Below are 144,179 nucleotides of genomic sequence, written 5' to 3'. Positions count from 1 at the left end.
GAAACCAGAGATATATAGGATGAGACAGTTGAAACCAGAGATATATATATATAGGATGAGACAGTTGAAACCAGAGATATATCACCCATTCTTGAGATAAGGGACAAAACTTTTTTCAAACTGGATTTTTTTTTTTTTTAAGATACATTCAAATCAAATGGATGTATTTGTAGACACAGGTCTCAACTACCAATATTGAGAAGGAACAGGTTTTTCGCATAACATTTCTTTCTAAAATGGGACATTTATGCACTTAATACCCGATTCATGTCAACTCCGTCAGACACACTAAAATACCTTTTAATTGAATTTGATAATTTCAACAATAATATAAAGTCCTCGGTTCTCTTATAATGGCTTTCAGTAATCAAGTTAAGTAATACAATTATTTTAATATTGTTTTTTTCCAATATCACACTATTATGAAATATCCAATTTCTCAAATCCGTCATTTCAACCTCTATTTTCAATATTATAACATGAAAACCATGTAAAAAAAAAAAAAATCATCATTACGTATCATTTCAGTTGGTGTTTCAATACATATGCACAAAATATTTAACATCACATTTTCTATTTCTTTGGAAATTAACAAAAACATCACGGGACGAACATCTGACGGAGTTGACGAACATCTGACGGAGTTGACAAGTTTAACTGATTTAGGTTCTAGATCACCTAGGATCTTGATTCTGGTGACTAATCCCACATTTTCAAGGATGAGGAATACAGTGGTACTATTTATATTGGCCCTGTGACCATGGCAGCCATTTTCAAAATGGCAGCCACCTGCTGTTATCTTACAATAACTCAAGTTCTACACCACCTAGGATCTTGATTCTGATGACTAATCCTACATTTTCAATGAGGAGGAATACAGTTTTATCTATTTAGATTTATCCCGTGACAATGGCAGCCATTTAAAAAAATGGTGGACCTGCTATTATTTTACCAATTTAGTCAGGGAATAGGCCTATTATCAGAATAATGTCAAATCTGTGAATACATTTCTTACCAAGAATTTTTTCACCAATGTGTTTGTAAAGGTGTCTACTAACATATCCCACATTGGTTTCTATTGAACCACCCTAGAGGCATTTTTGACAGCTGCTGAAAGTTGGGTACCATACCAAGTGGCTATGGCAAAACTAGGGAGTCTATGGCCAAACTAGGGGTCAAACCCCTTGGGCTAAATTCGGCCATATATCCACTTGCCCAAATGTGCTGACCTCATTTTGTGATGATGGCTATGGCCGTTTTCAGCCCAAGGAGTGTTCTTCGTGCATAGCTAATGCTTGGAATGCATTCAGAATCATGAAAACTCCCTAGTTTGACATGTCACATGCTACTTAAAGCATAATGAACATTTTGCCTTATATAGGTTGTTGATGGTACCCCAACTTTCAGCAGCTGTCAAAAGGTCCCCTAGGGTTGTTGAATATAAAGCAATGTGGGATATGTTAGTAGACACCCTTCCAAACACATTGGTGAAGAAAATTCTTGATAAGGAATTTATTACCAGATTGTATTAATATCCCCTGACTAAATAACTCATCTTCTAGACCACCTAGACCCGACTTCACAAACAGAGACCCGATTGACACCTAAACAACAAGTTTGGACAGCCCCACCAATTAGTGTTACGGAAAATAGCAAGTGTCTACCCTAGGCCCAGAGGGAGACACAGAACTTAGATGCGGCTCACATGTTGCACGACTCCTCAACAAGCTGCCACCAGGGATGAGAGCTGAATTCTGCCGCACAATGCTCTGCGGCCCAGGAGCAACCAACACCCTGTTGGAGTTCTCTGAGTGGTTGAAGCATGAGTCCTAGCCATATAGCCTGTGCAAAGGCAAACACCTTGAAGACCTGCTTGAGGTGAACAGTGAGCAGTGAACAGTGAGCGAAAGACTGAAGACAGAAGATCTGCCTTCAGGACTATCAGGCAGGATGTGCAGACACTGAAGGCATCAGTGTCGTTCTGTGTCCCCAGCATGTCAACCAAAGCAATGTTACCAAATCAAAGGAGCCTTCACCTCAAGTCACCTGGGGCTGGGTGAGCAATCGTATCCTGTATCTAGCCTCACAACTAAATACAGACACTTGGCCAGACTGCCGTTTGAAAGGGTCAAACCCTTCATCCTGATTGGGGAAGACCACCCCACCTAATCACACCAACCAAACAAGTGAGGTTGGGGCCTCCAGGTGGGCCAGTAGCCATCTGCACAAGACTGGGCTGGACCCTGCAGGAAAGCAATCTCCAGCCAAGACAATGTAAGTTGACTATAACAGAGCCCCAGAACACAGAGCTCATGAGAAGGATGGAGAAACACTGGCAGGAGGCCACCAAGATACAACGCCACACTGCAGTGGCCAGTGAAGTCAAACTGTGCGTCTGTACCTGAAAGAGACAAGTCAAAGGCCAGAAAGCCCACCTCCTTTTAATGTCCTGTCAGTAGCAACTCAACCTGCACCTGAAATAAGCCCTGACCCCTCCCAGAGAAAGTTCATCCTTGAAAATGTAATGATTAGTCGCCAGAATCAAGATCCTTGGTGGTCTAAAACTTGAGTTATTGGTAAAATAACAGCAGGTTGGTGGTCACTTTGAAAAACAATGGCTGCCATGGTCACAGGACAAATCTAAATAGTACCACTGTATTCCTCATCTTTTAAAATGTATTATTAGTCGGCAGAATCAAGATCCTATGTGGTCTAAAACTTGGGTTATTGTAAAATAACAGCAGGTGGCGGCCATTTTGAAAAACAATGGCTGCCATGGTCACAGGACAAATCTAAATAGTACCAATGTATCCCTCATCCTTGAAAATGTAGTCTTAGTCACCAGAATCAAGATCCTAGGTGGTGTAGAACTTGAGTTATTGTAAAATAACATCAGGTGGCGGCAATTTTGGAAAATGGCTGCCATGGTCACCACGAGACAAATCTGTGATGGCCCTATAGCCAAAAATGTTCCTTAAGGCATGCTCTAACTGTGTGCCAAATTAGAATACGTCCCATTATTCAAAAACTATAATTTTATTGTTTTAGGAACACTTTTGTCAACTCCGTCAGATACATGTCAACTCCGTCAGACACAAAACCTGACGGAGTTGACGTCTGACGGAGTTGACAAAATGTCATTTGTTTTCATCTTAACCCTCTGTAGTACAATGTAGCCATTTTGTTTTTGCTTCATTTGTTAGCTAAACCTAACCCTAAACTTTTATAATAAACATTATTTTGGAATTCTTAACAAAGATCATAATAATGTCCTGACGGAGTTGACATGTAAAAGCTGTGACCACCCTGATATCAACATTGTTTGTTTAAAATATCAAACAATTGAATGCTTTTCAGACCAGGTGCTCCACAGTTGCAACAAATACAAACGGGACTTGGAAAAGGAGTCTTCAGGCTAAATCTGTCGACAATATTTTCTGATTAATTTAAGACTTTTAAAAAACCTGACGGAGTTGACGGGAGACGTGGGACACACATTTGATATGAGATATCTAATTGAAAATATAAATTAAAATTATTGTGTATATTGTTTGCTATGTTGTTGACAATCTACTTTAATTTAGTATGTATATTTATGTGATTGTGACAGTATTAGACACTTTTTTAGCAGTTTGAAATTATGACCACTTGCTGGGGACAGGCTAAATACAGGCGTTTTTGGGTACAGTGCCTGCTTTTAACTAATTCAGATGGCATATGAAAACAATTATAATGAAATTAATGGCATAATAATACACAACTGTATTACATTTAACTTTGCAAGTGCTTTTATTTTTATTAAATTAATTTATTTTTAACAATAATAAGGCTCTTATGTGTGGGACATGTTTTTTCCACTTTTGTCCCTCATCTCAAGAATGAGTGATATATATAGGATGAGACAGTTGAAACCAGATATATATATATAGGATGAGACAGTTGAAACCAGAGATATATATATAGGATGAGACAGTTGAAACCAGAGATATATATATAGGATGAGACAGTTGAAACCAGAGATATATATATAGGATGAGACAGTTGAAACCAGAGATATATATATAGGATGAGACAGTTGAAACCAGAGATATATATATAGGATGAGACAGTTGAAACCAGAGATATATATATATATAGGATGAGACAGTTGAAACCAGAGATATATATATAGGATGAGACAGTTGAAACCAGAGATATATATATAGGATGAGACAGTTGAAACCAGAGATATATATATAGGATGAGACAGTTGAAACCAGAGATATATATATAGGATGAGACAGTTGAAACCAGAGATATATATATATAGGATGAGACAGTTGAAACCAGAGATATATATATAGGATGAGACAGTTGCGGCATCTCCATTCACTTCATCCATCTCCATCTCCATTCACTTCATCCATCTCCATCTCCATTCACTTCATCCATCTCCACCTCCATTCACTTCATCCATCTCCATCTCCATTCACTTCATCCATCTCCATCTCCATTCACTTCATCCATCTCCATCTCCATTCACTTCATGCAATGGCGGCTCGGTGGCTCTCCGTTTCTGAGCCGGCAGTATCGCGGGAATACTGCCTTTCAGTCACTTCAGTGAATGAAAGGCAACAGCCCAGCTTTAATGATCTTAAATCACTTTATTTTAGATATAGAGACTTTAGTTGTCACTGTACAATATTTTACAACAGTTGTCAAAAGAGAAGCAGACCAAGAATTTGGTACCAATATTGATGACATCAGGGATCTCCATATATGGGCTTAACTGCGACAGCATTTTCTATTAATCCATCCCTGATGTCACGTGATGTCACGATGACATGGGCACCATATATGGGGCTGATGTCACGTGATGTCACGATGACCTGCAGGGGTTTGACCAATCAACACACTGAAATGCTATATTCCATAATAAATGCGACCTGCGGTTGCAACCAGTGCCCAGCTGTAGAGCACCGAGTCGGTAACGATGGAAGTTGGAGATCCATGCCCCACCCGGCTATGCAATACCCGTCTTTGAGGAACCATGGTTCCTCAAAGAACTTAAGTTTGACCTAAAAAATTGATTAAAACCATATAAAGAACAGGGGAGTCACAATTTCCCAGGTGTCGCCCAACCGGCGGACAGAGTTTTGAGGTTTGGTTCATAGGCATTATTTCTGTGAGGTTAGGGTTAAAGGGACATTTCACAGCTGAAAGAAACTCCAGTCACTTAATGTTAATATAGTAGATAACAGTAGCACAATTTGGAATTTGCACTCTATGGCCAGAGAAATAATGTAGTCTGTGTGTTCAACTAGGTTTTACTACAATGCTTTGTTGCACCCTTATTACTGAGGAAACATCAAAGATGTTTAATATATTGAAGATAGTCGATCTCTTTGTACAGCCACTAGAGGCGAAATGGTACACAAATCCTACACATGGTCTCCTATACGTATAGGCGTGGTTTGCTTCTCCCCCGAAAGATTTATTAATAGGGACTTTAAGCAACGACTGTTTTCAGGATGGCTCCGCTAGGCGGAACTACGGCGGCTATGACGCAATCGCCGTAGCTGTCAAAATCGTTAAAGGACCACTTCACCACTTTTCAACCTATCTTCATATAATACTCAGTCTGTGTCTCATAGGAGGGCTGTGGGCAGTTTAGAAACCGTCTTCCAGTGACATCATCATTAGGCAGATTTATTTTTAAACAAGACTTTTTTACAAAAATGTTTAGATTTTCATTATCGTGAGAGCGATGGCTTCCATTTTCGCATTGCAACTTTTCAGGACTAGTAAGCCTGCAGTTTCTATTAGCTTGTATTCCCCATCGATGATGTCACTGGAAGACGGTTTCTGAACTGCCCACAGCCCTCCTATACGAGACACAGAGTAGAAAAGAATTGCGCCGTTTTTTCATTTTTCATTATTTGTGAGGACCTACTATATGAAGATAGGTTGAAAAGTGGTGAAGTGGTCCTTTAAGCAAACAGCCGTCAGCGACGGGTTCCCAACTTCCCATCCATTTCTGGTTCCCATGGTGACGCGTCTATGCAGCATGTGTCAAACATAAACACATTATATATCTTTTTAAACACCCCGTCACGCACGCGTCAGCTAACTTGCCGATATTGCTTAATTCTTACATGAGAGCTGGACATGATCAGCAGTGGAAAGAGGAAGGTGCTAGAGCAATCTTTGTTATTCTAAAACCGTTTTAATTAATAATGGTCAATTTAATTGAATGGTTAACATATGGTATTAGTGTTATTTCTTCATTCAGAGCATGCCAACACATTACACAGCATAAGAGAGGTGATCTGAATGGTCTCAAAATAATACAGATAATTTAATCGGTTTTCACCAGCAAAAGAAATGTAAATTAAAAATTAAAAAATGCATCAATGAGTTCGATATAAATCAAAAGTTTCTAGTACCTCTTAGTAGCCTTGCAGAGCCATGAGGCCCATATAGGGGCAGGAGCCTATCTCCTGTTTCTGTAGCGTTGAGGCAGCTTGATGTACAAGTATACACCCCCTGGACATGATGTACAAGTACGCCAAGCCCCAAGGGCCTATAGGATTGTTTCCATTGTGGTCCTCTGTATAATCGGAGATCGGTCATAATTTCATAATCGTGCACCCCTAACTTAAACCCTAAATTATCCTTAAGGCGCCGCCCTTGTAGCACCCACTGCTCTCATAGCTGAGGATGGCTTTAAAGCAGATGACACATTTCACTATGCAAATACTACAAATAATCTATATATATATATTACATTCATCTTTAGTTGGTGATGGTTCTTTGTGGAACCATATAGCCATGTAAGAACCTATAGGTTCTTTGAATTGAGACCAATTCGTGATAAACAGGCAATTATTGCACAATGAAAAATGTACAGAATAATGACACATATGTTCAAATGTTATGGCGCTCAGCAGTCTCAGGACAATATTATTAAGGATTATAGATGACAGAGGCTGAGGATCATGGCTTCAAATGCAAAGAGGTCATGTGAATGGACGCACGTGCGCAGCCGCACGCACCCACGCACACACGCACGCACGCACACACACACATTTTCATATGACAATGACTGCTTTTTTAATGACCATACCATATTTGAGCTCAGAAGGGTTCGTTGAAATGATCATTCACTTCAACTTGGGGGAAAAAAAGACATTCCCAAAATCAAATTAATACAAAAAGACATGCCTACCACAACATCTGACAAAGATGACAACATGAGTAGCAAGTAGCAACAGACAGTTGGCAAGGGTTGCCAGTTTTGATTAAAAAGAAAGCTCTATTCAGCTGCCTCTGAGACCCCTCTTACTCATGGAGGAGATGACAAAGAACACCAGTTAATTAGCAAGAAGGAGCATCTTAAGGAAGGCCGTGAAGAAAAATGCCATTCACTCTCCGGTCACCTCTCCCCTTGTGAGAATAGACTGAGGGGAGACAGAATGGAACGCAGGCAGAGACCAAGCTATAGGGCTCAGACAGAGAGAGGGTGGCTGTCTGTCTGTGTGGGGCTGCTTTGCTTGATTTAATTTGGACAGTCATTCCTTTAATTTGCGAGGTCATTGTATCTAATGGTGGAGGCTCTATTGAGGCCTGCAAACAAGCCTTGGAAGGCCTTGGAGTGCAAGTCAACGATGGCCCCTTCTGTCCCTCCGGATGAATCACAGAACGCCGAGAAGACGATAGAGAGGATGAGAGGAGGAGAGGAATAAAGGAGTGCAAGAGAAGGGGGGATTTGGAGAGAGGATGGAGTTTTAATTAAGGCACTTCTCTGTTTCTAAGCAGTCTAATTTAGCCATGGTTCCCCACAAGTGTATGAGATGATTGGAACAGAGGTGAGGGAGCGGGCTGGAGGGGGTTTAAAGTATCTTTCTTTTTTAGGAGAGCCTATATTAGTTCTATTGTGGCAATAGGATTTAAATTCCCATAAAGGAGGGGAAAAAACAGTTGGGGAAAAAAAAAGTCAGTGAGCATTGGCAGTAATCGCTAGGGCCTTCTTTTCTTAGCCGGATCAAAAGAAAACCTTTTGTGTGCTTTTCAGCGAATTTTCAATTTAATCAAACTGAATTTAATTTTGAAATGGGTAACACTGGCACCTTTGATGTTTCTAGCAGTGAAATAATACATTTACGATTCCAACAAACGCCGTGGTTGCTACCATAAGACCTGCAGAGTTAACATTAGCCCAGCGCACTATAGGAGCAGAAGGTTGACAGCTTGCAGATAAATCTCTTATGTAAGGAACCCAGTTGGTTTAAATGCCTGTTTTTGTTTCACTTGTTTAAATGGTGAGCTTGATCACAGCAAAGATCTCCCCAAGGTCCATGGGCTGTCGGGGTAGGCCCATTTAGGGACAAAGAGAGGTACAGGCTGGCCCTGCGTTCAGGTCCCACAGGACTAAGGGATAATGCAAAGCCTGGCACCTCAAAACTGGAGCTGGCTTCAAATCACATTCAGCTAGAGTACTTGGCTTTTATAAATGTTACAGAATTTAATAATACAGTACAATGTGAGGTGCACGTTTAGAATTGCTGACGTACAGTGAATAGGGGTGACATTTTAGAAAGATTTCTTGGCCCCTGGCCCTCAAAGAAGATACCATGGATTATATAAGATTTTAAGGGCAAAGGCCAAACCAGATAGAAAGAGCTTGTTGGTATGCATGTATGTGTATGTTTATGCAAATCACCACACAAGTAGACCAATCACAGCTCACTGCATTATAATCTCACTAAACAGGTTTGGTCTCTGTAAATGTGTAGTGTCCAGTGCCACTCGTTGTATTGTATTGTATTGTCACTCATTGTATTGCATAATGTACCAGGATGTTAGACACAGGTGTATCACACATTATCACACATTAACACACAAGTGGAGGTGAATACATGCAACGCAGCTGTTACTTGATTCATTGAACGCTGACCAGTAAAGTAGTACAAGGCAGTCCTGTCTCCGGGTGTTTTAACACGAATATATGTGGATATGAAACACTATACAAAATGATTCAACACATGGTCATACAAGTGTTGGATGGAAGCTGTGAAGAGAGACACTAGTGTAGCACAGTCGGTATGTTGCAGTCAGACAGCTGTTTGTGAAGTGAGGGAGGATTTCCTGTTTCCTGCACCGAGATCATGTTAAAGATGGAGTGCCACGATTTTTTCCCACCCTAAAACATGATCATCAGGTATTATTATAATATAAGGAGGAAGAACTTTTTCCAAAAAGTGTACGGCTTTTATGTGGACACGCCCACCAGTTCATTAAGTAAGCCTGGTTTGCCTGATGGGTGGTGATCCACCTTAACTGAAGCCGCACCCACAGCTGTAGTTGTATGATAAAGGGGGAGGGGCTGATAGTGTGATGTCACTATATTACTGTTTATTTCATTGGCCCATTTGACTGTCAAGGGTTCAGCCTCCAGGAAGAAACCCTAAATACAAAGTTAATACACCATTGCACATAAAAACGACTCCAGGGTGTCTTGATGAAGTACTGTGACTCCGCCAGATGGGGCAGCAGAGAGTACACAGGGTTCCCCCCCCCTTCTGCTCCCATCTGGGAACTCTCAGGCAGAGTCGATGCACCGGCCACCAAACGGCCTGGCATTGGCGTATCACGGCCACAAAGCACAGGCGTGAACAGCACTTCCGCAATCCTCATACATCACAGTCTAATAGTCTATGACTCGGCCACCGGCACCTGAACCGGTGCACAAAGTTGTGCATTCCATGGGCACAAATGTGTGGGTGTGGAATTCTCTCAATTCTCTAATTATATTAAATAATATCAAAATCACCAACATTGCAGCTTTAGGGAAAGCTTGAATTATCGTCTTTCAATCTGTAAAGTGTTTGTTTAAAAATAATCCACCGTAGACATTTTATGAGCTACTTCACCTTGCAGATGATTTTTTTCTAAGTGCTGGAGTTTGGAAGTGATCGTTGACTATCACTCAACGGCCCACGTTACTGCGTACCACCTGTTTTGAATGTGCACATAATGCAGCAGGCAGCAGGAGGTTGCTTTACTGATAACGAGCGCTTCCATACTCTGATACTTAGAAAGTAATCATCTGCAAGGAATTTCTTGACAGGAAGTGGCTCATAAAATGTCTACGGTGGATTTTTATTAAACAAAAACTATACAGATTAAAAGAGGATTCAAGCTTTCCCTACAGCTGCAATGTTGGTGATTTTGACGGTGTTTACTATAATTAGAGAGGACTTTTCTGTTTGGATGACCTAGATATCACCTTGCTGGCAAGATGGCAGCCGTGTGAATATCATCAATTGTACTAATCATAGATTAGAAAATAGATGCCTCATTGCTAACCTCCTGAAGGTCCGCAATGCCAAGTACCGTACCTGGGGGGGACAGGGCCTTCTACGTTTCGGCCCCCAACCTCTGGAATGAATGAACCATCTCAGAGTTGCCCCCTCTCTCCTCTCATTCAAAACCCACCTCTTCAGGATAGCTTTCCCCAGCTGAGGTCTGGTTAAGATGTCCCCCCTTCCCTTGTTGTCTTCTAATAAAGTCTGTTCCTAGTGTTCTTATGTAAAGCGCTTAGCGTATTTAGAACATTCTCTCAATTGATTAATTAATTAATTAATTCATTCATTCATCCTTAATGTAGTTTTACCAAAAGGTGTCATTATGATCACCAGATCATAATTAGTGAACTGGACTACTTCCATGAATTAATCTGTCTGTCTGTCTGTCTGTCTGTCTGTCTGTCTGTCTGTCTGTCTGTCTGTCTGTCTGTCTGTCTGTCTGTCTGTCTGTCTGTCTGTCTGTCTGTCTGTCTGTCTGTCTGTCTGTGTGTGTGTAGTTAATCTCACAAATTGCTGGACTGATTGATGGTCGTCAAACCTTCAGTGCACCGATGGCCGGGTGGTTGGGGCTTTGATGCCTGACAGTATGTGTAACTTTTCAGAAAACCTTGGTGTGAGTTTTGAGCTTGATATTTTGTTCGGGGTCGACGCCGCTTGCCGAAGTAATCATTTTGATTCCCTTTTGTATTTGAAGACTAGAACACTACTGCAATTTCCCCAGTTTCCATAACTTCTATTATTGGCCACCAGAGGGATCATTGAACTGGAGCCATAGTATTTTCAACCATAGACATATAAACATAGACGCCCTTTCCGGCTCTGAGGCGTGTGTCACAATTGAAGGCAAAGTTTTCCCGAGATTCCTTGCAAAGCATTTGCCTTCAATGAGCAGCTTCCGCATGCGTAACATAAGTCCCGGAAAAGACGCGCTGTGATTGGCCAGTAGTCACTTGAGTGACTGGAGGAGTCGCATGAGTGACGTCACTTGGGCAGCGACGCAGCGTGCCTTCAGCAAATGACTTCAGCACGTCTAAATAAGAAAGTTGCGGAGAACTGTTGCTTTGTGTTCACTCTTTAATGTTTTCTGTTATTAATCAAATCCCCCTGGCTCTGATGTTGTATTGTTGTATTAATAACTTTGTTGTCTGTGTTTGTTTGTCTTGTTTTGTATTGTCATGACTGTTGTAAAAAAAAAAGAAGCCTCCAGCACTGCACTTTCGCTTGACTTCCTGCCTTCATTGGGAGTCACGTCGCTCCAATGAACTGCAACGGCCAGTGAGGCATCTATTTTTTATAATATCTATATGTTTTCAACAATGTGGACAGGAAGGAGTCAGTGAATGAGTGAGGGACATTCATTCACTCTTCTGGCCCGGTACCATACACAGGGGTCCTTCATTGTTTGCTTATGTTCGCTTATGTCTTTTACTAGTTCCTGGAATTACAAAGTAATGTTTCCATTGCATTGAAATCACAATTATGTTCATCGTGAGATGGAAGGGCTTGTTTTTTAGTCTAACCCTCAATTAAGATCGTGCTGGAACGGCAGCGCATTGCTTCTTAACCTTTTGGAGTTTGAGTGCAAAATGTAACTAAAAAGTAGCTCTTATTGAACCCTGAGTCCAAAGAATGAAATCAGCATGCAGACTTTTGATACAAGAGAGAGCAAGAGACAGCCACTGAGAGAGAGTGACTAACAGAAAAGACTCACAGTGACAAAGAGAGAGATCGACAAAAAGATAATGTGAGACAGAGGAAAGAGAGTGAGGGACAGAGAGAGGGAGACAGACAGACATAGAGAAAGAGAGACTTGAGAGACAGAAAATGAATAAGAGTAAGAGTTTTGTCCATTGCCTCTGACTGACAGTGTCAATCAAGCCGCTGTATGGAAAGCCTCACCGCCCAGGTCTTTACACGGAAGGAGCCAGGTCAGGCACCAGAGGAGAAGGAGGGCCCACTGACTCTGTTCACTGCACTCATCTGTTCTGGTGAGACCAGCCAAATGGGAGCGGAGAGACACTCGCAATCTCCATTTTAATTTTTAAAAGGGATCACACGTCTGTGCTTTAATTGCTTTGATGAAGCCATCATTTGCCAAAGAATTTCAGATTGTCTTTCTTGAGCATGTTATGTCATGTTATGTTGATAGTGTGCCACCCTCATTTTTGTCCTTTCAGTTTTACACTTCTGACTGTCAATAAACCTGATGACCAAAGAGAGAACAGTCTCCAGAGTTTTTAAGGAAGGAAGGTGTTTATGCTCCCCGCCAAACTATTCACTCTATATAACGAGAGGGGCACAGAACGCCACAGAGCGGCCCTGGCTTTGCCCTGGTTTGGCTCCCATAGTGTCCGTTGTCTTGCTGATGGTTCCAGGGTGCCTGACGCAGTATGTCCTGCCAGCCTCATCCTTCTCTCTCGGACTTTGTCTGTGACTCTATGGTAGGTCGCCGTACGGTAGAAGACCACATTTCTGATGTGGTCCGTCCATGCCGACACCTAGTCTCCGTCGTGGTATTCTTGTGTAAACACCATCCAGGGCCCTTTCCTCTTGTTCTGTGAGGGTCCATGTCTCAGCCTCATACACAGCCATTTCAGTCTTCTCACTCTATCTATCATGGGCAAAAGTGCTGTGTCAGAGCTATAGTCTTCCAGAGATTAGGAAACTGATGACAGGACCACAAGAGCACTAACTAGGGCCTCATACAGACACAAGCTAATGGTTTGCCATGCTCTGACAACATTGTCACCTTCCTAGTTCCTACAGGCTTTTATCTGTCAACAGAGGAGACAGAACAGGATGTTAGTGTTGACAGACTCTGACAGACTGGTCACTATTCAGTTCTTCTTATGTGATTAGTGATTTATTTGGTGGAAGTTTCTCAAAACCGACAACGACCCGAACATTGCTTGCTTCCACTGGTAAACTAGAGAATCTGAAAAGCAGAATTAACGGAGTAAAACAATATATATATATATATATATATATATATATGAGAGAGAGAGAGAGAGAGAGAGAGAGAAATGAACAGAAAACACCAAATTATGCGAACATTGTTCATTTGCCTAACACACTAGACTAGATAACCCCTCTGAGGACTTTCCCCCCTCATTGAGGCAGAATGTACCCATTAGAATTTACATGAATAATAACACCACACATATGAATTATGACAATAGCAATAACTGCCTATACGCCACAGTTAGTTTGAGTACCGCATTCAATGAATGATAAGTGCCCGCCTGACTCTGCATGAAGAAGTGAAAAGATTTGTGAGGACAATTGTGGAGATTTTGTTAGATTTTGTGTGTGTGTGTGTGTGTGTGTGTGTGTGTGTGTGTGTGTGTGTGGATGGGAAACTCAAAGTGAACGAGAGTGGAAGGAGGGATGTGGTTGGTAGGGGGGCAGTAGTAGGGGATGGGGTGGTAGGGGGTTTGGGGAGTGGTTTGGGGGGGTTTGGGGGGTGATGTATGGAAGCGTTGAGGGTGAGAGTTTATTCACTGATGTCTGAGGAGGGGGTGGTGGTGGTGGTGGTGGGGGGGTTGCTTTTCAGAGGCAGTGAGTGAGTGTCTATTGCGGGGCAATCAACCATAGGGCTAGGAGGCTTTATCTCTAAAATACAACCCGGCAAACCCCAGCACCACCATCACACACACACACACACACACACACACACACACACACACACACACACACACACACACACACACACACACACACACACACACACACACACACACACACACACACACACACACACACACACACACACACACACACACACACAACACACACACTTGGGCACACACGCACATATATACACTCCCTCTCTCTCTCTCTCTCTCTCTCTCTCTCTCTCTCTCTGGTACCTGTGGGACCCTCTCATGTGCGGCTAAGGGTGCCATTCAGGGAGACCGGGAGGGAGAATGGTCCGCGAGGGGACAAACAATCCTGAGGAGTCTATCATTCTGTGTGGTGTTGTCTTAGGAGCTGAATGGAGCTGGCGTGACCCCTCCCCATCTCCCCTCCTCTTCTCTTCTCTTCTCTTCTCTTCTCTCCTCTCCGCTCCATCCTTCCGTTAAGTGCCTCATCGTCAGCTTCCCTTTCACAAACAAGCAAACCCTGGCGTCCCTGCTTTTTTCCCTAGAGTGCTACGAAAGTCCTTCTTTTTCACATAATGAACTGGTTTATTTTAGGTCAAAGTTTGGCCATGTTGCAATTATATATTTTACATAACCCGGTAAAAATATATATAATTGTATTATTTTTTAAATTTACTTTTCAGCATGACCACAGATTTATAAAGACTAATTTTATACTAAATACACACACTGTGTGTGTGTGTGTGTGTGTGTGTGTGTGTGTGTGTGTGTGTGTGTGTGTGTGTGTGTGTGTGTAGTCTTGAATACAATAATATCTGAATATACACACTATACGCCGGTGTATAGATGAATTTACAAGATCATTTCGATAGAAGTCTATTTATTTCTAAATAATCAGAGAAGCACAAACATATAGCCCTCTATGTATGTATTATTATATTAATTATTATTGTGGGTAAACCATTTACTTTTTAATATTCGACATGGAACTATATGGTTCCCTCCCTCCCTCCCTCCCTGTGTATTAACCCATTTAGACCTGAGGACGATTCTACAAATACCTTCTAAAACCTATTCATGGTTCTCATACATTTTCATGTCAAGGACCCCCAAAAATATATCTAATTGGCCACCGACCCCCATCTGAAAATATGTTGCTCCAGGGACCCCGCAGATGCACATATTTGAGTTAAAAACGTTCGCTCTGAAAGAACATATATTAATTTCAAAGATTTGCGCCACATTTTCCCGGTTTTTCTGAAATAGCAGAACTACAAGCTCGTAGCTGAGCTTGTAGATCTGCTATTTTTCAATAACTAAAGTACAACACGGATGCTTGAAACACCAAAAGGGGTTACCGTGTTGAACGGGTTGAACACGTTGCGTATACTATACGGATCATGTCTTCCCATATACAACCAGTCAAGTGCTCTGCTCGAGGCCTCTGTGTGCCTGGGAAAGGCATGAGCACCATGACTCATTCAGACATATGGTTCCTCTGGTTCCCCTCATGCACCATGCCTGATCTGACTGCAGCATCTGCCATGTCAAAGCACCGAGTATACAACCACACAGGCACTGTGGCCAACAGCCATGTGTGTGTGTGTGCGTGTGCGTGTGTGTGTGTGTGTGTGTGTGTGTGTGTGTGTGTGTGTGCGTGTGTGCGTGCGTCTTGGTGTGTTAGTGTAGATGACAAAGAAGGCCATAGGGCCATACAGGGAAGGGGTGTTAAGGGTACGAGGAGGGCACGGGGCTGGTGGTCGATGGGGTAAGGTGGGGAGTACAGGGAGGGGGGGCTACGGGTTGATGGGGTAAGGTGGGGGCTGGCTACGGGGCTGGTGGTCGATGGGGTAAGGTAGGGGGTACGGGGGGGGGTACGGGGGGGGGGGGGGCTACGGGGAGGGGGGGGGGGCATGGGGCTGGTGGTCGATGGGGTAAGGTGGGGTGTACGGGGAGGGGGGGGGGCACGGGGCTGGTGGTCGATGGGGTGAGGTGGGGGGTACGGGGGCACCAGAAGGGCGGTGAATACAGTCATTACCCACCCAGGGCTATTCCTCTCTGGCATTAGCTGCTCCATGGCGGCCGTGACCAATTGGGTTTTGTGGCTCCTTGCAGGGTCATCCAGTGGTGGTCTATAATGGACGCTCAGTCAGCTATCCTTACACAAAACCTTTAAGAGGGGAAGAAATGCTCTCTCTCTCTCTCTCTCTCTCTCTCTGCAAAGACCCACTCAGGCAAGAGGGGAAAACAGTCCAAAGTGATCATGAAAGGAGATTTGTTGCGATGGGGGGAAATGATCGTTTAACCACACGTGGGTTGGAGGGACGTCCATGGTTGGAGGCTCTTGTTATCTCTCTTGACTCTTATTATTGCCTGAAACAGAATCAAATTGTTCCATATCCAATGTCTGAAGCTGCATGTGCTGGGGCGTTGTGTGTGGAAAAGCCTCAAGAGTTTTCACACCAAATGGCTGCGTGCGCACTTTTCAAAGCGGAGGGCAGAGATTTGAGTGGGGCCCATAAAGCAGATTATCCAGTGTGTATATAAACCGATGCAACGAGTGTTTCTGTTCATGCGTACTGTGTGGAACATTAGTGGTACCTCAATCATTTAAAGGCAGGAATGCTGCACTCACAAAGCGTCGCGGTGCCAACCTTTAGAAGAGTTTGAGAAGAATTAATTCTGTGTGGTATTGGCTGTGTCTGAAATCAACAACATGCTTTCCAAGTTGACAGAACTGTCGTATATATGTAGCCTAGCTATTAGGGATGCACCGAAAGGGAAATTCTTGGCCGAAACCGAATACCGAATATCTGAATATGATTAATATTATATTATTTCTTTCCTACCGCTGTCATGCGGCCGTACCTTAAAGCTACCTGATTTATGGCAAAAGAAATGGTTATGGCAAAACTTAACTTAAATAATAATCACTATTATGGGTCCATAAAACATTTATTCAGCTCTTTTGAATGAATTAATTGCATACACTATTCGGTGATATATTTTCTGCCTATTCTGGCCGAAACCGAAGTTCAGAAAATGCCAGTTTCTGCTGAATATTTTCTGCGGCCGAATATTCGGTGCATCACTATAGCCTATATATTTAACATGCATGACATCAATTCAATGCTGTGAGGGCATCATATAAATACAACTAGCCTATATACCACACAATTTCCCCTTGGGGACTAATGAAGTTTATCTGATTTTATCTCTACCCTTCCGTGTGGGTTGTTTATTCCGGTATGTCTGTCTACATGTGGGTGTTTTTTTCCCTTCTTTTCTGTCCCGTCCAAGACATAATAGAAGGCCAGTTAGCCACCTAGCGGGCTGCTAATTCCCCATGTCAAATACAATGGCTGCAATTATATGGTAATCAGTGTTGGTGCAGGGCTGATACCTTTTTCTCCGCTGCTCTCTGTGAGTGTGTGTCTGGCCAAGCTGTTCCTCGGGGAGACGGTTAGTCACGGCTTATTATTGAACCATTAGACAGCCGTCACACTATAGCTGCCACGGAGAGAAACCAGCCAGCGTGCAACACTGCACCGCATTCCCTTGTCTTTTTACCCAAGTGATACAGGGAGGGGAATACGGAAGATGAAGTTGAAAGATTGTCTTTTTGTCTATAGCGAGTCAGTGGATGGAGATATGTGCACAGTGAGTGCTTGGCCTTTCTTTCTCAGCGTCATCATATTCCTATAAATGGGGTTAAATATAATAATACCCTCTGTTCTTCTTTGCCCATTTAACACCATTTGTTGGCTTTTGGGAGATTTCTGAAGATGAACATTATGTATTACATAGGCTAACACTCATCATTGCAAATGAGCTCCCACATGAACTGCAGACGGTAGCATTTTTCTCCATTTTGGTTCGATTTCAGACGTCCTCTCATGTGTCACAACTTCTTCACTTCTAATTGACAAACGTGTTGTTTGGATACAATTCCCCACAGATCTGTCAACTCTAAAAGCCTGCCCTATGGCCCCCCCGCCAATAAGACCCCACCAACCCCCCTCGCCCCCTCTGCCCCCCCTCCCAACCAACACACCCACACAGACCGCCTCTCTCTGCTACCCCCACCCTCCGACCCGGCACGGCAAAGGCTCTCATTGTTAACCTAATGTGCTTTTACCAGTTGCTTTCTGCCAGGGAGACATCTGCTGTGTGCAACCAGTCAATATTGTGGGGACAGTTCAAAGCGGGCCAGTTCATTATCTGTGTCAGCTTAACAACCCAAAGGTAGCAGTCTGAGGGACACAGTAGGGACAATGCATGGGGGACACAATGGACTCCTCATTAACCAGTGATTTATCATGATGGGATGCCCAGTTCAACCTTTGCTCCCCCCTCCCCTCTCTCATCCCCCTCGCACCTCCAGAACGGGACCTTATTGTTTTCGTGAAAGGAAGAGAGGGTTGTGAAAGTGGGCCTGAAAGAGAAATTATATAGTTAAAAAGTCAAATGAAGACGAAAAAGTGAAAGAAATTCATCCGTAGCTGAAGTGTGTCCCGTTCTCTCTGGACTGGAGTGTGTTCACACAACGAGGATAGTGTAGGCGAACACAAATGCACTGCTAAATCCTGAGTGCTGAATGTCAAGAGTGTAAACTTTTAATGTAGCCTACATATAGGACCCATGAGGACCCACATAGTTCAGTTAGGACTCAGAATCTTGCAGTGCACACAAACAGTTGGCTTTTTGAAAAGTGAAACTAATGACTGAGGAAGGTCGTCACAGACCCGAAACGTTTCTTTAATAAATGTTCTCTTGTAGCCTATACCGTGCAAGTTGGGCAGTGTGCGGTTCATTATTTTATTGTTGATGTTCACTGTATTTTGCACCTGCTTTTTTACAAAGTGAATCTAATTAAAGAGGATCTGGTGGCTTTCAGCCAGGGCTGTGTGTAATGGGTAGGCCTATACATTTACAACAATTACAGTATACTGACCACTCTGGCCACACTGATTTAATTACATTGCAATCTACGTAGGTTTTGTTCTCGAGAGATAACATATATAGTTTCTAAAACGCTCTCCCTACTGGCTCTTATTTACACTGAACCCTGAGCATATAGAAAATCCGCCGTGGCTCAGACACACCCTCCCTTTTTTTTGCCGATGTTGCCTTTTATGAAAGTTAAATATCTCTGTCGCGACGATGTCAAAGAGGCCCTTAAAGACGCTCCATACATGCATATGCACTGGCGATCATAGGCCGCCCGTTAACCCCATTCTGCCCTCGCAGAGAACTGAGGCTGCAGCCCCTGCAACATAAAAGCTGCATAATGAGCATTTAATGTATGGCTTCTCAAAATGTGAGAGGGGTAAAAAAGGAAAAAAAGGGGGAATATTCAACGTGGCCCATGTGGTCGGTTTGTAAAGCCGCCTTGCGCTGAGGGGCACGCCCCCTTCTCGCCGTCTCTCCCTCTTGCCTTCTCTCTTCTCCACGACACCCCCACCCCACCGCCTGTCTCCCTTTTGAATCCATTTGCCTAAATCAATCTCACTGGAGGCGGTCGTGGATAATGTACCAGCCAAGGTTTGTAAACCGTTTTGTTAACAATGCATTCTGAAAAGAAAAGAAAAGAGGAGGAGAGCGGAGAGATGAAGAAAGACTGAGAGAGAGAGAGAGAGAGAGAGAGAGAGAGAGAGAGAGAGAGAGAGAGAGAGAGAGAGAGAGAGAGAGAGAGCGACTGGAATGGCAGAAGGGTGCTGAAAGAACAGTTGGGTGGGTGTGGTGGGTTAGAGCTGTTTAGGACAGGGCCTGCTGACTGGAGAGAGAGACACCCTTGTCCCGTCCCATCGCCTCCTGCCCTCCTCCTCCAACACCCCCCCACACACCCCCCCTCCATCCTTTCCTATAGCCAAACCCCTGCATCCATCCACCCCTTTTAGGACCAGTCCACACTTTAGTCACACCACCTGCCCTCACCATTCTTCACTCACCACACCCTCACCATTCTTCACTCACCACACCCACCCTTCCTCTGACAGACGGAATAACCAACCTCCAACCTCCTCCACCCCCCCCCCCCCCCCCCCCCATGTGCCCTTAACACACGCACGCACACAGCGCCTTTTCGCAAGATCACACAGCACCTTTTTACACGATTATAGCGATCAATCAATAGTAACCAATCAGAGGCGATCATGTTCTCAATTAAGGGTCCATATTGTGCAGAGGGGTAGAGGGGAGTCACGTATAGCCTTGTCACTGCTCAGCCTCGTCACTGCATGCTCGTCACTTAATTGTTTCATTTTCATTTGGCAATTTTGGAAAATTTGACAAGCGTGACAATGCCAGGGGGATGTGGCGGTTGTTCCAGTGGAAAAGGATGGTTATGTTATGTTTGGATGTTTTGGTGTCATAATAGACCTAATTGTTCAATGGGGGGAATTCAGCTGAACACAGCTGATGGCTGCTCAGTGCTCAGGTGGTTTTGACTGTTTTACACGCTTAACCCGCATTTTAATCAACCCCCCTTCACTGCCGAGATTGTTGTATTACCTTTAGAGCATACGCTGAATTATTTGGGCTTTTAATCCGCGGAAATCCAGCGAAAAAAGCTCCCTCGGTTTGTTGTGATCCGAGCGTATCATCCACCATCTTGGTGCACCCGGAAGACGCACACAAGACTCGTCTCAATGAGGCGTTGCACCCCATGCATTTCCATTGGCCTCAATTTCCCAGAAGCCCTAGCAGCCCACAGCATGTGACGATTTCCGGTTTCGTCATCAAAGCGAATGCATCTAGTCTATCTCCGCGACGAAGACGGATTTTCTTTTTATTTATTACAATACAGCGGATTAAACACATAAAACAAAAGGCGGGTATGTCGTATATCGCAGCGACAGTAACCTGGATTAAACCATTCCCGGCACGGAAACTGTTAAAATGACTTTTCAGGATTCCAATTAAGAATAGCAAAAGATTATTCAGGATTTCAATTCAAATATAGCAAAAATAGCCGATCTACAAGTTCAAAACGCGCCACAAAGATTGGCTATTTTTTCTACGACATGCATGCAATGTGGCCCCTGCCCCTCTGGAGTGAGTATGGAAATATAATGGCCCTCTCCATCGTCAAAGTTGCCCACCCCTGACTTAGATCATGTCGGGGTGCATGGATGGACACTTCTGCACCTACCAGTACACTTCTCAAAGTGTCGTGACACAAGTCCAGGGGTGCCTCAGAATACTTTGATAATATTCGGGAATTAATCAATATATCACTTCAGTTTTAACCAGTTAAATCTGCTACTGAAACAGACCTATAAGTTGCACTTTTCTGAACGCTCTTTTTCAATATACACTCCACATGGGGACTATATCTTGCGCCACCCCTTAACCCTTATCCCTAAACTAATTTAGCTTTTATTACTCTATGGGCTATTTACAGGAGTGACCTGAGACAAACTAGACGGGGCCGGGAGGGCGAGCTATTGATCTTTTGATTACCAGACTGAGTACATAAGGACCTCAATGGAAATATAGTGCTTTCTTGGGTTTTAATCCTCTTAAGACCTTGTATTGAACTGTACTTGTACTGTGCTTTTTTCCCCTGCAAACTGCTAATATTATTTAATATAATTGTGTGTGTGTGTGTGTGTGTGTGTGTGTGTGTGTGTGTGTGTGTGTGTGGGGGGGGGGGGGGGGGGGTTCAGCAACACACAGGCCAAACAGTTGTTTAAACGGTTCTCTGGACACAAACACACACACACACACACACACACACACACACACACACACACACACACACACACACACACACACACACACACACACACACACACACACACACACACACACACACACACACACACACACACACACACACACACAGGATTTGTGGAATGTATTGATAGATATTTGTGTATATGGTCATTCCCTATAAAAATGTTAAAGATGGAGTGCCACCATTTTTTTTCCACCCTAAAACATGATCATCAGGTATTATTACAATATAAGGGGGAAGAACCTTTTCCAAAAAGTGTACAGTATTTGTTAAAATCATGCTTTTATGTGGACACGCCCACCAGTTCATTAAGTATGCCTGGTTTAGTTAGTTAGTTAGTCGACTTGTCTCTGAAACCTCCAATACAGACAGACGGTGTCATGCTTGTGTCTGAAACCTCCAGTACAGACAGACGGTGTCGTCCTTGTGTCTGTAACCTCCAGTACAGACAGACAGAGTCGTCCTTGTGTCTGAAACCTCCAGTACAGACAGACGGAGTCGTCCTTGTGTCTGTAACCTCCAGTACAGACAGACGGTGTCGTCCTTGTGTCTGTAACCTCCAGTACAGACAGACGGTGTCATGCTTGTGTCTGAAACCTCCAGTACAGACAGACGGAGTCGTCCTTGTGTCTGAAACCTCCAGTACAGACAGACGGAGTCGTCCTTGTGTCTGAAACCTCCAGTACAGACAGACGGAGTCGTCCTTGTGTCTGAAACCTCCAGTACAGACAGACGGAGTCGTCCTTGTGTCTGTAACCTCCAGTACAGACAGACGGTGTCGTCCTTGTGTCTGTAACCTCCAGTACAGACAGACGGAGTCGTCCTTGTGTCTGTAACCTCCAGTACAGACAGACAGTGTCGTCCTTGTGTCTGAAACCTCCAGTACAGACAGACAGTGTCGTCCTTGTCAAACAGCCGATTTAGGTTATTGATTGTGACCATGAGATCGCTATGGTTTCCGTTGGCTTGCCGTTCATGCTGCTTAACCCATTCTGACCTGAGATCAGATTCTAAAAATGTCTTCTACATCCTGACAGTTTTCCATTCTGACCTGAGATCAGATTCTAAAAATGTCTTCTACGTCAGTCGCTCTTCGATTTTTCAAAAATAGCAGACCTACAAGCTTGTAGATCTGCTATTTTTCAATAGCTAAAGCATAACATAATGCTAACACCAAAATGGGTTCCTGTATAGAATGGGTTAACATATTTTGGCCGGGAACCCCTTTTGGTGTTTTAAACATTGTTATATATACAAGCTCATAGCGCGCCACACGCTATGAGCTTGTATAGGTTTTTTATCGTTAAAATGTGGCGCAAATCATTGAATATATATTTCAGAGCGAAAAAATTTAACTAAAATATTTGCTTCTGGGGGGGTCCCTGGAACTTCATATTTTGAGATGGGGGGTCCGTGTGGCCCAATAGAGATAATTCTGGGGGTCCTCGACATGAAAAAGGTTGAGCAAAACTGACATATAGAAACATGGGGTTTTCAGAAAAAATTGGATAGAAGCCCAAAATGGGTTAATGTTGTGACGAAGTCCTTTGGAGATGAGTTTATGCGCATAATGAGCTCATTGTCACATCAATGCATTTGTTCCTCTCTAAAGCTTGTTTCCCGCTATTCTTCACACAGACTTCTCTCTCGTTCGTGTTTCCTCTTTTATTCTCTCTTTCACCCGTCCTTAATTGGTTTCCAATTTATGTTTCATTTCATTTCATCTCCCTCCGATTCTCAGGCCCCTTTTTTATGTTTCTCTTTCCCTCGTCTGAAGCACTGAGAAAACTGTTGCGCCTTTCTTCATCCTTTTTTTCAAAAAGACTACGGTAGCGGTGGTCTCAAAAACATAAGGGAAACTTTGACAGGAAAAGACTCGCTCACCGTATATAAAAATAAGTAAAACTCCTTAGACTTAAACAAATATTTTTTCTTTATTTTATCATGCTCTGTGCTCATGGTGCAATTAAAAAGCAAACGTTTGGGTCCTCAGACCTTCGTCAGTGCTATGGTTTTCACAGACAAAGAACTTACTCTTAAAGAGCTCCAAAACAATACAGCTCAGGTGCTGAGAATTACTAATTGGTGACATCACCAGATTCTGGTGATGTCACCAGATGAGCGAGTCTTTTCCTGTCAATCTTTCCCTCGTCTGCAATTATTATGCCGTTTTTACGTTTTTCCTTTCTTCTTCCTGTCTCCCTTGTCTCTCTCTCTCTCCTCTCTTCCTCTGCTGTAGACCAGTCTGGTTCAGAGGGCACTAAAGGTCAGCCTTTAGTCAATGCCGTCAGGAAGGACTCTGCTCTCATCGGAGGTACAGTACTGCAGTGGGAACTCCAAGGGACCCTTTTTATAGCAAAAATAATATATGTTAATGGCCTTTAGAAGATTTAGAACACTTTCCTGGAGGGGTCTTTATGTGTGTAATATCATATGTGGTTTTAGATTTTAACAGTGAGCACAGTTTCTCTATAATGTCATCGACACTGGGCTCACTTTCCTTCCTGGACTACAATTCCCATAATGCTTTGGTGCACTGCTCCTCCTTGTGGACAGGTGGAGGGGCTGTGTTACTGTGTTTCCACACCTGGGCAGACAGGCGCACGCGGCCATGACGGCCAGATTCCCGGAAAAACGCTTGCCCCATGCGGAATGCCGCATGGGTGGAGCTTCTTTTCCATCCACCAGCTGTCCTAAAAACCCGGAAGAGAAGCCGGCAGACAGCGGAAAACGGCCGCGCCTGTCTGCCCAGGTCTTCCCTTTAAAACCCATTCTGACCTGAGATCAGATTCTAAAAATGTCTTTTATGTCTTGCAGAAAACAACGAGTTGAGAAAACAGGCTTGAAAGGTTCACTTCTGTGGTCTCTAACATTACACCTAGCTACATGTTTAAGTATTTATTTCATATTTACATTTCAGCTCTGACACTTATTTCAGAAATGTTCTAGTATGTGAAGAGTCTGCCTGTGCTATTAACTCATTTTGGAAAAAATAAAATAAAATACAACGTTTTTCTCCCCTGGTGAAAAGCTGGAATTTGCGCAATGGCAGTCTCTCAGTCAAATCTGGTCACAATATAGTCTGGTGTAGGTCAAAGGTCATACCGACATTTCACTGCACATACATGTATGAGCATGTTGTGTAAAGACAGAGACGGGACACAGTGGAGTAATATTGCATAAATCTTTTACTGGTCAAACTGGAACTCACATACAGGCAATGCATCCTGGGCCTTGTAGTCTATATGCCCTATATGCTACACGTCACAAATACAATCTAAGAATATTGAATATTTGAAATTCTGTCAGTTTAGTGTGTGTGCCACAATGGCACAGATTATGGCATCATGGGTTTAAATCCAGTTAATGACTGGTGGTGGCACAATATGGCACCCTAATCTCTCCTCTCTTTCACTGTACTGTCATAATAAATGAGAAATGCCATTCAGATAATCTTGACTGAATCCAAAAATCTAAAATGTAAATTATAAATGCTAAAGTAAATAATGTGCTCGCGTCTCAAGATGGTCTAAACATGGTAAATGTATGCATTTCACCCTAACTCTTCCAACCATCATCTGTCCCATCAATGAGCGTCAGGACTCAGGAGTCATCCTTTTAAGACAAGTTCGTAGTGACACGTCCTATCTGAGGACACAGCCTTCACACATGTCCACTGTTGTTCAACTGCTTTGCCTATCAAAGACCCCTTTAGCCTGGGGAAGCTGGGGCCTGTATGCCACCATTATTCCCTCTGGGCCCTCTCAGATCTCCACCAAAGCACCCATTACTGGATCATAAAGCTCCACTGGCAGGCTACAGTGGACAGCAATCCCCAGCAGAGTCACCTCCGAATGGGGAGCTGATTTGCAACATAAGCCCCCCTGTGATTGCCCATTAGCACCGGTCCCTGCTGACACCAGCGAGCCGGGGGTAGCATGTGTAGCTCTTTCCCACCACATTTAAGATTTGCCACTTACCTTTCCTAATTGCCAATGAGGGGTATTAGACAAGGTCGTGACTGTGGGGAATCGGTGGTGACATCTGAACTGATGTCCACTTAAAATGAAGAAAACGTGTAGCTCCGCTGTGCTGTCACAGAGATATTCCACTGGGATGGTGGCTTAAGATCTGGTCTGACCGAGATGATTGATAGGCTGCAGGGAGTCAAACCCACAGAGCCTTATAGTCCTTCCATGCGCCAGAAGCGTATACCTCCCAGACCTGGCAGAGTAGTTCTGGAGTAGTTCCAACGGATTGTGTGGCCCTGGTTTTTCCCTAGTGGAACTGATTGAGGGTAGCTGGGACGTAAGTCGGGACTTGATCACCCCGGCTGGGTCGCCTGAGTGAGGGGTATATGAAACCCCGTTGACCTCAGGATACATCACTGAGGATACGTCCCAGGTGCATCCATGCGATGTATTTTTTTAGTTACAGGGACGTGCACACATAGACATCAAAGGGGGCTTCAGCCCCTGCCCTTTTACCCGTCTGTAAAACAACTGCCCTTTCCAGACCACGAATGCAGCATTTACTATGGTGAAAGAAATGCACATGTCCCTCCTTTCCATGCCATATACCGGAAGGCAGCATTCAGGAGAATTGCTTTTTTTCCTGAAACAGTATTTTGCGTTGAACACATTTGTTTAGAAATCCATGTCGTTAAACACCGCATCTCCACTAGCTAAAGAGTGCTGGGTTGCGCCCCGAAAATAGCTGATCTACAAGCTCTCAGCGTGTTGCAGCGCCACGTTGTGAGCTTGTAGATCTGTTATTTTCACTATTTCTGTCAAAAAGTTCCCTCTTTGCCCGGGATTTCAGCCCCTGCTGCCTCTCTAACATCCCTCGTAGGCTGTTATATGAACAGCCTATGAGGGACGTGTAGAGTTTGTTAGCATGTTTGGTAAAATTCACACATGCTAAACACAGGTTATTCAAGTATAGAAAAGACATTCATCTCACTTTTACTATAGGATATAATTCACAGTTTAAAAGGGCTGATAAAATACTTTTGGAGCTTGTGGCATGCGAGGAGCCTCTGATTGACTGCTGTGTGCGTTGAAGGGGATTCATGTGCCTGTGGTCCCCAGATTACAGGGCCACAGACACTGAGTGTGGTCCCACGATGCGGATCCTCCTCAATCAACTCCGGCGACCTGGCCAAGTCATCCTCTTTCACCAGCTAAACCTTAACATGGCTTGCCGTGTTTACACATGCTGATTAATTTGGTAAGTGTACAGAGTGTCTCGAAGACGGTGATCTCTGCATCAATGTGTCCCCCATGTCCCGTCCCTTTATCTCTCTATCCCGCCGTCCTTTTCTCTACAAAAGCCTGAGAGATCCTCTCGGAATAAGAGGAGAGGAATTGGGGGGATCAGAGCGAGCCGACTCCTGAGCAAACAGACACGGCTAATGGCCCGGGCCGCTTTCTCCTCCCCTCAAATTATTGACAGAGCGAGGGAATGTAGCTGGTCCAGTCATAATGTTAATGCTATAGGCCTATAGCTTGCTAATCCCTTACACACACACAGGCCTTGCACTCGCTGATACGCACACGGCTACGGCCTAATCACTCCAGCCACCCAGGCAGTGGGCCAGGATGGGAGACTATACAAAAAAAAGGACTCATACACATGCACGTACACGTGCAATACACAGCCATGTTTACATTCATATTCATATTCATGCAAATGAACACGGTCTACGGTGAACAACACATGCAAACTGATGAAAATCATTTTGTTTATTAGTCGATCAGAGCTATGAAGGCACTATCTTGTCTAGGTTTATGTCAGCTATAGCTAAAGGAGAATGCTGAAGCTGGTTCCTGGGGAGGAGTACTTTGGGCTTATCAAGGATTAGTGCTTGTTGGCCAGCTCTGGCTCCCTGCTGGGCCAGCGCGCTAATACAGGTGTTAGTAAACTGGCATTAGCCTCCAGCTAATTAGCTTCCATTCAGCGGGTGATTGTCCAGTCGACTCTGCCATTTGTACTGGTGTTTGCTCATCGGCAGGGAGGTCTCTGTACTGTGGTGGGTCCGTCATGATCCAACATGATCTCCTATTCTTCTGCCTTTCACGCTTTCTGTGTAGGGCCACTGGGCGCCAGGGACCATCCCACTGGATTCATCTGTTGTCTTCATCTGTGAGATACCTCCCTCTGTCTTCTCCGATTCCATGTTTTCCATGTCACATTTCTTATTCATGGACTTTGCACTTGCCTTCACGGCGGCAAGCTGTGATCGAACGTTCAGCTGGATGGTCGTCTAGCGTTAATTACATCGTAGACAATATATGCCAGATACGAATGTGACAAGAATGTATCCGTTAACAACAGCAAGTTGAGTACCATGCTGCCATTATTTAAGGAATGTTCCTGATGTTTGTGTTGACGGGTAAATGCTGCCTCTGAGATTGTGTTTCAGGAGGAAAGGGTGATTATGGAATATGGGAGAAATATATAATAGAAAGCTGAGAAGAACATTAGAGCTCTGTGCCCTTTGCTTATTATCCCATGTGGGAAAAAAAAGACTAAAGGTTAGTTGGCTGACATTCCTGAAGCCATTCTGCCAGGGATGTCGGTGGTTCAAAGGAGTCATTAGGCATCACCCGTCTGGCCACAAAGGGGAGATTTAAAACAGCAAATAGATCTGATAGAGAAAACTCAAAGCCAAACACAAATATCCACTAAGAGGCTTTGGGGTGTATTATGCTTTTAGCCCGTACACAAAAACATATAAATTCAACTATTACCCCTCTGATTTTCTCCTGGGAAAGTCTCATCGTGACTTTCCAGTCATGCCTGGTCCTTTAGATGTTCATCTTAGTTTCCCATTCACACACTGCTGTTTCGTAAACAAAGACATTTCAATGTTACCATGTTGTCCAGTAGCTCTTCCCTGATGAGGAAACGCAATACGTTGTCAAAAATGGTAAAGGCAGCTATCATTACGTATGCTATTTGCCATTACACAAGTATTATGAGTATAATCCAGTCATCGCACAATGCTGTGCTTTCCCCATTTTCAATGGTTTTTATTATATTTTGACACTTGCTTTGGCAATGTAAATGTATGTTTTCTCATGCCGATAAAGCTCCTTTGATTTGAAAAACTTGAATATAATTGACTATGTATCTTGCCAGTATAACAGTATAACTACATGGATTAAACTTCCACATATGCATCCAAAAGTCTGAATGCTCAGCTTAATGGGGATTGTCAGTCCACACATATTCATTGAGCCCATTTTGTGTCTCCATATTTCATCTTTTTAATGTTTTTCCATAAATGAATGCCCGGGCCTATCATCATCGTACAATACACAAAAGAACGCATTGCATCGCTATGTGTTGTGAGCTTATAGATCTGCTATTCTCACTAATTTTGAAAGCTTTAGAAAGTGAACGTCAAGTGGTTAAGTGTGTTTGTGAGAGAACAAGAGCTTGTGAATAAATAATGACTGCATTGGATTGGATCTATTATTGGAACGGAAAAACACAAAGCATTATTTTTCCATGTTCCCTGAAAAGTAACGTTTTGGACATGTCGGTTTCCACCCGACAGACAGTAGCATTATGCTATAATGTTTGATTGCAGCAGCAGGTTGGCCAGATGTCATGTGTTGTCTCAACTTATACCTGCTGGGAGCTGCTAGGATACAGAGAACTTCCCTGCATCCCTGCTATTGAAAATACTGAATAATCTGTTTACTCCTTTAATGGCTATTGTTTCTTATAGGGCAGGAGGAGAAGCATGAGGACTCATGGCTTCTTAGCTCTGGGTCTTCTTGGTACAGGAAAGCTGCTCTGAGCAGCATTGATACCCTGCTTATCCTGGGGTACATTGTGCGATGGTTTGAGCTCCAGTCTGAGCCTGTCTGAAAGAGTGAGGAAGGCTCTGAGCTTCTGTCCTATTGTTCTGTGGAGTTGCTTTATTGTATTGAGAGAGAGAGAGAGAGAGAGAGAGAAAGAGAAAGAGAGAGACAGAGTCTGGCATCTGGCACAGCCTCTTAAAGATTTGTATAACCAAAAGCATCCAAAATATGACATACTATATTGAAAAATCCTGACTGCTTAATTTAACTAGAGTCATTAAGAGTTAACTTTAAGTTGGAAGATCAGTTGTGAGATGACCTTTTGTCTGATAAATAGGGATGCACATCATATTTTTAATTTTAAACAATGTGTCTATTCATTACATAACCCACTTTCCAGGTTATTCATTGGGTCAGTTAATTAGGGTAAGTTATTTGGGTTGACCTTTAGGGAAGGGAAGGTTTTGGTTATGGTTAAGTAACAGATCAGGGGACTCCCTGAAAGCCGTGTGTTTATCCGGGTATTGCCTTTATGTCCTGCACATAATAGGCACACAACACTGATGCATGTTCCTATTCGCTCAAATGGGGTCACCGTGTTGCTTTTCGGATACCCTATCAAAACCGTTACCTAAAAATTTTACTCACTCTTTGCCGTAAAGTGTATACTTAACATTTCAATTAAACATATTACATTCACAGAGCTTTTAAAAACAAGCTGATGACATTATTTCTCTTCACACCACAGACACATTGAATGCTGACGGTTCTTTACCAAAAATATTGATTCACTTTTATTATTATTCATATTATTTTATACCATGATTTTGTAACCCATATTTTTTACCCGGTGCCAATTGCCTAAATTGTGATCCATGGGCGCTACTGTCCCTCTCTGAACTGAGCTCATGCTTCCTCCAATGCATGAAGAGTGCAACCCCTGCAGACACAATGAATGTGTAATTAGAATGGAAAACAGTCCAGCCGGCCTTGAGTCTGTTTGGCGGATGGTGCGGATTGTGTACATATGCCTACCAGGGACGTGCAGAGAGTGTTAGAGGGGCAGGGCCTGAAATCCCGTTAAGAGGGCACTTTGGGACAAAAATAGTGAAAATAGCAGATCTATGAGGGCTTGTAGATCAGTTTTTTTCTGGGCACAACCCAGCACTCTTTAACTAGTGGGGATGCGTTGTACGACATGGATTAGGGTTAGGGTTATAACGCAAAATACTGTGTTCACGTTCAGGAGACTTCGGAGAAAAAAAAGCAATTCTCCTTGAATGCTTCCTTCCGGTATATTTCATGGAAAGGAGTGGCGTTTGCATTTCTTTCATTTATGCTGCATTGGTGGTCTGGAAAGGGCAGTTGTTTTTACAGACGGGTAAAAGGGTAAGGGCTGAAGCCCCCTTTGATGTCTATGTGTGCACGTCCCTGATGCCTAATGCCAAACTTCTCCCATCACACTTAATTGGTTTGTAGAGAGATGAGAGCCTCAAAAGTCTACAGTACAGTCAATTTGACTGTAGACTGTAGACTTTTGTAAATATTCATATGAGCAGCATTATACATATAATAGGCCTATACAGTTGTTACTTATAATTCTCTATATCAAATTTCTGTTACAGTAACACGTTCTAGTATGTGTTGACTTTCAAGTTTGTTTTTATGCACCCTGAAATAGTATAGGCAGTTAAGCACGCACGCAGAAGTCCTCACAAAATTCAGCTGAGAGTAATAATGAGTATTGAAATGTATGACAATAAATGGATATCGGTCATAGAACAGCCAAATTGGGCGCACGCACAGGCACACACAATACACCATCTTGATCAGACGTAGTGCCTTGCTAATTAAGCTAATCCGCACTTCAAGATCAACCAGGTCCCTTGAGGTATGACCCTCTGTCCTGCGTCACTCTCTCCTATTCTCTCTCTCTGTCTCTCTCTCTCTGTCTCTCTGTCTCTCTGCCTCGGTCCCTCAGCTCTCAGCTTAAACTGTGGGTCTCCTCCATGGACTCATGTGGACAGTAGAGCTGTTGATTGGGAGACAATGGGCAGCAGATTGTGTTGTCAGGCTCCATTAATTGACATCATTAGCATCACACTCCAGAGTCTGTGGACCTGTGGCACTAAGCCTTAAGCTGTGTGAATGCATGCGTGTGTGTATGTGTGTGTCGCACGCACGCACGCACGCACGCACGCACGCATGCACACACGCACGCACACACACACACACACACACACACACACACACACACACACACACACACAGAGAGAGAGACATGCATGAATAATTGACGTCTCACATAAATGCATAATATGTCTCATTTTGACAAAAGGTGAATGTATAAATGTGTAGGCCCTCTCTACGAAACGATATCAAGTTGAAAAGGAAATGTCGGGCAGCTTGCAGATTAACCATTTTCAGAAAAGTGCGTACATTTAGGCAACAATTAATGTGCTATTGTGCTATTCTCGGCCAATTTTCTACCGATTGTTCTAATTCCAAATGGCCTATATAATCCGTGAAGTGTACATTTTCATTGGGTGTATAATAATGTATATATAAGAGGGAAGAAAATAAAAATAAAAGTGAGTGCGTGTAGGCAACAATGTCGTCTCCAGCTGAAGAGGTGTGAACGAGTGGTGCGGGGGTGTGGGGGATAAAGGGGGAGAGCGGTCGAATGGGCCGATATAGACAGACTGAGTAGGAGTGATTTTTTTTCAGACTTCCTAGTGTTAATTGTTTCATAGCAAAACAGCAACGTTTCAACAAATGTTAGGGCAATGATCCACAAACTGCCCAGTATACTATAGTACCACAACCAACCCCCCCCCCCCCCCCCCCGCTCCCCAATCCAGCAAATGTTGTTGGGAAAAAAGGGGCTTTCGAGGGAAGTGTCGTGAGCAAATAAAACCAATTTCTTCATGATCTATATATGTCCTTTAGAACCAAGCTAATCAATGGTTAAAAGCAACTGACCTCCAACCACTGTTGGTATTTCCACCTCCAGCGGCGGAGCTCTGAAAAGAAAATTGAACCACGTTTCTGCGCCGCGGCCACACCGTGGCGCATAGCTTTCGGTTCCCCCCCTTTCCACTTCCTGTCCGATCAATGCCTGAGACAATGACTCAACAGGTGCGACAGACGGGAGCCCAGCGGTAGCCCTCCACCATACTGCCGGGCCCAATTAGCACCCACTGTTAAGGAACAAAGAGGCGACATTTCATTTCAGTGGAGTGCCAGTTTAAGGCCTCTGCTCTCAACCGGGGCCTCCTTTCACTCTGTCTCTTACTGCTGACATCTCTGAAAGATCATCCCGTGGCTCTGTCGTCTTCTGTAAGGTTTGGGTCGATTCCTTGTGTTTGACAGACCTATAGGGTGCTAAGAAACGTGGGGTGTTGATGAATTCATTGCATGTGACTGAACTTGCCTTCTTTGTGAGAAGGCTTTGATTAATGAAACCCCCTGAAGTTCTGAGTTAAAAATTAAGCAGGAATGTCTCCGGTTGTGGTACGTTGCAGTGGTGTACGTGGTACTCGTTAGAACTCCCCAACACCCAACGAAATATGCCACCCCAATGGACCGTTCCCAATAACTATTTTTCTAATCTGGTATATCTCCTACATATTTCTACATTGCAGTATATTGTACATATACAAGAGAAGAGAAGAAGCACAGAGACCTCGGTGCTCGTCTATGGCAGCTTGTGTGTAAATGTGTAAAAGTTGTAATGAAGTCTGTTTCAAGTTGTGAACGATGCAATTTGAGAATGCATACTTCACCTGTTTATGCAACATGTGTTGTACTTATTGTACTTGTTGTCAGAGTACCTGTCGCCTGTTGTCAGGGTACCCAGTGCAGTATGCCCACTACCATACGGCCGTTAGTAAATACGGAGATATTGGGTTCCAACCCATTATGGGCGGGAACCCCTTTTGGTGTTAGCATTATGTTATGCTTTAGCTATTGAAAAATAGCAGATCTACAAGCTCATAGCGCGCCACCGAGTGGCGCGCTACGAGCTTGTAGGTCTGCTATTTAAAAAAAATCAAAGAACCACTGACATAGAAACATAGCTTTTTCAGAAAACTGTCAGGATGTAGAAGACATTTTTAGAATCTGATCTCAGGTCAGAATGGGTTTTAAAAAGGACATTGAGTTCTATTGTGCACATGTGTTGTTCCAAACGTGACGCAAAGCATGGCCAATCTGTGAAGCTGATGGGTTGGGTTTGCCAATAGACTGGCCGAGACTGACATGCAGACACACAGAAAGACAGACGTTCGTGCATTTTCAGTTCTGGTAAACCAAGTTATGACCGGTCCATAGCCCTAATGCCGTTGCTGCCATTGCATTAGATCTATGGGACTTTCAATTCATTGGCCTCGCATGAAATGCACCACAGCCTCTTGACTTCTAAGTTCTGCTAAGACGATTTTGGCCATTTGAAAGACTATCTTTCCCCGGTTGACGCACTCTCTGAGCCCACCACCACACGTATAAAATGCACTTTTTGGACAGAAAAGGATTTGTTTTTCACCAGAAGAAAAATACTTTTAGTTACTCCATGCACTGCACCCTCTACCGATATGCCATAGAAAAGATTTTTCCTTCAAGTGAATTTTTTTTAATAACTTTTTATTGACTTTTTACGTTTTCACATAGATGAATCATGAAAGGTATAAATTATAAGCACAATACAATAAAACAGACAAGAAAAACAAAAAGCACAGAAACAAAACAAAACAAACAAACAAAAAAAGAAAATGGCGAGCAGCACATACCGTACACAATACAGTCAGTATTAATTAGGAAAAAAAAAATATATATATATATATATATATAAATACAAATATATACACATATACATGCACAAGTTAACACAACACACATGGGCATATCAAAAGGAAAATTGCAAGAGTACAGCTGGGGCTCTCCAATCCAATGAATCACTTCCTTTATAAATCACAGTAGATAGATCCCTGGGCAAGTAGTCTATCAGCGGCTGCCATATATTCATAAAGTTATTTTCTCTCTCTTTTAATTTGGCACTGAGCCTTTCCATTGGAAGTACTCTGTAGATTTCTCTATACCACTGAGTCATTGATGGAGGTTTTTCGTTAATCCAATTAAACAAAATGCATTTTCTAGCTACACAGAGAAGCTTATCAAGTCGCTTAGCCCTTCTAGGATCTAGCACCCCAAATTCGGATGGCAGCCCTAATCATTTTTTTTCATAATTGAACTCAATTATTTTGTCACACAAGACCAGAACCTGGCTATCTTGGGACATTCCCAGAAACAGTGTATATATGTACCAACCGCTTTTTTGCATTTAATGCACAATGGGGACCTACTGGGATCGATTTTATTCAAAATTTCAGGTGTTCTGTGTTGTCTATGAAGTATCCTATACTGCATCTCTTTGAACCTGTTACTTAGAAAAGTAGACTGAGAAGATTTAATGCATTCCGACCAACAATCTTCATCGTACTCAGTTTGAAAGTCCCTTTCCCATTTTCTACAAAAAGTGCATTTTATACATGTGGTGGGGGAGTTGAGAGGCTGTGGTGCATTCCATGCGAGGGCAATTCATTGAAAGTCCCATAGATCTAATGCAATGACAGCAACGGCATCAGGGCTATGGACCAGAGCTACACAGACACAGACTAACACAGGCTGGTTTTGTGGATAACTAGACCGACCTACTCGGTGGTGCAAGAAGTGGACCAGCAGGGGGGAAAAACATCACAGAAAAGAAAAAAAAACTGAAAACAAATGAGTCAAAATTACACATCAGAACTAAATCATATGGACGAATACTGGACAACTCACCCCGGTGAGGTGTCTTCAGTTTCTGACATGGCGGGGTGAGATGTCTGTACTGACACTTTTTGCGCAAACAGCCAAACACTCAACACTCACCCCGAGACAACTCACCCCGAAAGTGAAGACAGTTCACCCCCGAAAGTGAAAACATCTCACCGGGGTGAGATGTCTGGTGAGTTGTCCAGACTTCTGGGGTGAGATGTCCGGACAACTCACTTGGAGGTGGAAAAAGGGTGAAAGAAATTAGATATATATTTTTAAAGTTTCTTAAATATTAGCAAGGATAGTAATGACTCTTACTGATGCGTCTAGAGAGTTCCACAACTGAGGGCCTCTATATTTGATGAAAAATTGACATGTTGTAGTACCTCAACCCACTACCTCCGATCTACAAACACTAACCTCCTTCACCCCCGGGCCACCCAAGACCAAGTACCATTCTGCCTCGGCTGCCCCCCAACTGTGGAATGCCCTCTCTGACCACCTGAGAGAGAGGTGTACTATACAGGGTATGCACGTGACATCATCATCATACCTGGAAGTTATGCAGGAATGCCTACTGAGTGGCAAAAACCTCCTTTCTGGCCTTGACAGCCCATACTGTACATCCAAACAGAAAAGTCCTATTTGATTGCATTAAATAACTTTAAACAACATTAAATTCACTTTGTCACTCACTTTGCCACTCACTTTGCCACTCGATTTGCCACTCGATCTGCCATTTCTTTTATGCATGCGCAATTGCGCATACCCTCTATAGTGAGGCACTACTCCTGATCAAGGTCTATTTCTTCATTGTCAGTTTCTTCATTGTCAAAGGAGTTTTTCCACCAAGCTGCATGGGGAGTGGACATCCACATGCTCCACTGCAGTAAATCCCTCTTACGACGTAATTCACTGCATGGTTACCACTTTCTTTGCATCCACAAACTGTCCCAAGCATCATTCTGGACTAGAGGTTCTTCAGTTGATAGTGGGCCCTCATGATGTGCAGAGTCAAGGCATAACTTGTTCTCAGTAGTGGAAGAACTGAGCTCTGTCTATAAAATGATAAAGTCATTCCAGCCAACCAGGCTAGAACATGGGGTTAAAGATTAAAGTAAAGATTAAAGATTAGAGTAGTTGATTGATTGATTGATTGATTGATTGATTGAAGTATGTATTAACAGTTTGCAGAATTACAGTACATTTCAATACAAAAACCTGTGAGTGGACGACCCAAAAAAGGACAAACAATGAGTACTGTCATTTTCTTCATTTCGACCCGATAAAGATATTCTTTTTGCGGTTTACGCCTTTTATTGGTTTTTTGAAGGGACAGACTGACAGGAAACGGGAGAGAGATGGGGGAAGACATGCAGTAAAGGCCGTGTCGGGCTCGGGAGTCGAACCCGCGGCACACTGCAGTCGGGTGCCCAGACGGTTACGCCACCGCCTGGGCAGCACTACACTTGTTTACAAAAGGGTCCACATACAGACATACACAAATATACACTTCTATATAGCCAAAAAACAGGAAATCATCATCATAAAGGAGGCAAAAATGGAAAAGGGGGGATTCAGATTTTACGGGGGCCAGTTTCGAATTTCAGCCATCCGTAGACCGTAGGTGCCCTTTGAGAGCGGTTTTGAAGGAGTCAAGGGATTTGCATGTCCTATTCCATCGCCACCGTTGGTGGCATAGGAGCGGAATTAATTTAGTCCCTTGTTTGTGCCAAATCTGGGTTGCACATGGTTTGTTGAACTCCCTCTGGTGTTGTGGGTGTGGACTTCGTTGACATTAAGGCAGTATTTAGACAGGTACATGGTGGGAATCTTGGTGGTGTATCGAATCTTGTGGACCAGAGTCACCCATTGCAAGATGCTGTACTCTGTCGTCAACCCTAAGCCATTCCAGTCTGTCAAAGTGGTCAGGGGTGTGAGGCCAAGATAGTAGGCTGACCAGTTTGTTTTGGGAAGTCTGGAGCCTTGTTTTAAGGGCCATTCAGGTGCTGTAGTACCAAGAGGTGCATGCACAGTCGAAGAAACCTTGTACGAGGGCTCCTGTTGGGGTCTTCAAGGTGTTTTTGTCGACCAGTGAGGAGATCCTGTAGAAATCTTGTTCTTTGGTTGACTTTTTTGATTACGTCTGTGGCCATTTTATCACCGGAAAGGTAGGTAATCTCATCTTTTCGTGTGATAATATTGTCACCCACTCTAAGTTCACCCCAAACATATGTATTTTCTATCAATTACACACCCCATGAAGCCATGAATTCACTTCTTTTTGTTGCATTCCTAAGCCACTACGTTTGACAAAGTGAGACTCAAATGCAGGTCAATTGAGTCTCACTTGTGAGTGATAAAGCAAGAGAGTGATAAAGTAAAGAGGCGAGGTTTAGATGGTTTGGACATGTGGAAGGAGGAATGAGGGGTAGGGGGAGAACGGGGTAAAATGTATCCCTTTTCAAGCTTAGTAGCAAACTAGCAAAACTAGAAAAAGTGCCCTTCTGGGCACAGGTCTCCACCAGTGTGTGTGTGTGTGTGTGTCGCAGCTTGGCCTGTTGTAGCGCCACCATGAGGCTGATTTGAAAATGGTCATGTGGCATGTCTTCCAAAGCCTAGTGGGAATTTGCATGCACAGTTTCACCACAATCGGACGCTGCGTTGAGTAGTTGTGGCGATTTGTACAAAGCGGACAACTCCTGAAAGGTTTAGAAGCCAATCGTAGCCAATGAGGGTGGATTATGAGAAATCAAACAAACCCGTCTTGATCACATGACTATGGAGAGCATGTGTACCCATTTGCGTGAAATTTGGATAAAATCTGAAGGAGTAATAGGCTATTAGAAAATGTGTTTTACATATGTCGGAAAAATTCCAGGCAAAGGTTTTTCCTTGGCCTCTAGGGAGTTGGCATACAAAGTTATCCACAGATCTGTGCAGTTAGAGGTAAAAACACTTTTCGGCCAGTTATAGCGCCACCATGAGGCTGAGTTGAAAATGTTGGCCTCCTGGTGGCGCTATAACAGGCCGTTCTGGAAAACCAGGGAGTGTGTGTGCAAGATTTGGCATCGACCGGGTTAACGGTGCCGGAGATTAGCTGTTCACAGACGGACGGACGGACGGACACACACGCGGACGGACGGACACAGGGACAGACGGACGGACAGACGGAGTGCAAAACATACTCTCTCCCCATGCCTTCGGCCTGGTGGAGACAACTAGAAAAAGTGCCCCTCGGGACACAGGTCTCCACCAGGCCAGGTCAGGTTGTGGCCTCCTGGTGGCGCTATAATAGGCCAATGTGAAAAGGGTACCATTTGTTGGATGATTTGAGGCAATTCGTTTTTTTTTATTCCAAAAATGTTTAGCAAAAATCCACCTGTTGGTGGTGCTATAACAGGGCCAGGTCAATGTGAAAACATTGGGATATTTTCCTCAGCGTAGTAGGAAAGTCTGTGAACGATTTCACGTAAATTGCACGCTGTGTTCATGATTTGAGGCTTTTTGTTTCAAAAGGGCCAATCCTGCAGACTTTGAAAGCCAATGTTAGCCAATTAGGATGGAATACGAAATATCGGACAGATCCGTCTTGAACACATGACTATAGAGATAATGTGTAACGATTTGTGGGATTTGTTAGACAGAATCTGGAGGAATAATATGTGACCCCACACGATGTACAGACTGCCATCGTGCAAGTTGCAACTGTTCAGGACAGCTGGAAAACTTCTTTATTTTTCCTTTTTTATTTTTCTGTCTAAAATGATCTGAAGCTATATTATTATAAAAAAATTAATAAAAAAATGTTTTTTTCAAAAGTCAGCCTCCTGGTGGCGCTATAACAGTCCGTTCTGGAAATTTTGAGGCAGAGGTTCATCGTTGGCATCCAGGAGTGTGTGTGCACAATTTGGCATCAACCGGGTTAACGGTGCCGGAGATTAGCTGTTCACAGACGGACGGACGGACGGACGGACGGACGGACGGACGGACGGAGTGCAAAACATATACTCTCTAGACTCTTCCAATGTCTTCCATCAATTGAAATGATGAGTAAGCATAACCCACATGATATGTAGGCTAAATAATAATGTAGGCTATGTATTATTAAACAAAAATTGAATAACACATGTTTCCCTTTTGCAAATAGTCTTATTTATTTAAACAATCTGTAACTTATTATTATTATTATTATTCAGAACCTTTAAATATTTTCAATTGTTAATAGGCCTACAATATTGAAATCATCTCTTAAATGATAACCATCCAAATGAAAGGTCATTATGACTCATTAATTTTAGTAGCAAAGAAATAATAAAAAAGTATGAATTAGGATAATTGGATAATTTTTCCATTTTAGACTAAATTGCCTAGACAATTTCTTTGCTCAATTATCCACATATATGTTTTTTTTATTTTTATCCATTGGCAAATCACCAACATGTATGCTATAAATCTTTAGACCTATGCCTAATTTGCTTTGATACATTCTACCTCATGTGTAGAAATCGTTCTTATTTTGTCCGGCAATTATTATTTTTGTGTGTGAAATAATGTTTTCTACTGTACGTGCTTCCCCACTTCACAGTACAGTATGATGGATGTTTAGTTTACTACTAGATTGTGATTATCGTTTTCTTAGTTAAATGGGATCAAAGTACAGTACTTTAAGTATAGCCTTCCCAGTGCTGGATCATTTTACCCCTATATGGTTCTCACCTACATTGGATAAGGATGAGATGGAAAGATGCTGCTGGTGCTGCCTGGGTAAGAAGAGAAGAGTAAGTTTTAACACACCAACATACTACTTTGCAGAGAACAATGACAAAGACCTTTAATAATAATAATACAACTTTATTTGTATAGCACCTTTAATGACATGAAATGCAGCTCAAAGTGCTTTACAGAGCAATGGAGAAAAAAAGAAAAGAAAAGCAAGGCAACGACATTAAAAACAAGCAGTAATGCAATACAGTGAGGACATGAATAACAAAAAATAAAATATCAATTAAAAGCAATGTTGTAGAAGTGGGTCTTGAGCTGTGCTTTAAAAATGTCTACAGAGGCTGCCTGACGAAGGTACAGTGGGAGCTTGTTCCATGCCGTCGGCCCGTTGTCATTGTTCTCTGGATAAAAAGGTGCTGCAGTTGTGAAGAAGGAAAATAGTGTTTTTTTGTTTTGTTTGTCAGCCCATCAAAACATTATGCAAGCCTTCAACATTGTTTTCAATCTTTCCAAATATGGCATCACTGGCATGATATTCATTCATCCCATAGAAATGTAGATTTGCTGACATCAAGTGGTGAAAAAGTAGAAGCACACCTAATGAGCTAACCCCTTCCCCCCGCGCCCCCCGACCGACGTAAACGAAACGTCACCACGTCACCCGGATGCAGCATGTCCACATTGAACATCATCATGGCGGAATACACAGACCCACGTGAGTGTTATTATGATTGAATATCAATCTAAAGCAAACAAAATGATGAATTCCAACAAATGCATCGCATTCCTTTGTGCACGTCTTTTTACGCTGACCACGTGGCGCCTTGAATCATGTGTTGTGAACTGTAGCCATTAAAGTTAGTTGTGATGCTGCTGCTAGCTGGTAGCAGAGCATCCTCTCCTCCTTTTAGCTGTCAGACCGCGTCAACTGTCACGGTTCCACAGGTTCTATGTTCCCCTTCCCCACCATGCAAAAAAGGTTCTTTTCCTCACTAAACCTAAACCTAAACCAGAAACCTAACCTAAATTGTAGTAATTCTAGTAAGACTAAAAGTATTTAACAACTTAGTCTTAGTGTTTCTTTTAGTAGCAAATTCTGATTTAAGCTCAGTCTTTGAACAATCCATTGAACTTTAGGCCTGCCTAGGCTACTTAAACTATCTAGTCTTAACCAACTAAAAATGATCACTGGCATAAAATAAAACAAAACATAATTGCTCAGACTCTTCAACACAAATGGCAAAAACAAACATTCTTGTTTTGTCCTTAAACCAGAAACCTAACGCTAACCCTAAACCCTAAGGTAAGTGGGGAACATAGAACCTGGGGAACATAGAACCTGGGGAGCATAGAACCTGGGAGCATAGAACCTGGGGAGCATAGAACGTGGGGAACATAGAACCTGGGAGCATAGAACCCGGGGAACATAGAACCTGGGGAACAAACCTGGGGAGCATAGAACCTGGGGAACATATAACCTGGGGAGCATAGAACCTGGGAGCATAGAACCTGGGGAACATAGAACCTGGGGAACATAGAACCTGGGGAACATAGAACCTGGGGAACATAGAACCTGGGGAGCATAGAACCTGGGGAGCATAGAACCTGGGGAACATAGAACCTGGGAGCATAGAACCTGGGGAGCATAGAACCTGTGGAGCATAGAACCTGGGAGCATAGAACCTGGGGAGCATAGAACCTGGGGAACATAGAACCTGGGGAGCATATAACCTGGGGAGCATATAACCTGGGGAGCATAGAACCTGGGGAGCATAGAACCTGGGAGCATAGAACCTGGGGAGCATAGAACCTGGGGAGCATAGAACCTGGGGAACATAGAACCTGGGGAGCATAGAACCTGGGGAGCATAGAACCTGGGAGCATAGAACCTGGGGAGCATAGAACCTGGGGAGCATAGAACCTGGGAACATAGAACCTGGGAGCATAGAACCTGGGGAGCATAGAACCTGTGAACCTGGGGAACATAGAACCTGGGGAACATAGGGATGACCCCGAGACGACAGATGTTGTTCACAGCGACAGAATGCAGGCTGCAGCTGTCTGTGTCAATGCCCTTTATTTAATCACAATGTCAATTATTGTCAAAACATACCGACGTGACTGATTTTTATCTGGATAAAGAATTGTCGGGCAGACGACTCTCACATTGCGACCTTAGACACGTTTTGTTGTTGAGAATGAGACAGGAAGACAACCCCTTCTTCCTGTGACTGTCTGAACAATTCTTCATCCAGATAAATCTGTCACATCGGTATGTTTTGACAATTGACATTGTGATAAAAATAAAGGGCATTGACGTGGACGGCTAGTACGCATTCTGTCGCTATGAACAGCATCTGACCATCTGTCGCCTCTACGGTGACAGTTGACACGGTCTGAAGTTAACCCATTTTGGCCTGACGTCGAAATAAAAAATAAAGTCTTCTAAATGACGACGTCATGTTTTTTTATCAGTGGTGCACAATATTTCATGTCAAGGACCCCAAAAATGTAATCCACCGACCCCCATCTGAAAATATGTTGTTCCAGGGACCTCCCCAGAAGCAAAGATTTTAGTTAAAAACGTTCACTCTGTAAAAATATATATTCAAAGATTTGACGCATATTTTCACGATTTAAAAAAAATAGCAGACCTACAAGCTCGTAGCGTGCCACTCGGTGGCGCGCCATGAGCTTGTAGATCTGCTATTTTTAAAACACCAAAAGGGGTTCCCGCCCAAAATAGGTTAACAGGGTCTGAAGACAAACTGGAACACCGGTAAGTCTTACTCTTAAGTGTTTATTATCGCCAGGCTCCTCCGCGTTGTTTAGAAATAGCAAGGATACGTTCTGTCGTCTTCTTGAGCATCCTATTCCTCAGTCCTCACCATCATTAATCTGCTTGTTTTGAATGACAGGTCCTGATGCTGACATGCCAGAGCTGTCGGACAGCGATGATGAAGAGCAGTGGCAGTCGGTGGATGAGAGCAGTGAAGACAGGCTGCCGGTCACCTGCCTATTCTGCGACAGGTCTGTGGAACCTAACATGACATGCCACCGCTATCTGTATAAATAATATACAGGAACCTTGCGTTTCAATGGCCGAGTCACTGTCTTCATCCTTACACTGGCAACTATTGTCAACACATTGCCTCCACATGATGCTAAAGGGGTTTGCACTGATACACTATTAAGTGATGACATGTTTACCTGGGTAGAACAGAGTAGCATCTTATTCTATAAGGTAATTCATATCTGTTTCTTGGGTCAGTAGTTCAACAACAAAATAGCAGGAAATTATTTTTTCTTCCAGTTTGGTTGTAGGCTCTCCCATCAATCCTTGAAAGAGACATATCTGCCAGACAATACAAACTTAAACTGATTAGATATTTACTACGAAAATATATTATACAACGTAATCATTAAGTACAATTAGTGCTTATGTTGGAGGTAACCCTTGAATGGCTTGAATGGCTCATGTTCAAACAACATACGGTGTGAAATCAGAAAAGGATCCTGCACACATTAAAGTGTTTAAATATAATCTGTCCACTCTATCTTTGCGTTTGCCACTTGATGTGTGGCACATCTTCATTGTTAGGATATTTCAGCATTGCATATTGAAATGAATTAGTCATTTTGTTCAACCTGTTTGACTAATTATAGTTCTTTTAGTCAACCTTTTTGATTTTGACCAGGGCCATTTGATTGAATAAATAGTTATTTTGTTCAACCTGTTTGACTTTTTCCCGGGCCATTTGTTTGTTTATTATTGCTAAAGTATAACATTTTTATTCAGGCTCTTCAACTCTGTACCAGAAACACTACAACACTGTTCAGCAGAGCACAATGTCAACCTTGTGGAGATGATAAGAAAACACAGTAAGTAGTAATGATGTTCCAGCTCACTGTGCCTATAGACCGATTCCGTACCGGTTTCATGGTCGCAGCCTACGTATTTCCTGTAGGCGGACTCGACGTAGCTGCGGGGGTAAAACCCTCACCAGGCGCACCTCTTCCACTACAGTGAACGGCAGAGTGACTGATGTTAGTTTGCCTCAAACTTTACTCCTTTACCTGCTTTTTTACTAACACTAACATTACAAAGATGCCCAGAACATCGAGATGAACCTGTGTAGTTTATGGCTGCTCCAACAGTAGTGGCAACATAACAAATAAAATAAAACGGAATGTCTAATATCCACCGCGATGGCTGAGACCAGAGCCATTGAGTAATGGTTGAGACAAAGCAGTGAAGAATCCTGCAAGATACATAATTTCAGTCTTACCCAATACCCAATCTTTCTGTTTTATGAACACAAGGCTGCTGTATTTTATACCTCATACTAAGCATTTAAAGTATGAGGTATAAAGTACAGCAGCCTTGTGTTAATAAAACAGAAATATTTGGTATTGGGTAAGACTGGCGTTATGTATCTTTCACTGCTTTGTCTCAACCATTGCTCAATGGCTCTGGTCTCCGCCACCGAGGTGGATATTAGACATTCCGTTTTTATTTTATTTTTATGTTGCCACTACTGTTGGAGCAGCCATAAACTACACAGGTTCATCTCGATGTTCTGGGCATCTTTGTAATGTTAGTGTTAGTAAAAAAGCAGGTAAAGGAGTAAAGTTTGAGGCAAACTAACATCAGTCACTCTGCCGTTCACTGTAGTGGAAGAGGTGCGCCTGGTGAGGGTTTTACCCCCGCAGCTACGTCGAGTCCGCCTACAGGAAATACGTAGGCTGCGACCATGAGACCCGCTACGGAATCGGTCTATAGGTATATCATTCATCTTTCCAACAACAGCATTTAAAGTTTTCTTTTACCTTTCCTTGATAGATCTAGACGATTATGGGTACATAAAGATGATCAACTTCATACGGAGCACAGTAAGTCAATAAAAAATGTCATATTTGGGCCCCGGACGGTTACCTCAACTGTCTGCCGCGGGTTCGACTCCCGATCCCGACGGCCTTTGCCGTGTGTCTCCCCCCTCCCCCCCCCCATCTCTCTCCCCATTTCCTGTCAGATTACTTTCAACCTATCAATAAAGGCAGAAAAGTTAAAAAAAAAAATTATACAGTAAAAAAAAAGAGTCATATTTGAAACAAAGAATTGATCCTGCACGTTGTCTTGAGTTTGCAATTGGAACCTTTTATTCATATTGTAGTGTGTGATGTGAAATGTGAGCTTTAGTCATATTCCATCATATTCAAGTGCTTTTGGAGAGAAATGATAGTCACTTTCAGTAGTAGAGCACTGTAGAGGGGAGCTGTGACTGTGCCCAGGTGATGATGGTCGTTGATGCTCATCAAGGAAGGCAATTATGTTTCTGCACTGTCAAAAGTAATGCTACTTTTTTGCAATGTAGTTAAATAAAAAATCTCAGGGGGGAAGATAAATTATATAAAACTAGTCCTTACCCGTTGTGAGATATTTCCCCCCCCCTTGTGGCCGTGAAGGGTACTGCGCCCGGGTGCGTTTGTAATTGACTAATAAATAAATTAATAATCATTAATGTGTCAAATCGAAAAAAGGGCTTTGTTACGCCCTCCATATGCATATGGTCAATGCCTGTGTGAAAAGAGTGGGAGTGATACGAATCGTATCGTGAGTTGAGTGAATCGTCACATGCCTATTTAGAAGGTATTTTCGTAATTTCGACGTCAGGCCTAAATCATTAATTTCACTGTTTTGCAGAAATGCAGCGGGGCAAGCCTGGCAGGGCTGTCCGAGGATGCCCTCCCCTGGGACAGTGACGATTTTCTGAAGCCCGTTTTGCAGGACGACCCCCTGCTGCAGACTGGTATAAACAATACCATCACAGGCCTTTTGGCTCAATGGATGGTTACTTCATTGCACCAGTGTTGTTTTTGGCAGCAAATTTAGATTTCAGTTGAGTCATATAGTCTTTGGAATAAAACTTAATTTAGTTTTAGTCACATTTTAGTAATCTGAAATGTTTTGGTGTTAGTTTAGTTTTAGTCGACTAAATGTCATAAAATTTTAGTCGACTAAATCTACAGTTGATTTAGTCGACTAAAATGTATTTTGGCGGGCCTTGATGGTGTCGTAATGACTGATTTTACACTTGCTGAAAATAGATCGGCATGCAAGGAAATGTAAAATGACTTGTCTTACTTATGCTGGATCTTTTGTCTTTTGTCCTAACATTTTAGTGTAGTTTTTATTTGTTGACGAAATTGTCAATATATTTAGTCTTACTTCTAGTCATCTTAGCTTAGTTTTCATGTAGTTTCTATTTAGTTTTCTTCAGTGAAAAAGGGTAGACTATGACTATGACGAACATTTTTCGTCATAGTGTTAGTCGATGAAATCGACACTGACTTGCACCCTAATAATGTGATTTTTAACGGGTTTAGGGCCGGGTACTTTCACAGTACCTAAGTATAATCACAGGTTAGCACATCTATAATTCTGGCCATTGATTACTTTGAATAGTTTGGTAACTCCACAGTCTGATAAAATAACATAACTTTGCTTTTTGTTGAGGATTATAACGATGAAAACCACTAGTTTAATGCTGCAAGTTGCACTTGACATTTGATCAGTTAACAGTTAACAATAACCGAGAATTCTGCCGTTCTATCATTGGGTGGTTTTCTGTGAATGTATTGCTGTCTGTGCCGAGGAATGGGGGCCGGCTAAATAAAGTCACCCCCACCTTGGTAACCACAGAAACGCCTCTGCTTTTGCATGTGATGTGACAGACATGCCAGTCCATGTTTCATTTTATTCATACCAAAATGCCATTGCCTGGTCCTGTAGCTCAAATGGTCAAGTAAATATTTGATTAAAGGAATATAATATGCCTTTTGTATTCATTCTGAATAATCAACAATATGTAGATATTTGTGTTAGATATTTGAGGGAAATTTAGATTATCCGATTAAAAACAAAAACGCAGCTTATCAACTAACCGGTTAATTGATCGATAAGCTTATCAAAACGTATCAATTAATCGATAATTCCCGTCCCTACCCACACCTCATCTTTTTGAGTAGTGCAAACCACTCCTACAACCAGCAATGTCCGTGTCCGCCTATGTGTGTCTGTGACGTTAATGAGCACGAGAATGAGTACCAGTTGTAAATTGTACATTGTACCAGTAGGGGCGCTGTTGTGTGCTGTTGTGCCAGAAACGGAGAGAGAGTGCTGCTGTTGCTTGCTAATGAGAGAGAGAGAGAGAGGGGGGGGGGGGGGTGCACCACTCAGTTCACACGGGTGTGATTTTCAACTCACGCCTTACACAAAATGTATAGAGACCATCGACATAGTCATATACGTATTGACTTTTCGGCTTGGCATGATGATATATTTGCATTTCATCTCTCTCTCTCCCTTGTGATGTTTCAGACCCTGAGGACTTGTGTGGTGTTGAGGAGACGGCTGCCTCACCCGGGGTCCAGTGCTGTGCTGCTCTGCTGCAGCGGGCCCAGGCGGCGGAGGTCAGGGCGCAGCACTCAGAGGAGGCCCTGGTCAGAGCCATGGACGACCTGCACAAACTCAAGTAAGTGATGTTTCTAGAGGTTCACAGCTTGCTTTGTTCCCTCAAAATTGAGTTTTGAAACGCATGAGGGAAGGCCTGCGTGCCGAAACGCGTTCGTTTCTCTAGAATATGGACTGCTCATGCTGCATGTGATTTTTCATGAAATAAAGAAACTCAAACTTTATTAAACCATTTTGGGCCGGGTACCCCCTTTTGGTGTTTTTAAGCATTATGTCATGCTTTAGCTGTTGAAAAATAGCAGATCTACAAGTTCATAGAGTGCCGCGCTATGAACTTATAGATCTGCTATTTTTGCGGCACAAATCGTTGAATATATATTCTTTCAGAGCGAACATTTTTAACTCTTTGCTTCTGAGGGGTTCCTGGAACAACATATTTTCAGATGGGGGTGGTCGGCGGCCAAATACATTGTCCTTGACATGAAATATTGAGCACCAGTGATAAAGAAACACAGGTATTTCAGAAAACTCAGCATTTAGAAGATTTTCTTTAAATTTCGATGGGTTAAGAGAGTGCGGATATTCCCATTTCCCCCTCAAAATGATCACATGCTGACGGTGGTTTTTTGTGTGTGACTCACTGCACCAGTGCACCATGCAGATGTCAAGTACAGTATTCTGTGAAACACGTTCCACATCCTTCCATTATACTCATACATTATCCGTATGCACAACAGACAGTACATCTCTACACTGAAAGCAGTAGTACTTTAAACCGATCATAATGATGACAATAACCCAGGGCCCAGGTGACACTACAAACTCTAAGATCTTTTAATCTCGGCCGTAATGTGGTGGTTGCCCTGACCTGAGCTCAGCCAGAAGTGGCTCAGGAGTGTCCTTGAGCAATGCACTCAACCCCCAAGTGCTCCAGATCAGGGGATTGGTGCCTCGCATGATTTGCACGGCTGCCGGTGTGTGAACGGGTGAATATAATAGGCATTTAAAAGGACTTGGAGTAGTAAGGCCATCATTTTACCATCACTAAGTCTTTCATGTACCGTCCTCTTAGAGACAGCAGGGGGACCCAGTGAGCCCAGTATTGCAGGGGTATCAGACGGCAAAGATGGGAGAAGTTTTTTGTGGAAGAGAAGAGAGGCGAGGGGAGGGAAAATTCCACTGCAGCATAGAGGTAAAAGTGAGGAGGGGGAGTTTGTCTGGGAGGAGGAGGGGGTGCTGTAAAGGAAAAATACTGAAAGAGAGAGCAAGCCGGGAACGGAGGAGGGGTGAAAAGTGAGTGAGAAAGATGAACGCTTCCCATCCCCTCCATTTACTACTGCGCCCTGCATGAAGGTTGTGTGCGTGTGTGTGTGTGTGTGTGTGTGTGTGTGTGTGTGTTGTGTTCTGCTATCCTGTCCTAATGGGATTTGAAATGTGAAACGTGTGTGGTGTGTGATTGTTTTGTTTGCTCTCTTCTCCAGGCTCCTGGCCCAGGGCTTGGTGCTCAACGCAGATACCGGCAGGGGGGCTGCTTCTGGCACCCTGGGCGCCGTGGCCGAGCTCCGAGAGGACGAGGACGAGGCCTACTTCAGCTCCTACGGCCATTACGCCATCCACGAGGAGATGCTGAAGGTTTCTCTCTCTCTCTCTCTCTCTCTCTCTCACTCCTTTTGTACTTCTTTCATATTATGATATCATGGTCAAAATGTCCCAACGCAGTGTCGAGTCCCTGGTCCCATTTGGAAGAGGCCCCCGGCCTCTGAAGGTGGTCTGAACAGGGGACAGGTGGTGGTGATTATGTGTTCTGCACAGGGCCCGCCACACACTCGCATGCTACTATCACTCACACTCACACACACACACACACGCACGCGGTTGCGCACACACACACACACACACACACACACACACACACACACACACACACACACACACACACACACAGGCTATAGTCTCACCGTGAGCCTGTGAACCCCCACCCATGCCCGCATGCATGCAGCCACCGAAGTTGTGTACCGAGTGCAGGGCGGATTCGCCCCATCTGCACTAGCGCACACATCTTGACCGAATGTGCTCCATGCATGGAGCATCAATTGAAAGCAATTGCCCCTGCGCATGTATCGATGTCGTCCCCCCCCAAAGTGACAAAATCTGCATTACACAGGAAGAGCTATGTGCGTGCAGCACACAAGTGCACGGCAGCAGTTTGACAAAGCAGAATTTATTTATTTTTATATTATTTTCTTATGCTGTTGGGGTGTTAGCGTGGACAGTGGGAAGGATGGGGGGGGGGGAGGGTAGAACATTGAGGAGGGTGGGGGGGTGGAGAAGGGGTGCTGAGCTCTCTCTCCTCCTATTATGCTGTACTTACCGCAGTGCTTTTCACATATCCCCCTCTTCTTCTTTTACTCGTACCGATTCGTGCTACGTAGGCGCTGGGCTTTGCGTCATGCGCGTATGCATGCGTCAGACAGTAAAGTCCATGACGCTCTGGAGGAGCTAGGGAAGGGGAAGGGCTGAGGGGCTTTGCAGTAGAACATCGTCAACTCTCTTAATGGGATGCCATAAAGTGCCTCACCTTTGACGTACTTTGTGTGAGCGTGTTCTGTGCGGGATAGTGCGTTGTCTCATGTCTTTTCGTAGCTCCTTTTTTTACGTCAATCTGAGTTTTGCAGCAAACAGTCTGTTTTTTGCCACGGTCTACTTTGTTTTTTGCCACGGTCTACTTCTATTTGGTCTAGAAGACCCCGTTCGTCATTGTTTTCAATGAGTTTAGTTTTCATTTCGCAAGCATTATGGTGTGTAACTGCCACTGATTGATTTCTTAAGTACATTTATCGGTTGGGGCTTTCACATGCCGGAAGGGGTACCGGCTTTGGGCGCACACATTTGATTGACAGGTGAACAGTGTTGATTTCGTCGACTAAAACTAAGACGAAAAATGTTCATCGACTACCTTTTTTTCCACTGACGAAAACTAAATGGGAACTAAATAAAAAGTAAGCTATGATGACTACCGGTAAAACTAAGACTAAATATACTGACAATTTCGTCAACAAATAAAAACTAGACTAAAAGCTCACGTTGTGGGCTTGTAGATCGGCTTGTAGATCGGCGGCATCAAGGCCCGCCAAAATTAGTTTGACTAAATCAACTGTAGATTTAGTTGACTAAAATCTTATGATATTTAGTCGACTAAAACTAGACTAACACTAAAACATCCCAGGTGACTAAAATGTGACAAACTAAATTAAAACTATTCAAGAGACTATGACTAAAACTAAAATCTAAATTTGCTGCCAAAAACAACACTGCAGGTGAATTACTAGGACCAGGTTGGAACTTGGAAGAATGAAAAGGGTTCAGCAGAGGTCCATTTGGTAATATTTTTATTATCTGTAGAAAAACCAAAACGTTAGACGTCATAAAACCTTCTGAAGAAAGGATTCCACGCCTTAAGAGTCCACATAAGAGAAGACAGTGACAATTTCTTTCAGTCAGTCTCCCCATCAGCGAACCAATTATTTTAACCTATTTTCGACTGAAAAACCCATGTTTCTATGTCAGTTGTGCGCAACCTTTTTCATGTCAAGGACCCCCAGAATTATCTCTATTGTGCTATGGACCCCCATCTCAAAATATGTTGTTCCAGGGAATGTTCGCTCTGAAATATATATTCAAAGATTTGCGCACCACATTTTCACAACTTTTCAAAAAATAGCAGATCTACGACGCGTCGCCATCTGACACGACGCGTCGCCATCTGACATGACGCGTCGCGATCTGACATGACGCAAATCCAAGTATAAATCAGGCATAACATCCAAATTGACATCATTTGGAGCCGTCACCTGCTGTCCAATGTCTGGACCCTTTGGACCATTACAAATACACACGCTCTGCAACACAGACTAATAGAGCAAACACTGCAGTAGGGCTGCATAGCCCTGAATCCTCTGTGCGGTACACAGTAAAACTGGGTCTCAGTTATGATTTATTTATTATTACATTGTACTTTGAAATAGGACCCCCATGTTCACAGCACCTTCAAGTGTACTGTGACTAATACCGTACACATTTGTCCTTACCTTATATTATAAACTGTAGTTTAATATTATTATTGTTTCTATTGCTGCTATACAGTGTTGAGTATATATTTAATCATATACTGTATACAATCTAGAATTTATAGTAATTATTGGCGATTATCTTTTTACAGGACAAGGTGCGAACGGAGACATACCGAGACTTTATGTACCGCAACCCGGAAGTGTTCAAAGACAAGGTGAGTAGGTCCGTGCGTGCGTGCGTGCATGGCAGAGTGTTTGCGTATGTGTGTGAGCGTGGTGCACACGTGCACGGGGGGCATTAACAAGGCACATACTCTATGTGTGTGACTGTGAAAGCACTGTGAGACTTTATTATGCGTCAGGGTGTCTCTCTGACACAGACTGCGTGGTGCTGATAACAAGCCTCCCACGCTATCCACCACCAGACCCCCATAACCTTCCTTGCGTCTCCCATAGTTCCATCCCCCCCCCCCCCCCCCCCCCCCCCGCAGTCGCTGTCAATGGGAGCGGGCCGCAATTCCACAGGCCATCCATTATATGCTGCACAGGCCACTAGTCTGGTCTGGTCTGTCTGCTGCCATCCATGTGAGGACCGGTGGTGGGTGGATGGATGAAGGTACCGCAAGAGGGAAGCGGTTAGAATCATGTCTGGACACACGAGAATATACGGAGATGTACTTTGTTCCTGTCAGAGGTCGGGGATGGGAAGAGGGGGCGACAAAACAGGAGACGGGCTAATGTTTATTTTGATAACACCGGGGGGAGGGGGTGTAAGGCAGGATAAGGAGTATGTGGAGAGAGGGAGATTAACCCATTTTAGACCTGACACAAGATTCTACAAATGCCTTCTAAATCCTGAAGGCTTTCTGACTAACCCTATGTTTCTGTGTCAGTGGTGCTCAAAAGATTCCATGTCAAGGAGCCCCAGAATTATATGTATTTGGAGAAGGGGGACAGTGTTGGTTTATCACAGTCGTTCTGCTTTTGTTTGTTGAGGTTAACTTAGAGATGACATTGTTGATCTCATTATCTGACTCTGTCTCCTGCTATGGAATGCACCATGTCGTCCATTCCTACTTCTCTTCCTTCTCTACTCATAGTCCGGCAGCCGACAGGCTTCTTTTGTTTAAAGTGGGAAATTTGGTATATAGTCTTTTTTTTATTGGCCTAAAATATTGTCTATATACATACATTCGTGAATCCACTTGTTGACCGGCTGTGAGTATTTACAATTTATTTTATAGGGGTTTCTTGTGACCCTACCATTAGCATCCTATGGCAGGCAAAAATGTCAAACTTTCCTTTTGCTTTAAGTAGCATGTGACATGTCAAACTAGGGGGTTTTCATGATTCTGAATCCATTCCAAGCATTAGCTTTGCACAAATGTCAAATGACAAATGTGATGAGATCAGTGGTCAGCACATGCTATTTGAATTTTTTACATTTTTGCCTGCCATAGCTTAAGAAACCCCTATAAAATAAATTGCACAATAGTGACAGCCGGTCAGCAAGTGGATTCATGAATGTATGTATATAGACAACATTTTAGGCCAATAAAAAACACTATATACCAAATGTCTCACTTTAAACGGACTCTCATAGCTCCTTCCCTGTTTAGTCAATGTGACATAAAGATGCCTTCTCCCTCCACACCTGCAGGTGGTGCTAGACGTGGGCTGTGGGACTGGCATCTTATCCATGTTTGCTGCCAGAGCAGGTGCCAAGAGGGTGATAGGAGTTGACCAATCAGAAATTATCTATCAGGCAATGGACATTGTAAGGTGAGACACACACCGAGAGACAAACAAGATGCTGTTTTTTTTTTTTGTGTAAAGAAAGTGAAAGAAGTGACTTGTTTTACATGCCATGAAGGCAAAGTATCCAAATCACCCGCCTTGTCCCAAAATGTAAACACAAATGAAACTCTGTAGGTCAATGATATCCCAGCGTGCTTCAGAATACTGTCTGCATGTGTGTCGTATTTCATTTAGATTTCCTCATTTATTTGGTGGGATAGTAGGAAAAAACAACCGCACACTGTCACTCATCAGGCTATCTTTGCAGAAAGATAGCCTGATGAAGGCCGCATAGGCTGAAACGTTGCTACATTTCCCTTTAAATAAATTGGTGGTCACTGCATTTGAAGCTAGGGCTGGGCGATATGACGATATATATCGTATTTTCGATAGAAAATGTCTATCACGAAAAATAATCTATATCGCTTATATCGCCGTTTCGTTTTACGGCAGTGTTTACGGCAGTATTTTACGTCACAGCGCTTATATACGGCATGCCCAGCAGCCGACCGCACTGAAAACAGTGAGCCAACACCTTTCGGATGTCTTCTCTATTATATACTCTAAGGCCAACACGACCACAACACAAGGGTGCTTGCACCTAAGAGGGGCAACGTCTTCATTGTATGGATATGGAAGTGGTTTGGATTACATGAAGGGAGATGATGGCTGACGAGATTCAGAGCGGTGTAAGGGGCACGTTCGGAAATACCACACCGGAGCGCACTCATCTATCAGTTTGCATTGCACAGTGCGCTATTTCCGAACGCGCCCTTAGAGTAACCGGTCATTCACTGTTATAAATGTAGGTTTCATGTTGGGTCAAATTGATAAATTGCGTGAGCCACGTATGTTTTACACAGTTGAACAATAAGCTTGTCCGTCGTCGGTTGCAAACTTCTTCCAAGACGTTCCTCTTACCTGTGCAGTCCTCCTGCTGCGTGTCTTTTATTGTTCCAAATAAATTATTCCATTTGAAAAGTCCTTACTTCAGCAACAGCTTCCAACAACAACAACACAAGACGCTGACTTTGTTGTGATCATCAAAAAAAAGGAAACGAAAAACCTCCACTTTTCCCATAATACGCACAGCTGGGCACGGAGAGTTGACGACGCGGTCGCGTTCTCTCTCTCACTCTATCGCCTGTAGTCAATTAAACATCGTTAAGCTGCCCAACGTCTTTAACAAACTAAACTATAACTACAACAGAACATTTTGATTCCCTATACAGAGCTTAACATGAACTGAAACAACTTTAGTGACAAACTGTGACATGAGGTATTTATTTTTTCCTTAAGCCAATTTAATGCAGACACAGGCCTGTACTTCTGTCTGAATGGCAACGTCTTATTTTTTTCTTTTTAATTGTCATAATAATTATTATTATTATTCATAATAATAATAATAAAACTTTATTTGTATAGCACCTTTCATGACATGAAATGCAGCTCTCAAAGTGCTTTACAGAGCAATGGAGAAAAAAAGAAAAGCAAGGCAACGACATTGAAAAACAAGCAGTAATGCAATACAGTGAGGACATGAATAACAAAAAATAAAAGATCAATTAAAAGCAATGTTGTAGAAGTGGGTCTTGAGCTGTGCTTTAAAAATGTCTACAGAGGCTGAACAATTGAGTTCAGCCTCTAATTATTATATATTTTATTTTGTAATATTTTTGTACTTGCTTTGGGCCTGTCTGTGCATGGGCAGGGCATCAGTATTATATTCATAGACTGGATAATGTGAATTTAATTGTTTTTTGAGTGGTGCAACCACTATAGACAGCTATGTGTGTGTCCATGTCCCTGTATCCGAGCACGGAAATAGCATAATTATTGTCACCACCAAGTGTCACTGTTTTGCAGCCTAACACAGACAGAGGCCAGGGAGGAGAGCTTGTACAGTACAGTACAGTACAGTACAGTACAGCCCAAGTACTGCCCAAGTACAGTAAAGTACTCGACCTGAACAAAAAACAATTTTTTTAGATAAAAAAATAGGTATCGTAAAAAATATGCTATATCGTGAGTATATCGTTATCGTGATAAAATAAATTCTATATCGTGATATGAGATTTTGTCATATCGCCCAGCCCTATTTGAAGCCAGTGTGCGGTTGTTTTTTCCTTGTTCATCTTTGGGGCACCGTACCCTCTCCTACGCACCTGTCGCTTGTAGGTGTGCAAAAGCTTTGCATTTCGTGGGATATATAGTGAAACCTACGCGATCCATGAGGGGACATTAAGTCAGTATTGGCCTGGAATAAGATGTACAGTAGACGTCCATGCAATGTAGAAAGATTGAGCAGCTCAATTTAAACACGCTCTTCTCAACCAAACGGTTGGAAAAGGCGAAAACGAAAACTTTTAAAAAGGGATAGTTCCGATTTTTGGAACTTAAGCTGTATACAATACTTGTCATTAACATAGTGGTTGCAACTGTATTAATTGATTGTCGGAGTCTTGTGGTGGGAGTTCTGCTCTGGTTCTGGTCAATATTAAGTAGTTCCGGTCATTTTGTGTTGGGGCCACGCAGTAAAAGTAAATTAATCCACAAAACTAACATAATTTGTATTGTTGACTATTTCTAAAATATTAGCGCAACTTTCGTTCAACTTTGACCCCTCTATCCCTTGGAACTATTTTTTGGGCGTAGTGATATGGACACAAAAAACATAGTTCCGTGTGACAGAGGGGTCAAAAATGAACGAAAGTTGCACTAATATTTTAGAAATAGGTCAACAATACAAATTACGTTAGTTTTGTGGATTAATTTACTTTTACTGCGTGGGCCCCAGTGCCCCCCCCACAAAATGACCGGAACTACTTCATATTCACCAAAACCAGAGCAGAATTCCCACCATGGGACTCGGGCAATCAATGAATACAGTTGCAACCACTATATTATTGGCAAGTATTTCATACAGCTTAAGTAAAAAAAAATCTGAACTATCCCTTTAACCCATTTTGGGCGGGAACCCCTTTTGGTGTTTTAACTAAGCATTATTTTATACTTTAGCTATTGAAAAATAGCAGATCTACAAGCTCATAGCGCACCACCGAGTGGCGCGCTATGAGCTTGTAGATCTGCTTTTTTTTTATCGTGAAAATGCGGCACAAATCCTTGAATTTATATTCTTTCAGAAGACTTTCAGGCCTAAATGGGTTTTAAATCACAGTGACAGCATTCAGTAGATGCGTGTACACACAGAGTACTACAAACATCAAAAGAATCCCACCCACCTCCCTCAGACAACTGGGCCCATGGATAAGGACTGGCGTGTGTTGTTGACTGTACTGCATAGTGAGCTCTTTATTGCCTGTAAAAAGTGTCATTGACCGTGTCTGTCCATGTATCTGGCCTCAGTGGCCGGTGTGAACAACTGTAAAACCCTCTCGTACAGTTCACCGTCCCCCCTCTCTCTCTGTGTGTGTGTGCACTGTGCAGAGGTCTCTGTGTGTGTGTGTGTGTGTGTGTGTGTGTGTGTGTGTGTGTGTGTGTGTGTGTGTGTGTGTGTGTGTGTGTGTGTGTGTGTGTGTGTGTGTGTGTGTGTGTGTGCGCGCGCGCACTGTGCAGAGGTCTCTGTGTATGTGTGTGTGCACTGTGCAGAGGTCTCCATGACCTCCAGCCACCTTTTATTTGTTTCACCTGGTTGGCTCCAATAGAGCTTGCTGTCAGTCGGTACGGCCGTAATGCACCTAAATTACACCCCGAGTCCTCCACGGCGCCCCCTATAGTAACTAAAGTCATGGGCTTTCACTCAGACAGACAGACAGACAGACAGACCGACCGACAGAGAGAGCTTCCATTGAGTACGTTCATTCAAACCTCGACCATCAGCGCTATATATATACGCTGATCCAAAACCTTGACTATAACTCTTAACCTAGGCCTTGGGGGAGGTACTATTATCATAATCATTATTTCCTCATCATTCTATCAATGCGAGGACCCTGGGGGTCTGAAGTCAAGAGAACAAGGGCACAGTCACACATACAAATAGACGGAACCCCCCTCGCACGCACGCACACAGACACACACGGGTGCCTTTTTTTATGCAGTCCAAGATCTGATGATGTGTGTTTTTTAAGGCAGAGAGCCAGTTGGACATCTCTCTACAGTAAAGGCTATTTACCCCCCACCCCCACAGCCCCGCTCTGCATGTACTCACCTGAGCGCTTCTGCACCCCTGGCTTCCAAATTCATTTTCAACTCATGGCCCGGTTATGACTGTTATAATAATCATTATGTAAGTGAGTCTCGTATAAGCAAAACAACAGGATTGCCATAGAAGGGACGTTTTAATTTTACAGCCCACTGATTCTCTATTGTGCGTGCGTGCGTGCGTGCATGCGTGGTTGCCTGTTGTCTTTAGTTTTTCCAGCAGTGCAGATTCATCAATGGAACAGCACTGTGTGGCATTGGATGCACGCACTCACACACACACACACACACACACACACACACACACACACACACACACACGTCCTTGGGTATATCATCCTGACTGCTTACTTGCCTTGCCATTTTAACTCTTCAAGTTTGTGTGAGTGTGTGCCTGCCTGCCTGAGTGCGTGCGTGCACATGTTCCACCCGGGCGACTGGCTGTTTGCATCCGTCACTTCCTCATGATGTTAATATAAGGAGCTAATTAAAGCGCCTATGCAGGACCATCCATCTCTCATCTCCACTGCTAGCCGACAAAGTTTTAAATGAAACGGCGCGCCACATATCACTCCCTCCCTCCCTTCACGGATAAGAGCTAAATAGTTTTTCAAAGTGATGTGTGTACCAATGGATTTAATTGATTCATTGCCCAATAGTCTGCTTTGCTTTTGAGCAAAACGGCAAGAAAAAAAAGGTCAGTTTCCCCTGTTGGACTCATGTATTAGTTTTTAGATTAAAATGTGCGTGTCTAAATGACATCCTTCAAATTGATTACCTGAACGGCAAATGCTTGCAATTCACACACACACACACACACACACACACACACACACACACACACACACACACACACACACACACACACACACACACACACACACACACACACACACACACACACACACACACACACACACACACACACGTGACGCATACATGTTCACACTGTCTCTGGAGTCCTCCTGACATTGTCCTCTAAATTACCCCAATAATGAGATTACAGTGTTTCCTGGGTGTGAGAGGCGGGTGGTGGGGGAGAGAGGGGGGGCGCCTCAGAATGTTTCTGGGAGGAGGTGATAGCGAGCGAGCAGAAGAGAGGAGAGGCAGTTCAAGATAAGGATCATTGCTACAGAAATGCACCCCTAGGCTGTGAGTAATTGTTCTGTCCCCGGTAACATTAGCTGTCATGATAATGGAATATTCACAGAGATTGATAACCAGAGTGGCCTGGTCAGAGAAGGAAAGGATCATTTCCAACAGGGGGCTTGCTCTCAACGCTCGGCTTTACCTGTCCTGAGCCTGACACGACTCCAGAGGGATTCTGTCACAGTTTCCTTTCTCTTTTCCGCTCTGATGTGCGAGACGCGGATTGATTTTTCACGATGCGGTCTGGCCGTTCGCCTGGCCTTTCAAATCCAGTGTTTGGTTGACACAATACGCTCATTATGAGAAGGCTCTGGTAAGGAACCTTCACAGTGATTTTGATCAGTCACTGTCTTGTCAGAGTGTCTCAGCGCTCACTGTAGAAGGCAATAGAAACAGGCGGGTTTACAGGTATCATGGTGTTCTCTGTGTGTTCCAGTGACTGAGTGACTGTTGTCTCCACCAGGCCGAAGGCATGGGGAGAGAGTATGTTTTGCACTCCCTTCATGTGTGTGTGTGACTTGTGTCCGTCTGTCCGTCCTTCCTTCTGTCTGTCCGTTACCAGCTAATCTGGTTAACTTTGCACACACGCTCCCTGGAGGCCAACGATGAACCTCTGCCCCAAATATTCTTCAACGGCCTGTTATAGCGCCACCATGAGGCCGATTTAGGCAAAACACATTTCTGTGGATTACTCGTACACATTTTATCCATAGATCACACAATTCGGTATACACTCTCTCCATAGTCATGTGATCAACACAGATCTGCACCATTTCCCATCTCCCATCCTGATTGGTTGAGATTGGCTTCCAAAGCTCACATGATTGGTCTGTTTCGAACAAAATGCCACAAATCACAAACACAGTATGCAATTTACGGACACATTTCCACTAGGCCGAGGACGACATGCCACTAATTTCTTTCCAAATCAGCCTCACGGTGGCGCTATAACAGGGCAATTCCTGTTTTTAGCTATAACTGCATCGATCTGTATACTATAACTTATGTATGCGCACTCCCTAGAGGCCATGGAAAAACATTCTCCCTGCATCCCTCCACATCTGCCAGTTATAGCGCCACCATGAGGCCGATTTCTGCAAAACGCATTGTTTATGTTAGTCGCACAGATTTCATCCAAATCTCACGCAAATCGGTACACATGATCTCTGTAGTCATGTGATCAAGACGAGTCTGTTGGATTTCTCAGATTCTACACTGATTGGCTAACATTGCCTTCCAAATTTTTCAGGAGTGGCCCGTTTTGTACAAAATGCTGCACATGTCCTGCTCATCCAGAATTCTATCCTCAGAGATGCTATGAGTGATCTGGCTCTGCATTTCCTCAACAAAATGAAGAAAATTGTTGCAAAAACAAACATTTATATTACTCTTAAACATTTAGCCAAACATCACACACACTCCTATCCTCCTGGTGGAGACCTGTGCCCAGAAGGGCACTTTTTCTGGTTCTAATTTATTTTATTCGTTTTGTTGTTTTTGTTGTTGCTTTTTTGTTTTTTGTTTTACAAAATAATGAATTGCATTTTTTTAGCGCTTTTCCAACTGCTCAAAGCGCTTTACAATGGTTCATTCATTCATACATTGGGAGGTGAAGCGGCGAACAGTCGACGCCAGCGTCCTCACTTCCCACATTCACACACCAACGGTGGCGAGCTCCAACGGTGGCGAGCCTCCAACCAACTGATTGGAGGCATTGTAGGGTTCAGTGTCTTGCCCAAGGACACTTCGACATGTAGGACAGGAGGAGGAGCCGGGATTCGAACCGCCGACTCAGTGATCATTGGACGACCTGCTCTACCTCCTGAGCCACAGCCGCCCACTGTGGCATCATATAGATGACGATAAACGAAAACACAAACATAAATACATATATTCATTATTTTTATAGTTTTTCTTTTTTTAGTTAATGTTCTTTTTCTTTTTTTTTATAAAGTATATTTATTGGTTTTTTAGTTAATGTTCTTTTTAACAACTGGACATAGTGACTAGTGTGCTCTATTGGGTCTCATCATGTTTGTTGTTGATTTCACAGAGCCAACAACCTGGAAGACAAGATCACTCTGCTCAAAGGTCGCATTGAAGACCTCACCCTACCCGTGGAGAAGGTGGACATCATCATCTCTGAATGGATGGTCAGTACCTTGGAATCACTGTGGCATAGTGCTGCCAACGGATATTCCATATTCGAATGAATATTCAAAGTTTGGGGCGTTCCAGTGGTTAGGAACCAAATAGATCATCATGGCACATAGAAGTGGTCTTTAATCAAAGGTCCACCCAACTTCCAGAAAAGTCGATGCTGGTGCAACTTCCTTAGCATCCACTACATTAACACAGGCGGTTACAGCGGTGTCTATCTCCTATAAGAGGGTCTTTTTTTAGAGTGAATCCATTCCACAGAACACGGCAGTCCGATATTACATGGAAGTGTAATCATTTTGTTATTTAAGAATCTACTGTTGAATTGTCCCAGGGGTGTCATGAACCTTTTCAACAAAACGATAGGATTATGATGGGAACTAACTCAACTACGTACGTGCTCCCATCCCATGATATCCACAATAACATAACCTGCTTTAAAGTGCCCTAAATTGCACTGTGGATATTTTGCATCCGGTTGTGTTTTTGTGTTTGTAACAGTAGGAGAAAACTTTTGCACACCTAGAAATCCAGGCGTATGCACAGGTGCGATTAATGAAAGCAATCAAATACACCCGCACACTGTGTATTTGCTCGGTACATGAGTATTTTCTTATTTAATTAACGTTTCGATCCCTCCGGACCTTCCTCAGGCATGTTTTTAACAGCAAATATTTAAAGTTAATTTATCCATGATTTTGTAACTGAGCATTGTACAAACTGCAACTGGTTCAACTCTCAGAATAACACAGAGGACTCGGGACTTTTACTATACAGAATCTGAGTCAGCTGCCAGAAAGAGTGGGCTATGTTTTAAACCATTTTGGGCGGGGACCCCTTTTGGTGTTTCAAGCATTATGTTATACTTTAGCTATTGGAAAAATAGAAGATCTACAAGCTCATAGATCTATGAGCTTGTAGGTCTGCTATTTTAGAAAAATCGTGAAAATTATATTGCAAATCTTTGAATATATATTCTTTCACAACGAACATTTAAACTCATATCTTTGCTTCTGGGCGAGTCGCTGGAACATCTTATTTTCAGATGGGAGTCCACGGCCAAATGCAGATAATTCTGGGGTTCCTTGAAATGAAAAAGGTTGAGCACCACAGACACAGAAACATATAGGGTTTTTCAGAAAACGTTCATGATTTAGAAGACATTTGTAGGATCGAGCTCAGGTCTAAATGGGTTAAACATGGCCTGAGTGGGTCCGAAGCGTCCTATCTGCTTCTCTGAATACCTAACCAGGGAAGAGCAGTCTTCCTTGGCCTTGACGTCCATTTATCAGCGAGATTCTCTGCAGCGATACAGCCCAGACAGGCCAAAGTTGAACGCACCGCTGAAGTCATCCTTAATTCATGAGCAAGTCCGTATCTGTCCCCCACTCCGCCACCTAGCCCCCCCCCCCCCCCATCCATCCCCCTCTGCACCCCAGGGTCACGGGATGGGGTCACCAACCAGAGCCTTCCCCAGCCTCTTACTGGGGGAAATTGAAATTGGAGCGGGTGTGATGTGCCGGCGGAACGCTGAAGGATAGGGGGCATAATCTTTGATGACACCAGCTCATGGTGCACTAATAAATCTGAGAATCCTCCAGTCACTTCTCATCAGGCACGCCGACGGCAGAGGTTTCTCGTTGTTGCCCCGGCCCTTTAACCCATTTCGGCCTCACGTTGGAAAAAAAATCTTGTCTTTTCATGTCAAGGACCCCCAAATATATATATTGTATTTGGCCCGCCGACCCCCATCTGAAAATATGTTGTTCCAGGGACCTTCCAAAAGCAACGATTGTAGTTAAAAACGTTCGCTCTGAAAGAATATATATTCCAGATTTGTGCTACATTTTCACGATTTTTCAAAAATAGCAGACCTACAAGCTTGTAGCGCGGCACTGGGTGCCGCGCTATGAGCTATGTAGATCTGCTATTTTTCAATAGCTAAAGCATAACATAATGCTTAAAACATCAGAACGGGTTCCCGCCCAGAATGGGTTAAAGGCTGCCCGCATAGGCGCCATACAAAGGGGGGAAAAAAAGTGACGGCTGTCACAACGGTAGACTTTTGGCCCACGGCAGATAACTTTTCACTGGTGTTAAACCTTACTGTCACTGTGATACCAACATAATCCTGGCTGCCATGAATTACCTTTTATTACATGCAGGTTTTTGAGTGGTGCAACCACTCCTACAACCAGCTTGCAATGTCCTCGTACCTGTTTGTGTGTGTACCTGTCTGTGAGAGCACGAGTATGTGACTTAATAATAGCAGTAGGGGGCGCCAGAAACAGTGAGAGGGGTAGTGTCTGTAATGAGAGAGAGTGAGAGAGAGAGAGAGAGGGGGGGGGGGGGGGGGGAATTGCACCACTCAGTTCACACGTGTGTGATTTTTTAAGCATATTCAGTTTTATTGCAGTCGGCAGTAAAATACAGGGACAATCGGGGGAAGACGTGTGCAGCACAAGATTGGTTCTGTTCCCAAATGAGCCACCAGGAAGCCTCCGCAATCCTTAATTCTACAGAGAATAATGTTCTTACTCTTAGAAGGTGTATCTACGGGGACGTCTTTCAGTATTTTTCTCCTACAGTATGTCACTAATATTGATCTTGATTGTATGTGCTATTTGTACGTATTTAGTCATTAATTATCCATGCCGGGTTGGAATGGCCGGGGGCAGGGATTATGTTTTGACTTCTGTGAGACTTTGAGTCCGTCTATCCGTCTGTCTGCCTGCCTGCCTGCCTGTGACCAGTTAATCTCGGGCACCGCTAGACCGATCAGCATGAAACTAGTCACACACACACACACTCCCAGTATAGGCCAACGATTCAAATTGGCTGCACGGTGGCGCAATAACGGGTGGCGTCACAATTTGGCCTATAGCGTTTGAACCGTAGGTCGTTCGTTGGGCACAAACAACGCGAACAGTTGCACCTCTCTGTGATAAAACTAATTTCTCCACACAGCCCTGGGTAGAGGCGACTTGGCCTTGCAGGGAGCTGCGCTCCGAGGGGCACACTTTCCCAGTTATGCATAAATGTGTCCACTTTTTATGCAAATTGCAAAAAGGTTTCCGAAACCCGCCTACCAGTGACATTCATGCATTAACGTCAATGCAGGCCGGCTAGTTTGCATGAATGCATGAAGTACACTGCGTGTTGTGCAGCGTTGATTTCGTCGACTAAAACTAAGACGAGAAATGTTCGTCGACTACCTTTTTTCACTGAAAACTAAGCTATGGTGACTAGAACTAAGACTAAATATACTGACCAATTCGTCAACAAATAAAAACTAGACTAAAATGTTAAGAAGGGACTAGTGGACAAGAGATCCAGTATAAGTCATTTTACACTTGGTTGCATCCTGAAAATAGCAGTTCTACAAGCTTTGTGAGCTTGTAGATCGGCTATTTTCAGCAAGTGTATAAACTGTCATTACGACGACATCAAGGCCCGCCAAAATACAATTTAGTTGACAAAAATCTTATGACATTTAGTCGACTAAAACTAGACTAACACTAAAACATTCCGGGTGACTAAAATGTGACTAAGACTAAATTAAAACGATTCAAGAGACTACGAGTCTACGACTAAAACTAAAATCAAAATGTGCTGCCAAAAACAACACTGCTAAGACCCGCATTAATTTATACTTGCAAAAAATAGATTTCAACCTTACTACTACTTTGTACTACTAGGACTAAGACTAAAAAAGATTTGATGAAAAATTTATAATAATTATATAATAATATAATAAATTAATCATTTACATTTGGGGGATATCTTTCACAATAATGAATAAAACATGTTCAGACATTCTCAAAAAACATATATTACAATTATTTTACCTACTTTTATTAGGGTAAAGGTCAAAAGTTAAAAAAAAAATCAAAATTGCGTCCAGACATTTTTTATTTGTGTGAATTTCAGCCTCTGTGGGGGGTATTTATATGCAAATATCATGACCAATGGCATTGAAATGGCATTGCAATGAACATCACTGATGACGTTTAGGTGAAAAAATAACGACTTCTCGCTTCTCTTAGAACAGTATTTACTACGAGAATTTTACATGGACATACTGTACAGAGTTTCATCAACAAATGAGAGCCACCTACCCAAACATACATGTAGGACTGATACAAATAAACTTTTGAGGAAAGAAATATCCGATTAGTAGGCGTGGCCACCACACAATGCTTTTTTTATAATAATAATGGATTTTATTTATAATGCACTTTACATTCCTCGGAATTTCAAAGTGCTACAGTAGGCATTAGGCAAAAATATGAAACAATAGGTAAAATACAGATTAAAAGCACACAGTTTAGCATAAAAAGAACTGTGTTATTGGTCAGGGAATAAAATCAGTGGGTTTGGGGGAAGGCCTGATTAAAAAGGTAGGTCTTTAGTCCTCTCTTGAAGCAGTCGATTGACCGTGGCAGCTGTGCAGAAGGCCCTGTCTGTCACCCATGGTGCGCAGGTTGGCCGTGACGGGGTTGAGGCAGTGTGTGTTTGATGAGCGGAGGGTGCGGGTCGAGGGTTTCATATATATATATATATATATATATATATATATATAAATATTTGAAAAACTGCCATGAGCAGCGTTGCCTGTCATTTCATAACTCACCAGATTGATCCGTCCTCTACCTTAACGCGCCACAAGCACAAACAAGCCCAGTGCAGATAAGAGACTGGAGGAGTTTTGGGGAGAGGAGGAGGAGGAGGAGGAGAACGCCATTACTGAGCGCCGGCTAAATAAAGCTTGTCACTCCAAAGATCCATCACGGCTGATGGGCCTGCCGGGGCCCTGATGGTCGTTCGATGGGACGACTGACACGTGTGGAACACTTCGTCAGAGGAAAGTTAGCCACAACGACACTTTGTGGTCTGTCTGTGTTCCCACGGCACGTGCACACCCCCCACGCGTGCACACACCCCCCCGCATGCACACACCCCCCCGCGTGCACACACCCCACTCCAGTGGTGGAAAGTAACCAAGTACATTTTCAGTACTTAAGTTCTGTACTTACTGTAAGTACAATTTTGAGGTATTTGTACTTTACTTGAATGTTACCCACTACAATACTTTGAAAATCGCCAATCTACAAGCTCACAGTGCATGGCCATTGTGAGCTTGTAGATCTGCTATTTTCAAGAGATTTCTGAGTGGTGCAACCACTCCTATAGACGGCTATGTGTGTCCCTGGGTCTGTCCCTGCGTCCCTGGGTCTGTCCCTGCGTCCCTGGGTCTGTCCCTGCGTCCCTGGGTCTGTCCCTGCGTCCCTGGGTCTGTCCCTGGGTCTGTCCTTGGGTCCCTGGGTCTGTCCCTGGGTCCCTGGGTCTGTCCCTGGGTCCCTGGGCCGGCCCTGGGTCTGTCCCTGGGTCCCTGGGTCTGTCCCTGGGTCTGTCCCTGGGTCTGTCCCTCGGTCTGTCCCTGGGTCCCTGGGTCTGTCCCTGGGTCTGTCCCTGGGTCTGGCCCTGGGTCTGTCCCTGGGTCCCTGGGTCTGTCCCTGGCTGTGTCCCTGGGTCTGTCCCTGGGTCTGTCCCTGGCTGTGTCCCTGGGTCTGTCCCTGGGTCTGGCCCTGGGTCTGTCCCTGGGTCTGGCCCTGGGTCTGTCCCTGGGTCCCTGGGTCTGTCCCTCGGTCTGTCCCTCGGTCTGTCCCTGGGTCCCTGGGTCTGTCCCTGGGTCTGGCCCTGGGTCTGGCCCTGGGTCTGTCCCTGGGTCCCTGGGTCTGTCCCTGGCTGTGTCCCTGGGTCTGTCCCTGGGTCTGTCCCTGGGTCTGTCCCTGGGTCTGTCCCTGGGTCTGGCCCTGGGTCTGTCCCTGCGTCCCTGGGTCTGTCCCTGGGTCTGTCCCTGCGTCCCTGGGTCTGTCCCTGGCTGTGTCCCTGGATCTGTCCCTGGCTGTGTCCCTGGGTCTGTCCCTGGCTGTGTCCCTGGGTCTGTCCCTGGCTGTGTCAGAGCACGAAAATAGCGCTATAGCGTTTGTACAGTACAGTACAGTACAGTACAGTACAGTACAGTACAGTACAGTACAGTACAGTACAGTACAGTACAGTACAGTACAGTACAGTACAGTACAGTACAGCACCACTCACTTCAGACAGGTCTGAATTTTAATTATACATTTAAAAACATGTGAAATGGGGACATTCATTTAGAATTCCGGCCCCGTAATTGCAACTTGTAGTATTGATACTCTTACTTCTAAGAAATCAGAGCACTTTTTCCAGAGCACTCCCATGCAGAACATTTTTCAGCTTTTTGTACTCTGACATCCGTTTGGTAATGCACGAGAGGCCCCACGACAAGCCTTTGGTAATGCACGAGAGGCCCCATGACAAGCCTTTGTGAACGGCAAGTTTGTCTATAGGAAGGAGAACTGAGTGACATTGTATTATAGTGCTGGATCATAACAGCATACATTACGTGTTGAGCAGAGACGCATACATTACGTGTTGAGCAGAGACGCATACATTACGTGTTGAGCAGAGACCCACTGTTGGCCAGCCCACCCTGAGCCAAAAAGGAAATGTGGTGAAAAAGTCCCCAGGCTCTAGGGTGGGTGGCTATCTGCCTCGACCGTGTCTTGGGGAATGAATAAGGTGGGTGGCTATCTGCCTCGACCGTGTCTTGGGGAATGAATAAGAGAGTGAGAGGAGGACAGATCATCTTTCTTTTCAAAATCTTTTAATTTAGGTTTTTTTTTAACAAAAGACCAAAGGCAAGTATGAATGTCATCAAGTCACTGGTTCTTAGAATTAAAAATAGAAATAAAACATCAGATTTTACACAAGAGTAGAGCCTTCAGTGGTCAAGTGTAGTCAGTTACATATAAGGAATAGGTTAGACCGCTCCTAAGTATCAGTGACTCAGAGGTAAACAAACCTATAAATCTCAGAGATCATAGGGCAGACACAATAAAAATACTGTTGTTGCGCAAAACGTGCCCCTTCAAGACAAAAGAAAACACATTTTCAAACCAACTTCAACAACACTAGTAACAACTACTGTATAACTACAGCATCAATAATAGCAGGTATAACAATATTGTTGTTTACAGAGCCACAGTCGTGTTCCATGGTCCATTATCTGTAGATTGGGGTTCACAAAGTATCCGATACGTGGAAGTTATGATAATAGTTTGCAGCGGTGAAACAGAACAAACGGAAACAAAACAAAGCCAGGGCTTTGTTTTGTTCTGTGCTGCATCTATGACAGTTTGCCTTATTGAGGTGAATAAAGGTTGACCATGATTTATTTTTTTGCTTTTCGATTGTGGGCCATTACATTCAGTCACTTGGTTAACCCATTTAGTTCTCTGAAAGAATATATATTCAAAGATTTGTGCCGCATTTTCACGATTTTTCAGAAATAGCAGACCTACAAGCTCGTAGCGCGCCACTCGGTGGCACGCTATGAGCTTGTAGATCCAACAAAGATCCACCCAGAGCAAGCAATACACACACACACACACACACACACACACACACACACACACACACGTTCGTGCACTGTGGTAGAGGTGAAATTAATGGCAGCTCTTTATTCCTCTTTCTCACCTCATTATCAGCACTACTAAGAGTTTCACCTGCCCAAGAACGGTTCTGCTAGTAATCAGTCATTCTGTCCACTGTCACGTGCACGCACACGCATGTATGCACGCCAGCTCACTCATGTCCGCCAATAGATGGACAGGCACACGCATTCAGGGCCATTCACACAAACCAGCTTACACACATGGACAGATCCTCTGCTGGAAGGACACACACACACACACACACACACGCGCACACGCACAAGGATGGACAAGTGCTTTCAGATTCAGAAGGAGATACACACAGATGGATGGATGGACTCTCAGTCCAAGTACAATTACACACACACACACACACACACACACACATGCACACATTTGCGTGCACAGTGGTGTCTTCACAGGTGTGTCTGAGTTGTAACGAGGATTTATTGGCTGTGTTTATTTCCAAGGTCTTGCATACTATAGAAGAGATTTTTGGGGCCAGCTGCCTCGCTACTAAACTTCTGACTTTTGATTACAAAGCCGGTGCTAGGACTGTGATGACCATTTACACCATTTACAGAATACATTTTATCAATATCCATCCATCTTCAACCACTTATCCGTAGTCGGGTCGCGGGGGCAACAGCTCCACCAGAGAGCTCCAGACCTCCCTCTCCAGAGCAACATTAGTGACTTCCTCCTTCTGGGGGATCCCGAGACGTTCCGAGGCCAGTGAGTCGATGTGTTTCCTCCAACTGCGCCTTGGTCTGCCCCGGGGTCTCCTCCCAGTGGGACGTGGTCCTTGGTCTGCCCCGGGGGTCTCCTCCCAATGGGACGTGGTCCTTGGTCTGCCCCGGGGGTCTCCTCCCAGTGGGACGTGCCTCGAGGATCTCCCTAGGGAGACGCCCGAGAGGCATCCTAACCAGATGCACGAACCACCAGCTGGCTCAAAAACATACATTTTTTCAAAACATTTTAGAAAACAGTTTTTTGTGATTTTCTGGTTCCTGGTTTCAATGAGACTCAAACGGTGAATCTTAGGTTAGCAAAGAGCACCATCTAGTGTAAAAACTAACTAAACTTCGGTGTGGGCTTATGAAAAACAAATCGTCCAAAGTCATTGGGAGTGAATGAATGAATAAGTTAAGTTAATAAGTATTCTCTTGAACCTGCAAGTGTCAGTGTTGAGGTCTAATCTGTCCAGATAACTCCTATCTATGATATCAAATGTCCCTAAAAGAACAATCTCAATTACTCCCTGTCAAATGCAAATGTGATGCGAGATTACATCAGCAATTCTTTGAGAATAATTATGAATCATGACTTGATTTGTTCCTCCACTCGCAAACTGCTTGTCATTCGGGAGACACGGTTGGCTTCTACTATCTTTATCTAACTCATGATGACGGCCCGGGGCAGCGCTTTACTTGTTTTAAACTTAACCCATTTAGGCATGACGTCGAAATTTTAAGTTTTCTGAAAAACCTTATGTTTCTGTATCAGTGGTGCTCAATATTTCATGTCAAGAACCCCAAAAATTATATGTAATATGCCTCCGCCCCCCATCTGAAAATATGTTCTTCCAGGGACCCCACAGAAGCAAAGATATGAGTTAAAATGTTCACTCTGTATGTCTGTAATAATATATATTCAAAGATTTGAGGCACATTTTCAAAACATTTCTAAAATAGCAGACCTACAAGTTCATAGCGCGGCACTTGGTGCCGCGCTATGAGCTTGTAGATCTGCTATTCTTCAATAGCTAAAACACCAAAAGGGGTTCCCGCCCAAAATGGGTTAAACAGTACATTAAAATATGTATCAGCCTCTGCCTGTCTCGGTCTGCCTTGCACTGCACAGGGAGACACAAACAGGCAACAGCTGCGCTCTGTAGATTCTATCGAGGTTATGGAACTGTAAACTGAGACTGTGATTTGCTGAGGCACAACAGTCAAAATAAAATGAGTAATTATGGGCACCGTGTATGAAAGGAGTAGTTCACGAAATAAATTATATATAATATATATATATATATCAATTACACAGCCATGAAGCCTTGAATTCATGCAGATTATTATATTTTTGGTCGCATTCATAAGCCGATAATTTGATGACCGGGCCATCGGTCAATAGGCAACTCAGTAGGAGACTCCACCGGTCATCAAATGAATGCGACAAACCCCCCCCAAAAAAAATCTCCTTGACTTCAAGGCTTCATGGGGTGTGTAATTGGTATGAAATAAGTCTCTTTTTTTGGATGAACTACTTCTTTAAACATGGGAATATGTAAAAAGAGCAAAGACCTCTGATAATCATAAAGATTTGTCTTCAGAAATTTGCCAAATTAGGACTTGTCCAGACCTTCTGAAGCTAGGTGGCTGGCTCTGATTTACAGCGAGGGCAAATAGGGTCAATATGCGGAAATTATCTTCCCTAATTTGGCTATAGATCAGTGCAGAAAAAGGTCAATAAGTAGCTGTAAAGTACAAATGCCTCATCATTCAAAGATGGAGAAAAGAGCACATTTTGTAAATTGGACCAGAGACACTTTTTTTAGGGCAGAAGGCTGAATTCATTTCGAATCTTGAGAGATTGCTTCACTATTGCATTATCGCCACATTTACTTCAGGTCAGTGGAATAAGCAGCATAGTAGAGATGGCAGAGAAACAGGACTGTGTCTACATCTGAACTCAAACAGGTGGACTGCACCCAGGATCAATCTGCAAACAATACATAAGCCGCCTAAATTTGAAGCCCAGTGATGATAGAAGCACTCTGGAAGCGCTCTTCCAGAGTTACGAAATGCAGTGAGATAACGCCAAAAAAGCAGATCTCCATATACTGTATGGAGCTGACCTGTTCTGACATTCCATATGTTGATCTGACCTCATTAAACCCTGTACACTCAAGACATGCTCCTTATATGGCCAGTACAGAATTCATTCCATGTTGATCTGATCCCCCATGCCAAAGCGCCAGCACCAAGCAGTCTGCCGTCAACGAGGCGGATGCTTCTCGCCCTCAGGCTTCTTACTGCTTATATTTTTATACTACTTTGTGTTTTACCTAACAAACATGGGCCAGTTCATTTCTACTCTGCTGTATTTAGACATGAAACTTTTTATTGAATTATATTATAATTATAGCTGACCAAAAAGTAAATAATCCCACTTTTTGATTGATATAATCATTGTTTAGTGAATGTAACGTAGGACATTTTCCATTGGCATTCTATGACGAACAGCACATCCAATTTTAGACTTCATTAAAACTGATATATTGAACACAAAACATGATATATTGTCACTGACCCACATCCATCCATCAATGCAGACTACAGATGGATGATTTCCTTCTCCCTTCAAAGCAGGGCCTTATTGATAACTGTCAGCCCAACCTTCCGTTTCTGGTGTGTTATGGACTTGGTCCATTGGACCAGTCAAGTTTTGGGTCGTGAACAATCTGTTTCTACAGACCCTTATCGAAGCCACTTTTTCTGAAAATTAAATGCCGCCCTCTTTGAACTTCCGGTCCCAGAAAGAAACCGGAAACGACTGCTATAGGCTACAACCGGTCTTCTCTTGGTAGAACCAGTAGAAGCCCTAAAAGCATGTTTTATGATGAATTTTAAAATGCAAAGCCAGTTACCCAAAATTTGAGAGGACCTGTGATGTCTTGTGTTTTATCTATTAATTTGGTCATTAAGGTCCACAGAATGAGGGGTCTGCTCTGCCGGAAACATTGCAAAATAAAGTTATGGCCATTTTTTTTTTTTTTTTTTAAGATATTTTTTTTGCGGCTTACGCCTTTTATTGATTTTTGAAGGGACAGACAGTAGGCTGACAGGAAACGGGAGAGAGATGGGGGGATGACATGCAGTAAAGGCCGTGTAAAGGCCAAGTAGCAAATCTAATGCTTGGAATGGATTCAGAATCATGAAAACCTCCTAGTTTGACATGCTTCTTAGCCCGGACCTCAAAATTAAAAGAAAATCTTCTAAATCCTCCAGTTTTCTGAAATAAAAATTTTCACGATTTTTCAAAAATAGCAGACCTACAAGCTCATAGCGCGCCACCGAGTGGTGCGCTATGAGCTTGTAGATTTCGATGGTATTCGAGTCGACTATCAAAAATCACGTTTGGTTAATGCCCTAACGCACGCACACACACACAAAGAAGCCGGTCTACAAGCTCACAACGCATGGTGAGCTTGTAGATTGGCTATTTTTGGCAAAGAGATTTGGGGCCCTATTTTGTGCCCAAGACGCGCTACCCACTATTTGGAGATTTAGCATGGCGCAAGGGGCGCTCCCATGGCCGAGCTCCCACCGGCCTTAGCCCGAAAACACATACTACACTATGCATAGGTGTGGCTTGGGCGTTACATTAATTAAAAATAATATCGTGCCAGATGCCATTATTAAGAGCAGGCTGCGCAGGCCGTTATGCTCAGTGCAATCTTACGCTCTCTTCCTCTCTGACCATGGGAGAGCAAATTATAACATAATGTTTAAAACACCAAAAGGGGTTCCCGCCCAAAATGGGTTTTAAAGCATGATGAAATTTGGATTTTTTTTGCTTTATATTGGTTGTCTATGGTGTGGTAAACAAAAATGTCCGTAACCTTTTTTTTGCCATGTTTCCGGCAGAGCAGACCTCTCATTCTGTGTACCAACACATTCACTGCCAAACACGGCAAAAGCTGTATTCGGTCTTTTCATCGGTTTACCTCTTCTGCAACCGATACCGAAGTATAGGACCGATACATCAAAGAAACATGAAAAAAATCTCCAAGAAAGCGGACATTCTAATGCTTCTTTTAAGACATTTCGTGTTCACATAGTCCTACCAGAGAATATTCAGTGATTTTTTAAATATCTGCAGCCATGGTCCAAATCGTTGGCACAGGCTATCTCTGGTTTGCAGATTGCCCTGGCAGTGAATGTAATGACCAAGTGAATAGATAAAAACACAAATAAAAAGTATGTCATGACATCACAGGTTAATCTCTATTCCTTTGGGCTTTTGGGCCTGTGGCTCTCCGGCTTTAGTAAATTCTTGAAATAAATCTACTGGGCCATTCATAGGGAACGCAGAGCTTCCTTGCTGCCTGGCGAAGCCCAACCAACTGAAAGCTGCAACCAAAGCAAGGGTTTCATTACCAGCAGCACGGGACAGCGGTCAAAATGTTGTGGATAAAGACCTTTAGTCCTTTTTTCATTGACCTAAAATATTGTCTATATACATGTATATTCATGAATCCACTTGCTGACCGGCTGAAAGTAATGGGCAATTTGTTTTATAGGGGTTTCTTGTGACCTATACCATTAACATCCTATGGCAGGCAAAAATGTCAAACTTTCCTTTTGCTTTAGGTAGCATGTGACAAACTAGGGGGTTTTCATGATTCTGTATCCATTCCAAGCATTCGTTTTGCACAAAATGCACTCCTTGGGCTAAACACGGCCATAGACGTCAAATGCGATGAGGTCACCACATTTTGGGCACATTTTGGCAAGTGGCTATGGCTGCTTTGCTTTGCAAAAGGAAAGTTTTACATTTTTGCCTGCCATAGGATGTTAATGGTAGGGTCACAAGAAACCCCTATAAAGAAAATTGCCCAATAGTGACAGCCGGTCATGAATGTATGTAGACAATATTTTAGGCAATAAAAAAGACTATATACCACATTTCCCACTTTAAACAAAATAATCCTGTCGGCGGCCGGACTACATACAAGTCAGAGTTAAATGAACACAAAGCTTTTATAGGTTGTTAGGAATATACCGTAGTGTTAATATGTTTTGTTAGGCTTCTTTGTGGCGAATTCAAAATTAATTTGGCGGTGGCTCAGGGGTAGAGTGGCTGGATGTTAGTGTCGAAGTGTCCTTGAGCAAGACACTGAACCCCTAATTGCTCCTGATGTGCACGTTGGTGCCTTGCATGGTTTCCCCCGGCATCGGTGTGTGAATGTATGCGTGAATGGGTGAATGTAAAGCACAATCTATGTAAAGCGCCTTGGATAAAGGCACTATATAAATGCACCATTTACCATTTAGTTAAAAAAAACACTGGTTCACCAAATGTAAAATTGCGGTGCTCAGCCATCGTTTGCACATGTGATCCAGTGGTTTAACTCACTGAATGTACCTCTGATGGCTCTGCGGGAACCGGAGATTGATACGCATGCACGACATGGATGATAATAATAATACCTTCATCGTTCATCACAAACGGAAAAAGCCACAGGCATTGACTCCAGTAACCTGATAGACACACATGTACAATGTATATTATTATTATTACATGTATATTGTCACTGTTAATTGCATACTTACATCTCCTGCTTGCATGGCTTCAAATGGAACTCAGACTGGCTACCTCCCAAATCACTACACATCAAAATCTATTACTGGGTCGTGTGTGAAATGGCTGGGTATGCTAATTCAGCAGGGCCTGCTATAGAATAGGCCAGTTTCTGCGGCTCAGTGTGGGACTGCTTGTATGCACTGGAGCACGAAAACATTCGTACCATGCAGCTGTCCTCACACACACACGCACACACAACATCCCCTTTTACTTTGTCTCTGCCCTCCTGGGACTTAAACTGATGATGTTCTGCTGTAATTGAGTAGGACGTATGTTGAATGCATAAAGAGAGGAGGCAGGGGGGCTAAATTCTAAAGTGCTGATGTGAGATTTTAGGTGCCAGAACCCCTCTCTGTGCCTATAATTGGTGGCCGCTCAGTCTCCCCTAAGATTTCTACTCGTTTATATGATGTTCATGAATAGTATTGTATATTTTGTCTGTCATTAAATGTTTTGATGAATTGAGTACAAAGGACCCCAATGGAAGGCGTTGCATTGTGACGTGAGCTTTTAAATTAGCACATTTTGAAGCCGTCTTGATGATTGATTGAGTCAATACAAAAACTGCTATGAGGATGAAACCAGAAAAGCACACTTGGCCCAGGCCGTAGCGTAACGGTCTGGGCACCGGCCTGGTGATCCAGTCGCGGTGTGCCGCGGGTTCGACTCCCGGACCCGACACGGCCTTTACCGCATGTCATCCCCCCATCTCTCTCCCGTTTCCTGTCAGCCTACTTTCTGTCCCTTAAAAAATCAATAAAAGGCGTAAGCCGCAAAAAAATATCTTAAAAAAAAAAAAAAAAAAAAGCACACTTGTTTACATCAGGGTCCTCCATTTTCAATTCATCGGAATGACCAAGTGTGAATTGAGTTAAGTGGTTAAGAGCTGGGTGAGCAAAAGAGCAAATTCTCCCTTTAAATCTGTGTCTTCCACTTACATTCTATTCTATTATTAGTTTAGGGCCTGGCTAAGATATGTATGCACTTCATTTAGGAGAGAATATCTCAACTGTTCTTGGCTAATATGACCGCCGCGAACGACTTGGGAACTATGACTTTATGTCAAGAAATTCCTCGCAGGTGATTTTTTTCCAAGTGTCAGAGTTTGGAAGCACTCCCTTTCAGTAACGCATCATCCTGCGGCCTCCTGCATTATGTGCTAATTCAAAACAGGTGGTACGCACGGCCGTTAAGGGATTATTACAAACTCCAACACTTCACCTGCAAGGAATTTCTTGACATAAAGTAGCTCAACATCTCTACTGTGGATTTTTGTGAAACAAACACTTGGATTTTTTTAGAGGATAATTAAAGCTTTTCGTACAGCTGCAATGTTGGTGAGTTTGACATAATTTAATACAATTAGATTGGACTATGTCTGTTTGGATGTATGGACGGTCAATGGCAAATTGTGTCTAGATTCCGCCGTGCCATTAACTTATGGAAAGATGACCGCTGTGTGCATATGGTCTATTGAGTATTCAAACATGAGTATTCTGAACATTTTGAGCACATCAGAAAATCTGTAGCTCCAACGGTATAGAAGTTAGAGCCATGGTTCAACTAACGGTCATTTTTAATAGGGTGTGGTCGTATTTCGTCCCGGATAGAGAATTAGTCATAGTTCCCAAGTCGTTCGCGGCGGTCATATTAGCAAAGAACAGTTGAGATATTCTCTCCTAAAGGAAGTGCATAGATATCTTAGCCAGGTCCTAAACTATATCAAAAGGATACTATTGAGCAGTGTTGTTTTTGGCAGCAAATTTTGATTGGTCGTTTGAATAGTTGTTTTTTTTTGTCTAGTTTTAGTCGAGTAAATGTCATGAGATTTTAGTCGACTAAATCTACAGTTGATTTAGTCGACTAAAATGTATTTTGGCGGGCCTTGATGCCGTCGTAATGACTGATTTTACATTTGCTGAAAATAGCAGATTTACAAGCTCACAACGCTTCGCAGCGCTGACATGCTATTTTCAGCATGCAACAAAGTGTAAAATTAGTTTTACTGGATCTCTTGTCCACTAGGCCCTTCCTGACATTTTAGTCTAGTTTTTATTTGTCGACAAAATTGTCAATATATTTAGTTTAGTTTTAGTGATCAGTGGAAAAAGGTATTCGACGAACATTTTTCGTCTTAGTTTTAGTCGACGAAATCAACACTGCTATTGAGCATACAAATGGGATCTAACTGTCGTTATATTTGAAGTCAACCACCATACCATGATTGTGCGAAATACATTATGACATTAAACATAACAAAGCTTCCAGCTGATTTCCCTGGTCAAATGAGAAAGTGTACTTCCCAGTGGAGAATTTGGTTATGTAAAAAAAATAATGTAGTAAGACAAAGATGTACAGGATAACAAGATAGAGTTGTTGAACATAATTCCCCTTGGTTTTGCATTCTACAGCATCTCTCAAAGGGCAGGCATCACATTCATTAAAGGGGGGCTGTAATGACATGAATGAAGACTTGTTTAAGCATAATTATACCTGTCCTTTATTCAACATATACAATTTCCAACAAATGTAGGTAAGGACATTTAAGTGATTGTAAGAGAAAGACTATTATACTGTAGGCCTACATGTGTGTGTGTGTATATATGGTTGTGTGAAGAGTGGACACTCAGGGGAATGCATTTATATGCTAATTCTGTTAATGTATATGAGCTGCTTCAGCCCATTCTCATTAGGTTTCCATTAGGGTTTTATGGAAATGCTACGTAGCTGAATCTACCGCAGCGATTGACCTAAACTACTCTGATGTATCTCACAGTAAACCAAGACTATTTCATCCCAAAGCCTGTTCCTTATCCTAAACTAACATCCTAAGAACTAGTATTCAAATGTTGGGGATAGTAGTGAAAGAATATATACATTCAAAGATTTGCGCCACATTTTCACGATTTTTCAAAAATAGCAGATCTACAAGCTAGTAGCGTGGCACTCGGTGCCGCGCTATGAGCTTGTAGATCTGATATTTTTCAATAGCTAAATTATAACATAATGCTTTAAACACCAAAAGGGGTTCCCGCCCCCAAAATAGGTTAAACGCATTTCAGTGGCTACACAGTAAAAATGAGGGTTAATTAAATTATGAACGTGTAACAATGACCCTCACAGCAGTCGCAGGTACATTTCCCAAATAAAAAATATGGTTTAATAGTTTATCGCAACCTCCATAAGACATGCAGCACTTGGCGCTAGAAGGAAATGAGACACTTACAGCTCATGATGAGATGAGCTCTCTTAACTGTAACGTGTCATTGTGTTGACACTCTCGTGCCACGTAGAGTCAGCCAGTGTACAGTATAGTCAGCCAGTGTACAGTATAGTCGTGCCATTGCAATTTGATGGGAGATGAAAAAAACTCCCGGCAGGAAAAACCTGCTGCATAAGAACCGGAGAGAGAGTGGAGATAATACGACCTCATCTCCAATTCCGCTCACACCCTCTCCAGTCCACCACCGAGCCAGCGGTGCACGGGTGCAGAGAGGACTCTGTTTCTAATGTTTTGGGGGTAATTATAGTATCAGCCCAACCTGTGAATTAGGGGGGGGGGGGTGGAACATGCGTCGGGGGGGAAGGCGGCGGGAAGGAGTGGCAGATATACTGTAGATAGCCTGGGGCATCACGGGAGCTGAGGTGTGATTCTACATTCTAGCATATCACCCCCCCCCATGCCTCTGTCTTTTCTCCCTCCCTCCCTCACTGTGTTTTCCCTCTCTCATATCGTCTTTACCGTCTACCGAGGCAGTGTCCCATGAAATTGAGCTCTAAATTACGAAGCGGGTGTGTGTGGTGTGCTGTGAGAAGGGATTCTAAAAGGGCCCTGGTTCCCGGCGCTACGGACACGGACAGGGCCTGTACTCTGTTCAGAAGTGGCTGGCTGTCTTTCCGGCAGTCGGAGGGAGAGAGTGTACTTCTTTAGCGCCTTGCCGCAGAGGGCTTTCAGCGTGTTCATCATCATCATCGCCATCATCATCAGCTCGCAACCTTGTGACAGAGTGGAGTCAAAGAAGGACCCGGGGTTTCTTGTTTCTTTGTCACTCACTCTCCCCCCTTTCACTGAAAGGCTGCCTTCGTTTGAATACTAAAGGCTCTTATCTCCGTGAATTACTATTCATTTGGCTGCGGTGTGCTCTCTATCGCTCACTCTCTCTCTCGCTCGCTCTCCCCAACTCCACTCCAACTCTGCTCTGCAGCCACTGACACGGCCCTGACTGGCCTAGACCTGTCACACACACACACACACACACCCTTCCTCACCCGCCGTTTTTATCTTTATGTCGTGCACCTCACCTATCCTTCTACTTCTCTCCCTCGCATCGGAAGAGGAAGTACAGTTATGGATTTGCGTCACGCTTATTCCCTATGCTTAATTCATACCCCGTTGTAACCATGGTGTCGCTTATCAAAAATAGCTGATCTACAACCTTGTATAGATCACCTATTGTCTGTGAGTGACACTGTCTTACCACATTGTGTAAATCAGGCTTTAAAGGAGTAATTCAACCAAAAAAACGACTTATTTGCAATCAATTACACGCCCCACCAAGCCTTGATTTCATGGAGATTTTTTTTGTCGCATTCCTGAGCCAAGAATTTGAGACTTGAGGCTAATTCAAGGCTTCACCGAGCAGCACGCTACGAGCTTGTAGGTCTGCTATTTTTGAAAAATCGAAGAACCACTGACATAGAAACATAGCTTTTTCAGAAAACTGTCAGGATGTAGAAGACATTTTTAGAATCTGATCTCAGGTCAAAATGGGTTAAAGAAAAAGGAAAAAGTATATATACCTCCAAAAGCACAACGGTGAAACTAAAAGACTTGGGAGGAGAAGTGGACTTTATCTGATGGGGAGGTAAAAAATAAAGAAAAAAAACCTTTGTCAGCACTACCTGCCACTCAGGATGACGGCAACAAGACGTGGGACAAAAACTCAATTTCAGCATTAATGGAATAATACCATGGTTAATGTGCCGTGAACTGGTGCAGAACACAGGGTCACACCCAGGCCAAGCCTCAGGATGAGGGGTAAAAAAAAAATATATATATATATATATATATATATATACATGTGACCCCTTCCAGTATTTTCATCCACAAGTCGGCTCTAATGAAACTCCCCAATAGACCAAAATACCTTTTTTTTCTTTCTTTTTTGGTTTTCGTTTTTAGCCATGACATTAACACAGTTGGAATGTTAAAGAATGTTTTTATTCCATCAGAAAGTCGTTTTAGTGTCATTAAGTCGTTGCAATTACATTGCAAAAATGTCTCTGTAATTAAAGATTATTTGTGTATTGTGGGGGTGTGAACATTCCTGCACGTATTTACATAGAGTCGTTTCGATTGGCTATCTCTGTTCTCCAGCTCAAGCCAGACAGATTAGTGGCAGTGTTTCTATGACACAATATTAAACACAACAACATCATTATTTTTAACTTGATATGATGCTGTTGGATCTTGTAATAAAATTATGAATTAAGTGATTACCCGTCGTTGTCCACTGAAGAAAAAACAAGTCGCTGCCAGTTTCCACACTACACACAGCTGTGCGTCCTGTCGAGATTGTTTTAGTTACTAGCCCATTCTGAACGGGCACCCATTTTGGTGTCAGCATCATGTTATGCTTTAGCTATTTAAAAATAGCAGATCTACAAGCTCATATCGCGCCACCGAGTGGCGCGATACGAGCTTGTAGGTCTGCTATTTTTGAAAAATCGAAGAGCGACTGACATTTTTTAAATCTGATCTCAGGTCAGAATGGGTTCATCAGACCAGTGTGTGTCCGGCGGAAACCTCGTATGAATCTGATCTCAGGTCAGAATGGGCTAGTTACTCCATTATTCCGCCCTTTATTTCAGTACACACATGTAGCTATGTGTGGTTTAGCACTTTGTGTAAATCTTTGTAACTTTATTACCGTTGAATGCTGCTGCCTGATGATCACTACTGAATGAATAACATCGTGATCGCGCGTCGCGGTGATATCCGTCTTTTATATAATTTGATCAATCCATGACATTGTTGTTGTTAGAAGAACAGCTCAAATATTGAATGTGAAGACATAGTGTAGTACAAATCCTGGTGTGATCTTCTTAAAAAGTGCACGGATCATAACAAACGTCTAAGGTATTTTTTCCCCTGACTTTCTGTTGGTAAGGCTTTAACTCTTTCACATCAGTGCACGGCTGATTCAAGCCATGCATTTATGGGTAAAAAGGTACCTTTGTACCAGCTAACCTAGTGGGGGAGTGGTTAGTGGGTGGGGGAGTGATTGTGCAAGCCATTAGGGGTGGAGACAAGTATCTATTGTCACACCCATTCCTGGGGCCCAGAGGTGCTAAAATCTTTGGAATCTTTACAGGGGAAATTCTGTACTTTGGGGTTTCCGGTTCAACAAGTTTCAGATGGTCATATCTTCTTAATTTTTTCCAATTTCAATGAACAATACATCATATGAAAGCTTACATTATGTAGTTTCATAATGTGTAAAAAACTTAAAAATGACCATGGCCCCCTTGTTTATCAAACCACTGTACTCGGTCACATATATATATACTGTATCAGTTTGTTTTCTGACGACATGTTGAATTGGGGTTTTATTTTGACCTTAGTGTTGGCTTGGGTGAACTCCTGATATGGTCCTCTTCTATAGTAATGTGTGTGTTTCCTCCCTCCCTCCCAGGGGTACCTCCTGTTGTTTGAGTCCATGCTGGACTCTGTTCTCTACGCCAGAGACATGTACCTGGACGACGGAGGCTCAGGTAGGATGGCTCAGTCAAACTGAGGAAAAATATTTCTGGCTTGCATTGCAAAATAAAGTATAGTGGGTCGCACACACCAAGACTGCAGTTAAAATATAGTTTATTTCATATTTGAAATCCAGCCTTCATCAGTGTGGAGTGTGACTGAATGTGGATTCCTTTTAAAGGAATGGTGACTATATTTATTATAGAATGAGAATATAAGTGTGCATGTAATATTTTATCTTGCCGTTCGGCTCTGTTACTTTTTCTCCCTGCTCGGCACAATTATGCAACCATCATTAACCATTAAGAGCAGGGAGATAGATATACAGTAACAACCGCCCCAAGGGAACAGAAATAGCAGAGCCCACCGGTGGTGCTGGGGTGGTGGTGGAGCAAACGGCACTAATAGCAGATAGGTGGTGCTGGGGTGGCGGTGGAGAAAACGGCACTAATAGCAGAGCGGTGGTGCTGGGGTGGCGGTGGGAGCAAACGGCTCATAACAACAACCATCAATGCAGGAAGAATGCAGTTTTAGGTGAGCATAAATACCCACCCCATTGGTTAGCTGATTGCCACGCCAGCGTATATGACATGTGGGTCTTGCATAACACTGAATACGCCCCTCGAGTATATCTGACTTGAACAAACTCTGCAAGCTACAGTACGTGTCATTTCCTTCCACCTCTCATTTTTTAGCTATACATTTAGAATTGTGGGCAGACGTATGTCGTGTGCATGAGGATTATGGCGGAGTGCAGTACGTAGTTCAGACAAGTCATTGGTCCGACAAATGACAACCCACCTCATCTCCTAACCTAACCATAACCCGCGAGCACGGGAGCAGACGCTAGTCCGACATGCGGATGAATGTCGGACTAATGCCCTGTCTGAAAAGCGACCACCTCCCATTATGGCACCTTTTTGTTGCAGTGTGAGGTTTTTTGGCTGTGTTTTCTGACCTGGGCCAAGACAGAGGCTGCTGGGAAACAAAACAGCCGAGGGGGAGATGGGGCCACGTTGTCTGGAAGGTTCAATAAGCGTATCCCTGAACCCCCACCCCCCCTCCCCCCACAGCCATCCCCACACAGCTGTTTTAGAGCCAACACGTCACCCGTGCGATCGCACTGACGGATGGAGGGGCGGGCAAAGGTCTGTGATGCTATAGCAGCACGGAAATACACCAGAGAGAGAGAGACATTTTAATGCATCCATCCTGCAATCCAATCTCGGGTGCTTTTATTTTTTAGAACTCGAAAACATTTTTTTTCTTTTTATCGCCGCTTTTTTAGAGGCACAGTGAGGCCGGGCAGTGCACACACAGTCCTCTAACACTGTAAAATCCTTATAGGGTATACTATACGGGTCTGCTTGGTTCCATTTTGTGCACACTGAGTTAACCCATTTTGGACGGGAACCCCTTAGCATTATGCTATACTTTATCTATTGGAAAATAGCAGATCTACAAGCTCATAGCGTGCCACCGAGTGGCTCGCTACAAGCTTGTAGGTCTGCTATTTTTTGAAAAATCGTGAAAATGTGGCGCAAACCTTTATATATTCTTTCAGAGCGAACATTTTTAACTCAAATGTTTGCTTCTGGGAGGGTCCCTGAAACAACATATTTTCAGATGGGGGTCGGCGGCCAATTTCATATATTTTTGGGGGTCCTTGACATGGAATAGTTTGAGAACCACTGACACAGAAACATAGGGTTTTTCAGAAAACTGTCATGATTTGTAGAATCATTCCCAGGTCAAAATGGGTTAAATTGAATTTGGGGTTTTACTGTGTATACAGCCCTTTAGCTGAGGGGGATGTACTACAATAAAATGCTGCTACTGCAGTGATACTGAATGAGTTTGGGTTCTGCATGTATGATTTCCGCAGCAGTACAATTATTTATATGGTTCTGTCAGCAAGCAGCTTATCTCTTGGCTTCACACACAATGTGACACTGTGTTTTATTATGCTACACCACCACCATCCCCCTGGGGGGGGGTTTCCGAGCATAGTGATATGGAATTAGAGAATTAGAATTTAACGAAGGTTGGAGATGATTTACCTGTAGTGTTCATTCAAAAATGATGCAGAGATTCTGTGTACAACGCAGGGAGTTTTGCCCGTTTATTGTCCTCAATGCGTGTCGTTTTGTAGTCTTTGAAGCACGCATAATAATAATAGTAATAATACCTGGGACTTATATAGGGGGGGGGGGGGGGGGGGGGGGCATGAGAAAATGACAACTTTATTAGAAAACAACGCATGGCGTTTGTCTCACAGGCACGCTGTTTCCCATATGCGTCGTGTAGCGTGTGTGTGTCCTGGGTCAGCTCTTCCTCTGTCACTGACCTGGCTTAATGGCTTGTGCGAAACGTGGGCCTGACATGGCAGCGGTTCCACCGCACTGCCTTTTAGAGGCTCCTGGGGACAGGAGAGATGGAGGGAGAGAAAGGTCACACGCACACCTATCAGGGCCACCGGAATGACAGCAGACCACGAGAAACACGCCAGTTAGCCGCGGGAGATGATGGACCAACATTTGACCCGAGTAACGGGATACGACGGGGTCACACAACGCTGTATGCCTGGTCACTAGAGCCCTCCCCCAACACACTCGCCACGGTCCAATCAGACAAACCACTGACTAGTTGACCAATAAACTAAAGGCATGACAACCACCCAGGCAATGATTGAATGAGGCCTACTGTATCCAAATGAGCTGAAATTACATCACTGGTGTTGCGTCGTACACTACACGCCAAATTTCGGAGTGTTAAATTAATTCCGTCGTATAGGGCAGCAATGGCTCGGGGGTAGAGTGGCCACTTAGCGGAAGGTTTCCAGTTCGATCCCGGACTCCCCCAGACTTGGTGTCGAAGTGTCCTTGAGCAAGAATCTGAACCCCTGATTGCTCACGATGTGCAGGTCGGTGCCTTGCATGGTTTCCTCTGCCATCGGTGTGTGAATGGGTGAATGTAATGCACAATCTATGTAGAGCAATCTATGCAAAGCGCCTTGGATGTAGGCACTATATAAATGCAGTAATGCTATAGACAGTGTAATCTTATGATGGTGGATTTTACACTGTCATCCTGATGCAGTGTATAACATGTTTGATTTCATTTGACTCTCCTCTCTATGCATGGACCGCCTCCCTCACCCGGCCACTCCCTATTATAACCTACTCAGTGATTGTGGGTTTGTAGATCGGCTATTTTCAGCAAGTGAAAAAAACTGTCATTACAACGGCATCAAGGCCCGCCAAAATACATTTTGTTCGACTAAAATCAACTGTAGATTTAGTTGACTAAAATCTTATATTTAGTCGACTGAAACTAGACTAACACTAAAACATTCCGGCTGACTAAATTGTGACTAAAACTAAATGGAAGCCATTCAAGAGAACACTGGTGTTTGTTTACATTTGGCCTCGCTTGCCATACAATTAGAGCTCGCTTACCGTTAACTTCTGAGGACAGTCAGCTAACAACACCTACATATCACATATCGCAAAACATATCACAATGCACGTGACATCATCATCATACCCGGAAGTTATGCGGGAACGCCTACTGAGTGTCAAAAAAACTACTTTCTGGCCTTGACAGCCCCATACATCCAAACAGAAAAGTTGCATTAAACAACGTTAAACTCACTTTGCCATTCACTTTTAAAGAATTATTTTTTTTGCTTTTGTGCCTTTTATAGATAGTCACAGTGAAGATGGACAGGAAGGAGGGAGAAAGGGAGAGACACGCAGCAAAGGTTGTCACGAACGGGACTCGAACACACAACGCGCTGTCAGGCCAGAGCCTATATGTGGCATTATGCGCCTGTACCGCTAGGCCAGCAGGCGCCCCCCACTTAGCCACGCACTTATTTCACAAAGCTCTCTCAACAGTTTCCAGACTTTCCACACAGTTTTTAGCACCAAAAAGCTGTTTTGATTGCCACCAGTCCCTAGTTGAGCAAGGCATTTAGAGACCGACTTGTGAATCTAGTTTAAGCTTTGGTTCTAAGCACGTGTCCCGACAGCATTAAGGCCGCATGTGTGTTTAAGCTACATTAGAGAGCGTCACAGCGGCTCCTGCTCGTTCTCCCCACTACATTAACCTCTCCCTTCATCCTTAAATGTGTCCCGCTCTCCTGGCACAACACAGCGCCCAGGGAGAAGGGATCTGTCCTCCACCACACACACACACCCCCTTCTCTCTATGCCTGTCTCTCTATCTCTCTCTCTCTCTCTCTCTCTCTCTCTCTCTCTCTCTCTCTCTCTCTCTCTCTCTCTCTCTCTCTCTCTCTCTCTCTCTCTCTCTCTCTCTCTCTCTCTCTCTCTTCCACAGCCAGCCAATGAGCAAAAGGGAGAGAGTGAGTAAGGAGGTGGAGGGGGGGGGGGGGGGGGGTTGGGGGGATGACAAACGGACTGTGGGCAGCGAGTCGAGAAGGACGCAGATGTCAAAGCCATGAATCTGGGGAGACCCATGCCCCCCTCCCCCCCCTCTCTCTCTCCTTTTTTCCATCCCTCTCTCTATCTACAGTATAACACCAGTTCATCTCTCTGTCTGTGTCTGCTCTCTCCATCCAAACACAACAGCCCCGTGTCCCGTTTCTGCCCAATCAGCATCTCTCGCCTCCTTCTTCTATACTTCCCTTCTCTCTTTCCCTGGCGTTAATAATTACTCACTTGCATCAGTAACCGGGAGAATATTAATTGACATATCCACTGTGTGTGTGTGTGTGCACATGTTTTTGCATTGCTGTTTGTGTGTGTGTGTGTGTGTGTGTGTGTGTGTGTGTGTGTGTGTGTGTGTGTGCGCGTGCAGCGTGCGTCATCAACTACTGCGGTGACACTCGCAGGGTCACAGGAAAGCTTCTGCCAATAATGAAAGGCCATGAGATCCCACATCACAAAGCTGCCATCATCCATCCACACACGTTACGGGCTGTTGAATCGAAGTGTGTGTGTGCGCGTGTGTGTGTGTGTGTGTGCGTGTGCGTGTGCGAACAAACTTGCACTCATGGGCACATGGAGAATAAATTGAAACATGCCAGTGGAAGACATATTTTTAGATAATCCCTCACTTTTTGGCCAGTAAGGTGTGTGGACTGACAGGAAATGTTGCCAACAGACATAAAACAAGTCGGGATCTGACTCTCCACCCTGTGATGACATGAGCTCACGACTTAAAAACACGTTGAAATTTCATAGAACCTTCGATTTACGTGTAGAGCAAATTGAGCAATGATCTAATTCTAAATGTTGTCGATCTTTATCAGAGATCCTGTGCTCTGTGAGGAGCATGGTTCACTCATTGAATGGTGAAACAGAATCTCAGAATATTTTCACATAAATGAATGCGAGCAAAACACAGGGCTTGATGTTAGAGTGGGACCTGCTTTTTAAACATTAGTGGTGATCAGTCCTTTTCCATGTTCAAGTGCACCTCATTTGTTAACGTCTGTCTGAGCTGACTGAATGGACCGAGAGTGACCAGTTCAGTTGTTGGCTGAACACGACTTGATGCATGGATCACGGGTGCCTATCAGTCACTCAGGCTTTTCTACACAATGAATAGCTTGGTTGTACAAATGAAAAGCATCAACATCCACGTGGTTTGTTTCAGAATGTAGAACCATGTCAGATATATTCTCCATCCATACCCACCCAGGCCTAAGACTGAAAATGCTAACGACTAAACAGGAATGTATATATGCTATATATTTTATTGCATTCCATAATTTCTCATTTCCCCTTGCGGTCTGTCTGCAGTGTCCAAGCATCCAACCTATGGTGCGTGTTTTAGTGCATGCTTGGTGCTTTTATATTGTTTATTATCAGACGCCTGATGGGTCTAATGAACTTACTGAAACATTTTGATGTTAATGAAGTTTAGCTTTAGGTACCACTACTGATCTTCACGAAGAATAGGGCAATTATAAGTAGAAGCCACGTCGGTATAATAATTACCAGGTGTTTCATAATCTGACTCGTGCTACCAGGTGACAAGCAGCTGATTTGTAACACCCCTCTCCCACTGTTTATATTGTGTTTAGTTTCCAGCACCAGGAGGGGGTGGGGCGGAGTCAACATACTGTATGCCCTTACTGGGCTCCCCCACCCCCTCCTGGTGCTGCGGCCATCTTGGAAACTAAACTCAATATAAACAATTGGAGAGGGGTGGGGCCGAGAAAGGCCCTTATTAAAGGTAACAATCAGAGATGTATTGGCCCCACAGTGTATTTAAGTACTGTAGTGTAGACTCACTTTTCTTTTTCAAATTCGGCACACAACAACAATGTTAGATAATAGATTTAACACCAAAATATACATTTATAAACGTGACAAATACTTCCTGAAAAAGCGAATTAACTCTATCTCTACCACTAGCTGTTAGCATGAACCCATACATGGCGCCAGCGTCGCGGTACAAAGGCACACATTTAATCCGAAATGTGGATGGCAGAAAATCCACCAAGGACAGCGATCCAAGAATCCGACTTATGGCGGTTTGAAAATCCTCCTTTCACTGTGAATATATTTGTTAAATGTTAAAGGCGTCCGTATAGGCATCAACCATTATATAGACGGAGTATACGTTGGGGTACGTATATATACGGACTTGGGAAAAAAATAGTTAACAAACAGAAAAACACTAATACCAAAACATCCACATTTTTCGTATTGTGCTAATTGTTTAGGAAACAGATCACTGGTTTGAGGGGCTCCTTTTGATGCTACTTCACAAATAACAGACTGGGACGAAAATGTTTAGTGCTAGTTCTTAAAAACATCTTGATGGACCTTGAGCACCCTTCCAAAACCGCTTTCACATATGCCCATAGGGGGTACTGCAAACATGGACAGTTGTACCATCTGTCATACAAACTAATTCCACCCCATCTTTCTCATGCAACTAGCAACCATTTTTCTAGTTGTTGTTGCTCGTTTCACATGCAGACCTAGGGCGGCGGGCCCTATCTGTTTCCATCCATTCACACTAAAGTGCAATGCTGTCGAGGTTAGCACTGAAGTCTTTTCAAAGGTCTTTGTTTTAGGTTGTCGAAAATGCCCCATGGTGGTTGGTAGTAAAATGTCGATGAGCCTCACTCACTAAGCTGTGAAAAATAGTGTGTGAATAACGCGTGTAAAGGGGTGTGTAATTTCTTGAAGTAGAAATTGATTGTGTAGAGCCCCGATATGTGCGGATCACAGGTCTTCCTCATTGTTGTCATTGGAGTTCACATGAAAGCCCAATAGGCGAAACTGCAGAAACGGCAAACAGGGGTCTGACAAATTTGTCCACTGAAAATAAATAAAATTTGAATTTGCATCATGTCTATAATATGCATGCATCCAAGCAATAATATGTGTTGGTTAATGTTGGTACATGTTTTATTTGAGGTTTGCCACTAGTGTCATTGATTTTGCATTCTAGTGCTTTGGTCCCATGTAAGGCTGGCTCTGAGCAGACGTGAGTTTAAGCAGACATCCGTCGAAATTCAAGGACGAAAAAAAGATTGAATCTGAACGTGGGAAAACCAGCGTGTATAATGTATATGCTATACAGTAAATAAACAAGCTTCGTGAATGAGGCCCCGTGTGTAGACTAGATGCTTTGTAAAAGTATTAAACTATTAAACTATTTCGTTTTTGTAGCTGTAAATTAGGCGGCAATCATGTTGCAAGCAGCAATCTTCTGTTCATACTCTTTCTATTATTATTAGTTGCTAATTATTGCAGCCTCCTCCGTGTATTGTGTGATAATTATGTTCGATTAATTTCCTGTTAATATCAGACTGTTTAGCTTGTTTGTGTAAGCTTCAGTGTGTGATGTGGTGTTGTGTCGTTGTTTATGCTTTTTGAAATCACCAGGGAAGAGGTGGGGGTAGCCTCCAGTAAGGACTGTGGGTTCATACAATGAAAGGGAACCCCTTTTGGTGTTAGCATTACCTTATGCTTTAGCTATTGAAAAATAGCAGATCTACAAGCTCATAGCGCGCCACCGAGTGGCGCGCTACGAGCTTGTAGGTCTGCTATTTTTGAAAAATCGAAGAACGACTGACATGGAAACATAGCTTTTTCAGAAAACTGTCAGGATTTAGAAGAAATTTTTTAGAATCTGATCTCAGGTCAAAATGGTACTCTCGGATAGTCCAAAAAAGATCAAGTCTTCTATGAGAGTCGGCCTTCCCATCAACGGTGCCAAAGGATGTGACAACACACTAACTGCGATAACAGTGCTCACTCACCCCTGGGGGCTGATACGGTTAGCAGCTGACCACTCAGCACAGCGTGTGATGGACTGTGGATGTGAGCAACTTTAGTGTGAAAATAATTCAGCGTGTCAAACATGGCCGCCGCGGTTTGCTGCATTGATGAAACACAACATTCTCATTGTCGTGTGAATAAATATGGCTGGCTATGTATGGATATGTTGATAACTGTACAGGCATTTGTCATAGCCCTTGGCTATGACAAATGCTGCATAAGCCCTCATCTAAGTAGCTTGCTCTCACACTGATACACCAGCCCTCAGTCCGATAACCTCAGGCACTGAGAAATGTCCCGTCTATATAATCTATATATTAATGCCCACCGCCAATTCATTATTGTATTTTTTGCTTTATTGTAGTCCATCAAGTATGCTCTGCCTAAGCCCAGGGGCCAGGATGTTACGTTGTATGACTAATGTTCCTCCACACTGGGTGTCTTCAAGCACTTTTAAAAATCAGATTTAATCACAAGGCAGATTATCCACATCCGTTCAGATTTGAAAATATGCAGTGAACACATTAAGACTCGCGCTTAATGCTCACTGTAATTCATGTGTAATGTTTATTCAATAGACTTGGGTATAATATGATATTTTTTTTGTTTTAGATATTACCTCCAAAGCTCTTGTGCATTCAAAGTAATAATGTATGTGCTACATCTTTGTGCTTTTGAGCTTGAGTAAGCCATAGAAATAAAGGTAGACAGGCAAGTATTGGATAGTGGATTGTTGAGGAAGAATTGTCCCTACAGGTTGGCAAATAATGTCCTTATGTCCTGAATATCGACAGAGCAGAATCTGGGCTCCAGTGTAAAATGGCTGAAAACCTCTGGCGTAGTGTCAAAATGCACAACTTGAACTTTCAATATGAGAAGGGACGTCACATCTGTCATCTTCAGAACATTCCTCTGCTGTCTTTTGAATCAGCAAATGGTTGGTTGGACCGATGTATCGGTGCCTTGGTTCAGTCTGTTGGACCGATGTATCGGTCCCTTGGTTCAGTCTGTTGGACCGATGTATCGGTGCCTTGGTTCAGTCTGTTGGACCGATGTATCGGTGCCTTGGTTCAGTCTGTTGGACCGATGTATCGGTGCCTTGGTTCAGTCTGTTGGACCGATGTATCGGTGCCTTGGTTCAGTCTGTTGGACCGATGTATCGGTGCCTTGGTTCAGTCTGTTGGACCGATGTATCGGTGCCTTGGTTCAGTCTGTTGGACCGATGTATCGGTGCCTTGGTTCAGTCTGTTGGACCGATGTATCGGTGCCTTGGTTCAGTCTGTTGGACCGATGTATCGGTGCCTTGGTTCAGTCTGTTGGACCGATGTATCGGTGCCTTGGTTCAGTCTGTTAGACCGATGTATCAGTGCCTTGGTTCAGTCTGTTGGACCGATGTATCGGTGCCTTGGTTCAGTCTGTTGGACCGATGTATCGGTGCCTTGGTTCAGTCTGTTGGACCGATGTATCGGTGCCTTGGTTCAGTCTGTTAGACCGATGTATCAGTGCCTTGGTTCAGTCTGTTGGACCGATGTATCGGTGCCTTGGTTCAGTCTGTTGGACCGATGTATCGGTCCCTTGGTTCAGTCTGTTGGACCGATGTATCGGTGCCTTGGTTCAGTCTGTTGGACCGATGTATCGGTGCCTTGGTTCAGTCTGTTGGACCGATGTATCGGTCCCTTGGTTCAGTCTGTTGGACCGATGTATCGGTGCCTTGGTTCAGTCTGTTGGACCGATGTATCAGTGCCTTGGTTCAGTCTGTTGGACCGATGTATCGGTCCCTTGGTTCAGTCTGTTGGACCGATGTATCGGTGCCTTGGTTCAGTCTGTTGGACCGATGTATCGGTGCCTTGGTTCAGTCTGTTAGACCGATGTATCGGTGCCTTGGTTCAGTCTGTTGGACCGATGTATCGGTGCCTTGGTTCAGTCTGTTGGACCGATGTATCGGTGCCTTGGTTCAGTCTGTTGGACCGATGTATCGGTGCCTTGGTTCAGTCTGTTGGACTGATGTATCGGTGCCCTGGTTCAGTCGGTTGGCGCCATGAAGTCCACAGTGGGAAAAGTAGGGCAAAGCGGATGTTGGGGTGTGGTTCGAGAAGATGTGATGGATACAGTCATTATTTGGTGTGCGTGAAATTGATGCAGATCTCCACTCCCTCAGGAAACCAGGGCATCCTCTAATTGGCCATTACATTAATTGACATTAAATAATAGCTTACAGCATGTTTCATGTTTTGATTTTGACAGTCATAGGTAGTGCAGTCTGTCTTTATAATGAATATTAATGAATCTAGTGCTGGAAAGAGACTGAATCTAATCTATAAGTAATTTCAGAGCCAATTAGTCAGGTTGTATTTGTGCTTTGTATTTGGGCACATTCTTTTTATGATCCTATCCTATATTAAAATTGGCTAATGGGTCAAAGCTGGGGACCACGTCACTATGATATCACAATAAAAAATAAACGATACGAACATATATATATATGACTCATACATTGATTGATTGATTGATTGAATTCTTTATTAGTCAGAAATGTAAACAGTACGAGGTACAGTCAGACATTTAGGCTAAAAGGTGGTACTTTGTAGATATCCATATGTCCAAAACCGATACGTGCCTCAAACAGGCCATATGAAATATACTGTAATCCAAAGAGTACATTCAGTTTTGGTAGGTAGCGCCAGCTAATAATAAATGTATTGACACTGTGACAGTACCAAATGAAAGTCGCCCCTGTTTCTCTGCATGGTGCATTGTTGAGACAACATACACACTTGTATCAGATTATAGAACTAGATCGGCTCCCTCGCCATCTGAACTGTCGCTACACATTTTGTTTTTCTCAATATTTGTATTGATTTTTAACAGTGTGAACATAGATAGGAGTAGTTTTTCTTTCTGCACTGTTGCTACACATAAAATATATCAAATAACAAATGTCCATTATATCGTATCGATATCGAGATATCGAGATCAATATTGAGATATATTTTCTTTTCCATATATTCATCCTTAACTAGCCTTAACTTATTGTTTTCATTTTCAGAGGTATTAAAGTCTTAAAAGGTCTTACATTTGTGTGCATATATCAGTTTACATAATATTATATTATAGTATAATGTAAAGCTGAATGTAAACGGCAAATATTATCTATAAATGTCTCTGTACGACTGTACTACATACGTCAGTAATCCACGTAACTCGAGGACCGTTCGCCCAACCGACGTGTGTCAAATTCGACACACACGTTCCACACCCCCACAGGGAGTAAAGTGCCCAGTGTCGAGTCGGTCGGACCCACGGTTGTCCAGTACCGCCACAAAAGGCCTCTGGGCATGGCCCCTGCCCAGGCTCCATATATGGAGCTGGCCTGTTCTGACATCCCAACACTCCATATTTGGGCATGCCTGACACAGAACTCTATGAATAAAGGGACACAGAGAGATGGGTGGAACGGGTACTCTGCATCTCCGGTTGTCCAGAACCGCCACAAAAGGCCTCTGCCCGTGCTCTGGACCCGATCACCCCTATATCTCCATATATGGATCTGGCCTGTTCTGACATCACAACACAGGCACCTCTCTAGTTCTTTAAAAGCTAGTGGTAGAAATGTATTTTGTATTGGTAAAATTAATATTCAATTAATATTCTACCCACAAAAATATTTTTTGACATTTTGATTAAGTTGATCACTTCACCAATAGGTCTGCATTTACATGGCTGAGACAGACGTGTTCACAAACAAATCTTTAGAAATATCTATAGAACTCTATATAAATATTGTACAGTAGCCTATATAAATACAGTATTATACATATCACAATGCAGTACGTCTCTCCTTTTTCTATCCCTATAGTATATCCAGACCTTTGTAACATAAGCCTGGCAGCGGTGGGAGATGAACAGAAGCACCGAGACCGCATTGCATTCTGGGACGAGGTGTATGGCTTCAACATGTCGTGTATGAAGAAAGCTGTGTTGCCAGAGGCCGTCGTGGCAGTCATCAGCGCAGACACTCTCATCTCTCAGCCAGCAGTCATACAGGTAATCTCACACACGCTTTGGCCCCGACCTACAATCCTAACCATGAAGCCTCAGCCTTGAAGTAACATTGTTGAATTTTGAACAAGCATTGTCCTCCCTTTGGGGGACGTCTTCTCATGTTGCTGTTATTGAGTTAAGTTTCAATTGTGGTGTACATCAGTGTTGATTTAGTCGACTAAAACTAAGACGAAAAATGTTCCAGACCCCCAGGAACGCGCCCAGGGGGCCGGGCCGGTTCCGACGTGCCGCCCCGTGTCCGGTTGAGAAATGACAGAGTTACCGTGTGCCGGTCCCCAAAATACATTTTAGTCTAAAACTAGACTAAACACTAAAACATTCCAGGTGACAAAAATGTGACTGAAACTAAATGAAAACTATCGAAGAGACTATGACTAAAAACAAGAATCAAAATGTTCTGCCCAAAACAACACTGGTGTACACTACTAACGAGATGAAATTGTGTTTGAGGTGGCCAGGGTTGCTATAGGACACAGACACAGAGAGTTGTGGGTCTCAAGTCTGAACAACGGATTCGTATGAAAATCAAGCGATGACCGCCAGTATGTTACTCCTCACTGGAATGCAGTCGAGGCTCAGCTGGAGCCGACTGGCTGCGATTAGGAAACACAGAGAGACGTTGCACTGGTTGCGTTATCCGACTATTACTTAACCTAATCCTAATTCTAACCCTAACCTCAGTCTTAACCGGCCACGTAATCCACTATTCCAGTTGTTCCCAGATTTATTCGTGCCAAGGACCCCCACATTGACACTAATTAGCCCGCAGATCCCCATAAGAGAAGATTTTTACAGCAGTTATTCCCAACCCGTTTAATTTCAAGGACCCCCCAGTCTGACATGCATTAGTCTACGGATCCCCATTTATTGGCATTTCTACCTCTGAGACACCAATTTATATTGTGAAATCACTGTTCACAGTTCCTAATTATCCATCATAGCTGGGGGGACCCCCTGGAACTCCCTGAAGGACCCCTGGGGGTCCCCGGACCCCACTTTGGGAAACCACTGCACTAATCTCATTATCCAAGTATTTATTTATTTATTTATTTTCTCGAGAAGAAGTATTTTACCGCGTTCCCTTTTTTTCATTTTGGAAAAACGTGGGCACCATTTTGAAAATCCAGGGCACGACTATGGCCATTTCTCTTCCTTTTCTACCAGACCAAAGTAATGTCTCTTCCACTCCCATTCGGCCTACATTTGCTGTAGCCACTGGCTTGGCAACACGCTCAGCGCTCATCCCTGTGTGGTGCGTGATGAACGAGGGGAGTGCCTGATATAATGGAATTTGAATCCTCTATCGATGGTTTCTCCCCTCCAGTGACAAATAGACAGCCCCGAATGCCCCAAATTACATGGATTCTCATCTACGAGCCCGGCCACTGATGCGATCCAATAACATCCCATTAAGGCTGGCCACTATTCCGTAAAATTGAGAGCCCTCTTGTGGAATTGTGAATTCTTGTAAAGCAGATGAGTTTTTCCTTCTTTTTTTTTTACGTTCCTCTAGGAATGGGAGACCACACTGTGGGAATGTTTCACTTGTATGCATATAAAGCAGCATTAAAGGCGTAGTGAAACGGACATTTTATTTTGACGCATTCAAGTTGAAACACCGCTATCAAGTTTCTGAACCAATCAGAGCGTCGCATCCCTTCAGGCGATGGGACGGTAGCTAGGGACGGTAGCTATGCTACGCGCATTGCGCATGGAGTGTGTTTGTTTACAAGTCGGATGGTCGGCCAGCTGTACCAGTTTACTGATATGTGGCTTATTTCTACCCTATAATGTTTTCAGATACATATTTTAGCATGATGATTAAGTTGAAACTGAGTAATGCACTGTCTGGATGTTATCTTGAATGGGAATAAAAACGGGAGGATTTCTGTAATCAGTAGCAGCTGTGCTGGACGGATGCGCACATATGGGGAATAAAACGGGTTATGTGTTGATAATGACCGCTCCACTGTATAACAGTTGTGTAACTTGTGTTGTGTTTTGGGTCAATGAATTAATTTATGTTAGGTAGCCATGTAATAATAATATCTGGCTAGGTGGTCATTGTTGGGATATAATTCACCACTGGGATATAATTTAATTAATTAATTTAGTTAAACTCCCAGATATTATCCCTTTCATACAGTATGGGAATATAGGGTGCAATGAAAATGAGCTACAGTATAGTAAGACACAAAAGTCATGTTTTGCTTCCACAAGAGGGTTAAGAGTGATGAATGGACATTACAAAACTATTTGCTGTAATTTCACGACGATGATCACACATTTTTCAATCAGGAAAACATGGAATTATTCTCTCTTTCCATCAGAATCCGATCTCCTAGCTGATATTTTCCTCCTCAATCAAATTTTTAGACATTAGACAGAGCACGCTTCAGTGTATAGATCAGCTACAGTGTGGTGTGTCTTATAGTGGTGTTGACGGTATGGCCGTTTTATTACCACGACGGTGACAAAGCAATATATTCTGGCAGTTCAGCGGTTTATCGCACCGTTTGTATTGGACTGTTTGAAGACCAATCGTCACTAATGGCAGCATGATTAGTTTTCCTTTCACACTGTTGTCCTCTTCTTGACATTACCAGCAGTGAGCTCGTTTAAAAAGTTAACTTGTTTCCAACACGGCAGCTCAAACTAAATGGTCCATGAGGGCAGAGGAGAGGACAGTCTCTTGAATAGTTTTCACTTTTTTTTTTGTCACATTTTAGTCACCCGGAATGTTTTAGTGTTAGTCTAGTTTTAGTCGACTAAATGTCATAAGATTTTAGTCGACTAAATCTACAGTTGATTTAGTCGACTAAAATGTATTTTGGCGGGCCTTCATGCCGTCGTATAATGACTGCTTTTACAAATAGCAGAGCTACAAGCAACCTTGTAGATTGGCTATTTTCAGCATGCAACCAAGTGTAATTTTTTATATTGCATCTTTAAATATGCTTTCTACTGTTGGCCAGCTGGCTGTAAGTTGTTGATTTGCTATGTTGCATCTATTTAATTGTGTTCAATTTTCCTGCTTTTTTTAGTGAATTTGTTGTATAGCACTTTGTGACTTAGTCCAGAAAAGTGCTATATAAATAAAGTTATTATTATTAGTACACTGGATCTCTTGTCCACTAGTCCCTTCCTAACATTTTTGTCTAGTTGTTATTTGTTAGTTTTCATTTAGTTTTCGTTGCACTATTGGTGAATTAAGCAATATTACACGTTCCTGCAGCACGCCTCCATGCTGCCTCCAAGTGCATTAATGACGTTAAACCACCCCCTCAAGTGTAATATTGCAATTATACAACAGTTACCCTTAAAACTAAGAAAATCGCTGAAAATTTCTTTTTTTTAATGACAGATGTAGTCACTACGACCACAAATGTCCCAAGAAACTAGCTAGCCTAGCAACCGAGTTTGCTGCGCTCTGGGAGAACAGAGCAGCTGAATTCTTTGTTTTGATTAGGTGTGGACTGGAGTGGTGCTCGTTTGAACCACGGCTAGAAGGCTGTTTCAACCAATCAGATTGCTTCCTCGAAACGACCTGTTGTATAATACAACACTTTTTTTTATTGTAGTGCCGCTAGCCCCTCCTATGTCCAGCTTTGATGGATTGTGTATTGTTTAAACACAAACATTGTGCAAACACTAACATTGAATGCCATTGACCACGGCATCCTCACAAAAGTGAGGACGCAAATTGTGATTGGCCGGAATGAGATGACTTATGATGATAAGAGCGCCCCTCATTTCACACGGGTGTGACATTTGTATGTGCTGTATGCATCTGTATTTATACAGTATTTTGTCTATTCTCAACAGACGATCGATTGCAACAGTGTGTGTCTGTCAGAGCTGGAGTTTGTATCAGATTTCTGCCTGAAGATTACAGACGGCACAATGTGTACGGTAGGTAACGCACACACACAATTCTTTTTTACGCTTTACAATGGTTCATTCATTCATACATTGGGAGGTGAAGCGGCGAACAGTTGACGCCAGCGTCCTCACTTCCCACATTCACACACCGATGGTGGCAAGCTCACACCGACCAACTCATTGGAGGCAATGTAGGGTTCAGTGTCTTGCCCAAGGACACTTCGACAGGAGGAGCCGGGATTCGAACCACCGACCCAGGGATCATTGGACGACCTGCTCTACCTCCTGAGCCACAGCCGCCCACTTAACTTTGCTTATGGTTATCCATCGTGTCCGATGATGAGAACCCATCTCTGTTACTTGTGAGTAGAGGGTAGCACGGGTCTGCCCGGAACCAAGAAGAACCACGAACCCGCTCTGGTACAGTTGGGATAGGCGAAGCTCCCTGTTGTCCAGGAAGGGACTAGTGGACATTAAGAGATCCAGTATAAGTCATGTTACAATTAGTTGTATGCTGAAAATAGCAGATCTACATGCTCGGGATGCTGGGACGCGTTGTGAGCTTGTAGATCGGCTATTTTCAGCAAGTGAAAAAAACAGTCATTACAACGGCATCAAGGCCCACCAAAATATATTTTGTTCGACTAAATCAACTGTAGATTTAGTCGACTAAAATCTTATGATATCTAGTCGACTAAACCTAGACTAACACTAAAACATTCCAGGTGACTAAAATGTGACTAAAACTAAATGAAGACTCTTCAAGAGACTATGACTAAAACTAAAATCAAATTCTGCTGCCAAAAACAACACTGCAGTCAACGCCAGTGTCCTCACTTCCCCCATTCACGCACCGATGGTGGCGAAGCTACCATGCGAGGCACCGGGCCGACTCATTGGAGGCAATGTGGGGTTCAGTGTCTTGCCCAAGGACACTTCCACGTGTGGACAGGAGGAGGAGCCAGGATTCGAACCGCCGACCCACGGATCGTTGGACCTCCTGAGCCACAGGCCGCCACGGCCATTTCACATGATACCACTCGTGGTGACCTGCCCCAGAGCCCCTAGGCCTTAGCTGGGCTGTGAGAAGTGACCTGTCTCGTACTGAAAACCCCATCGTGTTTTCGCGTCGTGGTGCCAAGCCCCTGTACTATCTCGCCATATTGGTTTAATGGATAATCAATAGAGGGGTTATTATCTGCGGTGTCTCTCTGGGTAGGGCCTGTGGACTTTAATGGGATTGGTAAACATCCTTTTTCATTTTTTGTTTTTGTCCAGCACACCGTCAACCCCCCCCACCTCCACCCCCCTGTAATTGAAAATCTCCAGTTTCTATATCTTGGGAGGGGGGGGAGGGGGGGGGAGGGGGCGTAATACCTGAGCAGGTCATGTTAAAAGTCCACTCCAGAACAGATGATGGGACCACATCGGTTAGTGATGTGATTTTTCATGTTTTTTTTATAAAGGGCGTTATTCTATTCTTTTTTCTTTTTTTCTCCAAGCCTCTTTGAAACTATTACCAGATGGGGGCTTGCTTCCTCATCATTCATACGTGTGATCGGTGCATTGCCTGATCAGAATAGAACGTTACTAGTGTTTATTCCTTCCTCATCATTCATACGTGTGATCGGTGCATTGCCTGATCAGAATAGAACGTTACTAGTGTTTATTCCGTGACGTGGTCACATGTTTTACAACAGGTGCGTGTAGCAGCAGGTCACCCAGGTGCAACAGAACCTGTTCCAACCGCTTCCAAAAGGTTGTTTCTTTTGGACACGCTGTGTGCATGCTGTTATAATATGCTGTACAGTAGGTAAAATCCACATGTTCCTTATGCAAATGTGACCATGTGGAACCTAGATTTAATCCATTCTGGGCGGGAACCCCTTTTTGGTGTTTTGAAGCATTTGTGTTATACTTTAGCTATTGAAAAATAGCAGAAAAAAATGTGGTAATGTGATGCAAATCTGTGAAATGTTCTTTCAGAGTGTTTTTAACTCAGATCTTTGCCTCTGGGGGATCACTGCAACATATTTTCAGATGGGGGGGAGGGGGGGGGGGTCGACGGCCAATTACATATATCGTTGGGGGTCCTTGACATGAAAATGTTTCAGAACGACCGACACATCTTTCAGAAAACTGTCAGGATTTAGAAGGTATTTGTAGAATCGTCCTCGGGTCTAAACGGGTTAATCCAGCTGCTTCATATGATGTTCTAATTGAATGCCGTCCTCTCGTTATGGCGTCATATCGTAGCCCTACATGGACACTATAGTATCACACAGTTGACCTATTGGGGGGGTGTGTGTGTGGGGGGGGGGGGGGTGAATGGGGAAACTGCTATCGAGAGATAACTGACCTGTAATCAGTTGGTCATATATACCTCCCCAATAATGGCTAAGGTTAGGGCTATCTGAAGGGTAAAACAGCTCCTGGACCAGTGCTCAGGGAGGGGGGGGGGGGGTGTAGTGGGGGTGGGAGAGGGAGGGGGGAGTCTTGCGCCTGGCGTCCTGTGATGGAGCGGCTGCTTTTGTTCTCCTGTCGACAGTCCATTCATCAGCGCAGCCTGCCTAACCTTGCATTAAATGAACAGCACAGCCCCTGCGTCTGCACCGCTCGCGAGCAAGACAAATACTCCCCCCCCCCCCCCCCCCGCTTCTCTTTCTTTCTCACCCGTTCTTTCTCACACTCTCTTTTTTCCTGTTCGCTCTCTCTCTCTCTTTCGTGCACTTTATCTATATATTTTTCACTCACCCTCTCTCGTCTACCTCCATTTATTTCCAAAGCCCTTTCTCTATCCCTGTACATGCAGGACAAATACACTCACCTCTCTCTCTCTCTCTCTCTCTCTCTCTCTCTCTCAATTCAATTAATTTCATGTCAATTCAATTCAAAGGAGCTTTATTGGCATGAGAAAACGTACAACGTTTACATTGCCAAAGCAGAAGTGGAACAAGACAATCAAAATCAAACAATGCGAGAGAGCTGTGTTACATTAACACTTTCTCTCTCTCTCTCTCATGCTCTGTTTCAGTCTCTCTCTTTCACACACTACTGCTCTTTCTCTATTTCCTCCTCACTCCATCTTGTCTCTCCCTTCACACACTCCCTTTTCAGTCACTCTGTCTCACTCTTTCACTTTCTCTTCCTCTCCAGTCATTGCCTCCTATTCATATATCTCCCAATGCTCTCCTCCTTGTCTACCACTGTAGGTTATACACTGGAATCTAAATGTATCCTCCTTTAAAGGGTTACAGTACTTGAAACAGTTCAAACAATGAACCACCCCCAGGCAGTTTTAACCCATTCAGGCCTGACATCGAAATTTAAAAAATGTCTTCTAAATCATCTGAAATACCTAATGTTTCTATGTCAGTGGTGCTCAATATTTCATGTCAAGAACCCCAAAAATTTTATGTATTTGGCCTCCGACCCCCCCATCTGAAATTATGTTGTTCCAGGGACTGAAAATATATATATTCAAAATCTGCCACATTTTCACGTTTTTTCAAAAATAGCAGACCTACCAGCTCGTAGCGTGCTACTCGGTGGCGCGCTATGAGCTTGTAGATCTGCTATCTTTCAATAGCTAAATTATAACATAATGTTTAAAACACCAAAAGGGGTTCCCGCCAAAAATGGGTTAAAGCCATACTGTGTAACATTTATTTCAGTAGTCTTATTTTGGCGACACTTACTGGTAGCTCTGTGTCATTACAGCATTTGACGATGAATGGTAAAAAAAATTAAAATAATGCTGCAGAGCAGAGTCCGTTTGTATGTGGAACCACACAATATGTGGGAAGAATATACCAAGATTATATCAAAAATAACTTTATTATACGATATGGCTTTAACCACTTCCACTTATATTGGGCATGTCATTAGGGGTGAAAATATCATTTTTTTCTTATTTTTTATAAAGCTCAACACAACACGTCACACGTTGTGAGCTTGTTGATCTTCTATTTTCTTTGGTTAAGTGTCATAAATAAACTACGGCATTTATGAAGAATTATGAAGTATACGGTCGGCCATTCACTTCCAGTCATTCTTACTAGTTGACTAGTTGCCTAGTTTACTAGTCGACTATTATGTAAAAAAAAAAAAAAACATTTGTACATTTAAAATCTGTGTACATTGGTGACTATAACTATAATCTACCTGATCTTGAGGCCTACAAAATCCCCCCCCAAAAAAACCTAAAAAAGGGACTGCACACTCCAGGGAACAGAGACGGACAACTCACTGCATCAAACTTATTTATTAGCACGACGCGTTTCGGCGTGAGCTTCGACCTGACCAAGCTCCTGACGAAGCTCACGGCGAAACGCGTCATGCTAATAAATAAGTTTGATGCAGTAAGTTGTCCGTCTCTGTTCCCTGGAGTGTGCAGTCCCTTCCTTGGAAGGTTTTTCTCTTTTTTGATATACCGTATATATATATATATATATATATATATATATATATAAATTATATATATATATATATATATATATATATATATTTTTTTTTTTTTCTTATCAACTAGTCAACTAGTACCAACAAGGTCGACAAGTGGATTTACTAGTCGACTAGTTGCTTAATGCCCATACAAGGTTGCTGTCCAACAGCTAGGATATGTAAGCCCCTCTCTCTCTCTCTCTCTCTCTCTCTCTCTCCCCTTCCTGCAGCCTCAGAGGTAGTATATGCTAATGAATGTGGCTCGCAGGAAAGAATGAGCGGAGCGCTTGACTCTGTAATTAATTTTCAACACGCCACTGTCTCTCTCTCTCTCTCTCTCCCGCACGTCTCTGCTGAGGTAGCTACTGTAGCGCTTGAGAGGAAATCTCCACTGTCATCCATCTCTTAACCCATTTGGACCCTGGGAACGATTCTACAAAATGTATTCTAAATCCAGTTTTCTGAAAAATGTTTTTATGTCAGTGGTTCTCAAACATTTTCAGGGACCGACCCAGAAGCAAATATTTGAGTCTGAAAGGATATATATGCAAAGCTTTGCACTACATTTTCACGATTTAAAAAAAATAGCAGACCTACAAGCCCGTAGTGCCGCGCTATGAGCTTGTAGATCTGCTATTTTTCAATAGCTAAAAGTATAACATAATGCTTGAAACACCAAAAAGGAGTTCCCGCCCAAAATGGGTTAACCGCTTTCCATCAAATTTAAATACTGTCGGCGGAGGAGATCGGCCGGTGGGGGTTGGGGGGGGGGGCATCTCTACGCTTCTAAACCTTCACTTCAACTTCCCAAGGACGCCTTTTTCGGTGCATCATGGTGGGCGACAGCGGGTCCGATTTATTCCCTGTGTACGCTGGCAACGTGCCCAGGCAGTTGACTTGGTGTTTTCGGTGTTGCATGTTATATAGACACACTATCCAATACACAATACAAGGTCCGGAAAGGTTGAATTGACGTTTGAGGGCCCTGTTGTTTTGCGTTCCACGTCCCGGAGGCGTGAACAGTTTTGCTATTTTGAGTAAACCAAGCAGCAATTGGCCATGCCCCCAGGTCTTAAAGGGATAGTTCAGATTTTTTTAACTTAAGTTGTATGAAATACTTGCCATTAATATAGTGGTTGCAACTGTATTAATTGATTGCCCGAGTCCCGTGGTGGGAGTTCTGCTCTGGTTTTGGTCAATATTAAGTAGTTCCGGTCATTTTGTGGGGGGCACTGGGGCCACGCAGTAAAAGTAAATTAATTCACAAAACGAACGTAATTTGTATTGTTGACCTATTTGTAAAATATTAGCGCGACTTTCGTTCAACTTTGACCCCTCTATCACATGGAACTATTTTTTGGGCGTAGTGATATGGACACAAAAAACATAGTTCTGTGTGATAGAGGGGTAAAAAAAATAATGAACGTCTGTAAAGTTTTGTCTGTAAAGAGTATTGTGTAATTTAACCCATTTTGGGTGGGAAACCCTTTTGGTGTTTTAAACATTATGTTATGCTTTAGCTATTGAAAAATAGCAGATCTACAAGCTCATAGCACGCCACTCGGTGGCGCGCTATGAGCTTGTAGATCTTGGGACACGATCGTAGTTGAAGTTGAATATTCTGTCTGTGACTGTACTTCAAAGGTAAACAAATATGACAAAAAGGCGGGGCGAGTGGCTGAAGGCAGCCATGAATGAGTCAACTATGAATCCGTTTTGTAAATCAGTTTTTTTCATTGCTTGAAAGTGAATCTTCATTTCACTGCTGAAACCTTTTGTGTGTGTGTGTGTGTCTGTGTCTGTGTCTGTGTCTGTGCGTGCATGTTTGTGTATGTGCGCATGTGTGGCTGCGCGTGCCACAATATCAGATTGGCACTGCAGTAGAGCCAGGAGGAGGTGGTGTGCTGTGTTGGCTGAGACTGTAGGATGGGGGGGGGGACTAATTCCTGCTCTAACCCACTACACCACCACTGGGACAGAGGGGGGGGGGGGGGGGGGGGGGGGGGGGGATGGGGGGGCAAATTCACGCCAAGCCGCCCCCGTGAGGTGGTCGTGCTTCGAAGTCTCCACGCCTGGGTAAACCCCATCAAAAGCGCATTAGGCCAGCCTCCACCGCTCTCCCCTCCCCGCACCACCACCCCCACAAACACCCAGCACCCCCCTCCCCCTCTCCCCACCGCTATATAATAGTATCTGGTCGCGCCACGCGGCGCCACTGACACACAGCCGGGCCGAAAGGGGAGAGATGATGAATTGCTCCCCTGTTGGTGTTATCCATGATGATAATTATTAATTTTCCCCTCCCTCCCTTCCTCCCCCCCGCTCTGTCGTGAGAAGGTCCAGCGTGTAGCGCTGCCTCCTCCTCCTCCTCCTCCTCCTCGCTGCCAGGAAGACCCCTGTCATCACTTATCAACGACAGAGACCCAGGCCCAAGGCTAAACGCTGATGAAAATAAAAGCCGCTCATTTGATTTGTCCCATTTACACCAGTGTGTGTGTGCGCGCGCGTGTCTGTGCGTGTGTGCGTGTGCATGTGTGTGGGTGTGTGTGCGCGTGTGTGCGCACACACACACACACACACATGTGTGGGAGAGACTACTGTGTGTATTTACTCTCCCTTTTCCTTAACTCCCTCTCTCTCTCATCCTCCCTCTCTTTCCCTCCCTCTCTCCCCAATGCCAGCTTGTGGAGACTGTGTGTTTTTATGTTGTGTGTTTCCCCCCCTCCCTCTCATGCCAGGTTACAGAGGCCCTGGCGTTAGGGTTAGGGTCACACTAGGCCCTAACCCAGGTTACAGAGGCCCCTGGTGTTGGGGTTAGGGTCACACTAGGCCCTAACCCAGGTTACAGAGGCCCCTGGTGTTAGGTTTAGGGTCACACTAGGCCCTAACCCAGGTTACAGAGGCCCCTGGTTTTGGGTATTGGGGTCACACTTGTGTCCAGTAGTATAGTTGAGAAAAGTGTAACTAAGTCTGTAAGTGACTGAAAGTATTATTATTTTTGAGGGGCGCTAGCCCAGCTTTGTGTTTGTGTGTATACCCCATAGCGATGATTTGATTGGCTGAGCACCCCATAGTGATGATTTGATTGGCTGAGCACCCCATAGCGATGATTTCATTGGCTGAGCACCCCATAGCGATGATTTAATTGGCTGAGCACCCCATAGCGATGATTTCATTGGCTGGGCAAAGTACGTATTGAGGATAAAAAGTGAAGAATTGTAATTTACCGGAATGAGATAATGTATGAAACTCAGTGAAACTATTTTCTTCACTTCTTTTTTTTAAACTGTGGGACGGTCTTTCCCCAGCGTGGATACGTTCGTCACTGGTGTCTCTTAAGATCAAATCAAATCAAAGTGTATTTGTATATTTGCACATTTACATTGACCGAAGACAAACCAAAGTGCTGAACATTGCATGTAAACAAAAACAAAGCAACAACAGGAGCATGTAAAGAAAGAAAACAAAGCAACAAGTGAGAGCAGAAGTATATACATACGTGGTATAAGAAGGGTTTGTGCGTTATCAGACAACATTAAAAGCCAGGGAGAAAAAGTGGGTCTTTAGGAGAGATTTAAAGGACCTATAACATAAAATTCTACTTTTTCAATTTCTTTTCTGTTTTTGGGCCTCCCATATGTGTTTTCTATCCCCACAAATAACTAATTTTGAACAATCAGGCTTTCATATCATATAGATGGTTTCATGGAAATTGCTCTCAGGAACAGCTCAACTGATTTTGTCCTCATTGTGATGTCATCAATGTCACCCTATTTTGTATAATAATAATATATATAATAATATATAATATAATAATCCTCCTTCTTCAGTCTTCAGTTTAAAATGTGCATTTCCACTTTGTTTACAATGTCCACCATTGTTGATTTTCCAAGCTGGCATGGAATGGAAACAAACCTGGTTTTATCTAGCATCAGTATTATAATGACTCAAATATTACATTTTTGGGCTTTGAAAACGAGCAATAATAAATTGAAATCAATTCTAAAGCGAACTGGGAGCCGGTGTAGGGAAGGACAGGTGTAATATGATCGCTTAAGATGACTTAACCGACTGAAACTCTTGTCGCATAGTTTACAGTGGAATGTTTTTTCTCCAGTGTATACGCTGGTGTGTCTTCAGATGACCTTAAAACAGACTGAAGTCTTCTCACACTGTTTACTGCTGTGGGGTTTCTTGCCTGTGTAAGATGGCTGTTGTCTCTTTTCTTCTGGTTGAGTTAACGTCTTGGTAAACTGTTGATGGGTGTAGAATCTAGATCATCTGGATGGGTCATTGTCAAGGCTTTTGCTCTACATAGATTGTGATAGAACGGAATATAGTCTCTCACACTAAAGATGGGTGTCCGCCTGTCCGGCACTGTCTGCACTCATTTTCACACTTTATATGGCTTTTCTGTCGTCTCACACACACATTGGGCCATATTCAGACCGCAGCAAGCAAGGTGCTACCTAGGTGATAATTCCCATAGACAGCCCATTCATCCAAACAGAAAAGATTCATTATATTAAAAAAACGTCAAAATCATCAACATTGCAGCTGTAGGGAAAGCTTGAATTATCCTCTTTCAATCTGTAAAGTGTTTGTTTCATAAACATCCACCGTAGTCATTTTATGAGCGCTCGTAGAATATCACTCAACGGCCCACGTTACTGCGTACCACCTGTTTTGAATGTGCACATAATGCAGGAGGCAGCAGGAGGTTGCTTTACTGATAACGAGCGCTTCCAAACTCTGATACTTAGAAAATAATCATCTTCAAGGAATTAGCTCATAACATGTCTACGGTGGATTTTTATTAACTACAGATTGAAAGAGGTTATTTCAAGCTTTTCCCTACAGCTGCAATGTTGGTGATTTTGACGTTGTTTAATATAATTAGAGAGGACTTTTCTGTTTGGATGAATGGGCTCTATATGGGAAGTGTCACCTAGGTATCACCTTGCTGGCAAGATGGCTGCAGTCTGAATATGGCCAATTGCTAACACTGTTGATTTGTGTCCTGAACATGGCATGTTCTACACCAGACCTGGGCATTGTAAGGCCCGCGGGCCAAATACGGCCCGCCGGCTGACTCTGACCGGCCCGTGAAAGATTACTTGATAATCCCATTATCCGAAAATAAAACATACTTTCTAATTACCTTATGGGTGGACTAAAACCGCATCGCTTTTATTTTGAAGCCCATGCATTCTCACAGTTCACACAATCTGCACATCAACTGTGCACATGAATTGCGTGTGTCTTTCTTCCTTCACCCCCCTCATATGCGTTATTGTTGACTACGTCGGTGAATGCAAATAGCCATGAAGCATGCAGCTCCACAACACGGTAGGCGCAGGCGCATGCTTTGATTACCAAACTTCCTTTCAGGAGGACAAGTTAAATCCCATTATGCTTCATTGCTTTATTTAACCCGCCTCGCCAATAAAGTTAAGATGTTTTAAGATGCTGCCGCATGGCGTTGTTGCGCCCAGAATGTGGCATGCTTCTGAAGTTCAGACAGCTTGGGCGATGCGCCGTGAGCTTGTGGATCGTCTGTTTTCAGCACACGAGTCGATCGACACCGTTGTACTAACAAGTAAATCTGGCAGAACGAACGTGCACACATCAACATACAGCGCCTGCCAGGCTGCCAAGTCTCAACAATACCATTACTGGTTGGCTTATTATTGTTTTCAGAACGTCGTTGTTTAATGGTTGCGATAGTAAGCAGCGCACCATGGGTTGTGAAAGTGGCACCTCCAGTGTCCTCCGAATGGAACTATTAAGAGAGCTACCTCTAATGTTCTCATTGTTAAAAGACAATGCTAGTATTTACAGGACTTGTAACTTAAACAAAAACATAGTTTTCAACTGGGAAAGGAAACGTCTCAAGCCTGCAAGAGTGCAAAAAATCACACCCATGTGAAGTGAGGGGTGCTCTTATTGTACATCATCATGATGTAAAATAGTCACTCTGCCTATAATTTGAGTCAAATGTTTCACATTTAGTTTACCATTGCTTTGCAAAACAATGCCATTTACTGCTATTTATATAGAAATAAAATTGATATTATGCATAATTAAGTTCAGCCTTTTTGCCCGGCCCTCCAAAATATTTTCTGTTTCTCATTTGGCCCCTTGGGAAAAATAATTGCCCACCCCTGTTCTACACCCACTGCAAGGTGAAAAAGTTGCAACATGATAACTGAGAATGGCAACTGAACACATATTTATTTACGAACAGAACTAAATATGATTTAAAAAGAATCACACTTGTGTGAAGTGAGGGCCCCTCAAAAATCACACTTGTGTGAAGTGAGGGCCCCTCAAAAATCACACTTGTGTGAAGTGAGGGCCCCTCAAAAATCACACTTGTGTGAAGTGAGGGCCCCTCAAAACTCACACTTGTGTGAAGTGAGGGCCCCTCAAAAATCACACTTGTGTGAAGTAAGGGGCACCCACTGTATTTATATCGGCCACATGACGTCTTACGTGTTACGTCGTCATTTTGTGCCATAAACAAACATTAAAGTCCATAGACTTGGCTGGCAAACGATTTACGTCACAAGTGCTCTTTTGCAGTGTATGCAGTGTAGAGTACATTGCAGTGTAGAGTACATTCCAGTGTAAAGTACAGTGTAGGCACTGGGTAGTAATTTGAGTAAAAGGACAACACACTTCTCACTATTCTCAGTTTTCCGTGAATATGAATTCTCTTCATTGATGAATGTTTGTTTTCCCAGCAGGATGGAATGGCCATGTTTTATTAGAGATCATGAAAGCCATTGTTAAGTCTTATCGTATGGACCTACAGGATTAAATGTATACAGTCTTCTCCTCCACTCTCCACAAATCACAAGCTTTAACAGACACACACATTGTGCAGTCCAAACTAGAGGGGCGGTCAGGAACGAGACGAAGTCGAGCTCCGCAAGCATCACTGAAGTGGCAATAATCACGTTAAACCACACCCTCAAGTGTATTATTGCAATTATACAACAGTTACCCTTAACACTAAGAAATGTCCCAAGAAACTAGCTAGCCTAGCCATAGAGTGGCGCGCTACGAGCTTGTAGGTCTGCTATTTATTTATTTTAATCAAAGAACGACTGACATAGAAACATAGCTTTTTCAGAAAACTGTCAGGATGTAGAAGACATTTTTTAGAATCTGATCTCAGGTCAAAATGGGTTAAACTTCCTGCCTTTCTACGCCACCCTGTCTATAAATAAATCACACCCATGTGAAGTGAGGGGCGCTCCTATTATCATACAACATAATGTTTGTTTAAGCAACGGGTGCTAATGTTTGTTTTAGTCCTCAACACACATTACATTTCTCTTTATTGTCTATGAGGCGTTTTCTTAAACAAGCATCGTTGAAAGACAAACATTAAATTTGTATATAGGAAAAAATCACACCTGTTTGAAGTGAGGGGCGCTCTTATTATCATACATCATAATGCATCACATTCCGTGCTCAGCCAATCAAAGCATAGTGGCATTCCGTCTTCATGTTTCTGTCCTCACTTTTGTCTTCAATGCTAATGTTTACACGAAAAGCTGGGCATTGGAGTGGCTAGTGCCCCTCAAAAAAGGAAACCTTTTCTAAAGACCAGGCATAAATGGGACACAGACAGAGATCTCCATATATGGGTATAAAAGGGAAACACACAGGTGGCCCGGGTACACTGACAAGGCCCTAGTGTCACTATGACTCCGATCGGCGATGTAGATGTGAGGGCCTCGTAGCTGCCTGAAACTCAGTGTATGATATATAATAAAGCTCAATGCCAAGAAAAGAAAGGTAATGACAGTCAACACCGAGGACAAAACCATTGCCACTGCAGAGGGGACGGTGCTCGAGTGAGTCGAGGACTTCAAGTACCTCCTCAGGGCCTGGACTGCCTCAACTGAACAGGATCTGAAGGTTCGGAGAGCACTTACCTGGAAAGCATCGCACGGGATGAGGAGAGTGTGGAAATCAGATATGGGAGAAGACCTTAAGAGGCGGCTGTTCATAGCTACTGTGGAGTCAGTACCGCTGTATGAGGCCGAGACATGGACCCTCACAGTACAACAGGAAGAAGCCCTGGATGGAGTCTACACAAGAATGCTACGAATGGCACTAGGCGTCACATGGACGGACCACATCAGAAATGTGGACCTACCACGGGTCACGGACAAAGTCAGAGAGAGAAGGATGAGGCTGGCAGGGCACTGCGTCAGGCACCCAGAACTTGAGGCAAGTAAATTGACCCAGCCAACCCAGAGCAGCTCATTGGCCTTGTGGTTAGAGTGTCCGCCCTGAAACTGGGAGGTCGGGTTCAATCCCCGGCCGGGTCATACCAAAGACTGTAAAATGGGACCCAGTAAGTCCCTGCGACATACTAGCGTCATGTCCAGGGGGTGTACTTGTACATCAAGCTGCCTCACGCTACAGAAACAGGAGATAGGCTCCTGCCCTATTGGCCTCATGGCTCGGCAAGGCTACAACCCAGAGCAAAGCCAGGAGGGGAAAGAAGCGTACCACCTATGTAGACGTGCTGCGGCACGACAGCTTGGCTGACGACACTGAAGAGCTCAAGAACCTGATGTTGGATAGGAAATTGTGGAGGACAGCGATCCAGGAATCCCGAGTTGGTGTTGGCTAGACCTCACTCTCGCAGCAAATAATCATACTATAATTCTAACAATGTCTGTGTGTGTGTGTGAGTGTGTGTGTGTGTCAGAAACACCGCATTATCTCCTCATTGCCTGCACCAATCGCTCCCACTTTTCACACAGGCATTGACCATATGAATATGGAGGGCGTAACGAAGCCCTTTTTTCGATTTGACACATTAATGATTATTAATGAATGTATTAGTGAATAAAAAACGCACCCGGGTGCAGCAAATATCTCACAACGGGTAAGGGCTAGTATAATAAAGACACCATGCGCGTGCGCGCTCATAAGTTAATAGTTACGATTGCTGTTTAGCCTGTAAGTGAAGTATGTCTGAAGTCTTATATTATCGCAGTGATTTTTACAACATCAAGATGTTAAGAAGCGTCATTTCATTCTCCTATCCAGCGTAAAACAAAGACCTTGAAACTTAAGGATAAGTTGTATTGATCCCCAAAGGGAAATTCAGGAGCTGCATTACAGGAGTTAGCTTGCGATGAATGGCAATGACCTGGTGCAGTGTCTATGTCAATCTGCATGAATGGGGTAAAACCACATCAATGCACAAACCTGGCAGGTTTACACAACAGGCACGTTTACTTACTCATTGGTCTTTGCGAGTTTCACTTTTCGGGGAGAGAACTGACTTTTAATTGCTCCAGCGTGAGCGACTCCTTGGGGCATGCAGTGGTATCAATCAATCTCGCTTACGAGGTCTTGTCAAAGACACGCCAACGGAGATGAGATGGGTCTCTGCCTCTCCGGTTGAGAGCGGGGTGAATCCCGCTCTGCCTGACGTGTAATTATGGCTAATTTCCTAATTACCTTACCGCCGAACGTCCTGTATAGCGTTCATTAAAAGCCGTAATTGCATTGGGCTGACACGCTCCTTTATCCACTTTCAGTACCCTCGTTTCCTCCCCACTTCAGCTGGGCCGTATAGTGTCGTCTCCTCTGCCGGTCGGTGTCGATAAAGGCTGATCGGCTCGGCGTGAGGAACGCATGGGGGGTCGCCGACTGTTCTGTGATTCACGAAGTATGCGTGTTTGTTGGTACAGTATACGTGTTGGTACAGTTACAGTATACATGTTGGTACTGTGTGTGTGTGTATATATATATATATATATATATATATATATATATGCCTCTTTATAGAGTCCATGGATGCGAATTAACACAACACGGTACACAAAGTCCTTTTTGAGTGGTGCAACCACTCCAAGGAACAGCAATGTCCGTGTTCACCTATGCACCTATGTGACGTTAACCTACCTATGTGGCTATGAGCACCAGTATGACTATGAGTACCAGTAGGGGCGCTGTTTTGCCAGAAACGGAGAGAGAGAGAGAGATAGTGCTGCACTGTTGCCTGCTAAAGCAAACATGCTTGCGACAAAAGTACAGAAGATTGTATAGACCGTATAAATAATGGTTATAATAACTATATAACTGTAGGCTATTATGAATATACAGTATTTAAGCGTTGTGTGGTTCTACATTATGAATACGAGCCAATAACCAAATAAGCCAGAACACACAAGCGTAAAAACTCAACAGCACAGCTAAGTGTCTCGCCTTTTCTCTCTGTCTACCTCTCTTCCCCCCCCCCCACCCCCCATCCATCTCTCTCTCTGCACCCCCCTCTCATGATCACCCTCTCTCCCACTCACCTTTCTTGTCCTGCCCCCCCCCCCTCTCCCCCTCTCTCTCTCTCTTTTTCTCGTTTCCCTGCCTTGCATTGATTCCGCTCCTCTTTTGTCTGCAGGAGCCGGCCTCCAAGTTGTCAGCTGCGGCAGGATTAAAAGCTATTAGTTCTGCATCATTGCCACTACAAGTGTGCTCCCCACGATTGATAGAGTGCCTCTCTTCCTCTGGTAGGAGGGGGTGGGGTGGGGGGGTGTGTATGGAGGGGCAGGGAGAATTATGTGGAAAAAAAGGCACACGTTGGTGGGGGTTGTTTTTTTTTTTACCTCATATGACAGTCAGGCTCCAGGCACTCTGGCCCTGGATTTTGTTTTGCAATTTGTTTTAGTTTGTGGGGAACTGTTTTTCGCCCAAGTGTGTTCATGGTTTATGGAGAGAATTCTTTGCCTGAAGATGGTAGTTTCTTTTGTGTGCAAAAGAGCGACTGAATGCACAGGCTGGGGGGCATCTGTCTTCTGCTTTTGATTAGCTACTGTATGTGCTGGAGACGAAAGCCGGAGGTTTTGGTCGGAGCGGGCCCACTAAAGTTATTGTAATTACGTTGAGGTAGTATCGCTAATTTCAAATGGAACTGGATGAAAAGGTGTTTTATTAACAGATTACGCTGACAGAAGTTTGTTTAGATGACAGTGAAACTCGGCAGCATGCATGTACAATATGCACTCCTTTTTATATTCCTGTGAAGTGTTTTTTTCCATTTCTATTTCACAAAGATAGGCATTATTGTTCCTGCAGACCATGCAAAACCTTTTTTATGTCTATTCCAAAGGCAATGCTGAGTACTTTACACTGCTAGGAGACCCCCCATCAATCCACCAAAAAAAGCTAATTTAATGTAACACGCCGTTTTTGTCAGTCAGCAGAATTTCATTATTCTGTCCGTTGACAAGTCACTGAGATGTGAGTGGAAGCGCTGTGGACTAAAGTATTGACTCAGCCCAATGTTAGACTGCAGGTATCACCTAGTGTTTTAAATGGACTGTATACTTACTACCAATAGAATACCACTCTACAGGGGGACGGTGGCACAGTCGGTAGTGCTGTCGCCTCACAGCTAGAAGGTCCTGGGTTCGATTCCCGCTCGGGACGCTGTGGGTGATGGCGGCGTGTTTCCTCCTCCGCGTCATCAGTGCCCATACCCGAGGCGGGGTTGGCGAAAGGGCCTTTCTGTGTGGAGATTGCATGTTCTCCCCGTGTCCTCCTAGGGTAGGTATACCCTCACACAAAACATGCAGTAATCCTGGTCTCTAAACTGCAGGGGCGCAGCACACTCGGGCATGAAGGAAGCAAGCGAGTTATGCCTGTTCAAAGGTTTCATTTTCAAAAAATTGCTATAGCGCCCCCCCTTTGGCCAATTGGAGTAAGACTGCTTTCAGCGCTATTTGACATGACCCTCTACCATACTGTAAAGTGTCATAAGCAAATGACGCTGCATGTATGTATTAGAGGCAGAAGAAGAATTTTCACAAATCAGCAATTTTCACAAATCAGCAATTTTCATTGGCTCATAAAAACTTAGTTTTTTCACTTAAGAAAAATGTACTACGATTTTTTTGTCCGTATAGGTCCAAAGTTCACGTGTAGAAGTTTTTGTGCATTTTGATCAAAGATCCTGGGAGGAGATACATTTTAACAGTTTTTCATATATTTCAAAATGGCAGGTGATGTAAAGGTCAGAGGTCAAAAGTCAACACGAAAGTTCGGCATGTCATTGCCAACGGTCAAACGGTTCATGAGCTATGCACGTTCAAAGTTTGCAGTTTTAATTGAGTGCTATAGCGCCACCATTTGGCCAATCGTCTTGGGCTTCGCATAGTCACCGTTTGGCATGGCCCTCTACCAGATTACTGTGTTTCGCGAAAACCGACTGCACGGTTCAGCCAGAACAGCTATTTTTGGCGGAAGAAGAAGAAAAAAAAATACAAAAACAATAATTGACCAAAGTCACTTCTTGGTCCCCTAATAAATCTGCACCTCTTCATCACACAGCTCCAGTAGCCAATGGCCTGCAATTCCACCTCTTATGTTGAAAAACTCCATGGATTTATCAATGTGATTTGTGTGTTTGGTGTAATTAATCTTCGTTTTCACTCACTCTTTGTGAACTCAATACTGCCACCATCTGGCGGAGTCAGGTTAAGCTTTAGTAGCCTATCTTACTAACTTACTAAGTCACTTATGGTGTTCTCTGTCCCCTGTCACACCTTGCCCACTCACCATATATTAAACCTATATAACATGAATGTATAGCTTAGTGTAAAAAACAAGTTTAATTGGTAGTATTTACCTATATCTCTCTATTTAGTTTGCCTGCATATATGTAAACCTCCCCTACATCCCGCTTCCATCCCACTCTGTGTGTCAGCGTTCCAGTTTAGCCAAACAAGTCTGGGGTTTTTTCTGTACTGTCACACTCTAACATGCCCCTCATATTTCATTCCCAGGCGATTGTCGGCTACTTTGACATTTTCTTCGACAAGGGCTGCTGCAACAAGGTAAGCAGTGGCGACTGGCGAGAACAGCCAAACCGTTTAACGGAAACACAATCACGTTCACGCTTTGGCGTGTTTCTCCTTTCCCTCGGGTGTTGCTCGGCAAATCGATGGGCGTCTGAGCCGAGTGCTGATGTCAGCGTTTACGCCACAGAAGCTGGCCACTCAGAACAGGCAATGTCAAGCTCTCTGAGCAAAGCGTAGACATGTCTGTTAATTGCACTCGCTACCGACTCAAGCACCACCCTATGAACGTGACATGAAAATTATGCCCTATAAGGAAAATGTAGATGGTGCTGTACAATACATGCATGTTGTAATGATCGGTCTACCTCATAGTCAGTGTGGAACTATATTTTGTAGGCTGTAATAACAGAACTGTAGTAACAGTCTAATCGTAAAACATGTGGCACGCCATGAACATAATTCTTTTCCCGATGTTGAACAAACTGTCTGGTTGGTCTTGAAATAAAAAAAATAGGCACATACGTTTGATATAAAAATAAAAAAGCAGCAAAATTCGCCACAACTGGAACCCTTTTTGGTGTTTTAAGCATTATGTTATACTTTAGCTATTGAAAAATAGCAGATCTACAAGCTCATAGCGCGCCACCGAGTGGCGCGCTACGAGCTTGTAGGTCTGCTATTTTTTTTAAATCGTGAAAATGCGGCACAAATCTTTGAATATAATTCTTTCAGAAGACTTTTTTTTTATTATTATTCGAAGTCGGACCTAAATGGGTTAACTTGTATGGGGAGGGGGGGGAACAGCAACAAGGTTGTGTCATGAAACCATGTGACTCCCATTGGAAATGCATTGAGGTGCCCTGCATGCCACGCAGAAAAGACACAGTGTGTCTTAGAGGTGTGAATGAGGCATTATGCCATTATTGATACCTCCCCACAACAGTTTAGGCTTGACGTGTTTTGTTTGTTTTGACCCGGCAGGTGATGTTCTCAACCGGGCCTCAGGTCACCAAGACTCACTGGAAACAGACCGTCTTTCTTCTGGAGACTCCCATCCCTGTTCAGGCAGGTCAGTATACCAAACACAACCATCCCCGTCCAGTCAGTACTTGCATGAGGGACCTGGTTTAGAATGTCGGGGTAGGACCAGGGGGGCAGTCAGCCAGATATTTCGTGAAGCCTCATTTGAAATCGGTAGTTCATATAATGGCCTGTTGTGGCGCTGGACCGGACCCAAAAAGCCCCATAGCTCCATAGAGGCCCATGTATTTTGGCCCAACTTCACCTAGACTGTATTACCTTAATAAACATGGTCATGAATACTTTCTTCTTCCAGTCACTAGTTTAAAGTCTCATTTCTAATGTCATAATATTCTTTTTGGAAAATTATGGTCCCATTAATTAAAAAAATGACCATAAAGAAAAAAAACCATCGCGTATGTTCTGAGGGGCGTGGCTACCATTACAGTCTATGATCGGGATTCCCCTCCCACTCGAGTCAAAATAAAAACCAACGGAGAAGAAGGGGGGAAGTCCCGCCTCGTTGTCTGGGCAGCCAATGACCAGCTGGTATACAAAACGGAGCCAGCCAATGGCCAGCTGGTACCAAAGATGGCGACTTACATCAGGAATTAGCATATTATTACAGGCTTCATTTTACGTTCATGTTAGACCCGGGGAACGCTTTGTCCATATTTTTTACAGTCTATGGGTAGGACATGAAGATTACAGTTATAGTGCAGTTTTAAATGCCAGACCTTGTTTTCGGCACAAATCCTAAACCTAATGGTAAAAAAGCACCGGTAATCTGACACAAGCATAAATGCATGAAGAACATTATTCTTCAGAACGCCAGGTTATAGCGCCACCAGGAGGTCGACTTTTGTAAAAAAAGAAAATTTGCTTTTACTCCTCCATATTTGGTCCAAAAATCATTACACAGTATCTCTATAGTCATGTGCTCAACACAGATCTGTCCGATATTTCATATTCCATCCTGATTGGCTAACATTGGCATTCAAACTTTGCAGGACTGGCCCATTTTGACCCAAAAAGCCTCAAATCATGAACGCAGCGTGCAATTTATGTGAAATCTTTCACGCACTTTCCTACAAGGCTGATAAATGAGGAATATATCCCACTCTTTTCACATTGGCCTGTTATAGCGCCACCAACAGGTGGAATTCTTTGCAAAACACATTTTTGGAACAAAATGCCTCAAATCATCCAATTTCTATGAAAGGCATAAAGAACAAATGTGCCATTTGTCCTTTTCACATTGGCCTATTATAGCGCCAGCAGGAGGCCACAAGCTGACCTGCCCTGGTGGAGACCTAGTTAACAACTTAAAGCGTATATTCTTTATTATTTTTTTGACGGGACAAAGCTCATTAATCAACATGTCAGTTTTCACATCAATGTAAATGGGCCAGAGTTAGCCGAAGCTAAATTTCATCTGTAGTCCCTGGGCAGGCTCTTAAAAAAATGAATGATAAAAAGAAGGACAAAGTGTAGTGTGCCTGCACACAACACCATGCGTTGATGCCATGTGTGCATATGTGCAAGCACCCAACACTACGTCCATACAAAAACACAATACAATACAGATAAAAGAAAGACAAAGTGTAGTGTGCCTGCACACAACACCATCTGACGTTAAGCGGTGCCCAAAAGTTATAGATCACAAAGGCTTTACAGGTAGAGCACATGACATGGCCCTAAAGAAATATATAATTTTAATATAAAAAACTATTTTTGCATCTGCCGCTTGAGATGACCTGAGATGACTTGATTGATTGACATAAAATAGGGCCTGTCAGCTCAAACACACAATGCAATAGTGTGCGTACAATCATCAGTAGCAAAGTGAAATACCAAAAATAAAAACCCTACCATTTCCATTTCCCCCCCTCTATATGTGTGTGTGTGTGTGTGTGTGTGTGTGTGTGTGTGTGTGTGTTTCGATGTGCAGGGCGTTGCTGAAAATGAGCACCTGTGCTCAGCTACTTCCCTGGGTAAATAAAAAACAAATAATAATAATAAATAAAGGTACCTTTCAAAACCTATAGAAGTCAGCCTGGTACAGACGAAGGGGACACCACTGTATGTAGCCTCAATTACATTTTGTAACTATTTTCTGCAATGGGATGATAGTTTTATTTGGTGGGTACAGCTGGTCGTTTTGAAAGTAGCTCTGAAGTAAAAAAAAGTGTGGGCAGCCCTGGTATAGATGAATATATATATATATATATATATATATATATTCATTCCGTGGGTAAATCCCTGTAGGCTACCCACATATTTGTAAATATATATATTATATATAATATATATATATTAATGCTGTCAAAGTTAACGCGTTATTAATGCATTAACGCAACACCTTATTAACGGCACTAATTTTTTTTTATCGCATTAACGCAAAAAAAAATCACAGCGATTGGCAGGTGGGATGTTGAGGAATATTGGTTACTGCAATGCACTCCCTTCCTTGTTAGCCTGTTAGGATGTTTTAAGTGGAGTAACAGGCAGCCTTCCATTTACATTTCACAAAGGTTTTGCTCGTGTCGTACGCTCCAGTCCAAAAAGAAACCTGTGCAATTCATCCATTCCAGAGCAAAAGTAAAACCCCCGCTGTTAATGTTGCATCGCATTGTAAACAGCTGTGCCTCGTTATAGCCACACACGTTTCTAACTTGCGGTCACAGTCGTGATACTTTTCAGTTGTGTGGTACTTTTAAATGGATTTAACTGTAACAGAAAGTTTTATCCAGACAAGTATCCACAGTCGGACAGTCCCATCTCCCAGTCACGGAGCTGGGCCTGACACACAGAGAGACGAGTCGAGAGCAGCACAGACCAGCTAGCAGTAGCTGCTAGAAGCTAGAGGTGTTGCCAGTATAACTCTATGGCAGAAACAAGCAACCTAGGTCTATACAAAATAAGCCAAAAATAAGCAACACTGGTCGTTTCTGGCCAGTGTTGCCACATCTGCTGTTTATAAGAGATTTTGGGATTATCTTTGTAGATTGAAAAAATATTGGGGGTCCTTTGCTCTTGGCATGAAAATGTTTGAGAACCACTGCTCTAAAACAATATTAGACAAAGTTTGAGCCACAAACACATTGCTCTCTCTCTTCTCCTTTTGTATAAATTAAATAGGCCTATTCATGATTCTGCTTATAGAGAAGATGCCCATGTTAGTTTGTTTTATGGAAACAGTTGTTTGTGTTGAATTTGCCAATTGCACAGAATTATTCAAAAGAGAGAAAATGGGCAAGCCATAAAATAATGCACATTGCACTTTTGCACATTTGCCATTTTCATAATGTGGCCCACATGTTCAGCTATTTGAGTATCCCTGGTTTACTGTGTCAGAAAAGGACACCAAACTCACAGTTTGCAAGGTGTGTGATTTCACAACGCTGTGATCGGTATCGGCAGTTACTGCTTCCAGTGATCGGTCCCAAAAAAACAGATCGGAGCATCTCTACAATACACCGTTTTCTTTCAGTTCAACATTGAATTTAAAGCAAAAAGGTTTTTGCCATTAATTGCGCGATTAACTACACAAATCATGCGATTAATCGCGATTAAAAATGTTAATCGCCTGACAGCACTAATATATATATATAAATATATATATAGAATATTAGTGGTCCATGACATGAAAATGTTTGAGAACCACTGCTCTAAAACAACATTGGACAATGATGTTTGACAGTCAGCAATATTGTTGCTTATTCTAGATTTATTTTCTGACTTTTTCGGATTTTCTGACTTGATCTGGCCTGTTAACATTTTCATAGACCTGGTTGCTTGTTTCCCTCTCAGTCAATGTGGCAACCCTGGTCAATGCCGTGTTGACTGTTGTGGTTCTGTATGATGATTTAGCTTAGCACACAACAGCTAGGAGGATGCAGCAGGCTGATGCCGTCATGTTTAACAGTATTTTGCGCAATTTATGTCCCCGAATTTATGGATATGGACTTATGGCTCCATCGCTGCATCTTTCTTTAGTAGAAGTAGAAATGTAACCTGTTGCTGACTGTTTACCTCCCTCTCACACACGCGCGCACACACACACACACACACACACACACACACACACACACAGCTGACGTCCTCTGCCACCGACGTCAGCTGTTCATTTATCTCCTTATTCATACACGCTTTGAGCTGAGAGAAGCTATAAAGCGCCTTTTAAATATGACAATGCTGTATATATATCAGCTGCACAGTTCAGGCAAGTGTCTGTGGCATATTTAACTTTACCAAAATAGGTTTGACAGCTTAAATCCTCGCGGCAGTGTTGTGTGTGTGTGGGACACGGGGTAGTGTTGTGTGTGTGTGTGTGTGTGTGTGTGTGTGTGTGTGTGTGTGTGCGTGCAATCAGAAGTACTGGCAGTAGCTAAATAACAAACGCGATCTGTTTAATCGTAGTAGTTAGGCACAGACCAAGTACTTTCTAAGAACAATGTTAATGTAACTAAGACATTCGCTGAGCGAGCTATATTTTAAATGCAGAGATTTAGAAGGAATAAGCGAAATGGTGAGGCGACTTTCTCTGCGGAGTGCGTAGTGGGAGATCCATAGGGGAGATCAAATTACAACAGCCAAAGAGGGTGGGGGTGGGGGGGGTTGCGAACATCTTTTCATTGGCTAGTGCGCACATCTTTTGCGCCACGTGACAACTTCTCAATTGTATATTAGATATCCATGGTATTTTTCTGTCGCTATCCATAATGGCGCAAAAGTACATTTATGTTTGTTGGCGGTAGAATGGGGTAGAACATCTCTCCTCCTCCTTGTATGGACTATGGACAGCCACGCTGTTTCGCGTTAGACAAAAATAAATCAGCTGGGCCACATGTCCGACCAGCGACCAACGTTAATGTAGGACCGCCACACTGTCGGTAGAAAACATTATTTTGTTTTGGGTGATAGTTGCAGTTTGACCGGATAACTAGTAGCTACTAGTAGGCTAGGCAGCGTGTGGGCTAAATGCTCTCTGTTTACTCTGTCAGTGCGTGTATGTGTGGCACGGAGGAGGAGGCAGTGTGTGTGTGTGTGTGTGTGTGTGTGTGTGTGTGTGTGTGTGTGTGTGTGTGTGTGTGTGTGTGTGTGTGTGTGTGTGTGTGTGTGTGTGTGCGTGTGTCATGACGACCAGCGGGGGTAGTTATTAAGGCAAAGTACCACAAAAGAATCAAACCACTTGGCAAATGGCAACACAACTACAACACAGATTTGTTCTGCGCGGGACGTGAGGGGAACATTGGTTACCGTAATGACTGGAAAATTGCGCAGAGGAAAAGGGGTAAAATGAACTTCTGTGGGAGCCGGTCGTGGGGGCCACGGCCACTGTGGCCGTATGGGCATATACTTTTTCGAGGGGCACACGGCCAATTAAGAGAGGGGCAACGACGGCCATGGCCGCCGTGGAATTCCTGCCCTGGTGACAACAATATGTTGCAATGCATTGTGAGCTTGTAGATCAGCTATTATCGCAGAATGTTCACTTGTCGCTGAATGTGGTAGCCTGGCATGCCAGACTGATATCACTGCGTAGACACATATAGAGATTAGTCTGGAATCTGTGTGGTTATTATTAGATTATTATTAGATAGATATTAGTCTGTGTGGAAGTTGCATTTCCAAGGGGTCAATTAAAAAAAATGCCTATGGTGATAAACCTGCCCCATATTTGCATACTGGTTCCATCTTGGTCCCTCACTACTTTGGCGGGAGTGAATTCCAATCACAACTGAGCAGTATAGAGCGTCGCAGTCCCGCCCCTTTCATGACGACGCCAGGCCCAGGAAATGAATCACAATGCATTTTTCCCATAGACATTTCAAAAAGTATTTATTTAAAGACCTTTTAAGCGTCGTATGAAGCCAACTCGAGTCGTATACACAATATTTTGGACCAAACAAATAATTACATAGAAGAAAAACAACAAAAAAAAGTGTTGTAACCTGCCGTTTTTTTCTACTTTCTAATTATTTGTTTGTTGTCATGATTTGGCTTTGTCCGCAGCGTAAACGTCTTTAAATAAATACTTTCTGAAATGTCTATGAGGAAAATTAACGGAGAATCATTTCCTGGGCCCTGGTAGGGGGCGGGACTGCGGCGCTCTATAGCCAGACCAAATATGCAGAGGGCATTTTATTCCAGGCTATGAATGTCCACCCATATATATATATATATATATATATATATACACACACACACACACACACACACACAAGGTTCTTATGGTGAAAAATATGTATGCTTGCTAGTTGCTATACTCCCTTTGTTTTTTCTTTCTGTATGTTGATCTGAGCATGGCTCCACACACACACACACACACACACACACACACTATGCTCCTCAGCAGGCAATCTGTCTGCTGAGAGGTGATGTAGTCAGAACGGCTGTTATCTGTCACCGATATAGAGAGACAGAGAAGAAGGGATCAAAACAAATCACTGGCAGTCATCAGAGACAGGCATGTAAAACTTCATCTTGATAGCCTCTCGTCTAACCTCTTCCTGAGTCATGACACTTTACCACCGAAGCACTTTGTAACTGACCAATGAAAGCATGTATTGAGTTGTCGTATGAGGCAGGGCTGGGAATATGACAACGTTTTGGTCATCCTGGTGGCTAGAGGGAGCCGGTTAGTATGCTTGTCATATTAGACACAAGCCAGTGTCGATTTGTGCCGCGATTTGTGTCACGATTTAAAAAAATATATATTCAAAAGCTAAAGTATAACATAATGCTTACCGTAATTTCCGGACTATAAGGCGCACCTGAATATAAGCCGCACCGGACTATAAGCCGCAGGTGTTTTAATGTTTAATTACCATATGTAAAGGTTTCCGCACGGTCGCCCCTTTTCCATCCTGCCCCACTATTATACTGATTATATAAAAAGTATTAGCATATTAATTTATCATTGTTAAGTTCACTCTGCATATCCACGGGCATAATAGCATGATGATGCCATTACAAAAAATGGGCTAAATCAGGAGAAATGTGTTTAATAAATCGAAGGCAGTGTAGACTTACTTTGACAACAGCTGTTGTGAATTTTAGCCAATCAGAACGGCAGCTGCAAAGAGCCTGCATGCATGGACCAGCCAATACTCTATCTATGGGACCAGCCATAGATAGATTTAGAAGGCCCCCTAGTGGCCGTTACGTTAGCTCAGAGTCTTAGATGGCTCTGCTTTAGCTGTACAAATCCATAGATAAGCCGCACCGTTGTATAAGCCGCAGGGTTCAAATCATGGGTAAAAAGGTGCGGCTTATAGTCCGGAAATTACGGTAGTTAAAACACCAAAAGGGGTTCCCGTCCAGAATGGGTTAAAAAATCACACCCGTGTGAAGTGATGGGGTGCTGATATATTAAAGTCAAACTCATGTTGATTATAGTGAAGTAATGGTGATGTAAAACAAACGGTGACAAAACAAACATTAAATTCTCTTTATTGTTAATGGCATTTAATGTTTGTGTTAGGGACAAGATGACGTACATTTTCCCTTCATTGTCAATGGTGTTTTTAAAACAAACTTTGAACTAAAAACAAACATTAAACCTGTATATAGGAGGGGCTAGCGCCCCTCAAAAATAAACACATTACCTGTGAGTCTACACATTGACAGTAAACGGATGATTTAAATATAAGAGGAACTTAGCTGCAGAAAGTATTGACCCCCACATTTTGGGTTTAAGGTGTACAGTAGGTCTGTGCAATGTTGATGAAGAAATCATAACAAAATCATGTTTTACCTGGTACAGAAATATAAGCTCTGACGCAACCTAGGCTACATATTATCAAAGATTTATTTATTTGTTCATACTTTTAAAACATTGTGTGCCCATGACGTCTCCAGACATCTTTACCAGACATCTTACCAGACAGTGGCCTTGTGGTTAGACTGTCGGCCCTGAAACTGTGAGGTCAGGGTTCGATCCCCGGCCCAGGGTCATACCGAAGACTGTAAAAATGGGACCCAATGCCTCCCTGCTTGGCACTCGGCATCAAAGGGTTGGATTGGGGGTCAAATTTACTAATCAAATGATTCCCGAGCGCGGCACGGCTGCAGCTCACCGCTCCAAGAGATGGGTCAAATGTGGGGAACAAATTTCACTGAGGTAAAGTGTGTGACTTATAATCACCCCCATGTGGTGTCCAAGACGTCTGGGGACGTCTTTGGGAATTTGTCATTGAAAAAATTATAATAATCGTTTGCCAAATCTGCTAGGCAGTGAATAATCCATGGGAATCTGTTTTGTTAATGTAATAATTGTATTCAGAAATAGTGTTAGTTGATATATATACGGTAGGCCTACATCTTTTTTTTATAATAACACACATAATCGATAGCGTAAATAAGAAGATAATCGCCCTACTTTGTAACAAGCTAACCTCTAACGAGACAACCTCTGCCTGTGATGAAACTGTACGGTACAATCGTCAGTGTTAATTGAACTCACAAGACTGTACAAACACTGTAGCACTGTCGGAAAGCGCCGGGAATCTGCGGAAGATATCGTAATGGGAATCTGTGTGGGGAGGGAGGCCAGGGGTTTAACCCATTCCGGGCGGGAACCCCTTTTGGTGTTTTAAGCATTATGTCATGCTTTAGCTATCGAAAGACAGCAAAGCTACAAGCTCGTAGCGCGGCACTCAGTGCCACGCTACGAGCTTGTAGGTCTGCTATTTTTGAAAGATCGTGAAAATGTGGCGCAAATCTTTGATTGTATGTTCTTTCAGAGCGAACGTTTTTAACTCAAATCTTTGCGTCTGCGAGGTCCCTGGTGCAACATATTTTCCGATGGGGGGTCGGCAGCCAATTACATATAATTTCCGGGGTCCTTGACATGAAAAACGTAGAAACATGAGCTTTTCCAGAAAATGGATTTAGAAGACATTTTGTAGAATCGTCCTCGGGTGTGAATGGGTTAACGTTGTCGAGGGCCGACGTGGGGATGGATGGGGTGTAGGTAGCGGCTGTCCGCTGCCCGGCCCACGTATCAGATAGACGCTACTGTAATAAATGAGCTGAACCCAAGAGGGAGGGAGGGGTGTTGAGCCCCCCCCCCCCCACCCCCCCACCCCACCCTTCCCCCTCACACACCACCACCACCAGCCTTCGGACGATAAGAGACGTCAAGGCGCTGACGGCACTCCGACACTATCGAAACCCACGTCACGATCCGCGGGCGAGATAATACGGTCAGCCGGCCGTGCTCCTCGAGGCTGAGCGTACAGTATGCAGCGCTGTATGCTAACAGTGTGTAAAATCACTGCAGTGTTTTGAGACGGGAGACAGATTTCATTTAGCGATCCGCCACAGAAGGCCCAGCATCTGCTGACAAGTTTGTCCCCTTTCGTTTACTTTAGGGGGGGGGGGGGCTGTGTGTGTGTGTGTGTGTGTGTGTGTGTGTGTGTGTGTGTGTGTGTGTGTGTGTGTGTAAGAGTTTGTGTCCGTGCCTGCGCGCTTTATTCCGTCACAGTGCGTGTGTGAGTGCATGCGTGATTATTCATCTGTGTGAGTGCACACATACGTGCATCTTCTTGCCTGTGCTCTCCCCCCCTCTCTCGCTCTCTCTCTCAAACACACACGCTTCACCACACACTTTTGCGCATGCCCATTTCCCAGCAGGCAAATGGATAGAGCTTTAGTTGAGAGCTCTCTGTGTCTGGATCGGGTCGACTTCCCTCCCTCAGTGACTCCTGCGTTCTGCTGCAGAACCCACACTCAGCCTGTCGTCACTCACAGGCAGCACCGGTGTTGTTTTTGGCAGGACATTTTAGTTTTAGTCGTATAGTCCTCTTGAATGGTTTTCACTTCGTTTCAGTCACATTTTAGTCACCCGGAATGTTTTAGTGTTAGTCTAGTTTTAGTCGACTAAATATCCAGGTAAGCTGCGCATGCTCAGCATCACAGAGTGTTAATTACTTGCGCAGGCAGAGCGCGCAAGTGCTAGTTTCGCCCAGGACGATATTCGATGCGTATCTATGCACCATCCCAGCAAATGACGTAATGACTACTTGTGCCTGATACGGCAGTGGTGCCAGATTACATACATGTATACATACAGTAGGAGCATTACCTTTAATCCTCCCGACACTAAAACATATTGTCATTACGTCACCATCGAAAACCAACTACACTCTGGCATTGGGTCCTTTAATCCACATCTTTATTACGTCATCATTGAGAGCTAGTTATACCAGTTATACCCTGACGTCATATGCTGGGACGGTGCATACGCATCAAAAGTGGCGCAAAGTAACCACAGTATACTGCTATTAAATCAACTTACAAATTACATATACATATTAGGGATGTGTAAATGTGTCCAAAATGAAAATCTATTTGTATAATTCAATATTAACGATGAATCGATTAATCGTTTGGGGGGGGTACTTTATTTTTTATTATTATTAATGAACCCTTAAAGACTGCTAACTGTGAGTGGACGACCCAATTAAGCATTACACTTGTTTACAAGAGGGTTCAATTAATTTGGTTACTAACTCCATCTTTCAAATGAGGACCACTGGTGGTCCCTGGACCAGTGTTGAGCCAATTGATCACCATAGCAACCCCAGCCTAGGCCTGATTAGGTAGATTCCCAACACCTGCTAAATCCTCCAAATCTGTATCTTGATTGGAATCAATCTCCATTCACACTCCTCTCAGTCATGCAGCTTCACAGACACATCCCAGGCACCCTTTGGTAGGCCTATAGCCCTGTCCTGTTTGGATGACAATATTGCCTTTCCAACAGATTTTCTTTTTTTTTCTTTAAGAAAAAAAAAAAAAACGATTATCGATTATTAATTTTCATAATCAATTTACAATTTACAATTTAGGCATTTAGCAGACGCTCTTAATCCAGAGCGACTTACATTTAAGCAAGAACAAAAGCATGGGAATACATCACATAAAAGCATTTATCAATATCATGAAACATGCGTAAGCTAAGAAAGTAACAGTGGAATATCTATTAGGGCCGGGACTAATTGCGATTAATTTAGATTAATTAACTACAGAAAAATTAATCGCGATTAACTAAATTAATGCGATTAATAAATTAATCGCACCTTTTTTTCACCGCGGAACGTTTCTCACTGGGCGCTTTTCTATAGTACTGAAAACTGGAAATAATAAAAAGTCACCCCATTTTGTGTTGCCTAGAACTGGAGGTCTGACAAAAAACAGTAACAATATGAAGTAAGTACAGCTTTGTGATGTCACTGAGATGTACTTGTTACTGTTACTAAAAAAAATTCAGACCTCCAGTTCTAGGCAACACAGAATGGGGTGACTTTTTATTATTATTTCAACAACAGGTATATTAATGACAGTAAAATGTTGAAAATGAGTGGTATCCTGTAGTCACTATTCGTTGATTCACTGGGATACCAAAGAACATTTAAAAAAAAGGTTTCTCGCTGTTCTCGGGTTGAATATTGATATGCGATTAAAATGCGATTAATCTAGATTAATTAATCGCAAAGCCTCTGATTAATTAGATTAATTTTTTTAATCGAGTCCCAGCTCTAATATCTATATAATGAAACTATACATACACTATACATATAAACTATACATATTTACTACTATGCTATACATATGTACTATGGCGTGCTATGACTATATACAATACAATTATAGTGCTGTCTACATAACATGCTATAAGTCTGTGTCAAATGCTATCTAAGCCAACAGAAATGCTATCTAAGGGGTTAGGGTAAGTGCTATGGGCCATGATGGAGTCTGAAAAGGTGGGTTTTCAGGCTACGGCGGAAGATTGGGAGTGATGCTGCAGTTCTGACTGCAATGGGAAGTGCATTCCACAGTTTTGGAGCCAGAAGGGAGAAGAGTTTGGGACGTGTGGAGCGTTGTCCCGGCGTTTTTAGTGAGGGTACTTCCAGTTTCCCTGCGTTGGCTGATCTGAGTGCGCGGGAGGGTTTGTAGGGTACAATCATACTTGTAAGATATGGGGGAGCCATACCTTTGGTTGCTTTGAATGCCAGCATCAGGGTTTTGTATTCTGTGCGGGCAGCGACCGGGAGCCAGTGGAGGGAGCGGAGCAGGGGGGAGACATGTGAGAATTTTGGCTGGTTGAAGACCAAGCGAGCTGCTGCATTTTGGATCAGCTGGAGAGGCTTAAGTGCACATGCTGGTAGGCCAGTAAGGAGGGAGTTACAATAGTCGAGTTTTGACAAGACTGTTGTCTGGATTAGGAGCTGGGCTGATTCCTGGGTGAGGAACGGTCTAATTCGTCGTATGTTATAGAGTGTGAACCTACATGATCGATTTCGGTAACAGTTTCTGCACGTAAGACGTACCTAAACGTCTTAAGGATTAAAACCGAGCTGAGCCTTAAACGTCTAGGGACGTCCTAGCGCATCCTCAATGATACGGGGCGAGATAAGAATATTCAGAATTTTTCCTTCTTTTTTTTTGGCCTGTTCGCCTTTCATCTGCCGTATGCTACGGCCGTATGGGCTCATATTAGCTTGCCGTTGACTTACATGTCAGCGGCGGAAAGAATGACTCGTATCTCCTAATCCAGGGCGCTCTCCGCGGTTATGAATGGATCGATATGCTGGCGCTTCATTTCTGCTCCTCATCCGTCTCTCCTGCAAAATATGAACGCTTTTTGGATCATATATCGTATAAATTAAAATGATCGCAATGTAAGCTAGCAATGTAAAGTCAACTTTTTTTAGTAGATGGTTTCCGGGTCATGGCTTTCAGAGTAAAAGCGCTGAGACAACCCCGGCCACCCAGAGCTCCTATTTTGAAGCACTTCCGGCACTGATAGGGTCCTATTAACGCTAATCAATCAATCAAACCCATCCCTAATACATATACATAGAAACATTTCCTTTAATCCACCCGACACTGATCGACATATACATCCCTATCGAAGGCATTGGGTCCTTTAATCCACATCTTTATTACGTCATCATTTATGGCCTGCTATTGTGAAACAAGCAAGTATGCACTCGACAGAGTGCAGTTCTAGTTGTTTTCTGTATTCTCCACTCATTTCTATTTAGTTCATGATTGTGAATGGCCATTACTGTATGGTACTAACTCCACCCGCAGCCTCCTTGGGTCCACCCCACGACGACTGATGCAGACCTGGGTAGGCAACCCGGCCAGGCGGGGATCTGCTATCCCGAGGAGGGCACCTTTATAGTTATTAATTTAATTTGTGTACCTGAGATTCAGGGTTATATGAGAGCTACACTGTAAGAGAGTGTAACACAAAAAAAACCCACACCACAACAACAAGCGAAATGATCATTCATACTGAGCTAATCACCTGGGTACCAGCTCAGTGGCCTTGTGGTTAGAGTGTCCGCCCTGAGACTGGGAGGTCGGGGTTCGATCCCCGGCCGGGTCATACCAAAGACCCTTAAAAAAATGGGACCCAGTGCCTTCCTGCTTGACACTCGGCATCAAGGGTTGGATTGGGGGTAAGTCCCTGCGACATACTAGCGTCATGTCCAGGTACATCAAGCTGCCTCCCGCTACAGAAACAGGAGATAGGCTCCTGCCGTGGGTGGCACACACTGCCCACGGAGTGGCGCCGAGCTATCCAGGTGGGCATGAGGGGCAACAGGTGCTCTCAACTGGGTTGTTATTGGTTGAGTGTGGCATGCTGCCCATAGACATATAAAGGTAGACGCCCCTTTCGGCTCTGGAGCGTATGTGCTCAATACAAAAAGTCCCGAGATTCCTTGCGAAGCCCCGCGGAAGCATGAGCGTGCGTCACAGAGCGCATGTACGGGTCCCGGAAAAGATGCGCTGTGATTGGCCAGTAGTCACTTAAGAGTGGCAGCATGGGCCCAGGCCGTAGCGTAACGGTCTGGGCACCGGACTGGTGATCCAGTCGCGGTGTGCCGCGGGTTCGACTCCCGGACCCGACACGGCCTTTACCGCATGTCATCCCCCCATCTCTCTCCCGTTTCCTGTCAGCCTACTTTCTATCCCTTAAAAAATCAATAAAGGCGTAAGCCGCAAAAAAAATATCTTTAAAAAATAAAAATAAAGAGTGGCAGCATGGGATCATGAGCACCGAGGAAGAGGAAAAGCTTCGACCCACTACTACCTCCACCCCTACCCCTACCACCGCATATAGCCTGGCGAAGCTGAGGAAATCATCCTGGGTGGAGGCGGGGAAGAGGACACCACTTGACCGAGACGCACTACGAAGGGCAACACGGAGGCTCCAGGAATTCCGCCGCACTACAGTAATGGATATTTGATGAATGACCCTTGGATGTATATGTGTGAGAAAGGAAATGTGCAAATTATGTGCATTCTGAATGCTAACAATTGAAATGTAACAATTATATTGTAATGTGATGCCCGAGAGAACCTGCTTACTCTCAAAAAAAGAAAATAATAAAAATAAAGTTTCAACAAAAAGAAAAGAGTGGCAGCATGGGGGCACGGTGGCAGTTGGTAGTGCTGTCGCCTCACAGCTAGAAGGTCCTGTTTGCCGCCTGATTTGACTGTGGGTGCTGGCGGCGTGTTTCCTCCTCTGCGTCATCAGTGCCCATACCCGAAGGCGGGGTTGGCGAAAGGGCCTTTGTGTGGAGTTTGGGAAAGGAACTGGTTGGAATAACGTGTTCCTTCCACGCGCTACGTCCAACCAGGGAAACTCCCCCCTGTCAGGTGTAACGGAGCAACTTGGACACTCAGGCATGAAGGAAGCATGAGTTCAAGTCCGTTGCTCTCCCCAGGTTGGTGGAGGGTGTGTAGAGCCCAGGATCACATTAGATGATTGACACAGGGGTGAAAAATGGGTTACAAAATCGTGGGAAAAAATATATATTTAAAATAAAAAGAGTGGCAGCATGACGTAGTGCATTGTTTCCCAACCTGTGTGTCGCGGAGCTTTGGTGTGCCGTTTTATGTGTCCAGGTGTGCCGCCTGATTTGACCGAAATTAAAACTATCCCTCCCCTGAAAGCAATAGTGAGCTGCAGGCTTCCTATTGTTGCGTTGTTGTTGTTGTAACACGTCTAATTAGACGTGCGATAACAACAATGGCGGAACAATAGACTCTAACGACCATCGGCCATAGGAATGTTAATGCTAATCGCCATCACCTGTACTCGCCTGGCAACTTTACTGTATAAATGGGGAACACACTGTTTTTTACACCGTGAGGCGCTGGTTGCAAAGACTTTACCAAAAGACCTGTCAGTTGTGTTGGATGATGCAGTAAGCGTCGTTAACTTTATTAAAGCAAGACCACTGAAAAGCCGGCTGTTCGCCACACTGTGAGGAAATGGAGGCGGAACATCAAACTCTGCTTTTGCACACCGAAGTTCGATGGCTTTCAGGGAAAAGTTTTGTCGCGTGTATATGAACTGAGGGAGGAATTAAAGTGCTTTCTGTCCGCTGAGCAATCCAAATATGCCGAACTGTTTGCAAATGAGTACTGGTGTGCAAGACTAGCATACATGGCGGATATTTTTATCCATCTGAATGAACTGAACAGGAAAATGCAAGCACGGCAAAACTGAACACATTTCGGGAGAAACTCGCCATCTGGCGGCAGGCTGCAGGCAAGAGAAAGCTAGACATGTTTCCTTGCAGCAACGCTGGATACAAAGACAATCGTGAATTGTCCTTTTCTTTCTCTTTAAAGTTATGTGATGAGTGCTGTCATGTGTGTTTTTAAAAGTATATTGGGTTCAAAGAAGTTTTACTCTGTCAAAAGGATAATGTGTTTGGTATCAAAGACGTTTTACTATATATTTATTATATATATATAATATATATTGGGAAACACTGACAAAGTGTGCCGTCCACTCTTCCAGCGTACCAGTGTACATTCTTCCGCCCCTCCCGTCAACACACTATTTTTTAAATAATTATCTTTGTTGGTTGCTTGGTCCCAAGTCCAGGCGTTTTGAAGTAATTGGCCTCCCATAGTGTTTCTATAATGCTGGCCCCCGACTGCATGTGTTCAGTAAGACTTTTGTCGTGTATTTCCTCAATCTCGGATCCGCCACGTGATGTGGCCAAGTAGTCAAGTCCACTGTGATGTAATGTTGTCTAGAGGACAAACACGATCACCCTCACAACCTTTTTTGTTTCCGTTCTGTGAAAATACAGACTTCAGTGTGCAAAGTCCTTTAAAGTTTACTGAACAAACGTTTCAAAGTCACCTGAAAGGTGGCAAAACTAATCAACATCATGTCATGTCAACCTTCTCCACCTCCTTTAACACGTCCTTGATTGAGAAGCACCTTCCACTGTATCCCACTGTAGCCAAGGTGTGCTGCACGAGTCAGTGGTTTGTTCCAATATCGAGTCTGTCCACATTGATTTATTGTCGCTGGAACAGAAGCCTCTTTGATGTGTTTGTACGAGTGCACTCAGTGCCGTAATTAACTCTGAGATGAGTAGGATTCTATGGGAGGCATCAGCGTAGGGGAGAGAGAGAGAGAGAAACACAACACGGCAGGCGACAAACAAAACATCTCTTCAAACACATTCTGCGCAGCGGCTTCATGAATTAAAACGCTGTGCCATTCGTCACGCTCGGAAGTGTTTGTGTAGTGCCACGTATAGGAGAAGGGGGCACATATAGAGAGGAGGTTTAAGAACTCCTATACCTTCGTTTGTTTTGTGCTGCACTGACGGCTACTTACCCCGTGATTGTTTAAGAAAGGAGGTCATGTTTTTGTGCAAGAAACCCGCATGATCCTCCGGTGGGCGGAGAGAGCATGACCGTTTACCCTGCGCTGCATATAGGCCACCATTCAGAACAGCACATAGAGTACATCATGGGCCGTACAGGTTTTTCCCAGGGATTTTTATTGATCTTTTGTTTCCTGCTCCACTCACAGCTGTCTTTTCTATCAGCTCTCTCTCACTCTCTTCCTGAATCGTGCTGTATACTGTAAGTCTTCCTCTCAGTCTCTTGCAGCTTATTTTCAGTCGGTATGTTATAATTTAGCTATTGAAAAATAGCAGATCTACAAGCGAGACCTACGAGCTTGTAGGTCTGCTATTTTTGAAAATACGTGAAAATATTTATTTCAGAAAACTGGAGGATTTGGAAGATTTTATTTATTTATTTTGAGGTCAGGGCCTAAATGGGTTAACATGGAGTGGAAGAAAAGCAGCATCCATCCCATTATGCTCGCACGCCAGGTGGGTTCCATGTGTTATATATACTAGCCCTTACCCGTTGTGAGATATTTGCCCCCCCCCCCTTGTGGCCGCGGGGGGTACTGCGCCCTGGGTGCGTTTTCGCATTTCTAATTCACTAATAAATTCATTATTAATTCATAAAAAGGGCTTCGTTACGCCCTCCATATTATTATGGTCAATGCCTGTGTGAAAAGTGGGAGCGATTGGTGCAGGCAGTGAGGAGCTACGGCGGTGTTTCTGAAACACAGACATTGGCTGAATTACAGTATGATGATGTAGGCTGCCGACCAGGGCTGCCCCGCCAGTTCTTATCTACATTCACTCACTTTTAGCCTCCCATACCTCCGTCTCTCCGTCTCAGAAAGGTCCTTGACGAGTCGAGAACGATGGGGGGCGATGTGGAGTCCCAGAGGCTGAGGCTGAAGTGTGCTCCTATAGGCTGTAATTCAACCCACTGAGCCTGGCTTTGTGTGTCCGCAGGCAGGTGCTCAGAATATACAGTCCCATCAACCCTCTCCCTTCACACAGGAAGGCGCACAGAGTGAGGGGGGTAAACTGTAAAACAACCCCCCCAGTCCCCCATTTACCGGGTACGGTCAAATGTCGGATTTCACAGAGCTGCTTTTTCTTCATCGCTCTCAAGAGTTTTTAAATTAGTGCTCTGGATCAGTTTTAAATGAGTACTTTCTTTACGGTGCGGGATTACCGTCGACCATATTAAATGACCCCTTTTACTCACTGTTGGTTTGCTTGTGACTTTGGTCTTTGGTGAATCAGAACGTAAGCAGATGCCACAGTTTTCCCTCGGTGTGTGTGAGGGTGTATACCACTTTGCTCTTTGGTTGTTATACCGAGAACGGAGAAAGGCCTCCGTATAGGAATCGCACATCGCAAAGGCGTCCATTTCAGCCTATAGGAATAGAAACGCAGACCAGACCGTCTACAGGCATGACCAATTATTGACAAGTTAAATTACTCGGACGTAACGAGCTGTCCGTCACTAGTGTAATTTCACTGACAAAGCATGGCGAGCAGTGATAATGGGCTGAGATTGGGTGTTTTCTCTGGGACTGTAGGTGGCTAATGACAGTGGCATGTTGATGAACGACGTCGTGGTGAAAGACCAGCTCCCCGTTCCCCTATACTCATTTCCACACATGGTTAAGCTCTTCGTTTCCTGCTCCCTGATTGGCCAGTTTATACTTCCCCCTACAATGGGGGAGGGTGTGTGTGTGTGTGTGTGTGTGTGTGTGTGTGTGTGTGTGTGTGTGTGTGAACTGACGACTGTCTGCAATGGTCCTGATGTAGTGGTGGCATTTGTTTCGTTTTTGAGCGGTGCTCCAACTACAACAGCTATGTGTGTCCGTCCGCCCGTCCATCCATTATGTATGTCCGTCCGTTTGAGTATGGCAGTAGCGCTGGGTGACCTGGGGTGGCACTGTTTGCCGTGTGAACCTCCTCATTGGGACACACGCGAACACACACACAGTAACTGTAACGATACAAGTGTAGTTGCACGGCTCAGTTCAGACAGCTCTGATTTTTACTTTTACCGTTGTTAGCATTCCTACTTTCAAGTTAGCGTGCCATTTGTTAGCCGTTATTAGCATACAGCTTATTTAATCCTCCTGTGTGAAAATAGATGGGAAGTAGTGCATTTATTTTCTGTTAAAGGTGACTTGCCATCTGGTTTCCGAGCCAGTTCAACTGTTTGTTTTGTTGGAGCAAAGGTCTTTGATGTGTCATTGCTTTTGGAGGGAATGTTTCAAAAGGCTATTATCGGTCAAGCAAGTGCTCCTTTTGGCCTTGCCCAGCCTTTTTTCCTAGTTTGATTCTGAGGGCAGTCCACCCCCCTGGCTCCCTTCACTGCCCTCAGCTCCGGGCTGCGAGTCACTAGGGGGAGTCGTAGTGTAGTCAGCTGTGAACTTGCTGTGGAGTTCAGGAGAAAGCAGAGTATAGTTTCTAATCCCTCTCACCCTTTTCTATGAAAGGAAAGAGAAGTGTTGTTAAATTGGACTGTGAAGCGCCACGGACAGAACTAGAACCCACGACTGAGCACTGAAGTCCCTTTGCCCATTTCCCCTGGTGTGGTTTAATCCATTTTGCATTATGCTATGCTTTAGCTATTGAAAAATAGCAGATCTACAAGCTCATAGCGCGCCACTCGGTGGCGCGCTATGAGCTTGTAGGTCTGCCATTTTTGAAAAATCGAAGAACGACTGACATAGAAACATAGCTTTTTCAGAAAACTGTCAGGATGTAGAAGACATTTTTAGAATCTGATCTCAGGTCAAAATGGGTTAATACAATGTTCAATAAATGTACAATTTCCTCCTTTGTTTTTAGTTTTTTTTTAGTCCACTTCCTCCTGGGTGCTTATGTGTTTATTCCTAATAACAACAACACTACAGAATCTGTCTTCAGAGATTACCTCAACGACACACATTGTGTGACACACTGAGGAGCGCTCACTTTGTATCGCTTCACGTCCCTCAATGTCTTCCTCGTTGACTAATGCATGTTTTTAACCCATTTTGACCTGAGATCAGATTCTAAAAATGTCTTCTACATCCTGACAATTTTCTATGTCAGTCGTTCTTCGATTTTTCTAAAATAGCAGGCCTACAAGCTCGTAGCGCGCCACTCGGTGGCGCGCTATGACTAGGACCCAGCAATAGGGCAATGTCTAAAGACCACATTATTTATTTTGTAAAACACTAGAAGCCATTTTGGACCTCAGTCCAAAATGGGTTAAAAGCTACCCTGCCCTGGCCTGGCTGTGAGGATTAATTTTCTAAATATCCCGATCTCTCTCTCCGTGTTGTCCCGGCTCACTGCTTTACAGCACAGCCTGTAAAGAAAAGACACATGGATGGTGGAAGCCTTTTAGCACATGGAACGAGCTTTGGCTTCCATGAGCAGCCCTGCAGGTCGGCAGCCTATATAACACATGGAACCCACCTGGCGTGCAAGCATATGGGATGGATGCTGATTTTCTTCCACTCCATGTTAATGAATGCAGCCGTTCTCACTGTCGGTGCACGGACCCTCCGCTCACGCTCGTGAAGGTTAAACCAGCCTGTCCACACACATTGTCACTGAAATGCATTGGATGAGCGGACATCCCGCTGTGGCCAGTAGGTTTTGACGAGAACAAGTCGTGTGCAAACACTACGAGCCCAATACAGCACACTGCTGTATACGCCGCTTACATTAGATTCGGTGCTTAACAAGTCGACTACATCACTTGGAATTACACATTTTACACGCTGGTTCATTATAGTTACACTCAAACACACACCTTTTGCGATGCCCCATATGCTGCTCACGTTCACGCGTCAGTAGCAGCAGCAGTAGTAGTAGTAGTAGTTTGGCTTCTCTGTGACAGAGTGACAGCCCCGGAGTGCAAGCAGCGCTGGTGGCATCATGCTCAGTCCCGGTGACTTCCGTCGGCATGGCAACGGACAAGAAGAGTGACAGGCAAGCGATGGCGGACGCGTCGCTGATTGTGGGGGGGGTGCAGGAGCTGTGCCACCGTCAGCATTTTGTCAGCCCCCCCCTCCACCCCCCCCCATCCCCCCCGTCCTCTGATAACCTACAGCAGTAGTAGAGGAACGCACGGTGGAGGGGAGGGGAGGGGAGGAGGAGGAGGAGGGGTGGGTGGGTGGAGTGGGAGGTGTCGGAGAGAGAAGGCTTGTTTGCCGATTGGGTAAACATTAATTTACCCCCCCCCCCCCCCCCCCAGCAGTCAAACGTGAAGTTAATCAAATTAAGTGATTATGCGTCGTAATCATCAACATCTCCTCCCAAGCCTCCAGTACGCTGGTGATCAGCGTATATAATCATACCGTGAACATGTACGCTTACAATTTTCCCACGGCGCATCTGGACGGGTTGGTGTGTATATGCCCGGCTTACAGTACGTGTCATACACACACACACACACACACACACACACACACACACACAGAAAGGGCCCTATATAAGGGTACGAGTGTGCGGCGGTGGGCACGTATACATACATGCAGTCTTGTGCTTTAAGCCATTCTGGGCGGGAAGCCCTTTTGGTGTTTTAAGCATTGTGTTATACTTTAGATATTGAAAAATAGCAGATCTACAAGCTTGTAGAGATATGCTATTTTTTTTTTATCACGAAAATGTGGCGCAAATCTTTGAATATATGTTCTTTCAGAGCGAACGTTTTTTTCCTCAAATCTTTGCTTTCTGATGTGGGTCGGCGCCCAATTACATATATATTTTGGAGCATCCTTGACATGTGAAAATGTTTGAGAACCTGCACCGACGTAGAAACATGTTTTTTTCTGAAAAACATTTTGTAGAGGTCTAAATGGGTTAAAACACAGTCTCCACACATGTAGTCATCATTTCTGCTCCACGACGTTCCTGCTCACACCGCCACAGGCTGTGCACCGTTGCAGAAGCATGAGCTCAGCACTGCCATATTGCTGTGGGAAACCAGGAAGAAGATCATTATATAAGTAATATAATTCCTTTTTCTTCCCTGTTCCCTGGAAGTATATAGTTCTGTCCCCATGCCCTCCATTCTAATTTCTGAGTCTACGAGTTTTCTGTTTTGTGATTATTCTCTTTAACTGAATGTTAAAAAGAAACTGCAGCATGCTGAGTTTTGTTATTTATCGGAGATTCTTTGGACATGGACATGGCGATTCTGTTGAACTGTGAAGAACAAATCAATCAATAAATAATAATGTTTAAGTAGGGTTGTCATTTGCAGAAATGTCTTCCTGTCTTCAAAACATGAGAACACATGTGAACACATGCACAGATCCTCACTTACTATACAGTGAAGCAGTTTGTGCTATTATACAGACACGCATCACATACATGTGATTATATTCATCGGAGCATCCTTGAGGAAGTTGCTGTAGATATCATAAATCTTTTCTTTTTAACTTGATTCATGTGTCAGTTGGTGAGGGCTGCAATTTACGGTAATGCATTCATAAAAACCTTTCCACCCATGGGACATACAGTACGGTGCATCGTGTAACTGGATTGAATGCTGTTTTATTTTTTATATACATTTATTTGACTTTCTCCTTCCCCTGTAGGTGACGAGCTTCGGGGGAAAATCTCGGTGCGTAAGAACAAGAAAGATCCTCGCTCCCTACTCGTGACCTTTGACCTGAAGGACAGAAAGCAGACTTATAGCCTGCAGTGACATTGGCTGTCACATGGCTGCTGGATGACCAATCACCTTTCTTTATATGAACTGGAAGAAGCATGGACGGTATAGTGTGGTTCTTCCCGTTGGGGGGGAAATAAGTCTGCCTTAAATCAGTTGTGACGGCTGAACGAGACGGAGGGTCGGTTGTACATCCAAGTATAGGAATTGGGGGCAGAAACCAGAGGACGTTCTAGTGGCTGGTGTAAAGAAATAAATCTACATTTAGTGTGACGTGTCTTCATCCTGACCATTTCATGCACTTCCAGGACGTGTGACACTGATAAACGGTGTCGCTTTAATCACTCTGATTCATCATGTAATGATTTGCATCCTTTTGTATAGGATTGTGCCGTAATAAAGAATCTCTCGTGCCAAATGATTTTGTCTGTGATTTTGTTTTCCCCTTTTTCTGTGTACCAAATTATATATATATATATTTTTTAAGATATGATATAAATGACATCTATAGGAGTGATAAGTAGTAAGTATAATAAGTAATAAGTGATAAGTATAAACTGTCTGTAATCTTCCTGCAATGCTCATTGTTAAAGATGGAGTGCCACAATTTTTTTATTTTTCCAGTTTTTCATGTGTCTAAACGGTCCATGAGGTGACTACTTCATTAGACACCCTGGAGTCGTTTGTATGTGCAATGATGTATTCCCTTTGTATTTAGGGTTTCTTCCTGGAGGCTGGACCCTTGACAGTCAAACGTGCCAATGAAAAAAACTGTAATATAGTGACATCACATCAGCCCCTCCCCCTTTATCATACAACTACAGCTGTGGGTGCGGCTTAAGTTCAGGTGGATCACCACCCTGCAGGCAAACCAGGCATACTTAATGAACTGGTGGGGGTGCCCGCGCATAAAAACGACATTTTAACAAATACTGTACACTTTTCTGAAAAAGAAATCTTCCTCCTTTTATAACAATAAGACCTGATGATCATGTTTTAGGGTGGATAAAAATCATGGCACTCCATCTTTATAATTTGTCACTATGAGAGTGTACAACTGTAACTGTTTCACTGTGTATAGCGCCACCATGTGCTATACTCTGTCCCATTGGTGGCTTTGTGACATGCACCATCCATGTTCTGTGAGTTCACATACGTATATAGCTACATTAATTTGACCATTTTAAAACCTCTTTGCACCCTGCTTACAATTACATTCTATTTTCCCACATAAGATGAATCCTATATAAACTTGGAGAGAAGGGAATGGGAATAATGTTACTTAATGATCTCCCATATATAATAATGGTATGGGTATGTATTTATAGACAATTAGACATTCATTTTATATATATATATAAATATATATATATATATATAATTATATGTATAATATATACAATTTTCTATTACATTGACTATAAATTGGAAACCTATTTTCTTAAAAGCATGAATGGTTCCAATTCTGCAGTTTCTGCACAGAAATGCGAAATGTTGCAATTACTTTTGCCAATTTCCTAGTCCAAACTTAACCTCAAAATGATAATTTCCATAGGTGACTATATATATATATATAGATCAGCCAAATTGAACCTGCATATTTACTGTAGTTTCTGGACATTGCGATGCTATTGATTACATAGTTTAGCCAATCATGTAACAAATATTCAGTCTAGCCCACCTTTGACTATCAGATAGCCATAATGCTCTATATATAGCTTTGAAACAATATGGAGGTTCCTCTACAAGATCAAATAAAATTGCTTAAAATCCAACTGATAAAGTAGGCCTATTCACCCTCGGATCCATAGAAGTCAGCCTATATACTATATATAAGATATGTGTAAACCAGCAATGACTGGCTATCTGATATATTGTTTATTTTAAACAAACTGGTCTACTTTCTTTTTTTTATTATTATCATTCATCATTATTTTTCGTTAATACGCACATGCTCAAAAAGTCTGAAAAGCCATGGCGTGAACAACCATACTGTAGCATACACTAATAAATATTTTTTTGCAACCCAATAATAATTTGCTATAATGATAATATTATAAAGACAGTTTTATGTATCCTAATCAAGCCACAGCCGTCTCTATCTTGTATATAGGCCGCCGCCTATACACATATATTATGGGTGTAATAACGCGACATGTGGGCCCCTGGTTGACCTCGTGCAGCTGAATCACTGCTTTCCAAGCGGACTCTGGGAGCATGGGATCTTATCACATCCCGAGCAGGAGAGGTCAATTAATTATATGGGCTCGTCATTAACGAGCATGTGATCATCACATGGCTTATTATCTCGGGGTCAAGGATGCCTGGCAGACTGAACTGTGAGTCTGAGTGAGTGGGGCTTCGCCGTCAAATAGAATATCCCAGAGTGAATTAGACCCGGTCAAATCCAATTTAAATCATTTGACATGATTCTGTAGCGATAAGCTAAACTGAGATGCCGTTTTGCCAAACGGACTGTACACAGTACGCTAGTGTGTGCTTCTTCAAGATATGTGAATAAAATCCGTTATTTGCTTTTAGAAATCGAAGACCATCCATATATACAATATTAATATATATATTATATATATGTTCGCCTATAAAGACATATTGGCCAACTATTCTGTTCCTTCTTGCATGGTCTCACACTATAGTGCCGTGTTTTCCTCCTCTCTGCGCATGCTGCGAGGAGGAATGTGTTCCGGCGGACAGGACGGGAAGAGGAGCAGAAATCAATTACAATTATTCTCTGTTGACAATGTAATTAAACCCAAAGCGGCCAAGCTAATACACCCGCATGAGGCCCGTTATCTGGAACGGGCGGAGATTTACAAGCGGAAGGACTCAAGGAGCGCACCGGGCTTGCATACGAAGTGGTAACGGGCCCCATGCGCACTCAGCCTGTGGAACCTGTGCGTGTCATAGGCAGGCACGCACACACACACACACACACACACACACACACACACACACACACACACACACACACACACACACACACACACACAGACATGTATGCACACACAGAGTCAGGAATTTAATACAGGAATGGCGAGTCACTGCTTGGGTATAACTATAGCCAGGCCTATAGGCCTGTGGTATATAAATAATATATCTATATTATTTATGTCCCAACGCTTTTTCATATAGGATAAGAGACGGCAGACCAGTTCCTCACCGCCCATGTGTTAAAAAAAAAAAAAAAAAAGTCTCCTCCGCCTCCTCGCGTCAGACTTTGAACAAATGAGCAGCCTCGCCCAGACCTCGCTTATACCCTTTTCTCTTTTTTTTTACCTTGATCAATGCGCCTATGGGACGGGTGATGATGACGCACGAGGCGAGGGCACGCACTACTAGACTATAGCCTTGGGCATGTGATGTGTGCCTACATTCATTCCACTATATAAGCTATATATAGCCCATAGGCCAGGGATATTCAATTGGCGGCCCGCGGGCCACATGCGGCCCGCGGAGCGCCCCCTTGTGGCCCCTGGAAGAATTTTGAAAAAAAAAAAAAAAAAAAAAAAAAGATTTTTTTTTTTTTTTTTTTTTTTTAATAATAAGAGGGATAATAAAAGTTACAGGTATGGTGTGTGCGATATTAATTGTTTGATTACCATAATGACGGTAATCATTAAAGGACCACTTTTCAACCTATCTTCATATAGGCCTATAAGTCCTCACTAATAATCATGATAAAATGACACGTTTTTTTCTACTCGGTCTGTGTCACATAGGAGGGCTGTGGGCAGTTCAGAAACCCACCCAACAGTGACATCAATGGAGAATCCAAGCTAATAGAAACTGCAGGCTTTCTAGTCCTGAAAAGTTGCAATGCGAAAATGGAAGCCATCATTCTCACAATAATAAACCCTGTTAGGGTCCATTTGGTTCCATTTGTACACAGTTACAGTTACAGACCCATAAGGGTCCATTTGGTTCCAAACCATCATTTCCCTGGGGACCCCCTGGAACTGCCTCCAGGACCCTGGGGGTCCCCGGACCCCGAACCCCACTTTGGGAATCACTGCTCTATGTAATCTGATCTTTATAGTCTGATAAACTATTCTCACGTAAATAAATCTTGTTTAAAAAACAATCTGCCTAACGATGATGTCACTGGTGGTCGTGGACGGGTTTCTGAACTGCCCACAGCAGAGTGAGTGTGTGTGTGTGTGTGTGTGTGTGTGTTTGTGTGTGTGTGTGTGTGTGTGTGTCCGTCCACTCGTTAATGTCAAAGCAATGCTGTTTATGCACTGTCAAATAGGTCTAGGCCTACATCTATTCTAAGGTGGCATATACCTGTATAGACATATTATCCTGCTCATTACTGTGCGGAAATATACATAAATCTTCGTGTTTGAGCACAAAAAGCATTTTGAGAACCCACAAATTTCCGCGCTTCGCGCGCACACTGTGCGGCCCCCCACACACAATAATTCTACAGTTGTGGCCCCCGGCCTAATCTAATTGAATACCCCTGCCATAGGCCATTTTTAGAAACTTTTTTAATAGTTCAACTTTCTGCATACACTTACAAAGGCATGCAGTTAATGGGGATAATAGCGTTCGTTTTTTATAAGGCAAGGGCCTATTAAAAACAAAAAACTAACTATTTTAGAATTAAATAGACACTCGGGAATTTTGAAGTATAAATACACATATATTTTTAAGAGGATTTACTTCATTGCATGTCAACGGACTCCGGAGACAGACTCCCATCGCTGTCTCCTGTCCTATATAAAGTCGAAGTCGATGTCCTGAACATTGTCCAAATATTCTGGGGGTCGAGTGCAGACTATATACATGTGCAGTACAGTATATCTGTACACAAAGGAGATTCAGCAAATAATAATACTGTAATATGTGTTTATGGCTTCATGCATATACAGTACACCACTGAACTCAACAACCCCATTCCACTCTCAAAGGCCATATCTAGGCTATAGCCATGATTTCTGTGAACCTCGGGTGATGCATAACAGAACCTCTGCCCCCCCCCCCCCCCCCCCCCCCCCCACACACACACACACACACCCTTAAAATATGCCTGAAAGTCCTTGCCAAACACGCCGCTATGCTTTGCATGTGTATCCCTACACACACACACACACACACACACACACACCCCTGGAGATGGTTGTAAATCGTCACGCGTGAAAGAGCCACGGTCCTGTACTATAACGCACGCACACGAGTGGCTTGTGCGTGGCACTAACGCACGCACACGCCCTCGTCGTCGCGCCGCGCGTCTTCTTCAGCCCGGCGCGGTGTCCCTTTAAAAATCAGAATCCCAAGACCCCAATGATTTATCAAACTCCTATTATCAAGAAAATGTCAAGCGAAGGGCACCTTGCGCTGCACTGACGCAAAGACCCGATCCTCTTTCTCACGGACTAGAGCTATAGAAGCTTTGCACTTGGCGGGAGTAGACCCAGTCTACTTCCAGTCGCCCTCTCCTTTGCAGCTGCTTCCAGCCCGACGGACACCCACCGCCACCTCGTCCGCACAAAAATGGTAAGTTGTGCACTTTCTTTTTTCTAGGAATAGTGGCTATATAGAGTCTATTATAGCCATCGCCACGTGTATTTTCCTTTTTCTTTTTTTCTTTTCAAGCTTTTTGACAGCTGCATGAGAGGCATCTCGCCTATACTGTAACTGTCCATGGTGCTGAAGCTGAGGTGCTGGATTGCAGGTTGTATGTGCATTGTGCAGTGCAAAACTTTAATCCGACTATAAGTGACTCTATAGTCTATAAAGGCTACTTGTTTCGCACCTAGAAGTGCTCAATATCTGTTGTTTATTTGTCCAGAC

At 43.5% G+C, this 144,179-nt stretch overlaps 1 protein-coding gene across 1 annotated transcript; it reads left to right on the top strand.

Annotated features, from left to right (window-relative positions):
- Positions 1 to 40,717: 40,717 nt before the first annotated feature.
- On the top strand, positions 40,718 to 138,690 carry prmt3 (protein arginine methyltransferase 3). The gene is made up of 16 exons (XM_083760222.1): positions 40,718 to 40,757; positions 42,961 to 43,072; positions 43,842 to 43,924; positions 44,886 to 44,935; positions 45,747 to 45,852; positions 47,424 to 47,577; positions 48,998 to 49,148; positions 51,736 to 51,801; positions 53,247 to 53,368; positions 60,750 to 60,849; positions 81,447 to 81,525; positions 93,635 to 93,822; positions 97,666 to 97,752; positions 114,984 to 115,034; positions 115,980 to 116,067; positions 138,292 to 138,690. The coding sequence occupies exons 1-16, from the start codon at positions 40,736 to 40,738 to the stop codon at positions 138,399 to 138,401; spliced, it is 1,569 nt and encodes a 522-aa protein (XP_083616348.1). The 5' UTR covers positions 40,718 to 40,735; the 3' UTR covers positions 138,402 to 138,690.
- The last annotated feature ends 5,489 nt before the right edge of the window (positions 138,691 to 144,179 follow it).

This window comes from Protomyctophum parallelum (genome assembly GCF_964188405.1).
Source record: "Protomyctophum parallelum genome assembly, chromosome: 2".
NCBI lineage: Eukaryota > Metazoa > Chordata > Actinopteri > Myctophiformes > Myctophidae > Protomyctophum > Protomyctophum parallelum.
This window is presented reverse-complemented; position numbering and strand designations above follow the sequence as displayed.

Bases quoted from the DNA above. Each gene is read 5' to 3' on its own strand.
- prmt3 (XM_083760222.1), top strand. From the start codon at position 40,736: ATGGCGGAATACACAGACCCAC. The intron at 44,936-45,746 runs GTAAGTCAATAA...ACTGTTTTGCAG, and splicing joins TCAACTTCATACGGAGCACA to AAATGCAGCGGGGCAAGCCT. The intron at 60,850-81,446 runs GTCAGTACCTTG...CCTCCCTCCCAG, and splicing joins TCATCATCTCTGAATGGATG to GGGTACCTCCTGTTGTTTGA.